A 144,179-nucleotide genomic window follows, 5' to 3' on the forward strand; every position below is an offset into this window, starting at 1 on the left:
CCACAAAATACCAGTACTGGCCTTCCTACCTTTTAGAAGATCAGAAAACAACCTCAATGCCTAAACGCCCCAAATGCTCCCAGAAGCTGGAACCCCTTCATTTGACAACCATCACTGTAGAAGTAGAAAAGAAGAAAATAAGTAATTCTAGTTACAGGTAAGTGCTCAGAAGGAAATAAAACAGTGCAAGAGTAGGGTGGGCGTGTCAGGCTTCTCTATACAGGAAGGTCAAGAAAGGCTTTTCTAAGGTTGGCAGCATTATGAACTGAGACCTGAATGGTGAGATGGAGACGGCCTTGCAAAGAGCTGAGGAAAGAACATTCCCAGCAGGGGAACCAAGCGGACTGTGAGGTTTGAATGGAAAGAGGACCACTGTGGCTGAAACATAGGTCAGAAAGGTAGAAAGCACTGGCATTTTAGGGCAGAGAGAAGGTGAGCAATTTCCCAGTTGATTTCTGTGATGCTGAAAGACTGGTAGATGATCAGCTGTCTAATTTAAACTACATTTACAAAGACTGTCTTTGTGGCCTCTGATATGTAGATCATGGGGAGATACGCCTTTCCAGAAAAAGGAACTATCTTGTCTTTGGCTCATGACCAACTCTTGGGAAAATGCTCAGGAAGCAGGGCATGATGTCTTGTATCAGATCACAGTTCCACCACTGTGGCAGGTGCTGACAATCCCCAGATGGACAAGGCTCTGAAATTTCTCCTTCTGTCTCTTGTGCCCCATTGGTGTCTCTTGTGCCCCATTGGTGTCCCTTGCCAAGGACAAGCAATATTTCTTCCATGGAGTTTAGAGGTTCAAAAAAAAGAAAAAGTTCTGATAAGGATCGGAAGTAAAAAAATATCTTTATTGCTTTTTTCTGATTACAAAAGTAATACATATGTATTATCTCAGGAATTTTTGGGGCTTTCTAAAATGCAGCTAAATACATATCTAAGGCAGCAAATGCAGGAAGAGTATTAACAAAGGGTGGGAATCTGATCCTTTCCTTATCTCTTACTTATGATATCTCATCCTGAATGGTTGCTGAGGTGATGAGATTTGAACTTTGAACTTGTAGGCATAGAGTGGTGACCTCATTTATCCCTTTGAACAATTGCAAATCACACCATCAATTCCTAGGGGGAAAATTCTGAGCAGCAAAATGGACTCAGAGCCCTGTGGCATAGGACTGAAAATTTCAGTCAGATCCAAAAAACAAAGAACTCAAATTCCAGGGAAAGACTACTCTACCAGAAGAACAACACAGGAAGCTGAATGGGGCTCGTTTCCAGCTCTTTGTTGTTCTTACACGCTGTCTACACTCCCTGTGGCCAAGAGCTCTTATCTAGTTTTTACATGTCCCTCCACTTGAAGAGGCTGTCCCCTCGCTTCCTTTCACTACCCACTTCTCCCAATCTTCGCCGCACCACCAGGTTCACGGTGCACTTGGAAGGGCGGACAGGGATTTGCCTCTCCAGTCCAACCGGCTTTCGGTCACTGAATTACACACGTTCATCGACCCTTCTGCGGAGACTGCTTGCGTGTGCGCGGGGTGGGCGAGGGTGGGCCGCGGACTCCACCCCTGGCGGTTGTGAACCTACTGCCGCTCCGCAGCAGGAGGACTCGGAGGAGACGCCCACCGCCCCCGCCGTGGGGCCCCGGCGGCCCCGCCCCGCAGTTCCCGTCACGTGCCGCCGCACAGCCCAATCAGCGCCTGCAGCGCGTGGGCTCGGGATTCAAACTGCGGCGCCTAGGACTCTCCGGGATCTGCGTTGGTGTGGCCGCGGCCGCCGCTGCGTGCGGGCCATGGAGCACCGCATCGTGGGGCCCGGGCCATACCGGGCCACCAGGCTGGTGAGTGTGCATACCGGGATCTGGGCGAAGCGAGGCCCCGGCCTGAGTGCCGACTGCGTACTCATCAGTCCTCGCTTCTCCAGGGCAGGCCGGGCCCGGGTCTGGAGGCGGGACATGTTTCGGGTCGGGCGGCGGTATTCTGGACGACGCTCAAAGTAAGGCTAACCGGGCCTGGGGCCCAGCCCGTCCAGGGTGGGCGCAGCTTCGACCCCGAGACGTTGGCTGGGTTCTCGCCGATCAACGGCGCCTCCCGTTTAAAGCGCCCGGAAGACCAGGGTGACACCCCTCTCCCCTCTCCTGTCCTCCGGAATCCAACGCCCCAGTCCGTAACTTTAGGGCCACCCGCCGCCTGGAGCGTGTCTCCGTCCCGAGTGTCACTTGTGGTGACACTTGAGGTTCTTTCTAACGGTGCCTAGAACAGAGGTGGATCGCCCTGGCCACGTTTCCGGCTCCTGACGTTTCTTTTTCTGTGAGCACCGACCTAAATGAGGAGGGGCGGACTTATGGTTTGAAAGAGCCTTTGCAGACCCTGGTCCAGGGTGCTGACTGTTTTCCTGGGAGAAGAGCTTTGGTAATCAGAGTTATGAGGCGTACTTGATTTCTTTGTGACCTGGAGCAAGTGATTTTAGCGATTTCATAATGGAGTAAGTGGCGATAATTTGGTAATGTCTAGAGTAAGTTTTAGACAACTTTCTATGAAAGCTTAAAGGTGATTTGGGAGGAAAGGACTGCTCTCCTTGGTCTGTCAACACTTCTCTGGCCCCAGCTAACTTGGGAATTAGGCTCATTGTTCTATGCACCCTAAGGGATATCCAGGTAAAGGTGAGAACAGGATGGAAGGAGTTACCGTAGTCATTTTTGCAAACAATGTACTACAGACACCCATAATGATTCATTCATTGAAAAAAACTTCAACACATATAAATTTAGGTTTTCCTTTGGACCTGCCTCTAAGAGGTATGGATGCTGGTAGCAGGGAACAAATAGGATTTTATAAAACCTCTTTTCATATCTGCTTCCACTTCACAGTTGCCTCTACCACTTGAAACCATCTGGGGTCAAGGCTATTGGTAGGTCCATCTTTTTTTTTTTAACATCTTTATTGGAGTATAATTGCTTTACAATGGTGTGTTGGTAGGTGCATCTTTAAGGATGAGATACAAGTTGTGCCTTATCAGGGACTTTCAAAAACTTTACTATTCTTTGTGGAGGGAAAATAACACTCCCCTACTGCCAATTTATTCACAGCACTAATGCAGGGGAAATAGAGAGAGACTCTGGATCTTGGGGTAACCAGTTCTCATTCTTCCAGCTTTAGACTAAAAAAATAAATTACATGATAATTGGAACTGTTTTTTAATCTCATTCACAGAATTGTTTGAAGTACCACATTTTATAAATGCAGAGTGCCTTTGTGAAAGGCATTCTTGATTCTGAGTCACATTAAAATATTATCAAAGGAATTTACAAAGAAAAGTACCCTGTTCTTCAGAAGTCTTCAGTCCCCAAGAAGTGATATTCGAGTCAGATTTAGCCAAGACTGATCAAGTTAAGTAGGAAATTAAATATGTGAATAATTAATGAAAATACCTAAATATCACCAGAATTTCCAAAGTAGTCAATTCAGTTCTCAACTTTATTCTATTTGAGAATCTTGATCGTAAACTAAGATTTTTGAAAACACAGAAAACAATAGCCATTTTTTAAAAGTGAATATTACTGATTTATCAGTGATCTCTGTAGTCATTACAGGTACTTTCTGCTCATTGTAAAATCTCTGTTTCCCTGAACATAATTCAGTTGTGCTTTACAGCTTTAATCAGTTAAATCATAAAGTTTGTGATTAGTCCTCTGTACTTACCTGCCCCAGCTCGCCTTTCCTCCCTGGCTCCCAGCTTAGCATTTCCATCTTCTCCCAACATCATCCTCAAGCTAATCTTCAGGAAAAGCTTGGGAAAAACCTATTGGTACACAAAGAGCAGGCGTTTACTTCCTCCTTTCATGGCTCACTATACTTTCTCAAACCATGTACAGCTCCATTTTCTAAGACACCAAAGTCTTATCTGAAAATAGCATTTTATGAACTAGGTAAATTTCTATGCCCAAAATAAAATGACAGACACTGTAAGTCAATTCATGGTGAATATGGAAGCTAATTAGCAACTTACTCATCTTCACTGAAATAGCTTTCATTTTAACCCACATATGAAATAGTTCATTAGTTAAAAAGAAATAATGAGAGGGCTTCCCTGGTGGCAGAGTGGTTAAGAATCCACCTGCCAATGCAGGGGACACAGGTTCAAGCCCTGGTCCGGGAAGGTCCAACATGCCACGGAGCAACTAAGCCTGTGTGCCACAACTACTGAGCCTACGCTGTAGAACCCACGAGCCACAACTACTGAGCCCACATGCCACAACTACTGAAGCCTGTGCGCCTAGAGCCCGTGCTCTGCAACAAGAGAAACCATGACAATGAGAAGCCCTCGCACCGCAACGAAGAGTAGCCCCCGCTCACCACAACTAGAGAAAGCCCGTGCGCAGCAATGAAGACCCAACACAGCCAAAAATAAATTAAAAAAAAAAAAAGAAAAGAAATAATGAGAAAGACAATTGCTTTTTCTGAAACTGCTTAAATCTACTGATCCTTTCTTTGAACTTAGTTCTGAGATGTCTATATCTTCTGATGCAACTAGGAAACTTTAAAAGACTTACAGCCATCATTGAATCTGAGAGTTTGAATGGACTCTAAAGATTATGTAGTCCAATTCCCTCATTTTATTGAGGTGTAAAGGGGTGAACTGACTTGACCAAGTTCACACTGCCAGTATGTGGCAAGTACATCTAGATCTAGCGTTTGTTTGCCTCTGAAGTACCTGGCCAGGTGCTATATCATAATATTTTTGATATTAAGAAGTAAAGAAATTGAACAAGTATTCAAGAGAAAAGAATAGGAAGCACATTTCAACACTCAGTATTTGTCACGTTAAGCAAAAACAGTTGTATGATTTTTTTTAATATAAATTTATTTTATTTTTATCTTTGGCTGTGTTGGGTCTTTGTTGCTGCATGCCGGCTTTCTCTAGTTGCGGCGAGTGGGGTCTCCTCTTCCTTGTGGTGCGTGGGCTTCTCATTCTCTTTTTGCGGAGCACTGGCTCTAGGTGCACGGCCTTCAGTAGTTGTGGCACGTGGGCTCGGCAGTTGTGGCTTGCGGGCTTTAGAGCGCAGGCTCAATAGTTGTGGAGCACGGGCTTAGTTGCTCCGCGGTATGTGGGATCTTCCTGGAGCAGGACTCGAACACTGTATCCCCTGCATTGGCAGGTAGATTCTTAACCACTGCGCCACCAGGGAAGATTCTTTATGCCTTAAACTAGGGGTTTGAAATAAACAAAAAATGTTTTTTAATCACAAAACAAATCTGTTTTGTCCCCTTTGCTATAAAGATTGTCTCGTAATACGTCGTTGAAACAATCACATTCTCAAGCTCTATCTAGTTCTTTGTTGACGTAGGATATTTTCTTTCTAAATGTTACTGAGGATAGTGAGTTATTTTAAAGATAACTTTTTCTTTCTTGGCAGAGTAGCCAAATAATGACTGAATTATTTTTGGAAATACATGGGAGCAGAGATCACGGTCCTTGCTAGGTTTTGAAAATCTAAAGTGTCTCATGGATTGAGTAAATATTCTAATGTTAAATGGTATTAAAAATCAAAATAAATAAATTCAAAATTCTTTTTATGAATTTTTCTAGAAAAGAGATATGAGGCTTTGATAAGGATGTCTTCTTAGAAAATTTCTAGTGTAAAATGAAAACTAGCTATCACCAGAATAGCTAAAAAACCAATCAGAATCCTAATAGATTTTTTTCCCCCCTGTGTGGGGATGCATTGAGTAGAAAGCTCATACAGAAGAGTAAAAGTGGAGGAATTAAAAGGTTTTAAAAAAGATGACTATAGGTGACTTTGACTTACCAGAAATTTAAATTTAGTATTAATAGACTGTAATCACACCAGTGTAGTATTGTTCAGGAATAGACAAACAGCTCAGTGGGATTAAAAAAAAAAAAGAGTTCAGAAACAGAATCAAGGACTTCCCTGGTGGTGCAGTGGTTAAGAATTTGCTTGCCAGTGCAGGCGAGCCTGGGTTTGAGCCCTGGTCCAGGAAGATACCACATGCCACGGAGCAGCTAAGCCCGTGCACCACAACTACTGAAGCCTGCGCACCTAGAGCCTGTGCTCCGCAACAAGAGAAGACACCGCAGTGAGAAGCCCACGCACTGCAACAAAGAGTAGCCCCCACTCACCACAACTAGAGAAAGCCTGTGTGCAACAATGAAGACCCAATGCAGCCAAAATAAATAAATAAATAAAATTAATTAAAAAACAAACAAAAAAACCAAAATGAAAAGTTAAAAAGTAAAAAAAAATAGTAAAGTAAAACATTAACAGTTTCAAAGTTCGTTCATAGCTAGCTATTAAAAAAAAAAAGAAAGAAACAGAATCAAGAAAGGTAGTATGTAAGGTAGCTTACTGTTTCAGTTTAGTGAGAGAAGGGTAGCATAATTGACTCTCCATTAGGGAGAAAATAGAGTTGGAGATCTCCCCACAACATAAAAAATTTCAGTTGAAGATTCAAATATTAAAATCCCTGTAAAATATTAAAAGAAAAATTTGATAAGTATTTTTAATATCTCAGGATAGGGAAACTTTCCTAATTGAGGGAGTAAACCCTGAAGCTATAAAGATAAGAAGATAGGGGCTTCCCTGGTGGCGCAGTGGTTGAGAGTCCGCCTGCCGATGCAGGGGACGCAGGTTCGTGCCCCGGTCCGGGAGGATCCCACATGCCGCGGAGCGGCTGGGCCCGTGAACCATGGCCGCTGAGCCTGCGCGTCCGGAGCCTGTGCTCCGCAACGGGAGAGGCCACAGCAGTGAGAGGCCCGCATACCGCAAAAAAAAAAAAAGATAAGAAGATATATTTGTTTTCTTAAAACAATATAATCATCAGTGAAACCTTTATATAGCTAGAGACCAAATAAACAAATTGATAAGTCAGGGGAAAACATTTCTAATATATTTGAAAAAGGATTAATATTCCCTATTTATATTCATTCAATACGTATTTATTAAACACATGTACTGTATGTCAGGCACTGTCCTCAGTTGTGGGGATACTGAACTGAGCAAAATAGAGTAACTTTCCTGACTTCTACGCACTTAGATTCAAATTCTAGATTTAAACAGTTCTTAAAATTAAGTAAAAGATAGAGAAAGACAACCCAGAAGAAAAATGGTAAGTCTCAAATGAAGAAATAAAAATGACTGAAGATAAAGGCAGGAAAATACAAACAAAATATAAAGATACCATTTCTTGTGTGTAGATTGGCAGACAAAAGAATGATAATATCTATGAATGGCCAGAGGTAAGGCAGCAGGCTCATACAGCATTGCTGGGAGTGTGAATTGCTACAACTGGTTTAAATAAGCTGATACCCTTTAGAAATCTGTTCTATCAAAAATAAATAAATAAAAGGATTGATATGTTAGGTTATGTAAACAAGGATATACTTGTGAAACAACAAACTGGAAACAGCTGCATGCCCATTAGTTGGAAAATGGTTGAATAAATTATGGAACTCATTCATTCATAAAATGGGCTATATCTATAGGTACTGACACAAAGATATCCTGGAATGTTTAATGCAAAAGCAAGTTGTAGGATAATATGTACAATATGGTTGATCTCATTTCTTCAAAAAGGAAGCAAACAGCGACAGTGATAATAAACAATACATACATACAAAGGGAAGGATTCTATATATGTGTATGTATGATTAATAGATATGTGGGATTGGAGAGAGACAGGGCAGAGTCTTTTGTATATATTTCTGCATTTAATTTGTTACAGTGTGCATTATTCTGTAAAGTGACAGTAGAGGAACTGCTAACCAGCTTGAGTCAAATAACAGGCATATTTACTTATATTTTGAAATATTGGGTCCCAGAGAGCCGTATCTTCATTCTTTTATTAAGTAATGCATAAAGTACTATGCATTAAATTTATCAATCAACCTAAAATAAATAAAACTCTTTTTTTAAATTAACTCTTCTTTCCTCCCCATCTCCCAACATATATTAATCAGGACTGAAATGCTAGGTTGGTGTCAGCAGAGAATTGAAAAAAAGACCCAAACAGCCAATGTTTAAAAATATGTGGAAATTGTTTAAAGCCATGTTGAAGTTTGTAGGTTCTTGTTATAATGAAATGACCACTCGAGAAGGAGAGCATAGAGCAGGTTTCCAGATCTTATTATGAGACTAAATACCTGAGTGACATGTGCCATCTTGCCTGTCCTCTTTGGATCTTAATTTTGCCCCAAAGTTTCCTTCTAGCTCCAGAATAGATTGAACCTGTAATTTGTTTCAAGAGATTATCCTGGGAATTTTATATATTCTCCTTATGCTTGAGGAATGCCTTATCTTTTACAGAGGGCTTTCGTAAGCATGATCTCACGAGAGACGTCACAGTAACTTGGTGAGGGAGGTGGGTAGAGAGTGAACTTAAATCAGCGTTCATGGACTCTTCCTGGGCTCTCTTTCTGCTGTTCATTATTTCATTCTAGCCAGTTTGCCCTGCTTCTCCTCTGTTTACATTCATGTCCCTCTTTCATCCACTCACTTCGTTTCTTCTTCGGCTACCCTCCTTAATCTCTTCCACATTCAGTTTACCAGCACAATTAGCTAGTTCATATTTATCAACTTTCAGGTTGGTAATTTAAAATTGTGGATTGCTGTCAAGGAGGATTTTAATATATGAGCGTGTGTGTGTGTGTGTGTGTGTATGTGTATGTGTGTTTTGTTCTTAGCCCTTTATTCTGCATAACATGTACAGTAAAGCACATAAATTATAGGCGTACAACTCAGTGCATTTTTACAATGTGAGCGCCCCATTTAACCAATGCCCACATCAAGAAATATGACATTACCAGCAGCCCAGATGTCCCTCTACCCCTCCCAGTCTCTACCTCCATACAAATTAACCACTACTTTGATTTCTAATACCATGGATTAGCTTTTGTCTGCTTTTAAACTTTATGTAAATACAATCATATAGTACTTCTCACATCTGGCCTTCTTATATCAATTATATTTTATCTATGTTATTCATCTATGTTATTGCATGTAGCAATAGTTCATTCTCATCGCTGTGCAGCATTCCATTGCATGAATCAATATCTGTTCTTATGTTGGTGGATATTTGGGTTGTTTTTGTCTACTAAGATAGTGCTATTATGAGCAGGGTGGCTTTTGGTGAACATATTTCTGTGGCATATATACTTAAGAATGGAATTGCTGGGTTATACAGTGTGCATATAATTTCCAGTTGTTCCACGTTCCCTTGGTAACACTTAGTATATTGCCTGTCTTTTTCATTTTAGCCATTCTGTAGGCATGTAGTGGTATTGCATTATAGATTTCTTTTGCATTTCACTGCTAATTAATGAGATTGAATATCTGCATATGTTATGGTAAATTTGGAGGTTCTTTTATGTGAAGTGCCTGTTTAAGTGTTTTCCCATTTTTCTATGGAGTGTCTCTCCTTTCTTGATTTGAATTTTTTGTTTTGTTTTAGAAATTCTGGTTATAGGTTATCTTACTCTACAGCTTGTATTGTTTTTGTGTGTGTTTTTCTTTGTTTGTTTGTTTTTGTTTGTTTTTTTTGCGGTACGCGGGCCTCTCGCTGTTGTGGCCTCTCCCGTTGCAGAGCACAGGCTCCGGACGCGCAGGCTCAGCGGCCATGGCTCACGGGCCCAGCCGCTCCGCGGCATGTGGGATCTTCCCGGACCGGGGCACGAACCCGTGTCCCCTGCATCGGCAGGCGGACTCTCAACCACTGCGCCACCAGGGAAGCTCTGTGTGTGGTTTTAAGAAAGTTAAAAAGAAAAAGTTTAAATCTGGACCAACTTAATTTGGAGTATGACTTATAGTAGTGTCAAATGAAGTAGAAAGATTGATATGCATAGGACAAAAAGATGTTTGAGTTTGGCCAGGAGAAAGACATGACTGGGAGTCAAAGTAGAATTAAGTTGCCTGAAGTTAGGGGGTAGTTAAAAAAAAAATAAGGAAAGTGAAAGACCAGTTAGGCATTTGCTTGTTGAGTACCAACTGTGTGTTTGTTGTGCCTGGTGCTGCACATCCAGATGCCTGTTTGCACAGACCCTACCTGGGCCCTCGAAGCACCTGGTGTTGTATACTCAGGAATGATTACTGTGGCTGAGAAAGTTAGCCATCAAAGGGAGAAGAGAAATGGGACAACAGGTGCAGAGGTGATTGGGCAGTAGAGCATATGAAGAGAAACCTGGAAGAAGAGGCCTGGTTGGAAGAGAAGACAAGGAACCAGTGTTGGGCAAAATAAAAAGAATATGCTGAGGTCAGAACTATCACTGAAAGAAAAAGGTGAAATTCGAAGAGCTGATTTCATTAGGAAGGTAGGTGAAAAATAAGGTTCAGAGTCTGTAAAGTGACAGACTTGAAAGAGGAGCATGAGAGGAGAGAGAATGGTTATGAGAGTAAGACTCTGAGGTTTCGGGACTTGTAGGAGGAATGGTGGGAAGACGAGGGTCCTAAGAAAATGTTGGAGTAATTATGCAGGAAGAACACCATATGTGAACATTTCATTTAATTTAGGGATGGCTGATGATGGCTTGGATGTCTAGATTTAAAAAAAAAAATAATTAATTTACTTATCTTTTGCTGTGTTGGGTCTTGGTTGCTGTGCGCGGGCTTTCTCTGGTTGCAGCGAGCGGGGACTACTCTTCCATTGTGGTGCGTGGGCTTCTCATTGCGGTGGCTTCTCGTTGTGGAACATGGGCTCTAGGCACGCGGGCTTCAGTAGTTGCAGCATGCAGGCTCAGTAATTGTGGCTCGTGGGCTCTAGAGTGCAGGCTCAGGAGTTGTGGCGCACGGGCTTAGTTGCTCTGCTGCATGTGGAATCTTTCCGGACCAGGTAGATTTTTTTTAAATAGGAAAATATAATGCAGAATTTTTAAACATGCTTTGACACCAGGTACATGTTATGCATCTCCCTTTTCCTCTCCCCATACAGTGCCTTTCGTGTAACAAACAGTAAATACTTGCTGAATGAGGTAAACTCGTATTAAACACAGGGCTCTAAGAAGTGAATTATGCATATTGAGCTCAGTTTTACCATTATTTTTGTTCATATGTTTCTCATTAATGTAAAAATCCTTAAGTTCACATCATTGGACAACTTGATGGCAACATCTCCAGTAAATATTTATTGCATGAGTAAATGCATTTGTAAAAGTTACTTTCTCTTTAGCATGTAAAGGTTGTAAATAAAAAATTAATTAAATTTTAAATTAATTAATTTATTTATCTTTTGCTATGTTGGGTCTTCGTTGCTGCACATGGGCTTTCTCTAGTTGCAGCGAGAGGGGGCTACCCTTTGTTGCGATGCACGGGCTTCTCGTTGCAGTGGCTTCTCGTTGCAGAACATGGGCTCTAGGCACGTGGGCTTCAGTAGTTGTGGCTCGTGGGCTCTAGAGCGCAGGCCCAGTAGTTGTGGTGCATGGGCTTAGTTGCTCCGCACCGTGTGGGATCTTCCCCGACCAGAGCACGAACCTGTGTCCCTTGCATTGGCAGGCGGATTCTTAACCATTGCGCTACCAAGGAAGTCCCCTTAAGGCAGTCTTTTAAATGGAAAAACTGCATTCATTGTCTTAAATATTTGGGATGTAATAACCTTGTAAAAAACTCAATCGATCAGTAAATGCATTCCTCTCTTTTTGCCCCTAGTGGAATGAAACGGTCGAGCTTTTTCGCACCAAGATGCCGTTACGGAAACATCGGTGTCGTTTCAAAAGTTATGAACGTTGCTTCACAGCGGCCGAAGCTGTGGATTGGCTACACGAGCTGTTGAGGCGCAGCCAAAACTTTGGCCCCGAAGTGACCCGCAAACAGACAGTCCAGCTGCTAAAAAAATTCCTGAAGAATCACGTTATTGAAGACATCAAGGGAAAATGGGGCCAGGAAGATTTTGAAGACAACCGTCACTTGTACAGGTAATGGCAACAAGTCAGCCCCGAAGGGGAGGAGTTTGGGGAGGACCAGTGGATCTGGTCAGTCTATTGAAAATTCCTCATGTGGAAGAACTTACTTGTCTGTGGGCGTGATGCTTCAACTTATGATTTGTTGGGTGGAGAACTGAATCTGCTGCTACAGTAAAATTGATTACAGTTTTTCTTGGTGCTCTCTTCTTCATAGAGCACCCCTTAAGCAGTCTTTTGTTGCGGTGGCTTTTAAGTAAGGAAGACTTTTTGTGCCTTTTGCACACTGGGAGGATGGCTATAGTAGCTTAGTACCTCTCCTGGGGAACCTGAAAGGGTGAAACAGTAGTTCTGTCTTGCACCTTTCTGAGCAGTGTGAAGGTGTGTATTCAGGGGGTTAGTGGCAGAGGCGTCTGATCTTTAAGTGGAGCTCAGGTCTATAATGAAGAGTTGTACTAGAATTCCCCGATGTCTACTTTTCCCTAAACATTTTTTGCTCATGTTTTAGTGCTGTTTTATGATTGCTCACTTACTACCCAATAATCTGAGGGCAAGGATGTCTCTCTGCTGACACTTCTGTCCTCACTGCATGCTAGACTGTTTCATTGCTGGAGGTGGAGGAGACCTGCCTAGGATTCAGGGAATGGGAGAATACTAAAGAGGAATGAAGTCACACGAGTCCCGAAAAGAGGAATTGTTGAGCTATCTACAGAGAGGGCTACCAAAGTGCTAAGAACCTGAGAGGTATTAAGTGAAGAAATGAAGATGATGGGCCCTTAATATTTGCTGCCTTTTACTCCAACAGAAGAATAAGGAATTCCCTTACAGCACATTCAGTGAGGCATTTTGGGGCCACTGGGGCACCTGGGTTTGAGCAGAGAAAACGTGACTGTTTCCTATCTGAGTCATTTCTTTGGTTCCTTTGGGGACTAGAGGCTGAGAAAGGCTGCAGAGCAAGGTGAGGGTGGTCACCAGCACCAAGGCTAAGGCCAGACAACTTTGTATGTTTAGGATCTAACTTCGTCACGGAATTTCATCAGCAATCTCCCTCTTCTAGATGTCAAGATTGTCAGCTGGGCAATTAATGGTCTCTCCGTTTGGCAGTTATTTCTAGCTTGCTGATCCAACTTTTAATTAGAATCCTGGGTGATTTTAGCCTGTTCTGAGACCACAGTGCTTATTAGTATCAGGCAGTGGAAACTCTCTCCTTGGTTCCAAATGCCATACTTCACTGGGGATTCTTTTTCTTTTTTTTAAATTGCCTGTGTTCTTTTAATTAAAGTATAAGTTAATTTACAATATTAGTTTCAGATGTACAGCATCTTACTAAGTTCTTACTTAGAACTTTCTTAGACCTTAGTTCTAAGGTCAAGAAAGGAACTGATAGCAACAACACCTGTGATGTGCCAGACTCATTGCATAGTCGTCATTGAACTCAGCACCTGTAGATGTTGGTGGTATTATCTTGATCTTAAAGATTAGGAAATTAATGAGGCCAAAGTTACTAACTTGTCCAAAGTTACTCAGGTAGTAGTAAGAGTCAGGATTTAAACTGAGGTCTCTATCTCTGAAGCCTGTGTTCTTGTGGCGTGTCAGACTGCCTCCATTGCCGTGACATGAGGTTGACTAACTTATTAAATAAACTAATGACCGAATGAGTAAACAGAATCATAAACCAGAAATATTTAGTGTAGTCAACACATGTTCATATATTCACAGAATTCCAGTAATGTATAAAGTACTATGTAATACATATTAAATGATCAGCTGTCTTCTCAAATAAAGGAGGTAAGGTAAACATAATCAGCTTAAACATTTACATAAATATAGCAGGGGATAGGTGGTTTCCTGGGTCTGTGAATTACAGAAAGGCATAGTTAGAGAAAGCAACATGAAATATAAAGACTCTTAGAGTATTTTTTAAAGTCAGAAATTACACACACACCACAGGAGAATTTTATAACAGAAATGATGAGTGAAGCTTTTATTTTGGAATGTGTCAAATCTTATTTTTAGTTTAAAAACATGTCATATTTGCTGTGTGACTGCATTTACATTTGTTAACTATGATTTTATTTTTCAAGAATCCAAGAGTTAAGTATAGAAAGTAGGGGGAAATAGTGAATTTTTGTGTGTAAGAAAGGAAAGTGAGATCCTAATATCTGAATGTCCCTAACAGAGGAGATTTTGCAGAGAAGGGCCCAGAGCTATTTACTGAACCACTCTTTGCTGTTAGTAACATGGGTGACTAGAAAGAGAGCTGGACTGGCTGCCAGTGGAGACAATTTTCGATTTCACTAAAGGGTCCTCATAGTCGAGCCATATGCTGTCATCTGTGTCTAACAAAGCTTCGTGGCCCCAGACTTTGGATGAAGAGAACCAACCAGTGATACTACCTTGTATTTTTATAAGAAATTTCAGTTTATGAAGCAATTCTTTATGATCTCATTTGATCTTCGTGACAGCCCCATACGGTAGACAGGGTGGATAGTTCATCCTCAGAGAACTAGACAGTTGTCTCTTTGAAACCTCTAAACAAAGCATCAGTAAATTCCATGGTGATCATTGAATCGGCCCATTTATGTATGGGAACAGACAGTTACATAGGATTATTTAAACCTAATGAAGTGGGTTATATAGAAATAGAGGTGTGTATTATGATCATTGCTTGTTTTGGACTATTAAATGAGGAAAGTGTTTGGCCGGTTTTAGATCTTTAGCAGGATGGGTCCTTGGTCTGGAGCCTCCACTGGGCCCTTGCCCTGTTCTTACTACTGATGCTAGCTCTGGTATGCAGTTGTAACCAAGGTGTTCATGGCTTACAGATAGAAATTCACTGGCTCGGGTGTAGTGCTTGTGATCTAATGTGCAGGGAACCATTTTCTTTTTATTTTCCTTCTTCTTCCTGTTCCTTTTTTTCTTTCCTTCTCTATTTCTTTCTCTGTTTATACCACTTTATGTGTATGACTGGCATGTTCCCACTTCTTTCCCCTTTTCTTTTTCTTCTACTTCATTTCTCTCTCCTTTTCTTTATGTCTTTTCCCTCATATTTGCTTTTTTTCTGGCTTATTTCCAAAATGTTTAATTTGAACCTAAAATTTGTTATGTAGATTTTGTCAGCTTTCTTGAACGTGACTTTCACTGTTTTTTATTTAAAAAGCAGGAGTCATGCTACCCAGTTTTAAGACTTACTCTATAAAATCACAGTAATGAAGACTGGTGTTGGTGAAGGGTTGGATGGACACTTGGGTCAGTGGAACAGAACAGAGTCCAGAAACACACACAAACATGGCCAGTTGATTTTTGACGAAGATGTAAAGGTAACTTAAAGGAAAACGATTAGTCCTTTCGGCAAATGATGTTGGAACAATTAGAAGGCAGCTATGCTTACCACTATACCACCAATGCTCACGATGTTGGGGCAGTTGGACATCTATCCATCTACATGCAAAAAAATGAACCTCAACCTAAACCTAATTTTTTTAATACAGAAATTCATTCATAGAATTCAATGTAAAACTAAAAAAATTTTAGAAAAACAGAAAATCTTTATGCCCTGGGGTTAGGCAAGGAGATTTTAGACATGACACCAAAAGCATGATTTATAAAAAGAAAAAACATGATAAATTGGACTTCATCAAAATTAAAAACTTTTGCTATGTGAAAGGCACTGTTAAGAGGATGAGAGGACAAGCGAATGTTGGGGAGAAAATACTTGTAAATCGCATATATGACAGTGAACTGGTATCAAGAATATATAAAGAATTCACAAAACTCAACTGTAAGAAAACAAACAACAAATAATAGATTTGAAAAGACACTTCATCAAAGATATAAAGATGCTTCATCAAAGATATACAGACAGCAAATAAGCACTTGAAAAGATGTTTAACATCATTAGCACTAGGGAAATGCAAATTAAAACCATGGTGAGATACCACTACATATCTAGTAGAATGGCTAAAATAAGAATACTAATAACGCCAAAATCAAGAGAGGATGCAGAGCAATTGGAAATCTCCTCCATTGATGGTGGGAAGCCTAGATTGGTAGTCACTTTGGAAAACAGTTTGGCAGTCTCTTTTAAAGTGAAACATGTACTTATATATGACTTCATATTCCTGCTCCTGGGCCTTTACCCTGGAGAAATGAAAACTTATGTTCACACAAAAACTTGTATGTGAATATATATATTTTTAACATCTTTATTGGAGTATAATTGCTTTACAATGTTGTGTTAGTTTCTGCTGTATAACAAAGTGAATCAGCTATATGTATACATATATCCCCATATCTCCTCCCTCTTGCATCTCCCTCCCACTCTCCCTATCCCACCCCTCTAGGTGGTCACAAAGCACTGAGCTGATCTCCCTGTGCTATGCGGCTGCTTCCCACTAGCTATCGATTTTACATTTGGTAGTGTATATATGTCAATGCTACCATCTCACTTCATCCCAGCTTACCCTTCCGTACCTAAATATTTATAGCATCTCTGTTAATTCAAATGTTCCTATGGGTGAATGGATAAACACTGAACATCTATATGGAACGCTTCTGTGCATATCCAGTGCAGTGGGAGGTGTGACTAAGTCAGAGCAGGAGGGAGGTTTTTTGTGAATAATTGAATTGTTCTGTTTGCTGATTGTGATGGTGGTTTTACAAAGTGTATATGTGTGTTAAAATTGATAGAGCAGTACACACACACACACACAAGAAAAAAAGAATAAATTTTACTATATGCTAATAACATTTTTTTAATGCTGGAGATTTGAAAAGTCTCTATTTTTACCTCTAGTGAAAGAAATCCTAATTTACATTGATTGAGGTTTATGGCCCTTCAGCCATTTTCTGTGGCTCTGGGAAAAAGTCTTTATTATTACCCTGTAGGTCTTTTGAAGGGGCCAATAGGAACTTCTTCAAGTTAATGGACTATTGGCTCCCTCTAGTGGACATCTTTTGTTTTTATAGTAAAGCTTAAAATTGTGATTGTGAGTTTTGTTTTTCTTTTGTTTTTATTCATTTAAAGTCCTGAGTTCTTATCCTGTGATAGTTGGATAAATTTTGTACATTTCCTATGCATCAGTTTTTCATCTATAAGATGACAGCGCTGGACTAGATCTTTAAGGTCTTTTTCCATTCTAAACTTTTATGGTTCCAAATATTGAGTACATATCATAGGTGTTTTCCAAGTCCTAGGCGATGAAGAAGATACAAAAGAAATGTAACATTCTTTTCCTCCCTAATTTTGCAATCTCTTTTGAGAGAGAGTATGCATATATAAAAAAGAAATATAGCAGAACCAAGGCAGTATTGAATTAATTAACCAAAATGAACCTGTAACAGAAGCGTAGAGGTACTACACTGGCAGTCCTTGGGTTGACACAGCTGTTTTGTTTAACTGGCATTGTGTTTTTAATCATTGAAAATTTTTTCTTATTTTTGTTTTTCAATTTTGTGTATTTTGTGAAGGTAATACATTCATGTGTTTCAAAATTTACAAAGTACAAAAGAGTATATACAATAAAAATTTCCCTTCTACCTTGCTCCCCCAGGTGGGGTTCAGGCCTTGAACTTGCATTGAAGCTTTCTTATTTTTATTATTTATTCTCAAGTTGTGTTGTTCTTTTTAATACCTTAAATGCTAGTTTGTCCTGGATGAGAAGAAGCTGAATAACTTTCAAATGCACAATAGAAATAGAGTGGGGGGTAGAGGGGGAAGAGCAGGATAGAAAATAGTTTATTCTTACTTTTTCCCATGTAAAGGCTTAAGCAAAAACATATAGAAAAGTCACAATGTTAACAGTAGTTATTTCTGGATAGAGGGCTTAAAGACAGCATAAATTATTTTCTCTCTTCTTAATTTTACACATTGAGTACATATTGCTTTTATTTTCAATTTTTAAAATCATTCCAGTAAAACAGTAATCAATAAATTGTATTGTTTGGAAGTTTACAATGATAGGATGACTTCTTTTAGGCACCTCTGCTCCATACCAGTACCCTACTTGCTTCTGGATACTGTGGACTAAGAATGCTGCCTGCCATTATCAGTAAACAAAGGATGTTGCAGCCATCCAGTGATCAGCCACTGCAGCCACCTTGTTGAGCCCTGAGGGGACTCAGGATGGGAGAGCACAGGATACTGGCCCCAGATAGCTAAGGTGCATGTCAAAGGGATGATTTCAGTGAGCCCAGACTCTTGCATCTTCCCATACATAGAAAAGCGCCAAGTTAATTAACTTGAGATATGTGGTTTTCTTTAATTAATCTTTTGATGTTCCCACTATCTGGACTTTGTTACAAAACTCCTGTATATCTTGGCTCTCCCCTTACCTCTTCAGAGCAGTTTCTCAGAGCTATCTGAGAGGCTGCCTTCCAGGCTTGAACTCCTGAGAAAGTTCGCCAAATAATACATGATTCTGAAGTTTTAGGTCGTCCATCTTTTTCAGTCAACAGTAGTAAAAATTCATCTGTAAGAGAGAAGGCACAAAAGTAGCCAAAAAAATCTTGGGCAACAAGACCTTTTTCTTTATCAAAAACTAAAATGCCATAGGGCTAAACAGTGTGATAATAGACCTGGAATAAATAAATATGGAACTGACTAGAGTAGAGAAAAAACAAACTCTCCACCCAGTTCCCTTCCCCACAGGCACCTAATGTTATTAGCTTATAACACAGCGTCTTAAAAAATTGTGAACAAATGGGAGCAAATTTAATTGGAGCAAATTCCCCCCAGTTGCCGCCCTTCCCACCACTTCACTACATCATACCAGACTGTATCATGGTAATGTTGTCTGTCTTGGTCAGTGCAGGAATTGTGTTTGTGACCCAGTCGGTGTGGACTGGAGTTTTGTGAGATCTCCTGGAGGAGGGAGGTGGAGGATGTCCATCTGGGTCCTGAGAATGGGATAGGGTCTGGATGATCAGATGGGATGGGAAGGGGGAGCATATTTCAGGTGACAGGACCACAGCTCTCAGTCAGATATACCTAAGTCAGCTTCACTGGGAGAAGAGGGAGGAGGCTAACCTGGCTGGAGAAGTTTTAGGTCAGGAAGTCATAGGGCTAAATTTGGTGGTGTTTCTTAAATATCTGGCTATGGAGTTGACATTTATGTAAAAGGAAAAGGCAGCCAAGGTCCATGTTTTGAGTAGGAATGAAGTCTGTGTTCTAGAATAGAGTTAATTGGACTTCCCTGGTGGTCCAGTGGTTAAGACTCTGTGCTTCCACTGCTGGGGGGCATGGGTTCGATCTCTGGTCAGGGATCCCACATGCCACGCCGTGTGGCCAAGAAAAAGGGAATAGAATAGAGTTAATTGAATAGTAGTAACAGAATAGATTTTTAAGGCAGTGAAACTGGTGAGGTTTTCAAGGTAACTGGCGGGGGTGATGTTGCCTGGATGAGAATGCCAGCCATGGGGGGCTGAAAAAGAAGGAAGGGCCCACACTTTATAGCCAAATTCCAGGCTAGACCCTAACTGCTCCATAGGCCTTCGGGTTTGCCTGAAGTCTGACGTTTTTTAAATGTATTATTCATTAGTCTGAAATTGCTATTTTCATTTAGAATCTTTGTTGACGTTTGGCATTTTTTTTTTACTGAGGACTGGAATGTAACTCAAGTCCTTTTCAAGGCAACTGTCAATCCATAATACCTTGCAGTTCTTCAGACACATCTACAGTGTTTAGTGGGTGTTTAAATCTTCGGAATGGCTTTGTTCCTATTTAATGTCTCAAGGAGTTTGGAGCCTCCGGAGCTGGAGCTGGGTGAGTGTCTCAGAGTCTCTGTCCCCATACCTTCCACAAGGGTCAAGAATGAATGTCCAGGTCACAGTGTCATAGCTGTGGGATAATGATGGAAAAATATATAGTAGAGGGGACTTCCCTGGTGGCGTGGTGGTTAAGAATCCGCCTGCCAATGCAGGGGACACGGGTTTAATCTCTGGTCCGGGAAGATCCCACATGCCGCAGAGCAACTAAGCCCATGCGCCACAACTACTGAGCCCACGTGCTGCAGCTACTGAAGCCTGTGTGCTCTAGGGTCCGCGTGCCGTAACTACTGAGCCCGCGTGCTGCAACTACTGAAGCCCGCATGCCTAGAGCTCGTGCTCCGCAACAAGAGAAACCATTGCATTGAGAAGCCCGCGCACCGCAATGAAGAGCAGCCCCCGCTCGCCACAACTAGAGAAAGGTCATGCGCAGCAATGAAGACCCAATGCAGCCAAAAAAAAAAAAGAAAAATATATGGTAGATGTTTGGCTTTTTTCTGCTGCCACGCCTTCTAGACTCCTTTTCTAGTTTGTGGGATCTCTTGTTTGTGTGAGCCTTGGTGGGAAGCAGAGCCCTGCCCCCAGTGGAAGCCTAGGCAGGTGAGACGCTCTCTCCCTGCCCCTGAGCAGTTACTGTGCAGGCACACATCCTACACTTGGCTGTTGGTATGTTCCTACCTAGGACTTTGGACAGCTTAGAGTTTGTTGTGATAGCAGTGGTGGCCTGCAGGAGCAAGGGCAAGCAGCCCTGGTGCCAGCAGTGGCTTTCACACTAGCATGTCACTTGTGGTTCCTGCTGTGTGTGCTGTGGGGCTTCCTTTTGTCCCAACTTTTTTTTTTTTAACTTTCTGATCCTGGTTTTCCAGCTCTCCTATTGATCTTGTGACCTACTAGGATATCTTCAAACTCCTTTCTGGTTAAATTAGCCAGAATTGGTTTCTGCAACTGAGAACTCAGACTGAAATAACAAGCAATGCCTATAGAGGTAGCAAAACTGGGGCAGCTCTTTGGGCCTAGGAAATAGTGCCACAATTTCTGTGTGTATTGGGACCGCCTGAGAGCTAAGCACCAGGTCAGATTGGCCTGTAGCAATCAGAGAAAAGGAGATGGAACTCAGGATCCCTGAGGCACAGGAATGGAGTCTACTAAGAATAATGGCTACACATGGCGGGGTTGGGGGGGGCGGGGGATGAAAGTTCTCTACTGGGCTCTTTAGTCTAACTGATTCTAATGGAGGTTGCATTGTAACTGCCGTCTTTGGATGTAAAAGATGCCAGTATGGTGCGTTAAATAGAAGGTTGAAGTAGATTGCCCTCACTCACAAAAGACAACTCCTGGTAACTGATCAACTTTTGTTTTGTAACATCCTTTCTTAGGCTTTTTGGTGATTAACTTGTGAAAATTTCAAACTTGTGATTTATCTATCTTGGTCTTTCATTTGTGGTCATAGTTACACGTTGCCTATCAGGTTACTTTATCCTTCCCTTTATATTTGTTTGTTTTATCCACTTAGTCTTCACCAACTTGCTCTTGGAATTCTTTTTTTCTTTAACCCTTACCCAGCTTTCTGTTCTATGAATTTATGATACCTGGTTATTATCATTAATAGAGAATGATGCATCATTAGTAGGGAATGGGACAATGGAATTCAGAAAAATCAAAGGCTTACTGAATGCCTTTGGCTTACTGAATGCTCCAATTTCAGATGGAGACAAAGCTCTTTAGGCCAGAGAAGGTAGATTGAACAGGGGTAGTTCTCAAATACTGTTGACCTTGAAACAAAATATAGTTGACCCTTGAAAAATGCAGGGGTTAGGAGCGCCGACCCCCTGCACAGTCAAAAATCCGAGTATAAATTTTTTTTTTGCTCTCCGTATCTCCACATTTGCATATTCAACCAACTGCAGATTGTGTTGTGCTGCGCTTTGTTTTTTTTTTTGTTTTAGTGTGTATTTTTTGTTTTGTTTTTGCGGTATGCGGGCTTCTCACTGTTGTGGCCTCTCCCGTTGCGGAGCACAGGCTCCAGACGCGCAGGCTTAACGGCCATGGCTCAAGGGCCTAGCCACTCCGTGGCATGTGGGATCTTCCCGGACCGGGGCACGAACCCGTGTCCCCTGCATCGGCAGGCGGACTCTCAACCACTGCGCCACCAGGGGAGCCCTTTAGTGTGTATTTTATTTTATTTTTTTGAAGTTTTGAATTTTATTTATTTTTTTATACAGAAGGTTCTTATTAGTTATCCATTTTATACATATTAGTGTATACATGTCAATCCCAATCTCCCAATTCATCACCCCCCCCCCACCACTTTCCCCCCTTGGTGTCCATACGTTTGTTCTCTACATCTGTGTCTCAATTTCTGCCCTGCAAACCGGTTCATCTGTACCATTTTTCTAGGTTCCACATGTATGCGTTAATATACGATATTTGTTTTTCTCTTTCTGACTTAGTTCACTCTGTATGACAGTCTCTAGATTCATCCATGTCTCTAAAAATGACCCAGTTTTGTTCCTTTTTATGGCTGAGTAATATTCCATTGTATATATGTACCACATCTTCTTTATCCATTTGTATGTTGATGCGCATTTAGGTTGCTTCCAGGACTTGGCTATTGTAAATAGTGCTTCAATGAACATTGGGGTGCATGTGTCTTTTTTTTTTTTTTTTTTTTTTTTAAACATGGGCTGGATCCCTGCTCTGCTTTCTCTCTCCTGGAAGCAGCCATGCTTTTATTTTTTTTTAATTAATTAATTGTTTATTTATTTATTTTATTTTTGGCTGTGCTGGGTCTTCGTTTCTGTGCGTGGGCTTTCTCTAGTTGCGGCGAGCGGGGGCCACTCTTCATCGCAGTGTGCAGGCTGCATGTGTCTTTTTGAATTATGGTTTTCTCTGGGTATATGCCCAGTAGTGGGACTGCTGGATCATACGGTAATTCTATTTTTAGTTTTTTAAGGCACCTCCATACTGTTCTCCATAGTGGCTGTATCAATTTACATTCCCACCAACAGTGCAAGAGGGTTCCCTTTTCTCCACACCCTCTCCAGCATTTGTTGTTTGTAGATTTTCTGATGATGCCCATTCTAACTGGTGTGAGGTGATACCTCATTGTAGTTTTGATTTGCATTTCTCTAATAATTAGTGACGTTGAGCAGCTTTTCATGTGCTTCTTGGCCATCTGTATGTCTTCTTTGGAGAAATCTCTATTTAGGTCTTCTGCCTATTTTTGGATTGGGTTGTTTGTTTTTTTAATATCGAGCTGCATGTGCTGTTTGTATATTTTGTAGATTAATCCTTTGTCTGTTGATTTGTTTGCAAATATTTTCTCCCATTCTGAGGTTTGTCTTTTTGTGTTTTTTGTAGTTTCCTTTGCTTTGCAGAAGCTTTTAGGTTTCATTAGATCCTATTTGTTTATTTTTGTTTCCATTACTCTAGGAGGTGGATCAAAAAAGATCTTGCTGTGATTTATGTCAAAGAGTGTTCTTCTTATGTTTTCCTGTAAGAGTTTTATAGTGTCTGGTCTTAAATTTAGGTCTCAAATCCATTTTGACGTTATTTTTGTGTATGGAGTTAGGGAGTGTTCTAATTTCATTCTTTTACATGTAGCTGTCCAGTTTTCCCAGCACCACTTATTGAAGAGGCTGTCTTTTCTCCATTGTATATCCTTGCCTCCTTTGTTATAGATTAGGTGACCATAGATGCGTGGGTTTATCTCTGGGCTTTCTATCCTGTTCCATTGATCTATATTTCTGTTTTTGTGCCAGTACCACATTGTCTTGATTGCTGTAGCTTTGTAGTATAGTCTGAAGTCAGGGAGTCTGATTCCTCCAGCTCTGTTTTTTTTCCTCAAGACTGCTTTGGCTATTCGGGATCTTTTGTGTCTCCATACAAATTTTAAGATTTTTTTGTTCTAGTTCTGTAAAAAATGCCATTGGTAATTTGATAGGGATTGCATTGAATCTGTAGATTGCTTTGGGTAGTATAGTCACTTTCACAATATTGATTCTTCCAATCCAAGAACATGGTATATCTATCCATCTGTTTGTATCATGTTTAATTTCTTTCATCAGTGTCTTATAGTTTTCTGCATACAGGTCTTTTGTCTCCCTAGGTAGCTTTATTCCTAGGTATTTTATTTTTTTTGTTGCAGTGGTAAATGGGAGTGTTTCATTAATTTCTCTTTCATATTTTTCATCATTAGTGTATAGGAATGCAAGAGATTGCTCTGCATTAAATTTGTATCCTGCAACTTTACCAAATTCATTGATGAGCCCTAGTAGTTTTCTGGTGGCACCTTTAGGATTCTCTATGTATAGTATCATGTCATTTGCAAACAGTGACAGTTTTACTTCTTCTTTTCCAAGTTGTATTCCTTTTATTTCTTTTTCTCTCTGATTGCCATGGCTAGGACTTCCAAAACTATGTTGAATAATAGTGGTGAGAGTGGACATCCTTGTCTTGTTCCTGATCTTAGAGGAAATGCTTTCAGTTTTTCACCATTGAGAATGATGTTTGCTGTGGGTTTGTCATATATGGCCTTTATTGTGTTGAGGTAGGTTCCCTCTATGCCCACTTTCTGGAGAGTTTTTATCATAAATGGGTGTTGAATTTTGTCAAAAGCTCTTTCTGCATCTATTGAGATGATCATATGGTTTTTATTCTTCAGTTTGTTATTATGGTGTATCACATTGATTGATTTGTGTATATTGAAGAATCCTTGCATTCCTGGGGTAAATCCCACTTGATCATGGTGTATGATCCTTTTAATGTGTTGTTGGATTCTGCTTGCTAGTATTTTGTTGAGGATTTTTGCATCTATGTTCATCAGTGATAATGGTATGTAATTTTCTTTTTTTGTAGTATCTTTGCCTGGTTTTGGTATCAGGGTGATGGTGGCCTCGAGAATGAGTTTGGGAGTGTTCTTTCCTCTGCAATTTTTGGGAAGAGTTTGAGAAGGCCTGGTGTTAGCCCTTCTCTAAATGTTTGATAGAATTCACCTGTGAAGCCATGTGGTCCTGGACTTTTGTTTGTTGGAAGAGTTTTAATCACAGTTTCAATTTCATTGCTTGTGATTGGTCTGTTCATATTTTCTCTTTCTTCCTGGTTCAGTCTTGGAAGGTTATACATTTCTAAGAATTTGTCCATTTCTTCCAGGTTGTCCATTTTATTGGCATAGAGTTGCTTGTAGTAGTCTCTTCAGATGCTTTGTATTTCTGTGGTGTCTGTTGTAACTTCTCCTTTATCATTTCTAATTTTATTGATTTGAGTCTTCTCCCTGTTTTTCTTGATGAGTCTGGCTAATGGTTTATCAATTTTGTTTATCTCCTTGAAGAACCAACTTTTAGTTTTATTGATCTTCACTATTGTTTTCTTTGTTTCTATTTCATTTATTTCTGCTCTGATCTTTATGATTTCTTTCCTTCTTCTGACTTTGGGTTCTTTCTCTAGTTCCTTTAAGTGCAAGGTTAGATTGTTTATTTGACATTTTTCTTGTTTCTTGAGGTAGGCTTGTATAGCTATAAACTTCCCTCTTAGAACTGCTTTTGCTGCATCCCATAAGTTTTGGATCGTCGTGTTTTCATTGTCATTTGTCTCTAGGTATTTTTTGATTTCCTCTTTGATTTCTTCAGTGATCTCTTGGTTATTTAGTAATGTATTGTTCAGCCTCCGTATGTTTGTGTTTTTAACGTTTTTTTCCCTGTAATTGATTTCTAATCTCATAGTGTTGTTGTCAGAAAAGATGCTTGATATGATTTTAACTTTCTTAAATTTACTGAGGCTTGAATTGTGACCCAAGATGTGATCTATCCTGGAGAATGTTCCGTGCACATTTGAGAAGAACGTGTAATCTGCTATTTTTGGATGGAATGTCCTATAAATATCAATTAAATCTATCTGGTCTATTGTGTCTTTTTTTTTTTCTTTGCGGTATGTGGGCCCCTCACGGTTGTGGCCCCTCCTGTTGCAGAGCACAGACTCCAGACAGGCAGGCTCAGCAGTCATGGCTCACGGGCCTAGCTGCTCCGCGGCATGTGGGATTTTCCTGGACCGGGGCACGAACCCGTGTCCCCTGCATCAGCAGGCGGACTCTCAACCACTGTGCCACCAGGGAAGCCCTATTGTGTCATTTAATGCTTATGTTTCTTTATTAATTTTCTGTTTGCATAATCTGTGCATTGGTGGAAGTGAGGTTTTAAAGTCCCCCACTATTATTGTGTTACTGTCGATTTCCTCTTTTATAGCTAAGAGTTATAGCTAAGATTTCCTCTTTTATAGTTAAGAGTTGCCTTATATGTTGATGTGCTTCTATGTTGGATGCATATATATTTATAATTGTTACATCTTCTTTTTGGATTCATCCCTTGATCATTATGTAGTGTCCTTCCTTGTCTCTTGTAACATTCTTTATTTTAAAGTCTAGTTTTTCTGATATGAGTATTGCTACTCCAGCTTTCTTTTGATTTCCATTTGCATGGAATATCTTTTTCTGTCCCCTCACTTTCAGTCTGTATGTGTCCCTAGGTCTGAAGTGGGTCTCTTGTAGATAGCATATATATAGGTCTTGTTTTTGTATAGATTCAGCGAGCCTGAATTTAATCCATTCATGTTTAAGATAATTTAATCCATTCATGTTTAAGGTAATTATCAATATGTATGTTCCTATTACCTTTTTCTTAATTGTTATGGGTTTGCTTTTGTAGGCCCTTTTCTTCTCTTGTGTTTCCCACTTAGAGAAATTCCTTTAGCATTTGTTGTAGAGCTGGTTCGGTGGTGCTGAATTCTTTTAGCTTTTGCTTGTCTAGCTTTTGATTTCTCCATTGAATCTGAATGAGATCCTTGCCGGGTAGAGTCATCTTGGTTGTAGGTTCTTCCCTTTCATCACTTTAAGTATATCATGCCACTCCCTTCTGGCTTGTAGAGTTTCTGCTGAGAAATCAGCTGTTAACTTTATGGGAGTTCCCTTGTATGTTATTTGTCATTTTTCCCTTGCTGCTTTCAATAGTTTTTCTTTGTCTTTAGTTTTTCCCAATTTGATTACTATGTGTCTTGGCGTGTTTCTCCTTGAGTTTATCCTGTATGGGACTCGCTGCACTTCCTGGACTTGGGTGGCTATTTCCTTTCCCATGTTAGGGAAGTTCTTGACTATAATCTCTTCAAATATTTTCTCGGGTTCTTTCTCTCTCTCTTTTCCTTCTGGGACCCCTATAATGGGAATGTTGTTGCGTTTAATGTTGTCCCTGAGGTCTCTTAGGCTTTCTTCATTTCTTTTCATTCTTTTTTCTTTATTCTGTTCTGTGGCAGTGAATTCCACTGTTCTGTCTTCCAGGTCACTTATCCTTTCTTCTGCCTCATTTATTCTGCTGTTGATTCCTTCTAGTGTATTTTTCATTTCAGTTATTGTATTGCTTATCCCTGTTTGTTCTTTAATTCTTCTAGGTCTTTTTAAAACATTTCTTGCATCTTCTCAATCTTTGCCTCCATTCTTTTTCTGAGGTCCTGGATCATCTTCACTATCATTATTCTGAATTCTTTTTCTGGAAGGTTGCCTATCTTGCTTATCTCCACTTCATTTAGTTGTTTTTCTGGGGTTTTATCTTGTTCCTTCATCTGGTACATAGCCTTCTGCCTTTTCATCTTGTCTGTCTTTCTGTGAATGTGATTTTTGTTCCACAGGCTGCAGGACTCTAGTTCTTCCTGCTTCTGCTGTCTGCCCCCTGGTGGATGAGGCTATCTAAGAGGCTTGTGCAAGTTTCCTGATGGGAGGGACTGGTGGTGGATAGAGCTGGCTGTTGTTCTGGTGGGGAGAGCTCAGTAAAACTTTAATCCGCTTGTCTGCTTATGGGTGGGGCTGTTTTCCCTCCCTGTTGGTTGTTTGGCCTGAGGTGACCCAACACAATCCTACCTGGGCCCTTTGGTGGGGTAATGGCGGACTCTGGGAGGGCTCAAGCCAAGGAGTACTTCCCAGAACTTCTACTGCCAGTGTCCTTTGTCCTTGTCCTCACGGTGAGACACAACCACCCCCCCGCCTCTGCAGGAGACCCTCCCAACACTAGCAGGTAGGTCTTGTTCAGCCTCCTATGGGGTCACTGCTCCTTCCCATGGGTCCCAGTGCACACACTGCTTTGTGTGTGTGCCCTCCGAGAGTGGAGTCTCTGTTTTCTCCAGTCCTGTTGAAGTCCTATAATCAAATCCCACTAGCCTTCAAAGTCTGATTCTCTAGGAATTCCTCCTCCCGTTGCTGGACCCCCAGGTTGGGAAGCCTGACGTGGGGCTCAGAACCTTCACTCCAGTGGGTGGACTTCTGTGGTATAAGTGTTCTCCAGTCTGTGAGTCACCCACCCAGCAGTTATGGGATTTGATTTTGTTGTGATTGTGCCCCTCATCCTGTCTCATTGTGGCTTCTCCTTTGTCTTTGGACGTGGGGTATCTTTTTTGGTGAGTGCCAGTGTCTTCCTGTCGATGATTGTTTAGCAGTTAGTTGTGATTCAGGTGCTCTTGCAAGAGGGAGTCCTAGTATAACTTTTGATTCCCCCCCAGATTTAAGTACTAAGAGCCTACTGTTGACTGGAAGCCTTACCGATAATAATTAACTGTCAGTTAACACATACTTTGTATGTTACATGTATCATATACTGTATTCTTACAATGAAATAAGTTAGAGAAAAGAAAATGGTAAGGAAATCATAAGGAAGAGAAAATACATTTATAGTACTATACTATATTTGTTATATTCATGCATTCTTTTTTTTTTTAAGATTCCACATGCAAGTGAAAATAAACAGTATTTGTCTTTCTCTGTCTGACTTATTTTGCTAAGCATAATACCCTTCAGGTCCATCTATGCTGTTGCAGATGGCAAAATTTCATTTTATGGCTGGGTAATATTCCATTGTATATATCTACCACATCTTATTTATCCACTCGTCTGTTGATGGACACTTAGGTTGCTTCCATATCTTGGCTGTTGTAAATAATGCTGCTGTGAACATTGGGGTGCATGTAAATCTTGAATTGGTGTTTTCATTTTCTTTAGAGATATACCCAGGAGTGCAATTGCTGGGTCATATGGTCATTCTATTTTTAGATTTTTGAGGAAACTCCATACTGTTTTCCATAGTGGCTACACCAGTTTACCTTCCCACCAACAGTGTACTAGGGTTCCCTTTTCTCCACATCCTCACTAACACTTATATTTGTTGCCTTTTTGACAATAGCTGTTTTGACAGGTTTGAAATGGTATCTCATTGTTTTTTTTTTTTTTTTTTTAATCTCATTGTTTTTTCTAAAAAGATTATTTATTTTAATTAATTATTTTTTGGCTGCATTGGGTCTTCGTTGCTGTGTGCTGGCTTCTCATTGCAGTGGCCTCTCTTGTTGCGGTGCGGGCTTCTCATTGCAGTGGCTTCTCATTGCAGAGTGTGGGCTCTAGGTGCGCAGGCTTCAGTACTTGTGGTGTGCGGGCTCAGTAGTTGTGGCTCTCGGGCTTAGTTGCTCCACAGCATGTGGAATCTTCCCAGACCAGGGCTTGAACCCGTGTCCCCTGCATTGGCAGGTGGATTCTTAACCACTGAGCCACCAGGCAAGTCCTTCTCATTGTGGTTTGGATTTGCATTTTCCTGATGATTAGCGATGTTGAACATCTTTTTATGTGCCGATTGGCCATAAAACTCCTAGAAGAAAACATAGACAGTACACTCTGACATAAGTCTTAGCAGTATTTTTTTTTGCATCTGTCTTCTCAGGCAAGGGAAAGAAAAAAAAAAAAAAAACAAATGGGACCTAATTAAACTTAAGAGCTTTTGCTCAGCACAGGAAACCACCGACAAAATGAAGACATCCTACTGAATGGGAGAAAATATTTGGAAAGCATATGTATGATAAAGGGTTAATACCCAAAATATATAAACAGCTCATACAGCTCAATATCAAAAAAACAAACAACCTGATTAAAAAATGGGCAGAAGACCCGAATAGCCATTTTTCCAAAAAAGACATACAGATAGACAGTATTTATCGATACTGTAAGTTTACATCATCTGTTTACAAGATGAATTGTCTGTCAGTATGTAACATCAGTATTGTCTTATATGGTACAAAACACTGTAGATGTTATATGTATCACTAACACTAGACATCACAAATGAAAAGATAATGTGATAACTCTTAAACTCTCCCTTCAAGTGTTTCATAAATTTAGGATTTAAAAGAATATCTTAAAAAAAAAGATAATGTGAAAAAGAAATTCATATTTATTTACAGGTATAACGATCCATGCATTTATAACAAAGAAGCAACAATATGATTGCTCCATAGTAGACTACCCTATACACTAGTGAATGAATTCTCACAAAATTTTTTATGACATACAGTATTACAGTCATATAATACTGTTACATGTAAGAAAAAAAAGCCACTTACCTGTGATGATAGGCTGATATATGGTTTCTCCAAATACAAGAGAGAGAGGCATACGGTATGGTAATATAATTCTTTGAAAGCAAAGTTATGAAATAGTAAAAAAAGTAACACAGTAGGAGTTTTATATTAAATATCACTCATCTTATGCCTATGTAAGGATAGGCTATTCACTTGGAGTCTTGCACAGGATGTTCTATACAGTGAATACCTAGATGATGATGATGACACAAAAATGTCTCATACAGTTCTTGCTGTACAGTTATGAGATTTTCACATGAAGACACACACATACACAACAGATAAGCTTATTAACTGGGTGATGATTATTTACTATTCATTAGGTATAAGTGGATCATCATAAAGGCTTCATCATTGTATTCACATTGAGTAGGCTGAGGGGGAGGAGGGAGAGGAAGGGTTGGTCTTGCTGTCTCAGGGGTGACAAGAGGTGGAAGGGGAGGAGGGAGAGGCAGGCACACTTGGTGAACTTTACAGAATACATCATAATTTCTGACTTTTTTGCTTTTTCATTTGTGTACAAATGTTTCTATGATACATGGTACCAATCATTCTTCTACCATTTGCTTTAGTTTCAGTGTCTGTATCATAGAAGGGTCCATGCCGTAAAAGAAGTCAAAAGCAGTCTTGAAGAATTGGAACCCTCTACCAGATTGTCTAATGTCAATTTGTTTTCTGACACTGCTTCTTCCTGTATCTTCTTCCTCTTGTCTGGCACTGGTTAGGAATACCCATCTCCATCAAGTTGTCTTCTGTTATTTCTTCTGGTGTGGTGTCTATTAGCTTTTGAAGTTCTCTTAGATCCATGTCTTGAACCCTTCAGCCTCCACCTTTTGTGTCATATCCACAGTATCTTTCATGATTTCCTTGATTGGCTCTTCAGTAATTCCTATGAAGTCATGTACAGCATCTGGACATATTTGTCTCTGGCAGGAATTGATTGTTTCTGTCTTGACAGCTTTCACAGCTTTTTCTGTAACAACGATGGCATATTCAATGGTGTAATCCTTCCAGACTTTCATGACATTCTCTCGATTAGGGTTCTCTTGCATAATGTGACAGTCCTTTCCATAAGGTACTGTGTGTAATTAGCCTTAAAGGTCCTTATGATCTCCTGATGTAGAGGCTGAGTTAGAGACGTTGCGTTTGGGGGCAAGTAGACCACTTTCATGCCTTCAGTGTTGAACTCATGGACTTCTGGGTGGCCAGGGGCGTTGTCCAATATCAAAAGAACTTTAAAAGGCAGTCCCTTACTGGCAAGATATTTTCAGGGATAAAGCATCGATGGAACTGGTCCAGAAAAGGGGTTCTCGTTCAGACCTTCTTCTTGTACAACCAGAAGACTGGCAGCTGGTGTTTAGCTTTCCCTTCAAGGCTCGTTCATGGGTTAGCAGCTTTTTATAACTAAGAGCAGTCCTGATGGTAAACTCGACTGCGTTTCCACACAACAATAGAGTTAGCCTGTCCCTTCCTGCCTTAAATCCTGGTGCTCACTTTTCTTCCTTACTAATAAATGTTCTTTGTGGCATTTTGCTTCCAGAATAGGGTACTTTCATCTGTGTTAAAAACCTGTTAAGGCAGATATCTGATTTTCTCCTCATTGATTTTCTTAATGGTGTCGGGGAATTCATGTGCTGCATCTTGGTCAGTAGAAGCTGCTTGTCCTGTTATTTTGACATTTTTTTAAGCCAAACCTTTTTCTGAAATTACTAAACCATCCCTTGCTGGTATTAAATTCTCCAGTTTTAGATCCTTCACCTTCCTTTTGCTTTAAGTTTTCATATAATGATTTTGCTTTTCCTTGAATCATATTAGAGTCTATATGCCTTTCATATAGCAATCCTGTACCTACCTAAAAACTGCATTTTCAGTGTGAGATAAAAAGGTATATCTCAAAAAGTGCAAGGTTTTTGCACCTGCTGGATTATTAGTGGCAGCAACAGCTTCACGAATTTTTCTTTCTTTCTTTTTTTTTTTTTACAGTGTTCCTTACACTGAATTCATTTGTCTTGAACTGGTGGACAACCACAGCGTCCGACCTCAATCTATGGAACATATCAAGGAATTCGACTTTTTCTTGTCATGTCATGACTTTTCTCTGCTTCTTGGGAGCACTTCCAGCATCACTAGTGGCACTTTGTATGGGTCCCGTGGTGTTATGCAAGGTTTATGGCCCTAAACACGATGAAAAATACATGAGAACAGTGAGAGATCACTTTCTACTTCAAAACGCAATTTACTGGAGATATGAACTGCTCCCGTGGAGATGATTAGCGTCACAGGGCATTTTAAGCAGGTGTTGGCAACACTTGAGCTCACTGTAATGGCAACAGGAAGTGGCTACCAAATTACTACAGTAGTACATTGTGTACACAGTTAATTCTATGCAGTTTTTTTTTGGCGGTACGCGGGCCTCTCACTGTTGTGGCCTCTCCCGTTGCGGAGCACAGGCTCCGGACGCGCAGGCTCAGCGGCCATGGCTCACGGGCCTAGGCGCGCCGCGGCATGTGGGATCTTGTGGGATCTTCCCAGACCGGGGAACGAACCCGTGTCCCCTGCATCGGCAGGCGGACTCTCAACCACTGTTCCACCAAGGAAGCCCTATGCAGTTTTAATACTGCATTTTTATGTTTGTTTACCTTTTTCTCAACTGCAACTGGTGCCATGTACAGTCTGTAAGAGTTTGTGTGTAAGTTTTGACCAATTTTAACTTTTTATAATAGATTTGTATATATTTTATGGTAGTAAATGATAAAATGGACTAGTCTCTACATATAGTTTATGCATTCAGGACACACCTAACTTTTTCTTAATTTTTTTTGATAGTTCTAGGCTACATTGTTTGTCTGCTAGTTTTTTTTCAAATTGTTGCAAATCTCAAAAAACATTTCCACTATGTTTATTGAAAAAAATCCGTGTTTAAGTGGACCCACGCAGTTCAAACCCATGTTGTTCAAGGGTCAACTGTGATATAGATCATGTGGGCATCAATCAGTTCTTCTCAGTGAATCCTAAAACTGTAACTTTCTGAGAAGAGTGGGAACTTGCCTTGAGTTGCAGTTTATAAGACTAGACTTATAAAAGTCGTTGAAAGATGCCTGTTACATAGCATGCACTTACATTGTTTGAATTGATTTGAAGTCATCACACAGAAAGGAATACAAATTAATAGAAGATTCTGTTAGTTCAGGTCCTCTGAGAAGAGAAGGAGATGCCAGGAAGGGACTACATGTGCAGGCATTATAATGCCAGGGTTGATGAGGGGGGTGGGGCACCTGGAAAGGATAAAGGGAAGGCAAGAGGAGTTGAGGTGAGCCTTCAGACTGTGATGCAGATCTGACCTCTGTGGAAAGCAGAGAAGGAAAGAGGAATTGGGAAGGAAGAGCCTAAGCCCACAGGGTGCAATTCTGAGAAGGTCTCGGCCGGACCGATGTGATGGGGAGGCCTTGGGCAAAGGTTGCCAGCTGGAGGAGTCCTGTGTCTTCTGGTGGGATTGGCCTGGCTCCATACCCCCACTGTGCTCACTGATGTGCTGGAAGCATCCTGGGGGAAGCGTGAAATGTGCAGCAGCTAGAGGCTGGAGGCTGTCCTGGACGCTGCTGCTCTTGAAGGGAGATGTGAGCTGTGCACCTCCATGGCTGGCACTGTCCATTTCTGGTGCTGCACAGATCTGCTTTTCCACATGTGTTTATAGGCCTTTCTTCCTAGGGCACAATCTAGGAGATGGAAATTCCTAGGAAGAATACGTTCTCTGCTGCTATAGCTGATCTCATGGATGCAACTGATGCTGATTCTTTCCCTTCTCCACTCTCCATTGTAGATTCTCCCACCCTCAGCTGTCACGTTGGCAGACTTTGGGTGTGTTACCTAGAAGTGTGACCCAAAAGTTCATTCTGAGAATCTGGACCCGTGATAACCGTGCACTTCTCAGGTGTGATGTTTGTGCACATGCCCATTCACGGTACGGTGGGGCAAGGGAGTACAAGAGGTGTGTGGGTATTCATTCCTTCCTGCCCCCGGGGGCTGAGAGCAGCCCTGCCTCGTTCTGCTGGTCAGGATCAGTTACCCCTGCTATGACAGGGGTTCCTGTTCTTGCCTGTCGGTCCCTGCTATGACTCCTGGCAAGAGTACTTACTTCTCTTTGGGGGACAGAACTTCTAACTGCAGAGCCCAGGGTTGTAGGGATGGGAAGCACAAAGTCCCCCAGTGGGTCACTGGGAGGGGTGGTAAGAAGGGCTACTCCTAGTTCCACCCCTTGGTCCCAGGACGTGTATTCATGTGTATATTGGACCCAGCACTGTATAAAGCCCTCTGATTTAATTCATACACTGTTCCATTGTCCTGTATGTCCACCTTGTCTCCAGTACCATTTCGATTGCAGTAGGTTTATAATACATCTTGAATTCAGATAATGACCCCTAACTTCTTTTTTTTTTTCCAAAATTGTTTTGGCTATTCTAGTTCTTTTGCTTTTTCATATAAATTTTAGAATCAACTTGTTTATTTCTATAAAAATTTATTTTGAGATTTGGAATGAAATTGTGTGGAATCCATAGATCAGCTTGGGGAGATTTGATAACAAAATTGAGCCTTCCAAATCATCATGGTGTATCTCTCAGTTAATTTAGGTTTTAAATCTCTCAGCAGTGTTTGTAGCTTTAAGTATAAAGATTCTGCACAAGTTTTGGAGATTTAGATCTAAGTAGCTCATGTTTTTGGTGCTATTATAAATGGTGGTAGTTTTCCCTATAGATCTTGTGCATTTCTTTTATTTTTTTGTCATAGGTATTTAATATATTTTATTTTGTTGTAAATGGAATTTATTTTCTAAATAGTTATTGCTGATCTAAAGTAGGAATGTCTTTCAGATCATATCATATCTCTCCCCTTCTTGAAAATACTCATTTGATTCTTTACTCATAGAGGAATCTTTATTCATACAGAATGATTCTGAGCTTGTAGTTCAAAGAGTTCCTTAGTTTATCAAGTAACTTTTTCCAACTTCATCTATCATTGTCCTTCCCTCAAATACTTTTAGTTCCTGATACACCTTTAAGCAGTATCGTGAGATGTAATCATTGGCAGTTTTTCAGCACTTAAGTGATATAGTACTATATACTACTATTGGGCTTGAAAAATATGTTGAATGGGTTTACAGAGCATAGTGAAACCCAGAAAAATACTATAAATTTGACTAACCCATGGGTTTCTGGGAAACAGTGGTCTCAGAGAGATCAGCTCCTATAATAATCACTACTGGATTGCTTTTTTTTAATACAAAAGCTTTAGGCTACTAAGGCAAAGAGGCAGGGTGGTAAAAGCTGTAGATGCTGCAAATTTCTACAGATGCTAAAGGAAAAATTTTAGTATATATTGTGAAAAGGACTTTAAGTCATTCTGTCCTCTGTCATTCATGAGTGAAATTTATTAAGATTTATAAACTTTGTTTTCCTTGGGGTTTAGATGCCCTAGAATATTTTTATTGATTGATGAGGTAATGAATTCTGGTTTGTTTCAAGTACATTCATCAAAGGATAGTAGCTTTGGTATGGATTATTTTTTAATTGCTTTTTTCCAACCAGTATTTGGCAAAAGAGGTAGCAGTAGGAGACCTGGGTTGTTTTGTTGAATGATTAGCTGTGGCCAATCCTTTTCTGCCCTCAGATTTTTCAGTGTGCAAATGTGGAGTTTGTGCTAGATCATTCTAAGGGGACTTTATAATTTTGGAATCCATGATCATGTTGGGATTAAATTTATAGTTGGTGTTATTTATTTTTTGGCCATGCCTTGCAGCCTGCAGGATCCCAGCTCCCCAATTAGGGGAGCGAACCGGGGCCCTTGGCAACGAAAGCAAGGAGTCCCAACCACTGGACCGCCGGGGAATTCCCTATAGTTTTTAAAGACAAATGTTGCCCAGTAGAGAGAGCTCTGCTCTATTTGAATGTCCTCAATCTTGAGAAATACATTTTTCATGCAAGAGTGTATAAACTATATTTGAACAATTTATGTAGGAATAATAAAGCAAACACTTAACTACCCACAATTTATTTCTTCTCTAGAGAGATCATCAATGTCCTGACCTCATTCGTTAATGTGTTAATCATTTCCTTGCTTTTCTTTATTGTTTTTAACACTTAGATTTGTATCCTTAAACAATATACTATTTTTATTTGAAACATTTTTCTTTTGAAATTTATATTAAAGATATCAAAGAGTGTCTGTTCTCTGACTTATTCTTTTGTTGCTCATGATTTTTGAGATTTCATCCATGTTGGTGTGTTTAATTATAGTTGTGGAATTTCCTCAGCTATATTATGTCCTATTATATTGATATAATCTCTGTAATCTGTCTCTTTTCCTGACAGTAGAGATTTGGGTTGCTTTGAGTTTTTTGCTATTATAAACAATGCTGCCATCAACATTTATGAACATGTATCCTTTGCACATGTGTGTTTCTTTAGGTTACCCAGAGTTACCGAGGAATGGAATTAGTATACAGGATATGGATATGTTCATACATGCATGTTCAACTTTACTAGGTCATGCCAGCTGTTTTCTGTAGTGAATATGCAAATTTATATTTCAGTAGTAGGAACTATTTGATATTGACTGACTCTACCTTTTGCCGATCTGTGAAATGATCTTTTATTGTGATGTTATTTTGAATTTCCTTGATTGCTAATGAGATTAAGTATCTTTTTTTTTAATTGAAGTATAGTTGATTTACAATATTGTGTTAGTATCAGGAGTACAACAAAATGACTTGGTTTCATATATTCTTTATTTTTTGATTCTTTTCCATTATAGGTTATTTCAAGGTATTGAATGTAGTTCCCTGTCCTATACAGTAAATCCCTGTTGTTTATTTTGTACATGATCGCGTGTATCTGTTAATCCCACACTCCTAATTTATCCTCCCCCACCCCGAGATTAAGTATCTTTTTATATGTTTATTCATCATTCCTGATTCCAAACCTGGAAGTGCCTGCTTCATGTCTTTGTCTTCTCTATAGGATTTTTATTTCTTATAAATCCTTAGCAGTTTTTAAAAATATTCTGGATATTAATCCTTTGTCAATTACATAGATTACAAAATCTCACTTTTTTTTTCACCTTATGGTGTCTTGATGAACAGAAAAGTTTTTAATTGTGATGTAAGTGAATGTATCAGGCTTTTTTTTTAATACTGTGTGGTTTTTATGTCTTGCTTAAAAACATTCTTTTATTGCCCAAGGTCAGAGAGATATTTTCTTATATTGTGCCCTGAGTTTTATGGTTTCGCCCATGATTCTTATTCATAGTGTGATTTGGGGATTGTTCTGGTTTTCTACTGCTGAGAAACAATTTACCCCAAACTTTAGTGGCTGAAAGCAGCCATTTTATTTAGCTCATGGTTTTTGTGTCAAGAATTTAGAAGAAGCTCAACTGGCAGTTTGCCCCTTACCCACAAGGCATTAGTTGGGCTAGAAAATTCACTTCCAAGATGGCTTCTTTCTCTGCTCACAATAGTGGTGTCTTTGTGCTTCCTGGCTCCCTTCTCTTTCTACATGAGCTTTTATCCTCTAGGGCATCTCCCATGGCTTGTGCTTCTTGTAGCATGATGGGCTTAGGGTAGTTGCTATTCTTATGGGGTTGTTGGCTTCTAAGAGGTATGTTCCAAGAATGAACATCCCAAGAGCAAGTATTTACAATAGGCAAGCAGAGGGAACTGCCAGGCAGCTAAGATCTATGCCTGAGTTGGCAAAGTGTCACTTCTGCTTATTCTATTTATTCAGAAGAATCACAGAGCTCACTCACGTTCAAAGGAGTAGAGAAATAATCTCCTCCTGTTGATGGGGAGTGTTAAAGTCACATTGTGGAAGAGGCATAAAGAATGGGAGATATTGTCGTGGCCATCCTTGAAAAATACAATCTGACCACAGTAACATTCGTTTGCAAACTATATTCACCCCCTTCCTCAAGACTCCCAAAATTCATCATGTTATGGCATCACATACAGGAATCAGTAGCCCATACATTGCACTTCTAAAATGCAGTTGAGGGACTTCCCTGGTGGTGCAGTCGTTAAGAATCCTCCTGCCAATGCAGGGGTCACGGGTTCGAGCCCTGGTCTGGGAAGATCCCACATGCCACGGAGCGGCTTGGCCTGTGTGCCACAACTACTGAGCCTGCGCTCTGGAGCCCGCAAACTACAACTACTGAGGCCACGCCCCACAACTACTGAAGCCCGCGCACCTAGAGCCTGTGCTCCGCAACAGAGAGAAGCCACTACAATGATAAGCCTGCGCACTGCAATGAAGAGTAGCCCCCACTTGCTGCAACTAGAGAAAGCCCGCACGCAGCAACGAAGACCCAACGCAGCCAAAAATGAATGAATAAATAAATTTAATAAATTAGGAGGAAGCCATTTGATGCCTAAAAAAAAAACAAAACAGTAAATCAAAAAAAAAATGCAGTTGAACATACGTCTGCCATTCCTTGATTAGGTCACAGTTCTGCTTCCTGGGAGTGATTCTGTGTGGTTCCTGCCTACACCCTTGTGCTCTTAGCTCTAATTTCTGAGTCATTCTGGCCCATGACTGCAGTGGAAAGCTTTCTCAGATGCTTCCTGCTTATAGAAGCTTGAGATTCTTGACTGTCCTTTTAATTTTGAATTGTTTCTTTTTTAGTCCAAGTGGCTGGTGATTCTGTTAGTACTATTATCTTTAAAATGCTGTGGCTTTTCTATGGATTTCATTGTGCTTTAATCCATTAGACAAAAGTCACACTCGTAAATCTCTTTGAGATAGACTCTCCCCTGCCTTGGGCTGTTATAAGTCTGCTGTGGTACAACGCTCTTAAGATTCTTAAAGTACTGCTTTTATAAGGTACTACCTTAAATCTTTCTGAAGTTATAGCAAAAGTTTTATAGCCACACATTTGTGACTACTCTGAGACAGTAGTTTACTAGAAACATCTTGAATTTGATATTTGTTGTAAGACCATTTTTACTTTGAGAACCTTTTGCTGGGAGAGATTAAGGATGACAAATAGCTTTGTTTTCTAATCATTCAAGTCATGACTCCTTTATATTGCCTCTAAATTCTGCTTAAAAACTAAAAAGTTCCTTCTTCAGTTTCTTTCTCTCTGTCTATATCTTTTTATCAAGGCTAAAAGAAACAAGTCGGCATTTTGAACATTCGTCCTGGAAAACTCCTTAGATCCACCTTTTGTATTTTCCTTGTTACCGAAGGTGCCAGTTTTAACTGAACTATATGCCACTACGTAACATGGGTCTTTCTCTGTCTTCCAATAACAGCTTCCTCGCTGTTCTTCCAGCCTCCACTAACAAGTCTCTCTGAGCTCCTTCAGACCTCCACTCACTGCCTGGCCCTGATGCCACACACTTCTGTTCTGGTTATCTATTGTTGTGTAACAAAGCTATGCCCAAACCTAGTGGCTTAAAACAATCATTGTAATTTTTACGTAATTTTGTGGGTTGGGAATTTGGAAGGACTTAGCTGGACATCAGCTGAGGCTGCTGAGGCTGAGGAATCCACCTCCATGGTAACTTCTTCATCCACAAGTCTGGAACTTTGGTGCTCCTTGACCTCAATTTCTTTCCACGCAGGGTCTCATCTTCTAGGGCCTCTTCCTGTTGCTTAGGCATCTCACAGCATGCTGGGCTCAGGGTAGTCGCACTTCTTACATGATGACTGGTTTCCAAGAGTAAGCTTTGCAAGAATGAATGATACAAGGGCAAGAGTTCCAAGAGGCAGGAAGAAAGTTTCAGGCTAGTTAAAGGCTAGTGCCCAGAACTGCCACACTGTCACTTCTGCCATCTTCTATTTATCAAATCAGTTAGAGAGGGCTCACCCTAACTCGGATACACTCTACCTCTTGTTGGGGTAGTGGCAAGATCACATTGCAGAAGCATGTGTAGGTGGGAGGTAATGTTGCAAAACATCTTTGGAAGTGCACTCTGCCACAGGGATGCAGACTGTTCCCAAATGGATAACCAATTGGATCAGAATTCTTTATTGAACAGCCTGTACTTTTTCGTTGATCTGTAATGTCTGTTCTGTCATAAATCAGGTTTCTAAACATGTGTATTTGTTTTAGATTGCCTGTTTTTACTCATGGTTTACAACTGGGGGCCATTCTGCAGGGGACAATATTTGGAGACATTTTTGGTTGTCACGCTTGGGAGAACATGCTGCTAGCATCTAGTGGATCTGCACAATGTGCAGAACTGCCTCCCACGACAAAGAATTATACAGCCCAAATGTCAATCATTCTGAGTTGAGGGCTTCCCTGGTGGCACAGTGGTTGAGAATCTGCCTGCCAATGCAGGGGACACGGGTTCGAGCCCTGGTCCGGGAAGATCCCACATGCCGCGAAGCAACTAAGCCCGTGAGCCACAACTACTGAGCCTGCGCGTCTGGATCCTGTGCTCCGCAACAAGAGAGGCCACGATAGTGAGAGGCCCGTGCACCGCGATGAAGAGTGGCCCCTGCTTGCCACAACTAGAGAAAGCCCTTGCACAGAAACGAAGACCCAACACAGCCAAAAATAAATAAATAAAAATAAATAAAGGAATTCCCTTAAAAAAAAGAAAAAAAATTATGAGTTGAGAAATCATGGTCCGTGCCACCAGTATCATCCTACCGTATTATCTTAGTTAGCTTAATAGCTGGTACAGTAAGTCACCTCACTTTGCTTTTCTTCTTTAAGAATGTCTTGATTATATTTGGTCCCTTGCATTTCTGTATAAATTTTAGAATCAGTTAATCATGTGTCATGGAAAACTTTATATTTTGACTGGAATTTCGTTGTAACTATATATCTTCATGATGGAAATTGACATTTTATGATATTGAATCTTCTTATTCACTAACATGATATCTCTATCAATTTAGTTCTTTGATGCTTTTTAATAAAACTTTATAATTTTCTTATTAAAGGGCTTGCAAATCTTTTGTGCAAGATTTGCTCTCTTGGCCAGGTAGCTGCTGGGCTTTTATAAGTTGTGTTCCTCTTTTGGACCTTAATTCCCCTAAGTGAAAAATGTGACATTTGGAATAGAGATGACATGATTAAAATGTTAGAAATTGAAAACTGTCAATGTACAAAATACAGGTGGTCCTCTAGAGGGAGCTCTTCTGCATTTCATCTCAGGTCGGGTTGCCAGTCGGCTGTGAAGATACCGCCTCAGATGCACCTCATCTGACAGCTGCAGATGTTATAGCACAGACCTCATCTTATCAGGGCAGAGGAAGAAAGTGACTCCCTAGTATCTCATCAATCACAGTTCTCCACATAAGAAATTCTGCTTTGGTCTTTGGAAGATATTACTTGTTTCTGGGTATGGGAATACAAGAAATATATTTTGAACCTAGGAGGAAATTTATAGATCATCCAATTTAATCCCTTCATTTAACAAGTAAAAAAGCTATGATTTACATAGAGATGCTTTCTCTTTCCAAAGGATAAACAGCTTGTGAGAGAGCCAAGGCTGGAAATCAGGTCCATACTTTTCACACTGTAGTTGAAGGAATGGGGAAAAGAAGTAAGCAGTGGGTACTAGTGATGGGGTAGGGGTAGGGATTATGTTTAATTTTTAAAGGATTGAGAGGTGGGTTGTCTGTGAATTCCTGAAATTATATGCAATATTGTGTATGTGCATGTGAGAGTGTATGTGTGTATGCGAGTGAGTGTGTATGTGTGTGCATACACATGCTATACTTTGGCTGGAAATAGGACTTTTGCTGTGATTGTTGGCTTCTAAGAAATAGGATTGGACTTTGGTAAGCCAGCCTTTATTTACAAAGTAGAATAACTTTCACTGACTTTAGAGATGCATTTAATTTATAGTTTAGAATCATTTGGAAATAACTGCGTTGGTAACTTGAATACCAGAAATTTAAGCTGTCTTTCAGTTTATTTATCCTTAAGTTGATTTAATGATTTCAACACCTCTTTTTTTTTCTTACTGACTCAAAATTGACTTTTCAAGTAAAGTGCAGTTATTGGATGTTCTTTTCAGAGAAGATGAAGCTGAACTTCTCTATGTTAGTCATCCTTTTTGAAGTCTATTGTGACTGTTTTTGAAAGGTTTCTCCATAGTTCTCTTATTATTTATGATTCTTCTGATTCAGCTCAATACAAACTTGTAAACAGTAGACATTTTAAAATTCTTTATTTCTGCAGTTGCCTTATGAATAAGATCTTCATAGTTTATTTGGATGATTTTTTTGTGGATATCATGGACAAGATTTTAAGCCTTTATTTCGGCTTAAATAAATAAAAATGAAGATAAAAAGTCATTACCTACTAACTTCTATGTCTACTTTTTAATTGATTTTATTTTATTTTATTTTTGGCTGCGTTGGGTCTTAGTTGCTGCACTCAGGATCTTTGTTGTGGCATGTGAGATCTTTCATCGCGTTGCGTGGGCTCTCAGCTGTGGTGTGCGGGCATCTCTCTAGTTGTGGTGTGTGGGGTCAGTAGTTGCAGTGCGTAGGCTCTCTAGTTGTGGCGTGAGGGTTCTGTAGTTGCAGCATGCAGACTCTCTAGTTGTGGCTTGTGTGCCTCAGTAGTTGTGGTGTGCGGGCTTAGTTGCCCTGCAGCATGTGGAATCTTAGTTCCCCGACCAGGGATCGAACTCACATCCCCTGCATTGGAAGGCAGATTCTTAACCACTGGACCACGAGGGAAGTCCCTATGTCAACTCTAAGAACTAGAGTTCTTGCATTGCTTTTTCAGTGCAATGCAATATATCCTTCTCTAGCAAGCTAACAGAAAAAGATGCTCTGAGAAAAATATGTATTTAATTGCCTCTATTGTTCTTTAGACTTCTATGTATTCATCCAAGGAATGATGATGTTGATTCCCAGGGGGAATAAAAAAACAGAAAGGAGTATAAAAGGGCAGAGTAAGGATATTGGGAAGCTTTATATCTCCTCCAAGATGGATGTTTAGACTGAAGCTTCAGTCTCATTGTGAGGTGTTGGATATTCAAGGAAAGGAGGATTAATCTTTATTAGAAATAGTTATGAAAATGAATTTTAGGCCAAATGATTTTTGTGCTAATGTTACTTTCCTCAACAAGTGTTACTGAAGATTTATCTGTCAATAATTTTCATTTGCATACTTACCACCTAAAAATTTCAGCAGGAGTTATGAGGCAGTAAGGGTTTTGAGCTGGGTGAAAGAAACGGCTTACCCTAACATCCCATTAAGAGCATGTTTAATCATGAAAATCAAGTGACAGACCGAGGTTTATTTATTTATTTATTTAAAAATGCGTCACATGTTTGACTCCTGTTTTTCTTCATAAATGTTATTTAATGGGCGTAATGAATGGATGTTTTTATTTAAAAAATTAAAAAAAAATTTTTTTCCTTCTTTAACATCTTTATTGGAGTATAATTGCTTTAAAATGGTGTATTAGTTTCTGCTGTATAACAACGTGAATCAGCTATATATATATATATATCCCCATATTTCCTCCCTCTTTCATCTCCCTCCCACCCTCCCTATCCCACCCCTCTAGGTGGACACAGAGCACTGAGCTGATCTCCCTGTGCTATGTGGCTGCTTCCAACTAGCTATCTATTTTACATTTGGTAGTGTATATATGTCATGTCACTCTCTCACTTCGTCCCAGCTTACCCTTCCCCCGACTGTGTCAAGTCCATTCTCTATGTCTGTGTCTTTATTCCTGTCCTGCCCTTAGGTTCTTCAGAACCCTGTTTTGTTTTTTTTTTTTTTTTTAGATTCCATATATATGTGTTAGCATATGGTACTTGTTTTTCTCTTTCTGACTTACTTCACTCTGCATGACAGTCTCTAGGTCCATCCACCTCACTACAAATAACTCAATTTCGTTTCTTTTTATGGCTGAGTAATATTCCATTGTATATAGATGCCACATCTTCTTTATCCATTCATCTGTCGATGGACACTTAGGTTACTTCCACGTCCTGGCTATTGTAAATAGAGCTGCAATGAACATTGTGGTACATGACTCTTTGTGAATTATGGTTTTCTCAGGGTATATGCCCAGTAGTGGGATTGCTGGGTCATATGGTAGTTCTATTTGTAGTTTTTTAAGGAACCTCCATACTGTTCTCCATAGTGGCTGAATCAATTTACATTCCCACCAACAGTGCAAGAGGGTTCCCCTTTCTCCACACCCTCTCCTGCATTTATTGTTTGTAGATTTTTTCATGATGGCCATTTTGACCGGTGTGAGGTGATACCTCATTGTAGTTTTGATTTGCATTTCTCTAATGATTAGTGATGTTGAGCATCCTTTCATGTGTTTGTTGGCAATCTGTATATCTTCTTTGGAGAAATGTCTATTTAGGTCTTCTGCCCATTTTTGGATTGGGTTGTTTGTTTTTTTGATATTGAGCTGCAGGAGCTGCTTGTATATTTTGGAGATTAATCCTTTGTTGCTTCATTTGCAAATATTTTTTCCCATTCTGAGGGTTGTCTTTTGGTCTTGTTTATGGTTTCCTTTGCTGTGCAAAAGCTTTGAAGTTTCATTAGATCCCATTTGTTTATTTTTGTTTTTATTTCCATTTCTCTAGGAGGGGGTCAAAAAGGATCTTGCTGTGATTTATGTCATAAAGTATTCTGCCTATGTTTTCCTCTAAGAGTTTGATAGTTTCTGGCCTTACATTTAGGTCTTTAATCCATTTTGAGTTTATTTTTGTGTATGGTGTTAGGGAGTGTTCTAGTTTCATTCTTTTGCATGTAGCTATCCAGTTTTCCCAGCACCTCTTATAGAAGAGGCTGTCTTTTCCATTGTATATTCTTGCCTCCTTATCAAAGATAAGGTGACCATATGTGTGTGGGTTTATCTCTGGGCTTTCTATCCTGTTCCATTGATCTATATTTCTGTTTTTCTGCCAATACCATAGTGTCTTGATTACTATAGCTTTGTAGTATAGTCTGAAGTCAGGGAGCCTGATTCCTCCAGCTCCGTTTTTCTTTCTCAAGATTGCTTTGGCTCTTCGGGGTCTTTAGTGTTTCCATACAAACTGTGAAATATTTTGTTCTAGTTCTGTGAAAAATGCCATTGGTAATTTGATAGGGATTGCATTGAATCTGTAGATTGCTTTGGATAGTGTAGTTATTTTCACAATGTTGATTCTTCCAATCCAAGGACATGGTACATCTCTCCATCTGTTTGTATCATCTTTAATTTCTTTCATCAGTGTCTTACAGTTTTCTGTAGACAGATCTTTTGTCTCCTTAGGTAGGTTTATTCCTAGGTATTTTATTCTATTTGTTGCAATGGTAAATGGGAGTGTTTGCTAAATTTCTCTTTCAAAAATTTTATCATTAATGTATAGGAATGCAAGAGATTTCTGTGCATTAATTTTGTATCCTGCTACCCTACCAAATTCATTGATTAGCTCTAGTAGATTTCTGGTAGCATCTTTAGGATTCTCTATGTGTAATATCATGTCATCTGCAAAGAGTGACAGTTTTAATTCTTCTTTTCTGATTTGGATTCCTTTTCTTTCTTTTTCCTCTCTGATTGCTGTGGCTAAAACTTCCAAAACTGTGTTGAATAATAGTGGTGAGAGTGGGCAACCTTGTCTTGTTCCTGATCTTAGTGGAAATGGTTTCAGTTTTTCACCATTGAGAATGATGTTGGCTGTGGGTTTGTCATATATGGCCTTTATTGTATTGAAGTAACTTCCCTCTATGCCTACTTTCTGGAGGGTTTTTATCATAACTGGGTGTTGGCTTTGTCGAAAGCTTTTTCTGCATCTATTGAGATGATCAGATGGTTTGTCTCCTTCAATTTGTTAGTATGGTTTATCACATTGATTGATTTGCGTATATTGAGAATGCTTGCATTCCTGGGATAAACCCCACTTGATCATGGTATATGATCCTTTTAATGTGCTGTTTGATTCTGTTGGCTAGTATTCTGTTGAGGATTTTTGCATCTATGTTCATCAGTGATATTGGCCTGTAGTTTTCTTTTTTTGCGACATCTTTGCTTGGTTCTGGTATCAGGGTGATGGTGGCCTCGAAGAATCAGTTTGGGAGTGTTCCTCTCTCTGCCATATTTAGGAAGACTTTGAGAAGGATAGGTGTTAGCTCTTCTCTAAATGTTTGATATTATTCTCCAGTGAAGCCATCTGGTCCTGGGCTTTTGTTTGTTGCAAGATTTTTAATCACAGTTTCAATTTTAGTGGTTCTGATTGGTCTGTATATATTTTCTATTTCTTCCTGGTTCAGTCTTAGAAGGTTGTGCTCTTCTAAGAATTTGTCCATTTCTTCCAGGTTGTGCATTTTATTGGCATATAGTAATTTATTGGCTTGTAATAATCTCTCATGGTCCTTTGTATTTCTGCAGTGTCAGTTGTTACTTCTCCTTTTTTATTTCTAATTCTATTGATTTGAGCCTTCTCCCTTTTTTCATGATGGCTAATGGTTTATCAATTTTTTTAATGTGCTCAAAGAGCCAGCTTTTAGTTTTATTGAGCTTTGCTATTGTTTCCTTCATTTCTTTTTCATTTGTTTCTGACCTGACCTTTATGCTTTCTTTCCTTCTGCTAACTTTGGAGTTTTTTTGTTTTTCTTTCTCTAATTGCTTTAGGCATAAGGTTAGGTTGTTTATTTGAGTTGTTTCTTGCTTCTTGAGGTAAGAGTGTATTGCTATCAACTTCCCTCTTAGAACTGCTTTTGCTCCATCCCATAGGTTTTGGGTCGTAGTGTTTTTATTGTCATTTGTTTCTAGGTATGTTTTGATTTCCTCTTTGATTTCTTCAGTGACCTCTTGGTTATTAAGTAGTGTATTGTTTAGCCTCCATGTGTTCATGTTTTTTACAGAATTTTTCCTGTAATTGATATCTAGTCTCATAGCGTTGTCATCAGAAAAGATACTTGATATGATTTCAATTTCCTTAAATTTACCAAGGCTTTTTTGTGACCCAAGATATGATCTCTCCTGGAGAATGTTCCATGAGCACTTGATAAGAAAGTGTAATCTGCTGTTTTTCGATGGAATGTCCTATAAATATCGGTTAAGTCCATCTGTTTAATGTATGATTTAAAGCTTGTGTTTTTTATTTATTTTCATTTTGGATGATCTGTCCATTGGTGAAAGTGGGGTGTTAAAGTCCCCTCTTCCTATTGTGTTATTGTCGATTTCCCCTTTTATGGCTGTTAGCATTTGCCTTATGTATTGAGGTGCTCCTATGTTGGGTGCATAAATATTTACAATTGTTATATCTTCTTCTTGGATTGATCCCTTGATCATTTGTCTCTTGTACTTCTTTGTCTCTTGTACTAGTCTTTATTTTAAAGTCTGTTTTGTCTGGTATGAGAATTGCTACCCAGCTTTCTTTTGATTTACATTTGCATGGAATATCTTTCCATCCCCTCACTTTCAGTCTGTATGTGTCCCTAGGTCTGAAGTGGGTTTCTTGTAGACAACATATTTATGGGTCTTGTTTTTGTATCTATTCAGGCAGTCTGTGTCTTTTGGTTGGAGCATTTCATTCATTTACAATTAAGGTAATTATCAATATGTATGTTCCTATTACCATTTTCTTAATTGTTTTGGGTTTGTCATCGTAGGTCTTTTCCTTCTCTTGTGTTTCCTGCCTAGAGAAGTTCCTTTAGCATTTGTTGTAAAGCTGGTTTGGTGTTGCTGAATTCTCTTAGCTTCTGATTGTCTGTAAAGGTTTTAATTTCTCCATCGAACCTGAATGAGATCCTTGCTGAGTAGAGTAATCTTACTTGTAGGTTTTTCCCTTTCATCACTTTAATTATGTCCTGCTACTCCTTTCTGGCTTGCAGAATTTCTGCTGAAGGATCAGCTGTTAGCCTTATGGGGATTCCCTTGTATGTTATTTGTTACTTTTCCCTTGCTGCCTTTTTTTTTTCTTTTTTTTCCTTGCGATACGTGGGCCTTTCACTGTTGTGGCCTATCCCATTGCGGAGCACATGCTCCAGACACGCAGGCTCAGTGGCCATGGCTCACGGGCCCAGCCGCTCCATGGCGTGTGGGATCCTCCTGGACCAGGGCACGAACCTGTGTCCCCTGCATCAGCAGGCGGACTCTCAACCACTGCGCCACCAGGGAAGCCCCCTCCCTTGCTGCTTTAATATTTTTTTTTGTATTTCATTTTTGATAGCTTGATTAATATGTGTCTTGGCTTATTTCTCCTTGGATTTATCCTGTATGGGACTGTCTGTGCTTCCTGGACTTGACTATTTCCTTTCCCATGCTAAGGAGGTTTTCAATTTTAATCTCTTCAAATATTTTCTCAGTCACTTTTTTTTCCTCTTCTTCTTCTGGGACCCCTAAAATTCGAATGTTGGTGCGTTTAATGTTGTCCCAGAGGTCTCTGAGACTGTCCTTAGTTCTTTTCATTTTTTTCTTTATTCTGCTCTGCAGTAGTTATTTCCACTATTTTATCTTCCAGGTCACTTATCTGTTCTTCTGCCTCAGTTATTCTGCTATTGATTCTTTCTAGAGAATTTTTAATTTCATTTATGGTGTTGTTCATCATTGTTTGTTTGCTCTTTAGTTCTTCTAGGTCCTTGTTAAACGTTTCTTGTATTTTCTCCATTATATTTCCAAGATTTTGGATCATCTTTACTATCATTACTCTGAATTGTTTTTCAGGTAGACTGCCTATTTGCTCTTCATTTGTTTGGTCTGGTGGGTTTTTACCTTGCTCCTTAATCTGGAGTATCTGTGTATTTCTCTGTCTTCTTATTTTGCTTAACTTACTGTGTTTGGGGTCTCCTTTTTGCAGGCTGCAGGTTCGTAGTTCCCATTTTTTTGGTGTCTGCTCCCATTGGGTAAGGTTGGTTCAGTGGGTTGTGTAGGCTTCCTGGTGGAGGAGACTGGTGCCTGTGTTCTGGTGGATGAGGCTAGACCTTGTCTTTCTGGTGGGCAGGACCACGTCCAGTGGTGTGTTTTGGGGTGCCTGTGAATTTATTATGATTTTAGGCAGCCTCTCTGCTCATGGGTGGGGTTGTGTTCCTGTCTTGCTAGTTGTTTGGCAGAGCGTGTCCTGCACTGTAACTTGCTGGTTGTTGAGTGGAGCTGGGTCTTAGCGTTGTGATGGAGATCTCTGGGAGAGCTTTCGCTGTTTGATACTACGTGGGTCCAGGAGGTCTCTGGTGGACCAATGTACTGAGCTTGGCTCTCCCACCTCAGAGGCTCTGGCCTGACACCTGGCCAGAGCACCAAGACCCTGTCAGCCACACGGCTCCAGGAGTCGTCATGACAGCCCTTCACTCCCCCACAGCAGACTCAGCAGCCGTACAGACAGTGTGCTTCAAATTGCCAATCTGGCAGACTGCCTGCAGAATCATTCCTCCTCCTCCTCGTCCGCCTTGTGGGGATCTGGCGCAGCCAACCTGGCCAAGAAGACGAGGAAAAGGTGTGGGGTCTGCGTGCCCTGCAAGAGGCTCATCAGCTGTGGCCGAATGAATGCTTTTAAAAAATCATACATTGTTGGGTACTATTAGCCGTGTGTAATGATTTAAGTACGAATTCATTACCTGAAGTTTGGAATTATATAAACTCTCAAGGATAAAAGAAGTGGGGACTATTGTTAAAATATCTGTGTTTCCCACTGACTGCAATAATATTTTCTTCTTGGTTTTTAGATTTCCTCCTTCCTCACCCCTGAGACCATATCCAAAGAGGCCCCCATATCAAAAGGATGTTATTAAATTTCCAGAATGGGATGATCCCCTACCAGGCACTTCACAAGAGAATATCCCAGTGAGGCCAGTTGTGATGGTAAGTGCCATTATAGAAGCTGGAGGACTAGCAGAGGGAAAGATAAGAAATAGTCTGTGAACCATCAGGCTTACTTTTTTGGGGTGTACTTCTTCCTTGAAATACCTCAGTAGAAAACTATTAAGATTGCCATAATGCTAAAAAATAAAATGCAGACAAAAATTTTATACTGCAGTTTTTAAGAATTGTACTAACACCAGTGTTTTAAGTTAATCTAGTCTTATAGAACTGGATGTCCAGTTCATACATTTGCAAAGGTATGTTGTAAACGTTTTTAGGCAATGTGATTGAAAGAAAAAATTTTTTTAACGGAGGTTGTATTGTATCTCAGTTTGGAGAGAATAATTAAGCAGCTTAGGCTTTATCAAAAATAATTCAAGAAAAAGAGTGGCACCAGTGACAGAAATGGGGACTCCATATGAACTTGCAGATTTGTCAGGGACAGTGATGAATGTAGTTTTAAATATGTTTGATGAGAAAGGTGGGTTGTATTAAATGGAAGTATCTAACAGGCAGATGGAGATAAAAGCTCTGGAACTTAGATGAGAGGTCGTATTTGAAAGTCATTAACATTCATTCAGCAAAGATTTGTTGATTGTCTACTGTGTGCCATGCATCCTGCCAGGTTCTACAGATGCAGCTGTGTGTAATATGGTTTTTCCTCCAAAAGGGCTCATAGTCTAGTGAAGTATTCAATATGATGATAGATTATTAGAAAACAGAGTGGACCTACTCTGAAAGAGTGAGCACAAAGTGTATTTGAGGACTATTTAATTCATTCCTAATGAGGAGAACTTAATTAAGGTCTAGCTGATAGTTCCTGTACTTAAGAAAGTTAAAATATCAGCTCCATGAAATCAGGTTCATTTTTTTTAACATTTGTGTTTAAACACCTAATATGACACCATCAGTAGAATGGTTATTCAACAGACGTTTTTTCATTATAATGTCATCCAGTATTGTTTATACAAAAGAGGTAAAAATCCCATATTAAACTAATGTGTATTTATGTCATCGATATAGTAACTTCCCTTTTTTGTTCTTTTTGGTTCTGTGAACCTTTAGGAAGACCAGCTGGTCATTAGCACACTTTCATGCACCAACGAAGAAGACAGTGTCATCTCTCTTCTCTCTTCTGTTTTCAGTTTCTAATTTTTCATCAGCCCTGAAGTGGTGGTATACCAGTGTCTCAGACTCATCAAACATTTCCCCCACAGCTTGTCATGTCGCTGGTCGTCTGTATGTATATTTCTGATAATGTTGCTCTTGCCTTTTCTTGTACTTCCCTCTAAATCAAGTGGTGGAGGTTTGAGCTCCTCACTTGCTACAGTTCCTCTAAAGCTTGGGCTGTCTGGAGGAAGAGAACTTTCCAGAGGAAGAATGGCAGAGCAGGATCTGTTTCCCCAGTTGGGCCTTATGCAGGTTTTAGGTTGATGAGGTTAGTAGTCAATAGAGAAACAGTCCATCTTTCTTATAGGACCTGAGCTCATATTCATTTCTTCTATCTTACTTGCCCTCTTTGTATCTCTGCCTCCACTTTGCTTGTTCGTTTTTGTTTTTGTTCTGTCCTATCCTCTCTCTTGCCTAGCCATTTTATAAAATAAAATGAAGTGAGGCAAATAGAATGATTTGTTGTGTTTGCTGAGGGGCAGTGTAATGTGGAGAGGACAAGTGTGAGCTCTGGAGACAGACTGCTGGATTTGAATCTTGGCTCCTTCATTTACTAGCTGTGTGATCTTGTTTCTCTGTTTTATTCACTGTGTCTGTGTCTCAGTTTTCTTTTTGGTGAAAGTGGGATGAAAACACCCCCCTGGGGTAAGGTCGTTATGAGAATCAAGTGACTTCCTATCTATAAAGTGTATAGAAGGTGCCTGACACACAGGTTTTCAGAAACTGTTAACTGCTATTGCTGTTATTAACAGAATTGTTCATAGGTAGAGACAAAAGAAAAAAAATTACTCATAATATCATCCAGAGAGAATTAATATTAACATTTTTGTTGTGTTTTATTTTTTCCACGCATGTTTTTAACAACAAAATGAGATCGTGCTGTGCTGTTTTGGTAGCCTATATTCTTCACTTACGACAGTGTATTGTGTCCATTTTTTCATGTTATTCAACATTCAACATCATTTTTAATATCTGCATCATGTCTATAAAGGATTATGGTTTATTTATCCAGTTCTTTACTGTTAGATATGTACCATGTTTTCAGCTTTTTCAGTATGTGTGTAAACAATGCAATGAACAGTATCTTTACAGATAAATAGTTGAGTATTTCTTTAAGATAACTTTTAGAAGTGAATTTGCTAGGCAAATGCAACAACTCATATTCCTGCCTTTAAAAGAGAACACCTAATTTGGATACTTTTAAAAAAAAAAGTCACAAATCCATGTGACCTTCAAGTTTCTTTTGTAGTTCAGTAATTCTCCAAAAACGAAACTAAAAACCACATCAAAAAACAACTGTCCAGTTCACTTTTTCCAATTAATAAGATTTTTCTATAATGACACTTCTGCAAAAAACTATTATAAAAGTCCTTTGTAGGTGATTTCTAATATGTTTTGCCTTTAAAAGTTCATAGTTCCTCACTGTCATTACCAAAAGGAAGTTTTAAGATTTCTGTCTAGTAGCCTAAATGTGAGAAGGGAGATGCTAAGAATGTTGAAGCGCTAAAGCTATGCGACTTTGAGCAAATTACTTAACCTCTCTGGTCTTTAGTTTTTCTTCCCGGCCATCTCCAGCTGTCCTTCTGGAGCTCTTTTTTTTCCTGCCTTCTTCAGATGCCTAAGATCTGGGACCTGCTATCTAACATTGTACTTATTTGATCTTTCCTTATAAAAAACAGAGAATTCTTGAAAGTAATAGACTTTAATGTTATTTTAAACAATCACTTAATTTGGACAGTTTGTGAATTTGGATAGATATTCCTCGATGTTAATTAATTTGAATTAATGAAACTTTATTTTACTGCTACTTCACTGATTAGTTAGAACTCCCACAGGGAAAAATAGCTAATGTCATGCTTATTGCCATAGCTCTTTTGCAATTCTTGAATATTCATTTATGATATGACCTGATCTTTGAGTCATACTTTATTACTCTGCAGTCCATGCAAAGAAAGTTAATGTTTCAAATTATTATTTTAAAACAAGTTAAAAATAACCAAATCAAAGAAATTTCTCATAAACTCATACCTCTGTCTATTGAAATACTTATTCTCTCTCTTTCTTACTCTCCTCCCCTACCCCAATTAGAATTCTGAGATGTGGTACAAGCGTCACAGCATTGCTATTGGAGAGGTGCCGGCTTGCCGTCTTGTCCACCGCAGACAGCTGACAGAGGCCAATGTAGAAGAGTTATGGAAGACTATGACATTATCATAGTATGTGCATTTGCTATTAATGAGACCTTTAAGTATTTTTCTTTTTTTTTCTGTTTTGCTTCACTACTACTCTCTGCATATTTAATTTTCTGAAACTGTGTATAAAACTCTCAAATTTGATTGCATTATTTACAGCTGTGCTGCTTAGCAAACATAATTTAACTGAATTCTGGGAATTTTCTATTGTCATTTATATGCTAGTTAAGAATAGAACATTAAAAGTTCTTTTTTTTTTTTTTTGCCACTGGTCCAAAATTACCTAATATTTAATTATTTTTATTTTTGTTTTTTTAAATTTAACTATAGTTGATTTACAATATTGTGTTAGTTTCAGGTGTACAGCTTCAGATTCTTTTCCATTATAGGTTATTACAAGATATTGAATATAGTTCCATGTGCTATGCATTAAATCCTTGATGTTTATCTGTTTTATATATAGTGGTGTGTATCTCTTAATCCCATACTCCTAATTTATCCCTCCTCCTCCCCTTTACCCTTTGGTAACCATAAATTTGTTTCTATGTCTGTGAGTCTATTTCTGTTCTGTAAATAAGTTGATTTGTATTATTTTTTTAGATTCCACATATAAGTGATATCATATAATATTTGTCTTTTTCTGTCTCACTCACTTCACTTAGTATGATAATCTGTAGGTCCATCATCCATGTTGCTGCTGATGGCAGTATTCATTCTTTCTTATGGCTGAGTAATATTCCATTGTGTATATGTACCATATCTTTATCCATTCATCTGTCAGTGGACACTTAGGTTGCTTGCATGTCCTGGCTATTGTAAATAGTGCTGCAGTGAACCTTGGGATGCATATATCTTTTTGAATTAGAGTTTTCATCTTTTCCGGATATATGCCCAGGAGTAGGATTGCTGGATCATATATGGTAGCTCTATTTTCAGTTTTTTAAGGAACTTCCAGACTGTTTTCCATAGTGGCTGCACCAATTTATATTCCCACTAACAGTGTAGGAGGGTTCCCTTTTCTCCACACCCTCTCCAGCATTTATTATTTGCAGACTTTTTGATGATAGGCATTCTGACCAGTGTGAGGTGGTAACTCATAGTTTTGATTTGTATTTCTCTAATAATTAGTGATGTAAAAGTCTTTAAACTTTCTAGTTACACTGAAATCTTAAGCTTAATGAAACATGTAGGAAAATTTGGTCTCCTAGATATTTGATGTACAATAGGTAATTAAAGTTAACAATGTCATAGCAAGTTTTTTTTTTTTTTTATTCTTATAAAGATGTACTCACAGTGGTTTCTCATCATTGGATAAGCTAGTTTTTGTTATTATAATATTTTACTTAGAAAGTCATTTTCTTGACATTCAGTGTGTTGTGTTTTTAAATTAGTGAAGTACTATGTTAATAACAAAATGATCTAAGTTTGTTTTATATATGCAATGTCTAACCTTTTTGCCCCACAAAGATTGGGTGAAATGTGTGAAAACAGCACATTCTAAAGATCGATCTTTTACAATGCCAGTTCTTGGGCAGATAATGGTTTTTAAAAAGTAACTAATTTAATCATTATTTATCTTTTTTAGTTTACAGAAAATCCTTGGCCTGGATTCCTTAGAAGAAGTTTTAGACGTTAATCTTGTCAACTCCAAGTTCATCATCCATAATGTATATAGTGTGAGCAACCAGGGAGTTGTTATCCTTGATGACAAGTCAAGTAAGTGTATAAAAGCCATTTTGTTCCCGGTTGACCCAGTACATTGGCTGTACAGGTCCATCAGCTTCTATTTGACCCTTCCCTAAACCTTACATATGTTTACCCCCTCATTACATATAGCCTTAGCTCACTTCCAGAGACCTTTAAACTAATTGTTTGGAGTCAGGAAATGTCATAGAAAGATGAATACCCAGGAGTGAAAGCCTCAGCAAGATCCATCCAGATGCTAGTTCAGTGTTAGCCACACAGGGCATTAAGTGGTTCTTTATCATCCCCAGAAAATCCCTGAGAAGTGAGTAAGTTTAATGCCTAACAGAAAGCTTGAGTCAGTTTTTACGTGGGTCCTGGGGTCTGACTGATTTTTTTTAGAGCTCTCACTGACCTTTTCATTATGGTGTCTCTGTCAGATTTTCTGGGATAGTCTTGGTTTATGTCATTTTTTTTTCCTTCTTAATAAAGGTAGCTTTCCGGGCTTCCCTGGTGGCGCAGTGGTTGAGAGTCCACCTGCCGATGCAGGGGACGTGGGTTCGTGCCCCGGTCGGGGAGGATCCCACATGCCGCGGAGCGGCTGGTCCCGTGAGCCGTGGCCGCTGAGCCTGCGCGTCCGGAGCCTGTGCTCCGCAACGGGAGAGGCCGCAGCAGTGAGAGACCCGCGTACCGCAAAAAAAAAATAATAATAAATAAATAAAATAAAGGTATCTTTCCAGATGTTGAAGGTGCTTTAATGTTTTTATACTTTTTCCTTCAAGCCAGTTTACAAATTGGGAAAAAAGACATTTAGCAGCCGCCTATCCTGGTTTTTGATTAGGAAAAATAAGGTCCTGGTAACTGTAGTGAGCCAGAATCCCCAAACTTATTTAAAAGTTTTCTTCCCCTGGATAAGGGATAGACCAGAATTGGATGGACTCTTCTTTTACTTCAAACACTTGATCCTAGGAATTAGCTGGAGCTAGAATGACGTTTGGATGTGGGAAGAAGGTATAGTACTTTTGGGCTTTTGTAAATTATTATTAAATGTAGGGCTGGATGCTCCTGGGCAGCAAACAAACCTGGCCTAGAAGGAGCCTGAGCAGTGAGAGAGGAAGAGGTTTTTCTAGGCCATGTTTCCTGACATGAGCAGAATGTGTCTTTGAAACCTGAAACACTTCCCCTTTAAAGCCCCTCTATCAGGAATGAAGAACATTAGGAAACAGAAATAAACAGATTTGTGACTTCATGAGTTGTCAGGTTAACATCAACATATAAAATTACATAGAATGAGGGGGGTATTGTTGCCTTTGAAGTACATCTAAAATCCTTCCACATTCTCTGAGTACAGCAAACATGAATACTTTCAGCTACCAGTTGGATGATCAGTTGTCTTTTTTTTTTTAATTTATTTAATTAATTTTTAATTTTTGGCTGTGTTGGGTCTTTGTTGCTGCGTGCCGGCTTTCTCTAGTTGCGGTGAGCAGGGGCTACTCTTCATTGCGGTGTGCAGACTTCTCATCGCGGTGGCTTCTCTTGTTGCAGAGCATGGGCTCTAGGTGCGTGGGCTTCAGTAGTTGTGGCATGTGGACTCAGTAGTTGTGGCTTGCAGGCTCTAGAGCGCAGGCTCAGTAGTTGTGATGCACGGGCTTAGTTGCTCTGCGGCATGTGGGATCTTCCCGGACCAGGACTCGAACCTGTGTCCCCTGCATTGGCAGGTGGTTTCTTAACCACTGCACCACCAGGGAAGCCCCGATCAGTTGTCTTTTATTTTATTTTATTTATTTATTTACTTATTTTTTGCGGTACACGGGCCTCTCACTGCTGTGGCCTCTCTCCCGCTGCGGAGCACAGGCTCCGGACGCGCAGGCTCAGCGGCCATGGCTCACGGGCCCAGCCGCTCCGCGGCATGTGGGATCTTCCCAGACCAGGGCACGAACCCGTGTCCCCTGCATCAGCAGGTGGACTCTCAACCACTGCGCCACCAGGGAAGCCCAGTTGTCTATTATTTTATCAAGTACATTCTTCAGAAAGAAGAGAGCACTTTACAAGCCTCAGGTTCATTAGCTCTAATGCAAGTCAACCAACCAGTGTCTTTGCAGTTTCACAGACAGTGGAGAAGGTGAGAAGTGGAAGCATGAGTGCTGGCCCCGCTCATCAGGTGTCTGTGGCAGGGCCAGGGGAAGAGACCCTGTACCAAATGGTTCAGCTGGGTTTTTTTGTAGCAATGCTAGTGATTATTATTTTAAGGCTGTCCTAATACTAATAACCTATATTGATATGTCAGGGAGCTTTCTTGCCTTAAAACATTTTGAAAATTGAAACATGTAAAATGATACTTATATTGGACATCAGACATACAGAGTTTAACTTTTTTTTTTTAAGGTATCTGATGAACTGGTTTCATAAATGCATTTGATGACTCATACTTTTGCTTTTTATGTTTTTTCTTCTCTTTCTAAAATTCTTAGGATAATTGATTTGCTTGTTAGTGTGTTTATTTGGAACAAACTATCAGATTTCTTCTTTTCCCTAAAACTTATACAAGTACATCTTGTCTTTAGAGAAATTTATATTTATGGTTTATATAATCACGTGCTGTAACATCCCTGCTAAGGAAAAATTATCTTTTAAATGTTCTGATACATAAGCAGGTGATTTGTGATTAGCAGGTATGTTTCATATTACTTGGGCAAGTATCATTCTTATGATACCAAGTGTGTATATAATCCCTTGAATTATATGTAATTGAATAAAACATCTTTTTATTTTCCTTTTTCTGCAGAAGAACTTCCTCACTGGGTACTGTCAGCTATGAAGTGTTTGGCAAATTGTAAGTACTAAGTACCTGCCATTTTTATGAAATTAACAGAAATTCGTCCCCTAAATTAGAAAATTTTTTTGCTCAATGCCCTGAACATTGATTTGAGACCTTTGAGACAGGCAGTTAATTGTTCAGGGATTACTGTGCTTTTAATGATAAATTTGTGACATAGTGAAAGGGCTGAGTTACAGAGCATTTTTAAAGGGGTTTTGTGCTTCCATTTTCTTGTGGATATAATCACACTACAGATAAGGTCCATACTGCTTCTTCTGAATGCTTCATCACAGGAAAGAATAATTAGTAATATTGAATGCAATATTGTAATAGATAAATGCCTGTTAACAGTTTATAGGTTTTTATTCCTAAAACCTAAATTTTTATTCCTAAAACATGTATTCCTAAGTATGCCTTATATTTACCTCATTAGTTTACTCAGCAGATCCTGTTTCCCATTGGCTTTTTATAGGGCATTGGTTTAAGTTGGAGAGAAATGTTTTAGAAAACTTATCTAATTGGTATTCAGCATGGTTTGGAAGGAGAAGAACATGCATGCAGAGAAACACAAAAGGCTGTTTCAGCAATTTGGCTGTAAAATGAGGGGTCTGGACCTGGGCGGCCCCTCTGAAGTTTTTCATAGGCATATGAAATCTCCTTCACTGGATATCATAGGCACTGAAGAAATGAGTTATCATGGTATCTCATTAATACTACTATTTTTCTGGGATTTTCAGAAGGCTTAACCCAAAGAAGGGATTCTAATGGTTAATGGCTTAATCCAAACAAGTGATTTTAATGAGAAAAGTTCTAGTTATTTTAGCTGACTGATAATGGTGATATTTGTTCTATAGGGTCTTTTGAGTCTCAAAGATCACCTCAGAGAGGTGGTTTCTTTCTTCCCTTTTGGGTAAGACTAGCATGTACAGAGATACGTGTATACATTCTTGAGTTAGTAGGCTCTGAATTATTAATTTCACTGAAGTTAGTTTTGTTTGATTATAGAATGAAACTAAAATAACTGTTCAGCTCACTGCTGGTGATCTCAGTGGTAATATGTAGAAAATGATTATATACTATCATCCTAAATATAAATAGCAATGTTAGTTTGTGAGAAGCCCAAAGTTCTCTGTGTTTAACTATTAAGATTTTCATAGGTTTTTGGTTCATGTTTTGGAACCCCTCTGAGATGTAGAGTCCTTTGGTTTTTAGTTTGGGGGAGTGCTTTTTATTGTTGCTCAGTCATTTGAAGTAAATTAATCTAAATTATATCTTTGGCCGGAATGACAAAATAGAAGGTATAAATGGGTTAAATGACCCATTTATGAATTTTTGGAAAACCAGGGATTTTGGAAGTTGATCAACTGGGAATGAACAGAGGAAGCCAGTATAACAAGTTTAGGCTATAATACGTTGTAAAGTGTATATTAAGGTGTGGTTATGATGTTGAATTCTCAATGGTGATCAAAATGTAATGAAGAGTATAATTTTCCCTCAAGCAAGATTTATACATAATGCCACAAAACTTCTGCAGAAAGGTTAGAATAACTGGAATTACCAATGGAGAGGAAAGATGTGAGGATCGACTTAGTAATGTTCTCCACATTAATGTTATGTTAGGTAGAAATTCTTGGGAACAGGGACACCTCTCACACGTATCAAGTGCAGTGCTTTACAGATGGTTGGCACATCCATAAACGTGCTTGTTTACATGTCAAAGAAAAAAGGTGACCAAAGGGTAAGGTCAGCCTTTTGAATAGTTTTATAAAATTATTAATTTTTCCAAATTCTCATTGGCCTCCCCAAATTTACTTTGAGTCTCATCAAAGTCATGGTCTGTTCCTTATCCTTCTTATCTTTAATGAGTCTAGGTTCCCATTATAGTCCTCTAATAGGGAACAGAAAGGATAGGCTGATTATATGAGATTTTGAAGGCCCTGTGCCTCTTTTTCTGTAGTGTTACCGCTCATCTCTTCCCTTTGGGCCCATCTGCATTTATTGCAGACCATTGGCCTGGGTGCTTTCGTTGTTGGCCATCCTCATGGTGGGCCACAGAATGAGGGACTGATGCTAAATAAATACAAAACCAGGTTAACTGTTTTTCTTCCTTGTGCATGTAGATTGCAAGAATCCAATAAAAGGTGGATGTAAGCAACTGACAAAGGATTAATCTCCAAAATTTGTAAGCAGCTCATGCAGCTCAATAACAATAAAACAAGCAAACCAATCCAAAACTGGGCAGAAGACCTAAATAGACATTTCTCCAAAGAAGATATACAGACTGCCAACAAACACATGAAAGAATGCTCAACATCATTAATCATTAGAGAAATGCAAATCAAAGCTACAATGAGATATTACCTCACACCAGTCAGAATGGCCATCATCAAAAAGTCTAGAAACAATAGATGCTGGAGAGGGTGTGGAGAAAAGGGAACCCTCTTGCACTGTTCGTGGGAATGTAAATTGATACAACTACTATGGAGAACAGTATGGAGGTTCCTTAAAAAACTACAAATAGAACTACCGTATGACCCAGCAATCCCACTACTGGGCATATACCCTGAGAAAACCATAATTCAAAAAGAGTCATGTACCAAAATGTTCATTGCAGCTCTATTTACAATAGCCCGGAGATGGAAACAACCTAAGTGTCCATCATCAGATGAATGGATAAAGAAGATGTGGCACATATATACAATGGAATATTACTCAGCCATAAAAAGAAACGAAATTGAGCTATTTGTAATGAGGTGGATAGACCTAGAGTCTGTCATACAGAGTGAAGTAAGTCAGAAAGAGAAAGACAAATACCGTATGCTAACACATATATATGGAATTTAAGAAAAATAAGAAAAAAAAATGTCATGAAGAACCTAGGGGTAAGACAGGAATAAAGACACAGACCTACTAGAGAACGGACTTGAGGATATGGGGAGGGGGAAGGGTAAGCTGTGACAAAGCGAGAGAGAGGCATGGACATATATACACTACCAAATGTAAGGTAGATAGCTAGTGGGAAGCAGCCGCATAGCACAGGGAGATCAGCTCTGTGCTTTGTGACCGCCTGGAGGGGTGGGATAGGGAGGGTGGGAGGGAGGGAGACACAAGAGGGAAGAGATATGGGAACATATGTATATGTATAACTGATTCACTTTGTTATAAAGCAGAAACTAACACACCATTGTAAAGCAATTATACCCCAATAAAGATGTTTAAAAAAAAAAAAAACGGCAAATACCGTATGGTAACACATATATGTGGAATTTAAGAAAAAAAAATGTCATGAAGAACCTAAGGGTAAGACAGGAATAAAGACACAGACCTACTAGAGAATGGACTTGAGGATATGGGGAGGGGGATGGGTAAGCTGTGACAAAGTGAGAGAGAGGCATGGACGTATATACACTACCAAATGTAAGGTAGATAGCTAGTGGGAAGCAGCCGCATAGCACAGGGAGATCAGCTCACTGCCTGGAGGAGTGGGATAGGGAGGGTGGGGGGGTGGGAGGGAGGGAGACGCAAGAGGGAAGAGATATGGGAACATGTGTATATGTATGGCTGATTCACTTTGTTATGGAGCAGAAACTAACACACCATTGTAAAGCAATTATACTCCAATAAAGATGTAAAAAAAAAAAAAGTGGGTGTAAACAGTTCTTTTCCAAAGTCCTTCAGGAATAACATTTATAAAAACTAGATTAAAAAATAGTCTGAAATTCAACATGATAGAGAAACAAAAGATCTTAGAACTATGGCCTCCTCTCATAGGGCTTGCCATGCATTGGCATTTTTAGGGAAACCTTTTTTTGGCTTATTTTTGCATCTTTTTATCAAGAATGATGAAGTGTTCACAAAGGGGTACAACTGCTTAGAATGAACTGCATATTATCCTGGGAGGGAGTAATTCAAGGCAATGTGTATTGCTTGCTGAGACATATCCCACTATTTCAACTGACTAAGCTTGGGATATTATACAGGAGGAAGCAAGTAAAAATGGCTATGTTTGCTGCTAGGTTAATGAGGTACCACACATATAGTTATTTAATAATTTTCGTTATTTTAGTCAATTTTAGAACATTAAAAGGTAAGAGAATTTGAAAGGAGACCAACAAAAAGCTGTTTCCACAATGTCCCAATGGCCTTGAAATGTGAAGGCCCACAATACTGAACTGTTCTTTTTTGTTTGATACTTTCTCTTTAGTCACAGTGATTCTGTAGGAAGAATTTCCTATCAGTTTTTACTGGCTTCTCCTGCTGTCCTGAGAGTAGAGATCTGTTCCGGTACAGTTGTTAGTCTTGTGTTCTGCTGGCCCAGAACTGGCCAATCCATTTGCGTCCCTTTCTTCCACACTATGATGGAAATAGACAAGGCTGGCCAAGCAGCTCCTTGTGGACCACTTACCATTTCCCTCAGGCATGGGCAGATCCAATTCTTTGCTCCACTTGGCGATGTAAATCTTGTCATCTGTGTATGGATTGTTGGGGGCATTTGCTGCCAGCTCTGTAGAGAGCTAAGAGTTTCTTGTTCCTCTTTGGAACAAGGGGATCTCTGCCTCACTTGTTCCAGGCTTCTTGGTTCCTAGGTTGTTCCAGGTTTCTTAGAGTTACTTTGCAATATGACTCTGCTTGATAAACTATCTTTTTTATTTTTAAACTTGTTTTTAGCAGAAACATCAGTTTGTTTCTGCTTTGGTGTTATTTTCTATTATAATTTTGTTTAATAATAATTCATTCAATGCCACTAATCACTCAAAAGCATTATTGGGTAAATAAAACGTAGACTCTTAGATCAAAGAATTCGATAGGAATTTAGAGGTCATTTTATCCTGTCTCCCATAGTCTTTGTTTGAGCAGCTTTAAAATTATTTTTTAAAATTTTTTATAAACTATCTTTTGATGGTTGGTGATCCAATGGAGAGTTTTATAATCAGAATGAATTTAAGACACAATGTAAAATCTCCTTTTCAGAATATCTTTAGGAAAAAGAGTATACATTCTTATTAGTCTAAAATAGTTTAGAGGCAGAAATTATTTCACTCAACTCTGATTCTTGAATTTTATTATATAGCAATGATGAAATAATGAAAAGCTTTAAAAAATTGCTTTATAGCTTATCTGTTACATATATGAGGTAATTACTGTGTTGGTTAACTGTGTCAAGACTAGGAAAATATCTGGACTTCCCTGGCAGTCCTGTGGTTAGGACTGCGCACTTCCGCTGCAGGGAGCGTGGGTTCCACCCCGGTCGGGGAACTAAAATCCCATATTCCACATGGCAAAAAAAGACTAGGAGAAATATTGACTATTTCGAAGAGAATTATCACTGTTTACATTTAATAAAAATGCCTTTCAGAAGGTCATAAAAGAAAGAGTCGGTTTGTTTGAAAATGGAAGTAAGCCAGTGATTTTCCTCATTGTTTTATAATAGATTTCAATTTAGACATAAAGTATATTTATATAAGCAAAATGTATAGTATTAGTCTTCTCCTTGAAAACTTTTCTGATCTTAAGTATCTGTACACACCACACCTATGCACAGAGACTAATACTTAGAGATGATTGCCCCATTAATGTTTCCCTTTCTTTCTCTTTCCCTTTTTTAACAGGGCCTAATTGTTCGGATTTGAAGCAGCCTATGTATTTAGGATTTGAAAAAGATGTCTTTAAAACTATAGCTGATTACTATGGTCACTTGAAAGAGCCTTTGCTTACGTTTCACCTTTTTGATGCCTTTGTCAGTGTATTAGGTAAGTTGGAATATAATGACCGTATATCTTCACTACTGATATGGAATCATTTCATTTTTCACTATCTTGAGACTTCCATTAGCCCAATTTCCATAGCTTTTTTGAAATAAAAACAGATGGGATGCTTGCCTAGTTGGAGTCCTGCTCTATAAAGGAGGAAAAGAAAATAGTTAAGCTCTGTTATGAAACCTAAACAAGGACCAGTAGTTTTTATTTCTTAGGGAGGAATAATATGTTCTATGTCATTTCTGTACAAAAAAGTATGACTTTATTGGTAAAGAATGTAAATTTGACATTTACTCTTTATGAGTAAATCTACTACTCTGGATATGACTTCATGAATAGTCAAGTGTGAGAGAGATATTTTCATATAGAAATCTTATTTCTTTTTATAGAAGGAACAGGTTTTTGTAGGACTATTTGTTATCTGTGACATGTAAAATATAGTAACTACTGTTCTCTAAAACTTGTTGCTACTTCTCACATAGATTTATATTTCAGAATTTAAACTGTCAAAGAAACATGGTAAAAAGGAAAAAGAAATAAATATTGTTGGTATAGGCTTTTCTGATATTGTTCCTTTCTTCTTGGAAATCAGATTTTTCTGTTGATGTTGTGATTGTTCAATAAGTATTATTGTTTTCTTGTCCAAAAGTTTGCTTTAGTGACCAAATCACTGTGTGGGTATCATACTCTGTTATGTAAATTTGTAGGAATTAGCATCCTCTTGGTTTTGAGTGTTGTGGGCTTAGCAGTCTTCGCCTTCCCAGCCTTCCCATTCCTCCTTCCCTGTCTCTTCCCTTTCTACTGTCTTATTTTCTTGTCGGAAAGTAGGGATGCAGCCATAGTATCCTAACAAAATAACGTATCAGCAATATGTGAATAATGTACCTGATCTCTCAGCACAATACGTCGATTTTAAGATTTCATAGGATTTCTCATAATAAGAAGCAAAATGGAGCAATTATAAATCACGTACATAAGAGTGAGTTTGTTCTCAGAGAGACCAATATTGAGAACAGATGAAGGGATTAGACCTAGTACTGTGCTTTGAGACCACTGGGTCTTCTTGGTATTTTGTTTTCCACCAAGGAGAATTGGGGGGCCTATGTCCTTGTGAATATCATGCCTAATGATGACTACTTGCTGTTATTTAAGATGCATAAAGACTAATTGAGTAGATTCTCATTATAGCCACTTAATGCCATTATGCGACTGGTAAAAGACAAATTCTAAAGACAGGATTAAAAACCACTTCTTAGATTTTCTTCTCATTTTCCATTTTCATAATGTTTTATGGTAGAATTTAGAAACAAAAGAACTTGGAACTTAAAAAAAACCGAATTCCAATTTTTAAAAATTTTAATTTTTTATTGGAGTATAGTTGATTAACAATGTTGTGTTAGTTTCAGGTGAACATCAAAGTGATTCAGTTATACATGTATCTATTCTTTTTCCCATTTAGGTTATTACAGAATACTGAGCAGAGTTCCCTGTGCTGTACAGTAGATCCTTGTTGGTTATCTATTTTAAGTATAGCAGTGTGTACATGTCAATCCCAAACTCTGTATCTATCCCCCCCTCCCAACCTTCCCCTCTGGTAACCATAAGTTCATTCTCTAAGTCTGTGAGTCTGTTTCTGTTTTGTAATAAGTTCATTTGTATCAATTTTTTTAGATTCCACATATAAGCGATATCATATGTTATTTGTCTTTCTCTGTCTGACTTCACTTAGTATGATAATCTCCAGGTCCATCCATGTTGGTGCAAATGACATTATTTCATTTACTTTGATGGCTGAGTAATATTCTTTTGTACATATGTACCACTTCTTTATCCATTCATCTGTTAGTTGGTGGACATTTAGGTTGCTTCCATGTCTTGGCTATTGTAAACAGCACTGCAGTGAACATTGGGGTACATGTATCCTTTTGATCCATGTTTTATTCTGGATATATGCCCAGGAGTGGAATTGTTGAATCGTGAGGTAGGTTTATTTTTACTTTCTTAAGGAACCTCCATACTGTTCTCCACAGTGGCTGTATCAATTTACATTCCCACCAACAGTGTAGGAGGGTTCCCTTTTCTCCACACCCTCTCCAGCATTTATTGTTTGTAGATTTTTTGATGATGGCCATTCTGACTGGTGTGAGGTGATATCTCATTGTAGTTTTGATTTGCATTTCTCTAATAATTAGTGATGTTGATTATCTGTTCGTATGCCTCTTGGCCACCTGTATCTTCTTTGGAGAAATGTCCATTTAGGTCTTCTGTCCATTTTTTGATTGTGTGTGTGTGTGTGTGTGTGTGTGTGTGTTTTATATTGAGCCACATGAGCTGTTTGTAAATTTTGGAGATTAATTGCTTGTTGGTCGTATCATTTGCAAATATTTTCTCTCATTCTGTGGGTTGTCTTTTCATCTTGTTTATGGTTTCCTTTGCTGTGCAAAAGCTTTTAAGTTTAATTAGGTCCCATTTGTTTTTGTTTTCATTTCCATTACTCTAGGAGATGGACCAAAAAAGATCTTTCTGTGATTTATGTCAAAGAGTGTTTTCCTCTAAGAGTTTAATAGTATCTGGCCTTACATTTAGGTCTTTAATTCATTTTATTTTTGTGTTTGGTGTTAAAGAATGTTCTAATTTCATTTTTTTTACATGTTGCTGTCCAGTTTTCCCAGTACCATTTATTGAAGAGACTGTCTTTTCTCCAGTGTATAGTCTTGCCTCCTTTGTCATAGATTAATTAAGCATAGGTACGTGAGTTTATTTCTTGGCTTTCTATCCTGTTTCATTGATCTATATTTCTGTTTTTCTGCCAGTACCATACTGTCTTGGTTACTGTAGCTTTGTAGTATAGTTTTGAAGTCAGGGAGCCTGATTCCTCCAGCTCCGTTTTCCATTCTCAAGATTCCTTTGGCTATTGGGGGTCTTTTGTGTTTCCATACAAATTGTGAAAGTTTTTGTTCTAGTTCTGTGAAAAATGCCACTTGTAATTAGATAGGGATTGCACTGAATCTGTAGATTACCTTGGATAGTATAGTCATTTTGACAATATTGATTCTTCCAATCCAGGAACATGGTATATCTTTCCATCTGTTTGTGTCATCTTCGATTTCTTTCATCAGTGTCTTACAGTTTCCAGAGTACAGGTCTTTTGTCTCCTTAGGTAGGTTTATTCCTAGGTATTATAATCTTTTTGATGCGATGGTAAATGGGATTGTTTCTTTAATTTCTCTTTCTGATCATTGGTAGTTAGTGTATAGAAATGCAACAGATTTCTGTGTATTAATTTTGTATCCTGTAACTTTACCAGATTCATTGATGAGCTCTAGTAGTTTTCTGGTGGCACCTTTAGGATTTTCTATGTATAGTATTATGTCATCTGCAAACAGTGACAGTTTTACTTCTTCTTTTCTAATTTGGATTCCTTTTATTTCTTTTTCTTCTCTGATTGCTTTTACTAAGACTTCCAAAACTATGTTGAATAAAAGTGGCCATCCTTGTCTTGTACATGATCTTAGAGGAAGTGCTTTCAGCTTTTCACTGTTGAGTATGATGTTAGCTGTAAGTTTGTCATATATGGCCTTTATTATGTTGAGGTATGTTCCCTCTATGCCCACTTTCTGGAGAGTTGTTTTTTTTTTATCATAAATGGACGTTGAATTTTGTCAAAAGCTTCTTCTGCATCTATTGAGATGATCATATGGTTTTTATTCTTCAATTTGTTGATGTAGTGTATAACACTGATTGATTTGCAGATATTGAAAAACCTTTGCATCCCTGGGATAAATCTGACTTGGTCATAGTGTATGATCATTGTAATTCAGTGTTGGATTTAGTTTGCTAGTATTTTGCTGAGGATTTTTGCATCTATGTTCATCAGTGATATTGGCCTGTGATTTTCTTTTTGTGTGGTATCTTTGTCTGGTTTTGGTATCAGGGTGAGGGTGGCCTCATAGAATGATTTTGGGGGTTTTCTTTCCTCAGCAGTGTTCTGGAATAGTTCAGAAGGGTAGGTGTTAACTCTTCTCTAAATGTTCGATGGAATTTTCCTGTGAAGCCAACTGGTCCTGGACTTTTGTTCATTGGGAGTTTTTTTTTTAACATCTTTATTGGAGTTTAATTGCTTTACAATGGTGTGTTAGTTTCTGCTGTATAACAAAGTGAATCAGCTATACATATACATACATCCCCATATCTCCTCCCTCTTGCGTCTCCCTCCCACCCTCCATATCCCACCCTTTTAGGTGGACACAAAGCACCGAGCTGACCTCTCTGTGCTATGTGGCTGCTTCCCACTAGTTATCTGTTTTACATTTGCTAGTGTATATTATGTCCATGCTACTCTGTCTCTTTGTCCCAGCTTACCCTTCCCCCTCACCGTGTCCTCAAGTCCATTCTCTATGTCTGTGTCTTTATTCCTGTCCTGCTGTTGAGAGTTTTTTTTTTTTTATCACAGTTTCAGTTTCAGTACTTGTGATAGGTCTGTTCATATTTTCTGTTTTTTCCTGGCTCACTCTTGGGATATTGTACCTTTCTAAGAATTTGTCCATTTCTTCTTGGTTGTCCTTTTTATTGGCATATAGTTGCTTGTAGTAGTCTCTTATGATCCTTTGTATTTCTGTGGTGTCCATTGTAACTTCTTTTTCATTTCTAATTTTATTGATTTGAGCCTTCTCCCTCTTTTTCTTAATCTGTCTGGATAAAGGTTTGTTAATTTTGTTTATCTTTACAAAGAACCAGCTTTTAGTTTCATTGATCTTTTCTATTTTCTTCATTTGTATTTCATTTATTTCTGCTCTGATCTTTATGATTTCTTTCCTTCTACTAACTGTGGGTTTTGTTTGTTCTTTCTCTAGTTGCTTTAGGTGCAAGGTTAGGTTGTTTATTTGTGATTTTTCTTGTTTCCTGATGTAAGATTGTATTACTATGAACTTGCCCCTTAGAACTACTTTTGCTGCATCCCATAGGTTTTGGATTTTTGTGTTTTCATTTTTATATGTCTCTAGGTATTTTTTGATTTCCCCTTTTGATTTCTTCAGAAGCATATTGTTTAGCCTCCATGTGTTTGTGTTTTTCACCTTTTTTTTTTTTTTTTTTGTGGTTGATTTCTAATCTCGTAGTGTTGTGGTTGGAAAAGTTGCTTGATATGATTCCAGTTTTCTTAAATTTACTGAGGCTTGCTTTGTGGCCCAGCATGTGATCAATCCTGGAGAATGTTCCATGTGCACTTGAGAAGAATGTTTATTCTGCTGCTTTTGGATGGAATGCTTTATAAATATCAATTAAGTTCATCTGGTCTAATGTGTCATTTAAGGCCTGTGTTTCCTTATTGATTTTCTATCTGGATGATCTGATAGAAATGGATGGACCATGTTGATGGTCCATTGATGAAAGTTTGGTGTTAAAGTCCCCCACTATTATTGTGTTACTGTTGATTTCTCCTTTTACGGCTGTTAGTATTTGCCTTATATATTGAGGTGCTCCTATGTTGGGTGCATATATATTTACAATTGTTATACCTTCTTCTTGGATTGATTCCTTGATCATTATGTAGTGTCGTCCTTTGTCTGTTACAACAGTCTGATATGAGTATTGCTACTCCAGCTTTCTTTTGATTTCCATTTGCATGGAATACCTTTTTCCATCCTCTCACTTTCAGTGTGTATGTCTCTAGATCTGAAGTGGTTCTCCTGTAGACATGTATATACGGGTCTTGTTTTTATATCCATTCAGCCAGTCTATGTCTTTTGGTTGGAGCATTTAATCCATTTACATTTAAGATAATTATTGATATGCATGTTCTTACTGCCATTTTGTTAATTGTTTTGGATTTGTTTTTGTAGGTGTTTTTTCTTCCCTTCCTCTTTTATTCTCTTGTAATTTGATAACTAACTTTAGTGTTGTGTTTGGATTCCTTTCTTTCTCATGCGTATGTATCTATTGTAGATTTTCAGTTTGTGGTTACCCTGAGGTTTTGATATAGCAGTCTCTATATATAAACAAGATTGTTTTAAGTTGTTGGTCTTTTGATTTCAAGTGCATTTCCAATATCCTGCATTTGTGTTCTCTTCTTCTTGCAGTTGCTGGTTTTGATATCTCATTTGTGTGCAGATGATTTCCAACCTTTACTGTATGCTTGCCTTTACCAGTGAGCTTTTCCATTTGCTATTTTCTTGTTTCTAGTTGTGGCCTTTCCTTTTCCACTTAGAGAAGTTCCTTTAGCATTTGTTGCAAAGCTGGTCTGGTGGTGCTGAATCCTCTTAGCTTCTGCTTGTCTGTAAAGCTTTTGATTTCTCTGTGGAATCTGAATGAGAGCCTTTCTGGGTAGAGTCAGTTGGAAGCTCAGTGGAAGCTGACTGAAGAAATACTCATTTGAGGACTGGCTTCTAGGAAATCAAATGGAAGGTGTTTAAAAATGTATGAGTTCCAATCTGCATCAGTTACATTTGTGATATCATTGGTCTGTTCTACCCCCAACTGTTCATTTTGATCTCATCTAGGAATTAAAGCTGGTTGTTTCCAAATTGATGTCAGAGTCAGCCATCTGCTAAAATATTTTCAGTAGAGGCTTTGAGGTGGAAAAGGATGGATAGAATGGAGAATTTATTATTCTTAGGTGTCAGCAATAATAGACTAGTGTGTATAGATGGTGACATATATTAAATTTCCCTGATCAGTCCTGCTCAAGTGAATATATTTCAGACACCCTGCATTGAAAACCATAGTTTTTAGAACTTTACATAGTGAAAGAAAAAAGTCTTCTAGGTTATGAGGACCATAATTTGTTTATATGAATAACAAAGATTATCTAATATAGCAATCCTGTTAGAATCTGTGGGAAAGTGTATCATATCTAGGTCTGTGCAAACTAGATACATAGGTTGAATCCCAGGAGGAATTAGTCATTCCTTAAACCTTTTGACTTACTTTGATTGGAATAGGATCCCCTTAGATAAAATGCTTTAAAGTAGGTAACCAGTCTACTTTGTTGTAGAAGCTAATTCTGCAGCAATTTCAATGGAAATGGTTTTTAGTTTAGTTAATGAATTTCTTTTGAGGGTTATTCCTTTGCTTCTTGCATGAAATAATTCTGGCTTTATGCCATAACTGTGACCCTGAGAACAGTCATTGATAGGTGAAACAGGATATCGAAGTGTTCTTAAAAAAATGAAAAAAAAAAGAGACATTTTTGGAGGTTTAAGACTTACCCTTTACTTATACTATACTTGGTCTCAGCAGTCTGACCTAACAACATAACTGTGACTAGTAATAAATCTTCATTTCCAAAATGGCAGTTCCTTATATTAAGATCAGAGTTTGGCTGACTCTTGAATAGGGTGAGTGAGATAGTATAGCAGCCTTTACACACACTTCACATGCACCCTAGAATCCACTGAGCTGTGTAGCTTGCAATAAGTTGGCATACTGAGGAAAAGAGAAGGCAGAAAGGAAGCACAAAGGGGCATGGGAGCAGGGAAGAGTGTTTTGGAAAATTGGCTGGCTTGTGTGTTATATGATGTTAATATCTGAGATCCTAGACTGGTGATCTAAGGGCCAAATCTGGCTCATGAATACAACTGGTTTAACTTGTGTGTTTTAAAAAGAAAGTTTAATTAATTGTCAAATTTCAAGAAATAGGAAATTCACATAAGAGTTTATATTTTTGGCTTCTGCTCCTATAGGCAGGTGAGTTTGTGGCTGGCTCCTGGTTTATGTGCTAATAGGCTGGAAGGCTGACACAGTAGGTCTTTGCTGTTTGCTTTCTCCTAGATGTAAAGTTTAGAAAATGCCATTGAAATTCACTAGACCGGTTATACATTGGATCATTGGATCATGTAACTCAAAGGCTGAGATCTCCTCCTATGTTTTTTAACCTAGAAATATCCGTAAGGTTAGGTTTTCCATTCTTTGGTTCTTTTGTGTAGTGATTTCTAGGAGATCCTCTGGAGCTGTGTGCCATCTTGCTTTGTAACCTCTTTGCCCTCATGTGCTTCAGGTTATCTCAGGGTCCTTATCCCATAGTGGAAAACAATTCCTTTTTTCAGAGAGTGCCTACTTGGTGCACTTGACCAGACAGAGAGCTCTTGCCCATGTTAGTCTGAAGTTCTTGCTGGTGGTGCTCTCTGCTCTCAGGGCCCAGGGCTTATGGCCCAAGCTTTTGAAATTGTAGATGGGCCAAGGTAAAGATACTGAATCACCTCCAAATGTAATGACTACTGTTATGTCAAGATTATTGGAATAAAGTGAGTTAGGTAGTTCTTAAAGATGGAAATTTAGGCAAATGCCTAGGTATTCACTGGCTGTAACTAAACACATAAATTACACACTACTATATATAAAATAGATAAGCAACAAAAACCTGTATAGCACAGGGAACTATATTCAATATCTTATAATAACCTATAATGGAAAAGAATCTGAAAAAGAATTATATATATATATGCACATATAAATAAATCTATATGATATAGTAAATATATATATAACTGAATCACTTTGCTGTACACCTGAAACTAACACAACATTGTAAATTAATTCTTCAATAAAAATGGTTAGGTGGTGCAGTGGTTGGGAGTCCGCCTGCCGATGCAGGGGACACGGGTTTGTGCCCTGGTCTGGGACGATCCCACATGCCGCGGAGCGGCTGGACCCGTGAGCCATGGCCGCTGAGCCTGCGCGTCCGGAGTCTGTGCTCCGCAACGGGAGAGGCCCGCGTACCAAAAAAAAAAAAAAATTATTGGTATGTTCTGCATGTAAAGCCTTTGTTAGATATATTTATTGCAAATATTTTCTCCTGGAGTGTGGTTCTTTCCCCCCCTTTTCTTAACAATGTCTTTCAAAAAGCAGAAGTTTTCAGTTTTGAAGTCTATTTTATCATTTTCTTTTATGGTTCATGCTTTTTGTATCTCAAGAAAATTTTGCCTACCTTTAAATATTGTACTATTTCATTTATAATGTTACTACCTTACAACAACATTCTTTCATTTTTTTCCACTGCCCTTTGTGCTATTGTTATCATACATTTTAGTGCTACATATATATTTAATAATGTGTTATAACCCTACTATATATTGTTGTTATTTTTTCTTTAAACAGATGATTTTCTTTCTTTCTTTTGTTTCTGTTTGCTTTCTTTTTTAATAATTTTTCTTCCAGTTTTATTGAGATATTATTGACATACAACACCTTATAAGTTTAACATAAACAGCATAATGATTTGACTTGCATACATCCTGAAATGATTACCAGAATAAGTTTAGTGAACATCCATCATGTCATTATAGATGCAGAATTAAAGAAATAGAAAAAAATGGGTTTTTTTCCCTTGTGATGAGAACTCTTAGGATATACCCTGTTAACAATTTTCATATATAACATACAGCAGTGTTGATTATATTTATTTTGTTGTACATCACATTCCTAGTACTTATTTACCTTATAGCTGGATGTTTGTACCTTTGATTGCCTTCATCCAATCCCCCCACCCCTGCCTCTGGCAACCAGAAATCTGGTCTCTTTTTCTATGAGTTTGTCTATTTGTTTGTTTTTGATGTATTGACCTGCAACACTACGTTAATTCCTGTTATACAACATAGTGATTTGATATTTCTGTACATTTTAAACTGATCACCAAGATGAGTCTTTTTACAGTATGTCACCATACAAGATATTACATAGTTATTGACTATATTCCCTTAATGTACTAAATGTATATATATGTAATTTCATACCTGTGATGCATTAATTTTGCAACTGGAAGTTTGTACCTCTTAGTCTCCCTCACTTTTTCTTTCCTCTCCCCACACATCTCCCCTCTGGCAACCACCTGTTCATTCTACGTATCTATAGCTCTGTTTTTGTTTTGTTATGTTTGTTCACTCCTTTGGTTTTTTAGATTGCACATATAAGTGAAATCATACAGTATTTGTCTTTCTTTGACTTATTTTACTTAGCATAATACCTTCTAGGTCCATCCATGTTGTTGCAGTGGCAAGATTTCATTCTTTTTAATGGCTGAGTAGTATTCCATTGTGTGTGTGTGATATATACATACATACACACACACACAAACACACACACCTTCTTTATCCATTCATCTATTGGTGGTCATTTTGGTTGCTTCCATATCTTGGCTATTGTAAATAATGCTGGAATGAAATAGGGGTGCATGTATCTTTTATAATTACTGTTTTTGTTTTCTTCAGATATATACCCAAGAGTGGAATTGCTAGATCATATGGTAGTTATATTTTTTAATTTTTGAAGAATCTCTATAATGTTTTCCATAATGGCCGCACCAACTTGCATTCCCATTAACAGTGCACAAGAGTTCCCTTTTCTCCACATCTTTGCCAACCCTTACTTGTTGTCTTTTTGATAACAGCCATTCTGACAGGTGTGAGGTGGTATCTCACTGTGGTTTTGATTTGCATTTCCCTGATGATGAGTGATGTTGAACATCTTTCCATGTGCCTGTAGGCCATTTGTATGTTTTCTTTGGAAAAATGTCTGTTCAGATCCTCTGTCCCCTTTTTAATCAGGTTGTTTGGTTTTCTGACGTTGAATTATATGGGTTCTGTTTTTTGGGGGGGGTGGGTATTAACCCCTTATTGGATACATTGTTTGTAAATCTTCTCCCATTCAGTAATTGGCCTTTTCCTTTTGTTCATAGTTTCCTTCACCATGCAAAAAGCTTTTTAGTTTGATGTTGTCCCATTTGTTTATTTTTGCTTTTGTTTTTCTGGATACATATCCAAAAAATATTATAAGACCAGTGTCAAAGAACACGCTGCCTGTTTTCTTCTAGAAGTTTTATGTTTTCAGGTCTTACATTTAAGTCTTTAATCCATTTTGAATTTATTTTTGTACATAGTGTGAGAGAGTACTCCAGTTTGATTCTCTTGCATGTAGTTTTCCAGTTTTCCCAGCACCAATTATTGAAGTGGCTGTCTTATCCTTATTGTATATTCTTTCCTCCTTTATTGAAGATTAATTGCTCATATCAGTGTGGTTCACTTCTGGGCTGTCTATTCTGTTTCATTGATCTGTGTGTCTGTTTTTATACCAGTACCATACTGTTTTGATGATTGAAGCTTTGTAGTATAGTTTTAAATCAGGGCGTATGCTACCTTCAGCATTGTTTTTCCTCCTCAAGATTGTTTTGGCTATTCAGGGTCTTTTGTGTTTCCATAAAAATTATTTAGAATTATTTATTCTTGTTCTGTAGAAAATGCCAGTGGTGTTTTGCTAGGGATTACATTGAATTTGTAGATTGCCTTGGGTAGTATGGCCATTTTAACAATGAGCACGAATGCATGAGCACTGCACATCTGTCCAGTTGTTTTTGTCATCTTTGAATTTTTCATTAATGTCTCATTGTTTTCAGAGTACAGGTTTTTTATCTCCTTCATTAGATTTATTCCTAGGTATTTTATTCTTTCTGATGAAATTGTAAATGGGATTTTCTTAATTTCTTTTTCTGATAGTTCATTATTAGTGTATAGTAACGCAACAGATTTTTGTATATTGATTTTGTATCCTGCAACTTTACCAAATTTGTTTATTAGTTCTAACAGTTTTCTGGTCCTGGACTTTTGTTTGTTGGGGGTTTTTTCATTACTGATTCAATTTCATTATTGGTAATTGGTCTGTTCAAGTTTTCTGTTTCTTTCAGATTTAGTCTTGGGAGACTGTACATTTCTAGGAAGTTATCCATTTCTTTTAGGTTGTCCAATTTATTGGCATATAATTCTTGTTTGTGGTAATCTCTTATGATCCTTGTATTTTTGTGGTATCTGTTTAACTTCTCTTTCATTTCTGATTTTATTGATTTGGGCCCTCTCTCTTTTTTCTTGATGAATCTAATGATTTATCAATTTTATTTATCTTTTCAAAGAACCAGCCTTTAGTGTAATTGGTGGTTTTTATTTTTCAGTTTGTTTTTAGTCTTTTTTTCATTTGTTTCTTCTCTGATATTTATTTCTTTCCCTCTACTAACTTTGGGTTTTGTTTGTTCTTCTTTTTCTAGTTCCTTTAGGTGTAAGTTTAGGTTGTTTGAGATTTTCTTGTTTCTGAAGTAAGCTTGTGTCACTTCCCTCTCAGAACTGCTTTTACTTCATCCCATCAATTTTGGATCATTGTATTTCCACTCTCATTTGCCTCCAGGTATTTTTTGATTTCTTCCTCTTTTTGTTTTGTGTATCCTTTGACTACTTATTGTAGATATAGGTGAATTTTACTACTTTTGCCTTTTAAACTTCCTATTAGCTTTATAACTGGTTGATCCACTACCTTTACTGTATGTTTGCCTTTACCAGTGAGATTTTTCCTTTCATAATTTTTACATTTCTAGTTGTGGCCTTTTCTTTTTTGCTTTGAGAAGTCCCTTAACATTTTTTGTAAGGCCAGTTTGGTGGTGCTGAAGTCTTTCTAGCTTTTGCTTATCTGTAAAACTCTTTATCTCTCCTTCAACTCTGAATGATAACCTTGTTGGGTAGAGTATTCTTGGTTGTAGGTATTTTTCCTTTCATCTCTTTGGGTGTATTGTTCTACTCCCTTACGGCCCACAAAGTTTCTGCTGAAAAATCAGCTTGTGGTTTTATGGGACTTCCCTCGTACCTAACTAGTTGATTTTCTCTTGCTGCTTTTAGGATTCTCTCTTTACAATTAATTTTTGCCATTTTAATTATAATGTGTCTTGTTGTGGACCTTTTGGGGTTAATCTTGTTTGGGACTCTCTTTACTTCCTGGGCCTGGATGTCTTTTTCCTTTGCCAGGTTAGGGATATTTTCAGCTGTGATTTCTTCAAATAAGTTCTCTTCCCCCTTCTTTCTCTGTTCTCCTTCTGGGACCCCTATAATTCAAATGTTAGTATACTTAATGCTGTTCCAGAGGTCTCTTAAACTATCCTCATTTTAAAAAGTTCTTTTTCTGTTTTTTTTTTTGTTCAGCTAGGTGAATTTCCACAGCTCTGTCTTCCAGACTGCTGATTTGTTCCTCTGGGTCTACTATATCTAGTCTACTATTGATTCCTTCTAGTGTATTTCAGTTATTGTATTCTTCCACTTTGTTTGGTTCTTTATGTTTTCTAACTCTTTGTTGAAATTCTCACTGTGTTGGTCCATTCCTCTCCTGAGTTCAGTGAGTATCTTTATTGTCATTACCCAGAACTCTTTATGGGGTAGATTGCTTATCTCCACTTTAAGTTTTTTCCCTGAGGTTTTGTATTGTTCCTTCTTTTGGAATATATTGCTTCTTATCCTCATTTTGCGTAATTCTCTGTTTTTATGTCTATGTATTTAGTAGGTTGGTTACATTTCCTGATCTTGGAGAAGTAGCTTTATATAGGAGATGTATTGTGGGACCCAGTGGCACATCACCCCCTTCTGGTCACCAGAGCTATATGCCCTGCGGGTGCTCCCTATGTAGGCTGCATTTGCCCTTCTGTTGTGGTGAGGCCACGTACTGTGGGTGCACTGGGAGGTGGGGCTGCTCCCCTTCACCCCCAGCCCAATTGACTGCAAGGCCCTGAGTCGTGTGGTGGATGTGGGCTTGCTGGAGGGTGGGGTAGGCTTCACACATGGCTGGCTCTGTGATCTGGCGGTCCATGTGGCTGCTGTGGACCCGCTGGTGGGTGGGGCAGGCCCCCTAGCACTAGTAGGTTAGAGGGAGGATTCCAAAATGGTGCTTGCCAGCACTGGTTCATCACGGTAGAATGAGCTCCCCAAAATGGCTGCTGCCAGTGTCTCCACCCCCAGGAAGAATCCCAGTCTTCTCCTCCCTCTCTGGGAAACTCTCCAAGATGAGCAAGTTGGTTTGACCCAGGCTCCTTTCAAACTACTGCTTCTGTGCTGGGACTCAGAGTACATGAGATTTTGCACATGCCCTTTAAGAGTGGAGTCTCTGTTTCCTCCAGCCCTCCTGAATGTAAGCCCCACTTGGTTTCAAAGCCAAATGTCCTGGGTGCTTGTCCTTCTGGTGCAGGAACCCCAAGCTGGGGAGCCCCATGTAGGATCTGACCCCTCACTTTCTGGGGAGGACCTCTGCAGTTGTGATATTCCTACCATTTGTGGGTTGCCCACTCATTTATGTGGGTCCTTTAATATTGAATCTCTGCTCCTCCTACATGTTTCATTGTGACTCTTTCTTTATATCTTTAGTTGTGGAAAATCTTTTCTGCTAGTCTTTGGGTCATTTTCATAGCTCTGTAAGTAGTTGCAACTTCGGAGTGCCCATAGGAGAAGGTGAGTTCAGGGTCTTTCTACTCTACCATTTTGTCCCTCCCCCTACCCTTGAATGTTTACTTTTATGCTTTGTACCATATACTAGGAAATAGGGCTTGCCAAAAGAAATACATTATGATTTCAATTATCTTGAAGTCTTATTTATAAAACTGTGTGTGTGTGTGTGTATATATATATATATATATATATATATATATATATATATGTGAAACATATAAAGTTAAGGTGAAATTTGACTCTCCACAGGTGTTTATAATTTGGTAAAAGAAGGGATTTGTGGCCTAATGTGGTAGAAGCCTTTGTGGCAAAAGTAAAAGACTTCATGGAAAAATAGATCTAGAATGTAATTGGTCTTCACCAGATCCAGCTGCTACCAGTTCCAACCTCATGCAGACTGTAATCATGCCTTGAATCTTCCTTCCTCCCTCCCTGTTACCCCTTTACAGTCTATTCTCTATACAGCTGCCAGAGTAAAAATAATTCAAATCAAATGGCTCTCCTGCCCAGAATCCTTCAATGGCTTCTCGGGTCACTTACAGTGAAACCCAGAGTCCTTAATGATAGTCTACAAGGTTCTACATGATCTGGCTCTTGGCTTCCTCTCTAACCTCATTTCTGACTTGAATATTCCTTGCATAACCCTCTCTCTTCACACTGCCCTCATTGCTGTTCCTCAGACATTCCAGACATACTCCCTTGTCACAATCTTTGTCATTGCTATTTCCTTTACTGTGAAAATTTGTCTCTGTGATATCTGCCAGGCATACTCTCATTTTCTTCAGATTTCTGCTCAAATGTCCTCCTTAGCGAGTAACTTTCCCCAAAACTCTAGGAGTATTTTCTCATCATTCCCCAGCACCTTTCCTTTTTTTCCTTCAAACCCAAAGTCCTTAGTCTGGCATTCAAGGCCTTCTAAGATCTCATCTCTGCTAACCTTTTTCGCTTCATTTCTATTGGGCACTCACAGCCTATGCTATAGTCTTATTGAGTGACTTACAGGTTCCCTAATATGCCTGTTGCACATGTCTCTTGCAGCACCTCTCACATTTTGCTACTTACTTTTTTATGGGCCTCTCCTTCTCACAGTGCATAAGCTCTTTAAAGGAAGGGACCTGGCATATTTTTATATTTCTGAGACCTAGCATTGTTCCTGGCATATCGTAAATGGCCAGTAAATATTTACTGAATATAAAAGATGGTTTTGTCTCCAAGCAGAGACTAGTTGGAACTTGAAAAAGTTGGATATGAACCAATAAATCGGTGAAAGCAGTTTCATCTCTTCAGAAGGCTTGGAGGTGTGTGTGTCCAGAGACAAGTATGGTTGAAGAGAGCACAATATTAGAATACCCTAATTTTTAGCAAAATCATATTGGGTGAGGAGGGATGACATGTAACATGATTGAATCATCACACTTAGCTAGAAAAAAATAGCTTAAGTGGGAGGAAGGTGTTATTTAGAAAGAAGCAGAGCCATTAGGCACCAGAACAACTCTAACAGCATTGGTCCTATTATTTAGTCTGTGAGAGTCATGCAGGATGGTGACCATGCTCCTCATGAGGAAATAGTACAAAAGGGGAAGCTTCAGGGCAGTGACGGCACGTTCATGTTCTTGCTCGTGCTGTCTTGGACCTCTTGCAGAGTGTTGAGAGTGAAGTGAGGCTTAACCTGACTGCCCTTGGCTCAGAGGCAAAGAATGCTATGAAAATTTAGTTTTCTCTGTCAAGGGTGTGGGAGGGGGAAATGGCTGTATTTGTTTTATATATTTGCCAACGCTGGTTGGTGGTTCGTGTTTTCTATGCAGATTTGTGACAGTGGATCTATGTCAGTTAGCCCAGTATAATTGCACATGCAAACATGCTTTATATAATTTTAGTAATACATGTTTTGTAAAAATGTGAACATAATAGAGTCAGGTAGGCTATAGGTTTTTAAAGGATTAAAACCTTTTTTTTTTTTTCTAAATCAGGTTTGTTACAGAAAGAGAAAATGGCCATTGAAGCATTTCAAGTTTGCTGCCTCCTCCTGCCTCCTGAAAATAGAAGAAAGTTACAGCTATTGATGAGGATGATGGCAAGGATCTGCTTAAATAAGGAGATGCCACCACTGTGTGATGGCTTTGGCACCCGAACACTGGTGGGTTGATTTCTAACATCTACGAGGACTGGAGTTTTGGGGTTAAAATTCACTTGAGTAAAGTTTACTAGCTTGGCAACCAGAGGAAGGTACAAGGCAGGCCCACTTACAGAGCCATGGCTTGGAATCCACCCAGACTGGTATTGTGCTTTTGGTCTTAGTGACTTAAAGAACATAATGAAAAGTAAAGAGTGAGTAGGGGTGGAATGTAGAGTGAGTGTAGAGATAGCTGCTGCATCCTGCCTGCTGTCAACACGAGAGAAAGAAGCGTGGACAGAAAGGATTACTGGCGTGTCAAGAAACAGCATTCTCTCCTCCAGGACAAAAAGGGTCGCAAAACCTTTGTTACTATAGCCAGTAGGAGAAGATGCAGCATATATCATGGATTAAAGAGGGAAGAAGTAAACTATAGAGTTAGACCAGACAACTTGGAAGGAAAGAATGTGTATCTTTCAGGGTATGATCTAAGGGTCCATGAGTGAGGATATTTCTTAATATATTCTGTTTTGCTTAAAAACAGGCTAATTTTGAATTCTACTTTGTCATGTCAGCATGTGTTTTAAAATAGGGTCTAGGTTTAGGATTATTTACTAGCAAAATTTATTAATTTTCCTCAAAATATATCTTAGAGCAAAATTGATGTTTCATTGGGATGTACATCCTTTCTATATGTCGGTGAACCATTGTGTATGCCTGAGGGTTCACTGTTCAACTTTTAGAGGTGTGGTATAAGATCAGAGGCCAAATCAGCACCCAGTAGAGTGATTCTTGACCTTTTTTGGGGGGTGGGTGGATGGGTAGGTGGGCTAATGGACCTTTTTGTAAAGCTGAAGAAAACTTTGCACCTATTCCCCAGAAGAATGCATGTGTAAAATTTTCTATACAATTTCAAGGCACTCACAGATGCCCTGGGGTCCCTAGTCTCCAGATAAAGTCTCTGTGTGTGTCTCTCCCTCTGTACATATATGTGAGTGAAGATAAAGTATCATCTTCAGTATGTTGATGAAATGAAGTCTTATTAAACAGAATTACATGATGTCATGCTTATAGGTTTTTAAAATTATAGTTGATGTACAATATTATATAAGTTGCAGGCGTATAATATAGTGATTTACAATTTTTAAACGTTCCATTTATAGTTGTTATAAAATATTGGCTATATTTCTTGTACTGTATAACATATCCTTGTAGCTTATTTTGTACATAATAATTTGTAATTCTTTTTTTTTAATTGGAGTATAGTTGATTTACAATGTTGTGTTAGTTTCTGCTGTACAGAAAAGTGAGTCAGTTATGCCTGTACATATATCTACTCTTTTTTAGGTTCTATTTCCATATAGGTCACTACAGAGTGTTGAATAGATACAGTATGTGCTATACAGTAGGTTCTTATTAGCTATCTATTTTATATGTAGTAGTGTGTATATGTCAATCCCAATCTCCCAATTTATCCCTCTGCCCCTTTCCCTTTTGGTAACTATAAGTTTGTTTTCTACATCTGTGACTCAATTTCTGTTTTGTAAATAGGTTCATTTGTAGCATTTTTTTAGATTCCACATATTGCGCCTCCCCTCTTCACTCTCCCCACTGGTAACCACTTGTTTGTTCACTATATCTGTGAATCTGTTTCTTTTTTGTTATATTCACTAGTTTCTTGTATTTTTTAGTTTCCATATATAAGTGATATCATATAGTATTTGTCTTTCTGTGCCTGACTTGTTTCATTTACATGCTTATAGATTTTGAAATAAGATTGTCAACAATAAAATTAGTAGGAAAAGGAAAAAATAGTCCATCCAAAGGATTGCATTAAGAATGGATTAGTTAAAATGAATTCTATGGAAACAACTGCTATAATATTTTTTGTATTTCATCACCTAATGCACTTCTGATGGTTTTGTTCAAAGGTGATTGTCAAATGTACATACAAAATCCTGAAGAAAATAACAATTAACTAGGAAAAACTAATTGTTGAGGCACATAGATTGTGCTAGCAATTTTTTTTTAAAAGAACGAAATAAGACAATAATGAAATTAGGATATTATTAGACTAAATGGCTATAAAGTACTTTTAACTTAAAAGTGCTACATGATCCGAGTTGTGATGGTGATAATAATTTTCAGAATTTGTTTAAATATATATATTTAAAACCATCTATAAAAGGGGGTGCCTTTAAAAACTGCTCAGACAAGCATCTCTGCTAAGTCTCTGTGAGATGTGACGCACATTCTGTTCATGCTGGTTGATGAGAAGATCAGCCCATCTGAGATGACCAGGTGTGGCCAGGTGCCAGGTGAGACGTGCACCCTGTGCTGTGGGCCATTTCTCACTGACTAGGCACATTTGCTTTTTGCAAATTAGATGGCACTCAGTTCAGAGTAGTGAAAGAACCTCATCTGTGTTTATTTAAAAATTCACCCTCCCTCCCCTCTATTTTTTTTTTTTTTAGATGGTTCAGACGTTTTCCCATTGCATCTTGTGTTCCAAAGATGAAGTGGACTTGGATGACTTATTAGCTGCTAGGTTGGTGACGTTTCTGATGGACAATTACCAAGAGATTCTGAAAGTCCCTTTGGCCTTGCAGACCTCCATAGAGGAGCGTGTGGCCCATCTGCGAAGAGTCCAGGTAAAGGAAGGGATATTACCAGTACTATAAAATTGCCAGCAGAAAGTTATGTAAGTTTGCTAGGCTTCTTGGCATTTTTTGTTTTGAAGATTGAGTGAGTTAATTTGTACAAAGTGCTTACAACCGGGCGTGGCACATAGTAGGCACTGCACATGTTTGTTATTATCTTTGAAAATTTGTGGAATGCCCACTAGGTTTTGTTGTGTTGATCAATGCTGCATACTTTTGGTTGCAAATTCCTAAAATGGGTTTGTTCAGAATCTACATATACTTCCTGATGGAAGTGATTTATATGCAATAAAGTCTTGATTCATAATAGCCCTGCCACCTAGGTACTATTTTTTGAATGAGAAAGCTGAGGCACAGAGAGCATAAGTAATTTGTCCAAGGTCACAGAGCTAGGATTCAAACTGATAAAATCGTTTTCCAGAATCAGTGCTCTTAACTACTATGCCATACTGCCTCACTGTAAAGCATGGTATGGTAGAAGAACCCGGCTTCAGAGCCATAAGGACCTGGGCCAAACTCCTGGCTCCCCACTTGCCTGGTTATGTGGCTTTGGGCAAGTCCCTTAAGCCCTCTGGATTTCAGTTTCTGCAAGTGTTAAAATGGTCAATACCTACTCGATGAAGTTGTTGTAAAGAGTAGACACTACATTGTAAAGCGTGTGGCACAAATGTCATACGGCAGATACTTTTTGAAAGGTATTTATTGTTTTTGTCGTTGCAGTCATTATATTAAAATGATGCGAAAGAAATGTAATGTATTACTATCACGTGGGCCCCCCAGAGGGGTTTGTATGTCAGGCTGCAGGAGCAGAAACGTTGGGTAAAGGCAGGCAGGTCTGCTTGTCTCCTTCTGAATGACTGGCCCTCTTTCCCCTTAAGCATGTTTTGAGGCTCCACAATTAAGGACCAGTGAGCTGCTACCTGCCAAAGTATCATTAAAGTAAATAACCATCTGTTTTCAGTGTGCAGTTTAAAAATTAAAATAAAAAATTTTCCTATTGAAGGAATTTGGAAAATAGAGAAAACACACTAAAAAATATCAGAATAACTCTAAATGTTCAGTGTTAAGAGTCTTTTCTATTTCCCCCTCTCCCTCCCTTCCTTCCTTCTTTCCTTCCTTTGTTCCTCTTTTATAACTTACTTTCTCTTAACAATACAACAAGAAGAAGTTTCCACATCATTAAATATTCTTGATTGACCCAGAATGGCCAGGAGCACAGACTAAATGGTGTTTGAATTTCTGATGTGCCCTTTATTAGCCATGTGACCTTGGCATGTTGTATAACGACTCTCTGCTTTAGCATCTGCCCCAACATCTCTGTTTTCATCAGTAAAACGCGATAACAGTAGTTAATAGCTACCTCCTAAGGCTATTTTGGGGATTGAAAGGCTTAAGACATGTAAAGTGCTTAGAATAATGTTTATCACATAGTAAGTACCTCATTTGGTACTGCTGCTGTTACTATTATCAACATTATTGTTATATATTCCACAATATCATTATGATTGGTAACATAATATTCCATAATATGAATATACCATAATTTATTTAAATGATTTTCTTTGGTTGATATTTATATTGTTTCCATTTTTTTTCCATTTTACAATCATTATAACAGTAAATATTTTTATAGTTAGATTTTTTTTTGGTCGATCTGTGATTACTTTCTAAGAATAAATTCCTAGGAGTGGCATTTCATGGTCAAAGACCATGAATGTGTGTTAAACATTGATTGCATATTGTCAAATTTCCATTTAGAGTGATTGTTCCAAGTTGCATTCCCATTGTTGGTATAAGAAAGTGTTCATTTCTTTACACCCTTGCCTACTTTGGGTAACATACATACCTTTGCCATTTAAATGGGTGAAAAAAACCAATTACTGTTGTTTTAATCTCCCACCTCCCCTTGATATTTTATGAGCCAAACTTAAAAAAAACCCATAAAAATGAAAAGAAATACTTTCACTGAATTTCTGTAAGGAAAAGTGATAGCAGTGACTCCGTTGCTTTGCATCCTTGCTGGGCTTGTGTATTCACATGGCACAGGCTTGTATTGCAGGAATGTAACCCTGTGAGCCTTTCACTGACAGCTGAAGATCAGAAGGCTGAGTGATGATTAACTTAACCGCAGAGTAGCATGACCTGTGAAGGGGGGCTGTGATGGCCCTGAATAAAATCAGTAACTATGCAATTGTCCAGTTACATTTTCTCTCTTAGAAGTACACACTCATTAGAATTGCCAAACAATTGTTTCAGTGCTCAAAGCCTATAGATCTCTCTTCTCTTGCACAGGGTACTCAGCCACTCCGTCATAACACATTTAGGGTGGTACCTTTCTGAAAATGAAGTGTTACTTGGACTGTTCTGGTGAATTGTTTTGGAGCAGTTTCAGGGCTGACCCTGGGATAGATTAACAGTGAGGTCAGCGTTGTTTTTGACACCAACCTTCTGTTGACCTTGTCTGTAACCCTCTTCTTCCTCTTATACCCTTTGCTCATAGATATCTTGTGTTTTTCTCATGTCCTAGGCTTTGGCGGTCACATTTTACCTGGGCCTCACCTTTTTATTCTGGCTCTTTTCTACTTTTTCCAGAATTCTTGGTTCAAATACAAATTAAGTGTTTTGTGTGTCCTCCTTTCCTTATGGTTCTGGTCGGTTTCTCTTGGGTTGTCCCTAAGTGACCTGGTAAACTGATGTTGAGGCATGGAATGTTCTTCATGGAATAACCCTTCCTGGCAACACAATTATTTATTTATTAAAAAGAATTTGTTTTTTGAATTTTATTTATTTTTTTATACAGCAGGTTCTTATTAGTCAGTCATCCATTTTATACACATCAGTGTATACATGTCAATCTCAATCTCCCAGTTCATCACACCATCATTCCCACCCCCCCACCGCTTTCTCCTCTTGGTGTCCATATGTTTTTTCTCTACATCTGTGTCTCAACTTCTGCCCTGCAAACAGGTTCATCTGTACCATTTTTCTAGGTGCCACACACATGCGTTAATATACGGTATTTGTTTTTCTCTTTCTGACTTACTTCACTCTGTATGACAGTCTCTAGGTCCATCCACATCTCAAAAAATGACCCCATTTCGTTCCTTTTTATGGCTGAGTAATATTCCATTGTTTATATGTACCACAACTTCTTTATCCATTCGTCTGTCGATGGGCATTTAGGTTGCTTCCATGACCTGGCTATTGTAAATAGTGCTGCAATGAACATTGGGGTGCATGTGTCTCTTTGAATTATGGTTTTCTCAGGGTATATGCCCAGTAGTGGGATTGCTGGATCATATGGTAATTCTATTTGTAGTTTTTTAAGGAACCCCCATACTGTTCTCCATAGTGGCTGTATCAATTTACATTCCCACCAACAGTACAAGAGGGTTCCCTTTTCTCCACACCCTCTCCAGATTTGTTGTTTGTAGATTTTTTGATGATGGCCATTTTGACCAGTGTGAGGTGATACCTCATTGTAGTTTTGATTTGCATTTCTCTAATAATTAGTGATGTTGAGCAGCTTTTCATGTGCTTCTTGGCCATTGGTATGTCTTCTTTAGAGAGATGTCTATTTAGGTCTTCTGCCCATTTTTGGATTTTTTTTAATATTGAGCTGCATGAACTGTTTATATATTTTGGAGATTAATCCTTTGTCCGTTGATTTGTTTGCAAATATTTTCTCCCATTCTGAGGGTTGTCATTTTGTCTTGTTTATGGTTTCCTTTGCTGTGCAAAAGCTTTGAAGTTTCATTAGGTCCCATTTGTTTATTTCTGTTTTTACTTCCATTACTCTAGGAGGTGGATCAAAAAAGATCTTGCTGTGATTTATGTCAAAGAGTGTTCTTCCTATGTTTTCCTCTAAGAGTTTTATAGTGTCCGGTCTTAAATTTAGGTCTCCAATCCATTTTAACTTTATTTTTGTGTATGGTGTTAAGGAGTGTTCTAATTTCATTCTTTTATATGTAGCTGTCCAGTTTTCCCAGCACCACTTATTGAAGAGACTGTCTTTTGTCCATTGTATATCCTTGCCTCCTTTGTCATAGATTAGGTGACCATAGGTGCGTGGGTTTAACTCTGGGCTTTCTATCTTGTTCCATTGATCTATGTTTCCGTTTTTGTGCCAGTACCATATTGTCTTGATTACTGTAGCTTTGTAGTATAGTCTGAAGTCAGGGAGTCTGATTCCTCCAGCTCTGTTTTTTTCCCTCAAGACTGCTTTGGCTATTTGGGGTCTTTTGTGTCTCCTTACAAATTTTAAGTTTTTTTGTTCTAGTTCTGTAAAAAATGCCATTGGTAATTTGATAGGGATTGCATTGAATCTGTAGATTGCTTTGGGTAGTATAGTCATTTTCACAATATTGATTCTTCCAATCCAAGAACATGGTATATCTCTCCATCTGTTGGTATCATCTTTAATTTCTTTCATCAGTGTCTTATAGTTTTCTGCATACAGGTCTTTTGTCTCCCTAGGTAGTTTTACTCCTAGGTATTTTATTCATTTTGTTGCAGTGGGAAATGGGAGTGTTTCCTTAATTTCTCTTTCAAATTTTCATCATTAGTGTATAGGAATGCAAGAGATTTCTGTGCATTAATTTTGTATCCTGCAACTTTACCCAATTCATTGATTAGCTCTAGTACTTTTCTGGTGGAATCTTTACGATTCTCTATGTAGAGTATCATGTCATCTGCAAACAGTGACGGTTTTTCTTCTTTTTTTCCAATTTGTATTCCTTTTATTTCTTTTTCTTCTCTGATTGCTGTTGCTAGGACTTCCAAAAGTATGTTGAATAATAGTGGTGAGAGTGGACATCCTTGCCTTGTTCCTGATCTTAGAGGAAATGCTTTCAGTTTTTCACCATTGAGAAGGATGTTTGCTGTGGGTTTGTCATATATTGGCTTTATTTTGTTGAGGTAGGTTCTCTCTATGCCCACTTTCTGGAGAGTTTTTATCATAAATGGGTGTTGAATTTTGTCAAAAGCTTTTTCTACATCTATTGAGATAATCATATGGTTTTTTTCTTCAGTTTGTTAATATGGTGTATCGCACTGATTGATTTGCGTATATTGAAGAACACTTGCATCCCAGGGATAAATCCCACTTGATCGTGGTGTATGATCCTTTTAATGTGTTGTTGGATTCTGTTTACTGGTATTTTGTTGAGGATTTTTGCATCTATACTCATGAGTGATATTGGTCTGTAATTTTCTTTTTTTGTAGTATCTTTGTCTGGTTTTGGTATCAGGGTGATGGTGGCCTTGAGAATGAGTTTGGGAGTGTTCCTTCCTCTGCAATTTTTGGGAAGAGTTTGAGAAGGATGGGTGTTGTCTCTTCTCTAAATGTTTGATAGAATTCACCTGTGAAGCCATGTGGTCTTGGAGTTTTGTTTGTTGGAAGATTTTTAATCACAGTTTCAATTTCATTACTTGTGATTGGTCTGTTCATATTTTCTCTTTCTTCCTGTTTCAGTCTTGGAAGGTTATACGTTTCTAAGAATTTGTCCATTTCTTCCAGGTTTTCCATTTTATTGGCATAGAGTTGCTTGTAGTAGTCTCTTAGGATGCTTTGTATTTCTGCGTTGTCTGTTGTAACTTCTCCTTTTTCATTTCTAATTTTATTGATTTGAGTCCTCTCCCTGTTTTTCTTGATGAGTCTGGCTAATGGTTTATCAATTTTGTTTATCTCCTCAAAGAACCAACTTTTAGTTTTATTGATCTTCACTATTGTTTTCTTTATTTCTATTTCGTTTATTTCTGCTCTGATCTTTATGATTTCTTTCCTTCTGCTAACTTTGGGCTTTGTTTGTTCTTCTTTATCTAGTTCCTTTAGGTGTAAAGTTAGATTATTTATTTGAGATTTTTCTTTTTTCTTGAGGTAGGCTTGTATAGCTATAAACTTCCCTCTTAGAACTGCTTTTGCTGCATCCCATAGGTTTTGGATTGTTGTGTTTTCATTGTCATTTGTCTGTAGGTAGTTTGTGATTTCCTCTTTGATTTCTTCAGTGATCTTTTGGTTATTTAGTAATGTATTGTTTAGCCTCCATGTGTTTGTGTGTTATACGTTTTTTTCCCTGTAATTCATTTCTAATCTCATAGTCTTGTGTTCAGAAAAGATGCTTGATATGATTTCAGTTTTCTTAAATTTACTGAGACTTGATTTGTGACCCAAGATGTTATCTATCCTGGAGAATGTTCTGTGGGCATTTGAGGAGAAAGTGTAATCTGCTGTTTTTGGATGCAATGTCCTATAAATATAAATTAAACCTATCTGGTCTGTTGTATCATTTAAAGCTTCTGTTTCCTTATTTATTTTCATTTTGGATGATCTGTCCATTGGTGTAAGTGAGGTGTTAAAGTCCCGCACTATTATTGTGTTACTGTCGATTTCCTCTTTTAGAGCTGTTAGCAGTTGCCTTATGTATTGAGGTGCTCCTATGTTGGGTGCATATATATTTATTATTGTTATGTCTTCCTCTTGGATTGATCCCTTGATCATTATGTAGTGTCCGTCCTTGTCTCTTGTAACATTCTTTATTTTAAAGTCTATTTTATCTGACATGAGTATTGCTACCCCAGGTTTCTTTTGATTTCCATTTTCATGGAATATCTTTTTCCATCCCTTCACTTTCAGTCTGTATGTGTCCCTAGGACTGAAGTGGGTCTCTTGTAGGCAGCATATATATGGGTCTTGTTTTTGTATCCATTCAGCAAGCCTGTGTCTTTTGGTTGGAGCACTAAATCCATTCACCTTTAAGGTAATTATCGATACATATGTTCCTCTTACTATTTTCTTAATTGTTTTGGGTTTGTTCTTGTAGGTTCTTTTCTTCTCTTGTGTTTCTGACTTAGAGAAGTTCCTTTTGGATTTGTTGTAGAGCTGGTTTGTTGGTGCTGAATTCTCTTAGCTTTTGCTTGTCTGTAAAGCTTTTGATTTCTCCATCGAATCTGAATGAGATCCTTGCAGGGTAGAATAATCTTGGTTGTAGGTTCTTCCCTTTCATCACTTTAAGGATATCATCCCACTCCCTTCTGGCTTGTAGAGTTTCTGCTGAGAAATCTTATGGGAGTTCCCTTGTATGTTATTTGTCATTTTTCCCTTGCTGCTTTCAATAATTTTTCTTTGTCTTTAGGTTTTGCCAATTTGATTACTATGTGTCTTGCTGTGTTTCTCCTTGGGTTTATCCTGTATGGGACTCTCTGCACTTCCTGGACTTGGGTGGCTCTTTCCTTTCCCATGTTAGGGAAGCTTTCGACTATAATCTCTTCAAATATTTTCTCTGGTCCTTTCTCTCTCTCTTCTCCTTCTGGGACCCCTATAATGCGAATGTTGTTGCGTTTAATGTTGTCCCAGAGGTCTCTTAGGCTCTCTTCATTTGTTTTCATTCTCTTTTTTTTATTCTGTTCTGTGGAAGTAAATTCCACCATTCTCTCTTCCAGGTCACTTACCCGTTCTTCTGCCTCAGTTTTTCTGCTATTGATTCCTTCTAGTATAGTTTTTATATCAGTTATTGTATTGTTCATCTCTGTCCGTTGTTTAATTTTTCTAGGTCTTTGTTAAACATTTCTTGCATCTTCTCAATCTTTGCCTCCATTCTCTTTCTGTGGTCCTGGATCATCTTCACTGTCATTATTCTGAATTCTTTTTCTGGAAGGTTGCCTATCTTCACTTCATTTAGTTGTTTTTCTGGGGTTTTATCTTGTTCCTTCACCTGGTACATAGCCCTCTGCCTTTTCATCTTGTCTATCTTTCTGTGAACGTGGTTTTTGTTCCACAGGCTGCAGGATTGTAGTTCTTCTTGGTTGTGCTGTCTGCCCTCTGGTGGATGAGGCTATGTAAGAGGCTTGTGTAAGTTTCCTGATGGGAGGGACTGGTGGTGGGCAGAGCTCAGTAAAACTTTAATCTGCTTGATTGCTGATGGGTGGTGCTGGGTTACCTCCCTGTTGGTTGTTTGGCCTGAGGCAACCCAACACTGGAGCCTTCCCCAGCTCTTTGGTGGGGCTAATGGCAGACTCTGGGACGGCTCACGCCAAGGAGCATGTCCCAGAACTTCTGCTGCCAGTTTCCTTGTCCCTACGGTGAGCCACGGCCACCCCCGCCTCTGCAGGAGACCCTCCAACACTAGCAGGTAGGTCTGGTTCAGTCTACCCTGGGGTTACTGCTCCTTCCCCTGGGTTGGGATGCGCACACTACTTTGTGTGTGGCCTCCGAGAGTTGAGTCTCTGTTTCCCCCAGTCCTGTCGAAGGCCTGCAATCAAATCCCACTTGGCTTCAAAGTCTGATTCTCTAGCAATTCCTCCTCCCGTTTCCGGACCCCCAGGTTGGGAAGCCTGATGTGGGGCTCAGAACCTTCACTCCACTGGGTGGACTTCTGTGTTGTAAGTGTTCTCCAGTCTGTGATTCACCCACCCACCATTTATGGGATTTGATTTTACTGTGATTGCGCCCCTCCTACCATCTCATTGTGGCTTCTCCTTTGTCTTTGGATGTGGAGTATCTTTTTTGGTGAGTTCCAGTGTCTTCCTGTCATTGATTGTCCAGCAGCTCGTTGTGACTCTGGTGTCCTCAGAAGAGGGAGTGAGAGCACGTCCTTCTACTCCGCCATCTTGGTTCCTCTTCTGTATTCTCTTAACACATGTATTTTTAACTGTGGCTTCTGGAAAAAAAAAATCTTAAACCAAAGACATGAATATAATGGTAGTAATTTTATCCAGTGCAGAAGAACAGTAGGTGCTGTATTTTTGAGAAGATGAACCTCTTGGACTCTGAAAAATTTTTTTAACTTTTTAATTTATATTGGAATATAGCGATTAACAATGTTTTGACAGTTTTCAGGTACACAGCAAAGTGACTCAACCATACATATGCATGTATCCATTCTCCCCCAAACTTCCCTCCCATCCAGGCTGCACATAACATTGAGCAGAGCTCCCTGTGCTATACAGTGGGGTCCTTGTTGGTTATCCATTTTAACTATGGCAGTGTGTATACATGAATCCCAAACTCCCTAACTATCCCTTCCCCCCACACTTGCCCCTTGGTAACCATAAGTTCATTAAGTCTGTGAGTCTGTTTCTGTTTTGTAAATAAGTTCATTTGTATCATTTCTTTTTAGATTGCACATATAAACCATATCATATGATATTTCTTTCTCTGTCTGACTTACTTCACTCAGTATGACAATCTCTAGGTCCAACCATGTTGCTGCCGATGGCATTATTTCATTGTTTTTAATGGCTGATTAATATTTCATTGTATATATGTACCATATCTTCTTTATCCATTCCTCTGTCGATGGACATTTAGGTTGTTTCCATGTCTTGCCTATTGTAAACAGTACTGCAATGAACATTGGTGTGCATGTATCCTGTCGGACCATGTTTTTCTCCGGATATATGCCCAGGAGCGGGATTGCGTGGTCATGTGGTAGCTCTATTTTTAGTTTTTTGAGGAACCTTCATGCTGTGAAGGTGGCTGTACTAATTTACATTCCCACCAAGAGTGTAGGAGAGTTCCCTTCTTTCCACACCCTCTCCAGCATTTATTGTTTGTGGATTTTTTTGATGATGGCCATTCTGACTGGTGTGAGGTGATATCTCATTGTAGTTTTGATTTGGATGAAATTAAGTATTTTTAATGGATGCTTTTATTTATAGATCTTGGTACCTTTTTCCCTCTTATTTCACCCTTCTGCCTTTTGCCCTGTAGTGTCTGCACATTTGTTTTCACTAGTTTCATGCTATGAACATGTTTGGAGATGGGTGCAGTACTTCCCTCTACACAGCAGCTGAGCTAAACTTGTACTTTTGTCAGTGCCCAAGGGAGGGAGGAACAGACTCTCCAGATGTGGGAAGAACCTACATAGTTCATCGTGTGTGTTTGGAATCATTCTAGGCAATATGTTCAGTTTGTGTGTAAATTTCAGATCTTATTAGAAGAGAGCACAACGTTTTTTGTTTATGAAAACGGCTTTGGGGTTTAAAAAGGCAAAAACTTATATGCAACACTGTGGCTTTACGTGAATTTTTTTTTGAAGTTATGGAAACACTTTTTACTTTTCATTATAGTTTTTCCCAGTCAAATTGAATGTCATATCATTCCTACTAGGAGATCTACGGTCTGAATTAATTCTTGAAATTTATTTGAAAATGCGCTTTCACTAATAATCCCTTTGCCCCAGATAAAATATCCAGGAGCTGATATGGATATCACTTTGTCTGCTCCATCATTTTGCCGTCAAATTAGCCCAGAGGAATTTGAATACCAAAGAGTATACGGCTCTCAGGAACCTCTGGCAGCATTGTTGGAGGAAGTCATCACAGATACCAAACTCTCCAGTAAAGAAAAGAAGAAAAAATTGAAGCAGGTAAAAAGGATATTCTTCATAAGTCATTTCTTCTCCCTACCGTTCTTATGTTGTTTTGTTTCCTTTTTATTCTCTATTTTAATAGGTTTCATACGAATCTCATCTTCTGAGACAGAGCAGTTTTGATAGTAAATTATTTATTTCATATATTAATTTACACAAATATGGTCAGTTTTCCAGGTCTTTATTCTCCAATGTAAATCTTTTACCATTATTGAGCTCTTCATTTATGAAGCTATTCTCTAATATTTGTCCTTGGTTTTGATATGTGGTATGATGTGAGTTAGTGGAGCAATTACTTTAAATTCAGAGAAGCTGTCAAATGAGAACAGTTTCTTTGGATTTTTTTGAAAGGCAAATCAGACTGAATTCACAAGTGTAAAATGTCCAGAATTTAAGAGTCTTTGGTTTTACATAGCCCCTATCAAATTGGTTTCTTGCTGCAGGTATCACTAAAAGTTTTTAGTTCTCGTTAAACAATACAGCTTAGGGTTTCAGAGAAGAGTTTTCAACTCAGCATAGGTTTAACTTGATCTTTTTTAAAACTTGAAGTGTAATTGATTTACAATGTTGTGTTAGTTTCAGGTATACATACCTTGATCTTTTTCTTTTGTTTGCTTTTGTTTTTGTCTCATAAGTCTCTTTTATTCAACACACTCCCCAGCTTTCTTTCTTTTTTTTAAATTGTTTTTAACATCTTTTTTTTTTTGTAACATCTTTATTGGAATGTAATTGCTTTACAATGGTGTGTTGGTTTCTGCTGTATAACAAATACATATATCCCCATATCCCCTCCCTCTTGCGTCTCCCTCCCACCCTCCCAATCCCACCCCTCTAGGTGGTCACAAAGCACATAGCTGATCTCCCTGTGCTATGCGGCTGCTTCCCACTAGCTATCTATTTTACATTTGGTAGTGTATATATGTCCATGCTACTCTCTCACTTCGTCCCAGCTTACCCTTCCCCCTCCTCGTGTCCTCAAGTCCATGCTCTACATCTGCGCATTTATTCCTGTCGCCTCTAGGTTCTTCAGAAGCATTTTTTTTTTTTTTTTTTTTTTTAGATTCCATGTGTATGTATTGGCATACAGTATTTGTTTTTCTCTTTCTGAGTTACCACTCTGTATGACAGAGTCTGGGTCCACCCACTTCACTACAAATAACTCAATTTCCTTTCTTTTTATGGTTGAGCGATATTCCATTGTATATACGTGCCACATCTTCTTTATCCATTCATCTGTCGATGGACACTTAGGTTGCGTCCATGTCCTGGAAGTTGTAAATAGAGCTGCAGTGAACATTGTGGTACATGACTCTTTTTGAACTATGGTTTTCTCAGGGTATATGCCCAGTAGTGGGATTGTTGGGTCATATGGTAGTTTTATTTTCAGTTTTTTAAGGAACCTCCATACTGCTCTCCATAGTGGCTGTGTCAATTTACATTCCTACCAACAATGCAAGAAAGAGGGTTGCATTTTCTCCACACTCTCTCCAGCATTTATTGTTTGTAGATATTTTGATGATAGCCATTCTGGCCGGTGTGAGGTGATACTTCATTGTAGTTTTGATTTGCGGTTCTCTAATGATCAGTGACGTTGAGCATCCTTTCATGTGTTTGTTGGCAATCTGTATATCTTAGAAGAAAGTGTATTCTGTTGTTTTTGGATGGAATGTCCTATAAATATCAATTGAGTCCATCTTGTTTAATGTATCATTTAAAGCTTGTGTTTCCTTATTTATTTTCATTTTGGATGATCTGTCCATTTGTGAAAGTGGGGTGTTAAAGTCCCCTACTATGAATGTGTTACTGTCAATTTCCCCTTATATGGCTGTTAGCATCTGCCTTATGTATTGAGGTGCTCCTATGTTGGGTGCATAAATATTTACAATTGTTATATCTTCTTCTTGGATTGATCACTTGATCATTATGTAGTGTCCTTCTTTGTCTCTTCTAATAATCTTTATTTTAAAGTCTGTTTTGTCTGATATGAGAATTACTACTCCAGCTTTCTTTTGATTTCCAGTTGCATGAAATATCTTTTTCCATCCTCTCACTTTCAGTCTGTATGTGTCCCTAGGTCTGAAGTGGATCTCTTATAGACAGCCTATATATGGGTCTTGTTTTTGTATCTATTCAGCCAGTCTATGTCTTTTTGTTGAAGCATTTAATCCATTTACATTTAAGGTAATTATTGATGTGTATGTTCCTATTACTATTTTCTTAATTGTTTTGGGTTTGTTATCGTAGGTCTTTTCCTTTTCTTGTGTTTCCTGCCTAGAGAAGTTCCTTTAGCATTTGTTGTAGAGGTGGTTTGGTGGTGCTGAATTCTTTTAGCTTTTGCTTGTCTGTAAAGGTTTTAATTTCTCTGTCCAATCTGAATGAGATCCTTGCTGGGTACAGTAATCTTGGTTGTAGGTTTTTCCCTTTCATCACTTTAAATATGTCCTGCCACTCCCTTCTGGCTTGCAGAGTTTCTGCTGAAAGATCAGCTGTTAACCTTATTGGAATTCCCTTGTATGTTAATTGTTGCTTTTCCCTTGCTGCTTTTAATATTTTTTCTTCATATTTAATTTTTGATAGTTTGATTAATATGTGTCTTGGCATGTTTCTCCTTGGATTTATCCTGTATGGGACTCTCTGTGATTCCTGGACTTGATTATTTCCTTTCCCATATTAGGATAGTTTTCAACTATTATCTCTTCAAATATTTTCTCAGTCCTTTTTTTTCTTCTCTTCTGCTTCTGGGACCCCTATAATTCAAATGTGGGTGTGTTTAATGTTGTCCCAGAGGTCTCTGAGACTGTCCTCAATTCTTTTCATTCTTTTTTCTTTTTTTTTTTTAAATAGATTGGATTTAACATAGGTAGTAGTGCTGAGCAGGAACAACAGGAGGAAAGTTTCCTAATTGGGCTGGTTGGTGGCGTCGTCTTTTTTATTTATTTATTATTTATGGCTGTGTTGGGTCTTCGTTTCTGTGCGAGGGCTTTCTCCAGTTGCAGTAAGTGGGGGCCACTCTTCATCATGGTGCGTGGGCCTCTCACTATCGTGGCCTCCCTTGTTGCGGAGCACAGGCTCCAGATGCGCAGGCTCAGTAATTGTGGCTCACGGGCCCAGATGCTCCACGGCATGTGGGATCTTCCCAGACCAGGGCTCGAACCCATGTCCCCTGCATTGGCAAGCAGATTCTCAACCACTGCGCCACCAGGGAAGCCCTTTATTCTGTTGTCTTTATTCTGCTCTGCAGTAGTTATTTCCACTATTTTATCTTCCAGGTCACTTACCTGTTCTTCTGCCTCAGTTATTCTGCTATTGATTCCTTCTAGAGAATTTTTAATTTTATTTATTGTGTTGTTCATCATTGTTTGTGTGCTCTTTAGTTCTTCTAGGTCCTTGTTAAATGTTTCTTGTATTTTCTCCATTCTATTTTCCACGATTTTGGATCATCTTTACTATCATTACTCCTGAATTATTTTTCAGGTAGACTGCCTATTTCCTCTTCATTTGTTTAGTCTGGTGGGTTTTACCTTGCTCCTTCATCTGGAGCATCTGTGTATTTCTCTGTCTTCTCATTTTGTGTAACTTACTACGTTTGGGGTCTTCTTTTAGCAGGCTGCACAGTTCTCAGTTCCCATTGTTTTTGGTGTCTGCTCTCATTGAGTAAGGTTGGTTCAGTGGTTGTGTAGGCTTCCTGGTGGAGGGGACTGGTGCCTGTTTTCTGGTGGATGAGGCTGAATCTTGTTTTTCTGGTGGACAGGACTGTGTCCGGTTGTGTGTTTTGCGGTGTCTGTGACCTTATTATGATTTTAGGCAGCCTCTCTGCTAATGAGTGGGGTTGTGTTCCTGTCTTGCTAGTTGTTTGGAATAGGGTGTCCAGCACTGTAGCTTGCTGGTCATTGAGTGGAGCTGGGTCTTAACATTGAGATGGAGATCTCTGGGAGAGCTTTTGCCATTTGATATTATGTGGGGCTGGGAGGTCTCTGGTGGACCAATGTCCTGAACTTGGCTCTTCTACCTCAGAGGCTCAGGCCTGACACCCGACCAGAGCATCAAGACCCTGTCACCCACGCGGCTCCGAACTCCGGAACTCCATGCTCCAGAGGTCCTCCTTTAGAGGTGCTGCCTCTCCCCTTCCACACAGGTCCTACCTTGATCATTTTTAAAGTATCGATTCAAGAGCAAGTGAATGGTGTTTATTTTTAAAGACTGAATCCTGCATAGCTTGATTTCTGATCACACCACCTAAGATTATACACAAAGCACAAAGGTTCTAGATTCCCATCCTGTTCTTCTCAGAGTAATTTTGGAGAAGAGTTCAGTGGTGACGATCAAAGGAAAAACATATTGCTTCTCTGTAAGCTTTTTGTAAAGTAATGTATACCAGCATGTTTTCTCTTCCATTTGGTAGAAGCAGTGGAGCTAAGCTGGGGAGCAGGAGATGGGGAAATGTTGTTGGCCCAGATTTTCCTTTGACTGTGTAAGAATGTAAGTCAGAATTACTTGTGAATATTTTAGAAGGGAGTTTGTTTTATAGTTGGCAGGGGAGAAATTTAAAGAGGTATGACTAAAGTGAGTTTTTTGGAAGATTAGATCAAATTAAAGATGAATCCAATCTATTGAAAGTGCAATCCAATGATTTAACAAAAAGAAATGGATTTGTGTTGAAGTGAACTTGTGATCTGTTTTCTTCTTATTTTCTTTCTGATGGAAAGCAGTAAACACTAAAACAAAACAAAAATAGGGAAGTATTGCATCAGAAACTTATTTTTAAATTACAGTGCCCAGGGCTTCCCTGGTGGCGCAGTGTTGAGAGTCCGCCTGCCGATGCAGGGGACACGGGTTCGTGCCCCGGTTGGGGAATATCCCACGTGCTGCGGAGCGGCTGGGCCTGTGTAGCCATGGCCGGATGAGCCTGCGTGTCCGGAGGTCTGTGCTCCCGCAACGGGAGAGGCCCGCGTACCGCCAAAAAAAAAAAACAAAAACAAACAACAAAAAATTACAGTCCCCAATTTTATTGACTTTCATTTGTTTTTGACACTTCTTGGATCCTTTTTTTTTTATTTTTAGTTTCAAAAGTCCTATCCTGAAGTCTACCAAGAACGATTTCCTACACCAGAAAGTGAAGCACTTCTGTTTCCTGAAAAACCTAAAGCAAAACCACAGCTGCTGATGTGGGCACTAAAAACCCCTTCCAACCATTTCAAAGACTAGAAGTTTTCGTATGTAATACTTGGATAGCTGTTAAATGACCTCTGTTGTTGCTGTTGCTTTTGAGTAAATAGGTGGTTAGAGGAGTATGGTGGTGGAAGAAAGAAGCACGTAAACCACAGACTACTGAATTATAAAGATTTCCTGACTTCAAAAAAATGTTGAGCCATTATCAGTATTTTATAAAACTCAATGCTGTTTTTTAAAGTGTACAAACCAATTAAAAATAATGAGACAAATATATAGTGGTAAAGTTAACATTTTAATTTGTTACAAAATGTAAGGGTATTTTCATTTTTTATTTGTTGTTTCCTATGTGTTTATAAATATTTGTGTGTACATCCTAGATACTGATGTCTTTGTGATAACCAAGACTGAAAAATAGTGTATATGTTTGAATAAGAACGACACTGGGTCCTGTTACTGTGATGCTATTGACCTAATAGCCAATTGTGATTTCTGCTGTATAAATTGCTTTTCACTGTTGCACAAAGATTCTTAATGTTCTTTATTACAACGGCTGTGTCTTTTATTGCAGGTCTGTTGGGTGCTATGACAGATTTTATGAAAGCTAGTTCTTTTATGATGTATGTATTAGTTGGTGTTTACTTGTAAGTGAAGTAGATTTTCATCTGCCTGCAGTGGTATAATTTCAGTCTTGGCTAAAGATGGAAAAGTGAACTGGATAAATTCTTTTGGTCTCATTAGTCCTGTGATTCTAAGTCAAATCTTTGTTGTTTCATGAAAAACACAAATGGGTTAAGTAAAATGAGACTACTTCCTTCATAAGTATCAATATATTTTCCCCAGCTCCTCATCCTTTTGAAAGTAAATGGAATGTAAATAAATACTGTTCTTTTTAATACTGTACATGGTGTTTCTTTTTTGGCATTTATTTAGGTCAGGGAGTTCCCTGGTGGTCCATTGGTAAAGAATCCGCCTTACAGTGCAGGGGACGTGAGTTCAATCCCTGGTCAGGGAACTAAGATCCCACATGCCGCAGGGAAACTAAGCCCGCGTGCCACAACTACAGAGATGACGTGCTCTGGAACCTGTGAGCCACAACTAGAGAGAAGCCCACGTACCACAATGAAGAGACCACACACCGCAATGAAAGATCCCACATGCCTCAACGAAGATCCTGCGTGTGGCAACTCAGACCCAACACGGCCAAAAATAAATAAAATAAATAGATAAAATTAAAGAAAAAGAATATATATATTTAGGTCAGTCAGAGAACATCTTCAGATGCTAAACGTCATCACCTTAGCGAATGTTCTCACATCAATCATTTATTTCTATGATAAAATAAGAAGTGAGTTTTGGGCTTTAGTACTAGACTTTAGGAGGTGCTTTGTCCATTTCTTTTGCTTTGCTCTGCCCTCTTGCAAATAGTGGTACACTTAAATTATGGAGCAGCTGGAATGCTTCTTTTGAGACTGATTACCCAAAAAGCTAAGAGCGGCACTCATTAATTGGCTTGCTCTGCTCTTTGGACTGAATTTTACTTGCACTTGAGACCCCCACTCTGTTCTTTCATAGCAGAGTGCCTCCTGCAGTGGACTTCCTCTTCAAAGATGGAAATAAGTATTCCTATTGATTTGAGTACCCCTTATCATGCAAGTGTGGAAAGTAATGGGAGATTTCTAGTGTTTCAGGATTTTATTCTTAGACCTTGGAATTCTGTTTAGAGCAAATAATAAATCTACTTTCTGCTCTATTTGTTCCCTGAGGTGGAATTTACTTTCCGGAGTCTCCTCTTCTGTTGCTCATCTTTGGGAATCTATGTTACTGTTTTCTTTTTTTACCCTTAAGTTTACTTTTTTTACTGTTAAATATAACATACTTATGGAGAGATCATAAAACATACCACCACTACATGTGAACTTGAGGAGTAGATAAACCAGTTTTTCAAAAGTGGGTGTGCCAATTAACAGCCCATCAGCAGTGTATAAGAGATCCTGTTACTTACAATCCTCACCAAAACTTGCTATTGACAGTTTGAATTGTTAGTGTGGTGGATGTATAATGGCATCTCATTATGGTTTTACTTTGTGTTATTAATATGGCTGAAGACTTTTCCCACATTTTTTTGGACTTTTTTCACTTTTGTTCAAATTTTAATATCAGCTTGTTAGGCTACACACACACACACACACACACACACACACACACAGTTGAGATTTTGATTGTATTGAACTTATAACTCTATGTGGAGAGAATTGCAGTCTGTATGATATTGAGTCTTCTAGTCCGTGGACATGCTTTATCCCTCCATTTGTTTAGAATAAATGAGAAAAAATTTAAATTTCTCTGTAAACATTTGCAAATCTTTGTTAGATTTGTTTCCAGATATTTGATACTTAAAAAAAAAGTTAATATCAAATTTTTCTTTTTTTTTTGGCTGCACTGCATGGCATGCGGAACTTCCCTGACCAGGGATTGAACCTGTGCCCCTTGCAGTGGAAGCACAGAGTCTTAACCACTGGACCACCAGGAAAGTCCCAAAATTTTCAAATATATGAAAAGGTAAAGATAATAGTACCCAACCCTAGCTTCAACAGTTATTATTTAACTGTTTGCTCCTATGGTAAGTGGTTATTTATTTTTTTCTATATATATTTTAATTTTTATTTATTTAAGTTTTGGCTGCATTGGGGTCTTCATTGCGGTGCGTGGGCTTCTCATTGCGGTGGCTTCTCTTGTTGCCGAGCGTGGGCTCTAGGCGCACAGGCTTCAGTAGTTGTTGGCCATGCGGGCTCAGTAGTTGTGGCTCACGAGCTCTAGAGCGCAGGCTCAGTAGTTGTGGCACACGGGCTTAGTTGCTCTATGGCATGTGGGATCTTCCTGGACCAGGGCTCGAACCCTTGTCCCCTGCACTGGTAGGCAGATTCTTAACCACTGTGCCACCAGGGAAGTCCAATGGGGTTATTTTTAAATTTCCATTTTCTGTTTGTTGCTTATATATAGTATAAACTGATATTTGTGTCCAGATTTTTGTACCCAACAAGCTTGCTAGACTTCCCCATTCACTCTAGTGTGATTCTTCTGCATTCACCACATCATAAGCAAACAATGACACTTTTTGTTTTTCATTTCTGTGGTTGACAGCATCTAAAATGTCCCCAGTGATCCCTGCCTTTTGGTGTTTATGCCCTTGTGTAATCTCCTCTCCTTGAGTGTGTGACCTTGGATCTCATGACACAGTTTTAACAAGTAGAATATGGCAAAAGGGATGGGATATCACTTTTGAGATTAGATCACAAAGACTCTGGCTTCCATCTTGCTGGCCGTCTCTCTTGTTCTTCTCCCGGGCTTCCTCTGAGGGAAGCCAGCTTCCCTCTTGTGAGCTGCCCTATGGAGAGGCCCCTCAGGGCAAGGAACTGACATCTCTGCTGAATAGCCAGTGAGGACAGAAGGCCTGCCAACAGCGGTATGAGTGATCTTGAAGTGGATCTACTGACGCCTGCCAACAGCCATGTGAGTGATGTTGTTTTGTGGTTTGATTTTTTTGGGCTGCACCCCTGACAGGGATCCACCCCTGCGCCCCCTGGAGTGGAAGTGTGGAGTCTTAAACCACTGGACTACCAGGGAAGTCCTGACGTGAGTGATGTTGGGAAGTGGATTCTCCCTTAGTTGAGCCTTGAGATAAAGGTAGCCTTAGCTGACACCTTGATTGCAGCCTGTGAGAGATTCAGCTAAACTGTTTCTGAATTCTGGACCCACAGAAAATATGAGATAATGTTTGTTGCTTTAAGCCATTTAATCTAGGGTGATTTATTATGAAGCAATAGATACAATACAGTTTATACTTCTTTCTTCCCTACATCCCTGCATCCTTCCCTCTTTTGCTTTTTTTTAAACCATTGTGAAAGGTCACTCCTTATCTTTAGTGATGCATTTGTTTGCAATCTTTGTGCATTCTTATATTTTAGTTTTGTACCTTATAAACAGTATACAGTTGGAATATTTTTTTTAAGAAGCCAACTTGATAATCTTTATTTTTAATTGTAACATTTAGACAAATTGTATTTCATATAATTATATTTTTGGTATAAGTCTTTGTTGAATTTTCTAACACTTTGTCTCCACTTCCTTGCCTTTGTTTGGAGTTAAAAAATAATTTCATGTTTTCTTCTACTAATTTGAAACTTAGACACTCTGTTTCTAATCTTATTGGATCCCTAGAAATTACATCTTGCATACTAATTTATCAAAGTTTAAAGTTAGTCATTACCTTTTAACCCTCCTCAGACTCTTCTGGGAGTTGAAAACACTAAGAACACCCTCCCAAATTAGATATTATTGTTGTAAATATATTTATTTTTGTTGTTTTAAAAGCCTCATAACGTGTTATTACGTACAGTCCTTGTTTAATAGGCTTATCTACATACTTTACCACTTTTTTTCCTTCTGAAAAGTACATTCTTTAGAAATTTATCTTTAGTAAGGGTTTGTTGGTTTTGTTAGTCTGAAAACATTTTATTTTGCTATTATTCTTTTTTAAAAACAGCTTCATTGTGATAGAATTCACACACCATACAATTAACCCCTTTAAAGTGTGGTTAGCACCATAATTAAATGGTTTTTGGTATGTGACATTTAAAATTTTTTTAAGTTGTGGTAAACTATATATAACCGTAAAAATTGGCCATTTTAAACCTTTTTTTGGGGGGTACGTGGGGCCTCTCACTGTTGTGGCCTCTCCCATTGCGGAGCACAGGCTCCGGACGCTCAGGCTCAGCGCCATGGCTCACGGGCCCAGCTGCTCTGCGGCATGTGGGATCTTCCCGGACTGGGGCACGAACCCGTGTCCCCTGCATCGGGCAGGTGGACTCTCCAACCACTGTGCCACCAGGGAAGCCCATTTTAACCATTTTTAAGTGTACATTCAGTATAAAGAATGCCCTCGTTCTTTAAAGGTATTCTGCTGCATGTAGAATTCTAGGTTGATAGTTGTTTTATTTCCGTACATTGTAGTTATCATTCCTTTGTTAGCTGGTTTCTGTTGTTACGTGAGAAGTCAACTGCCACTCTAATTGTCATTGCTCTGCAGATAATGTATCTTTTTTTGGCAGGCTGCTTTTTCAGATTTTCTCATTGTCTTGGGTGGTCTGCAGTTCATGATGCTGTATCTAATTTACATGATGTGCTTTTTAAACAACTATTCTACTTGGGATTTGTGGGGCCTCTTAAGAGGATTGAAGTCTTTTGTCACTTTAAATATTGCCTTTGTCACAATCTCAACTCTGTTTTTGAATCTCTAATTAAACTATTTTAGATCTTTTCCATCTTCTGTTTTAACCTCTAGCTTCTATAGTTTGTCTTTCTGTGCTGCATTATGGATAATTTCTTCAGTCTTCCTTCCTTTTCAGCACTTTTCCCTTTAGGTATGTCTAGTTTCCTATTAAATGCTTATATCCGCTATTATGGAGTTTATATCCATTTACAGCTCAGGAAACAGAGACTCAGTTAAGACTGGATAATTTCCCCAAGACTACCCATCTTGTGAGTAGTAACATAATAGGCAGTCACAGCTGGCTCTTTCTGACTGCACAGCCCAGGCTCCTCGCTAAGATGTCTTATTGTCTCCTAATGAGCACTGTTTTATATTTTTATGGGCACTTTTTAGGTCTTACTTATAAGCTCACATGTTATTTTTCAGCCTATACTTTTCTAAAATTTAATATCTCAAATTTCTTTTTGATTTGCAGTGTTTTCGTTGTCTTGACCTAGCATTTTGCTGAATTCACTTCCAGTTTCTTCTGGTCACTGTCTACAGATATCTGCTGAAGTTTTTTCATTGCATTTCTGACAAATTCCCACAAAAAATTTGCAGCAGTGATGAAAACAAAGTATTTCTTTGAAGCTCTGTGGATGCAATCATGTATTTGCTTTACTTGTAGGTATGTTTTTTTTTTTTTTTTTTTTTTTTTTGTTATGCGGGCCTCTCACTGCTGTGGCCTCTCCCGTTGCGGAGCACAGGCTCCGGACGCGCAGGCTCCGTGGCCATGGCTCATGGGCCCAGCCGCTCTGCGGCATGTGGGATCCTCCCGGACCGGGGCACGAACCCATGTCCCCTGCATCGGCAGGCAGACTCTCAACCACTGTGCCACCAGGGAAGCCCCTGTAGGTATGATTTTTAAGGTATTTTTAATTTTTATGTGTAATTGCTTTTACTTTTAGGTATGATGAGTAGAAAATATCCTATAGATTATCAGTGCTCTGAGAGATTATGATAAGGAATTTATCAAGTGAGTGTTCCGTATAGAAAATCTGAGAGCAATACAGCAATTTTTTAAGGTTGAATATACCACATGTGTGAGCATGGTGATGAAATTCAGTCATTCATCACTCTGATTTCTCACACATCTTTGTGTTTCTGCATCTGCCTTCGGGGAAGTCATATCTGGGGTCTAGCAAATGTAATAGACATATGGGTCATGACTTAACATTTGTGTTGTCCAGGAGCTTGATTCTGATTCCCGCCTCTAGAAGAGGGTTTCTGTACCTTTTTATAGGAAATATAACTTAAAAAGAGCCAGTATTTGTGAACTGTTTATGTACAAGAAGAGGAAACTAAATATTCCCATGTTTGGAATGTCACAAAAATCTTTTATCATGATTAAAAGAGGAATCAGTTAAAATGGCTCTTTACTAAATGGGCATGGCTGTATCAACTTATATGTTTATTTTTACCCTCAAGAACAAAGCCCTGCAAACGTTAAAATCCTGGAGTAAAGTAAGAGTGTTATTACCTGCTAAAGTCAGTATTAAGAGGCAATTCAGCTGTGTGTCTAGCCATCATCATAGTATTTGCCTAAATTTGAAGTATTCACTTCAGAATGAGACATAGGATATTCTAATTTTATGGCACTTGGAAACATTCTTGCATTTCCTTTCTTCTTAACACTATATACCTGCAAAAAAGGATAATACCTTGACATCATTGCATATCGGGTCTTCCACACGAACAAATTAGTGTAAAATATAAACTATGATTATCAAGCCTTAGAGAAAGTATTTGCTCCTGGGTATTCAAGTAATTTGAAATTTGGGATCTGGTACCACATTCATAAACAGAGAATTTACTTATTTGTACCAACTTGGGAATGCATTTATTATTGAATTTCGTAGAAAAAATACACGCCTGGAATAAGTGGAGGATATATTCACTAATTTAATGATGTAATGAGTAACTTCTGATGGACTTTTTTGTGTTTCAGTGTCTGTTTAACCTTAATGCTCAAACTTTCAACTTGAGGAAATAAAATGGGAAGAATAATGGGATAAAAGGGTACTAGCCTAATAAAAAATGTCACTTTCAGTTGTTTAGTGCATGTTTCTGTTGCTACATAAGTTCCATCATTTCTAGTGAATTTAAGATTTAGTTAAAAATCTATTTACAATTTTTATAAATTCCATCTTGGAGAACTGTTATGTGAATCGTTTGCTTCAAGGATCTAGAATATATTATATTTTCCATAAACTGTGCCTATTTCGAAATAAAAAATAATATATGTATTTGGCTAGGTCTCCTCACTTTATAATACCTCTTTTGGGGCCCCTGGCCAGAACTGAGAACGTTCATAGCATTCGGAGCCTCTTGTAGAGAATGTAATGGAAGTTATTCCTCGCTCTCCCAGCCCCCTCAAGTTTTATATGTTACTGCTAGCATCTCTCTGATGGTAATAACATGGTGGTCTTCTTGAGTAGTCTAGTAAAACAAAGACTTATTAATAAAAAAAAAAGAGGACTAAGGTTATTTTCATAAGAAATAAGTAAACTGTAATTGATTTTTTAAATTGAAGTAGTTTTATTTGATCAGTTGTAAGGCTAATCCAACATGGGAATAAGGAGGCCTTTTGCTTAACTGTTACCACTAAGAACTTGTGACCTTTTGAAGGATCTTGGCAACGGTGATAACTTACCATGATAGCAGAGCAGTTTATTGCTAAAAATAGTTAGGCTGGGATAAAATGCAATCTCTGACTTTCTGAGAGCCCATGAGTCCAGTTTATCTCTAGTTAACTGATATCTTTATTTATAGATGTATGTTTTAGAATCACGTGTATTTGACTCAGTTATTAAGAAAAAAACCAACCAAGTCAAACCATGGAAAGCTGTTTTGAAGATTAGAATCACGTGACTGAAAACTACTTCACATGAGATCTGAAAACAGACCATAATATGAGGCACAGAGGAAAATATAAAATGAAATCAGCCTTCTCGCTTACTGATTCTGCATAATTTATTAAACCTGGGTTTTTGTCCATATGCAAGTTTGGCCTAAAAGACTCCAATCTTTTAAAAGCTTTTTGTTACTTAGAAAAGATTTTTTTTTTTTTTCGGTACGTGGGCCTCTCATTGTTGTGGCCTCTTCCGTTGCGGAGCACAGGCTCCGGACGCGCAGGCTCAGCAGCCATGGCTCGTGGGCCCAGCCGCTCTGCGGCATGTGGGATCTTCCCGGACTGGGGCACGAACCCGTGTCCCCTGCATCAGCAGGCGGACTCTCAACCACTGCGCCACCACGGAAGCCCACTTAGAAAAGATTTTAAGACTTTTCTAAAGAATGTACAGGGTGGTCAAGTCTGACTGGGTAATATTGCTTCAGTGTTTGAACTCTTAATAATTATCTGAAGCAATAAGTAACATTTACTGACAAATTAACATTTAATTAACATTTACTAATAAAAAACATATATTGACATCATTTGTAAATTTCTTAAAACTTTCTACTATTAACATACATATATGGAATTTAAGAAAAAAAAATGTCATGAAGAACCTAAGGGTAAGACAGGAATAAAGACACAGACCTACTAGAGAATGGACTTGAGGATATGGGGAGGGGGAAGGGTAAGCTGTGACAAAGCGAGAGAGAGGCATGGACATATATACACTACCAAACGTAAAATAGATAGCTAGTGGGAAGCAGCCGCATAGCACAGGGAGATCAGCTCAGTGCTTTGTGACCGCCTGGAGGGGTGGGATAGGGAGGGTGGGAGAGAGGGAGACGCAAGAGGGAAGAGATACGGGAACAAATGTATATGTATAACTGATTCACTTTGTTATAAAGCAGAAACTAACACACCATTGTAAAGCAATTATACTCCAATAAAGATGTAAAAAAAAAACACCAAGTATAATTAGACACAACTGCTTAAAGATGATTTTGATTTCAAATTGTTCTCCCTCTTACCTTTTCACAGAGAATTGAATTCAATAATCTATTAAGGCCCTAGAAGTGTCCGGTTTAGGCTGTTTCACTTTTCCCAAGTCATGATCCATGTAACAAGGACAGATATTCCCAGTAGGGGTCAGTCTTGTGTTGGTAATTATTGTACCAAAAGGAAAAACTAAGGATTTTATTTAAAAGTCAAGTATATTTTGTATAATTAGTAAGCCATTAATCATGGGAAGAAGAAACTTAAAAATCAGTCATCTCTGTTGCAACAAAAGTTTCTGTAATAAAGTATTCTGTAATATTTTGGCTCCTCTATTACCATATTTACCCACAAAGCTTCAGAAGGCTTCTGTTCAGAAGCTTCAGAAGGCTTCTGTTCACTACTATTCACTCTATTACCATATTTACCCACAAAGCTTCAGAAGGCTTCTGTTCAAAGCTTCAGAAGGCTTCTGTTCACTACTCTCCAAAAGTGAGCTATAAATGGTAAATATGAGACGTTATCTAAATACAGCAGCAGATACTTGGGATAAATGTCAGATTATTAGACTTTAAAGTGAAAAAAGAATTGCCGGCAAAATTGAGGTTGAGAAACCCCCCAGAGGTAGGATAATTTTGTGCATGTCCGTCGCTTGCCTTAGCTGCCTTCAGCGTGGGGATAACTGTGCCTGTCCTCTTTCCTTAAAATAAATCTTGTTTTACTCTCATTACTGAGATTGAGCTAATCTTTTGATCTCTAAACCAAGCTCTTCATAATAAATTCAGAGATGGAGATCTGGGATAAAACATGTGTTTTCAATAATGCCTTTGGAGTTGTTGATGTCAACATACTATAGGCAGCCAAACAAGCATAGCCCAGAAAACATCTTAGAGGTTACTGAGTTAATCAGTGTGTTGGCAACAGCAGTGATGGCACAGGATAGCTTGGGGAGGCTTTCATTTCCCTCACCTGAAACAAATGTGATTAAGCAAGATGCTTAGTCCCTTCTTTCCAACTAAATTATTACCCAAGGGTCCTTCCTGCTAGAATTTGTAGCACCAGTATTGGTTAGAAATGAGAATATTTAGATTTTAAATTCTAGCACTACCAGTAAACAGTTGGGCAAGTGGCCTTGAGCAAGTCACAACCTTTCTGGGCTTGGGTTTGCTCCTCAGTGAACGGAAGGGATTACATTTCGCAGGTCACAGACTCCAGCGTCTTCCAGGGACAGGAAGATATCAGTTGCTGAGAGTGGAGGAGCCAGTGGAGTGTGCAGGTCCTACAACTAAGTATTGGATAACCAAAAAAAAAAATGTTGAATGACCCATGTTAGTGAAACTGGTCCTATGGGTAGAGATGATGGTCTTTGGATTAGGTGATTTTGTAATAGGGGAGAAACTTTGTATTCTGTTACAAGTTGATCACTAAAGGGATGTTGCCTATAAGCTTAAACTATACATACTGGCCCATCTCTGGGAACACTGCCTCCCAGGTAATAAAGCATTAAGCTAAAATACCTTTGTTTAGCTCATAGAAAACACCAGGCCCACCTGTGAATGAATGCGGGAAGAAGGAAATTAACACATCCCCTTCGGGAGGCGGGCCTGAACCAGGAAATGTTTGACTTGACTCCCTCCCCTTTTAGTATAAAAGAAGCCTGAATTCTAACTCAGGCAAGATGGTTCTTTGGGACATGAGTCCACTATCTTCTCGGTCTGCTGGCTTTGCAAATAAAGTCATTATTCCTTGCCCCCAACAACTTGTCCCTTGGTTTATTGGCCTGTAATGTGGTGAGCAGTATGAGCTTGGACTCAGTAACTATTTGTAAGGGTCGCTTCCATTTCTAGCGTTCTGTAATTTTTTTTTTTAAACCATTTCCCACACTTGGCCCCTTATTGCCTTGTGCTTATTTTCGTATCTACATCTCTTTTTCTTCTGAGTGGAACAGCTTCTCGTATTGGCAAGCTCAGTTCTGTATCAAATAAGATAAAGCTGATCAGGGTGGATTTAAAGTCAGTGCTAATGCATCATGAGATGCTTTTTTCTGAGAAATGTTATCCTCATCCTAGGCTTATCATAATGTGCCTAACTTAACTTGAACTGCCGTCTGCCTATGTTTATATTATTATGCCAGTTGGTTTAATCCATAATAGCTCACGAAAGTTTTCCTTCATTAGTGTCAATATTTGTGTGTTATATGTCTGTACCTATTTCATCAAGGTTGTTGGTAAAATACTCAAGAAATTTTGGTAGGCATTGTGCCAACTAAATTGCTGGAGCCAACCTTCAGTCTCCTTACATATGTTTATTGTCACTAGCAGGTGGCTTTTCACCTACCTTGTCTTATTGGTTAGATCAAAACAAATAATACTTTTCATTCCATGAGCACTTTGTACAGTGATTTCACTTGTATTTTCTGACTAAATCCTTTCAGATCCCAGTGAGCAGACAGATGCAGATGAGGAAACTGAGGTTCAGAGTGGTACCCAGTTACAAATGCAAAACCTTAACTCTGGTCTTCTCTGATTATCTGGTACTTTTCCACTTTACCACCCTGTCACTGTGAAATCCTATCACTGTCAGGCAAGGTATGTAGGCTGGATCCAAGCAAATCTATACAAGGGGGGGGCTTATTTTTGGTTCCTCATATCCTCCATCTGTGCCTCTTCTTTCTTATTGGGGTCCTTTTCTTTTCATCCCCCACCTCCTCGGCTGTGCTCATATGCTTATTGAGCATCGGTTTTGTATGAAACACCTTTTAGGAGTTGGTGAAACAGCCTAGTGCCTGCATGGTACTGCCCTCTCACTTCAGGGTCACCACTGTGATGCTGACCTTTCTTTGCCCTCAGCATAACTTATCCAGGCTGCACTACATTTCTTTATGAAGACTGGTTAGCTATCCAAATAGTTAGAGCTCTTGACTTAGTCATTTTTTTTAGAGCCTTAATATGCCAGGCCTTAGGCTGGGCAACAATGGAGGAAGAAAGACGGCTCCAACTCTGAAGGGACCTTAGCCCCGTGAGGAAGATGAACTTGCCTACATGTAACTCTAGATGATGACCTCAGTGCCAGAGCCCGGTAGAGTGCAAGGGGCACAGAGGAGAGAAAGGCAATTTTTCCAGGGCAGTTGGAGGGGTATGGAAAGTGTCACACGGCAGCTGATGTTTAAGCTGAGTCCTGAAGAATGTGCCCACCAATAAGGAAGGCAGGGCAGGAGGCGTTTCCTCAGCGGGACCAGCGTGAAAGAAGGCTCTAGTGGCAGCTAGAAGTAATTCCACATTGTCCAGATAATATTAGTATTTTAACAGAGCGTCTTAAATGGCCTTATCTAAAGGCACGAGCAATAAGGAGATTTCATGAGTGTGGCAGAGTGGGCAGGGAGATTATTTTATGTGGGAAGTTTTATGGCATCTCTCAAATAACATCTCCAAGGTAGCTTCCTCTTCCTATTCCAGCCCAGTAGATGCGGATTCCAGTGCTTTTTGGAATTAATTTTTGAATCCTTTTTAGGTTGCTGCCATGCCATGGCTTCTCTTTCTCAGTTCACAGGGCATGCCAGTGTTCATTTGTACCAATGCATTTCCAAAGGTTGCAAAAAACTGTTGGTGTTGATGAACCTTCCTTGTGCTTTATTTACAAGAGTTGATCCTTTTTATTTGCCCATTTCTATTTTTCCATCAACAGCCTGATATTCCATGCCTCTGGGTCTATACTGTTCCATTTCATAACATTTAATGAATGTTAGAACTGGCTCTGCAAATGCATTGCCTTAATCCTGTTGCCTGCAGTGAGATGCTTTTAATATTTTCTCCACATGTGAACTCAGTGTTTTCCTTTAGCTTTTCTTTAATTTCCATGTGGTTAATCCCCTTCTACTCCAGGGAGCCTGGGTATTTATAGGTTTCTCTCTTTCACTCTATCTTCAATAATTTGCTTTTTACATTCAGTGAACGCATCCATCACAATAAATTGCCCTTTCCCTATTTGTATTGACTTGCATTTATATAAACGAGACTCCCTTTTCACATCATTATTAATGTTCATGGTAATTTTCAGTAGCTTGGGAAGCTGGGTATTAGAGCTGGCCAGAGCTTCAAGTTGTCCTATTGGATTAAATGACTCATAACATGATGCTTGTTTTCAAATTTTATCATTAAGTCAAAACCAAGTTTATGTGTTTTTTTTCCTTAATTGACTCAATATAAAATGAGAGTGTTAAATAAGCATCTCTAAATTATTCCTCATTTCATTAAAATGTTCTTGACTTGATTAGCCCTGTATGAACCAAAAAATGCAGAATATTCCCATTATCAATGTGGATTATTTTCAAAATCAAAAAGCCAATTTTATAAACTTTTATAATCCCTAGTAGATATAAATAGGGGGTGTGAGTTATAAACAGCTAACGTTGGTCATACTTAGATGCTATGGCTTTCTGATTGCTCAGTTTATCTTGACAGAGTCTAGAATGATGTAGTTTTAAAAATTCTCATATTCTTTTTATGCTTCATTTATATTCTTTTAATTAAAGGTATTTTTTTTCTATCATTTATGCATGTCCATGGGTTTGCAGATGGTAGGAAAGGATAATTGGCAGGACTTAGATTGCTGTTCTTTAGGCAAAACCAAAGATCAAACTTTCCATAGCTTGTGCACAGTTTCCCAGGAAATATCTTTCAGAGTAGCTCTGTGTTTCTGAGAACCTCTCGAACCAGTCATTCTGCTGTAAGACAGTCCTGTGCTTTCTGTTTAACTGAACATTTTGATTGTTCAGCATCCTCTTCAGGTATCAGTAGAATTTCCATGATTCAGTTTCTCTGAAACTAGGATACATCTTTTTAAAAATAATTTATTTATTTATTTATGGCTGTGTTGGGTTTTTGTTGCTGCGGACGGGGTCTCTCTAGTTGCGGTGAGTGGGGATACTCTTTGCTGCAGTGCATGGGCTTCTCATTGCGGTGGCTTCTCTTGTCACGGACCATGGGCTCTAGAGCACAGGCTCAGTAGTTGTGGTGCACGGGCCTAGTTGCTCCACAGCATGTGGGATCTTCCCGGACCACGGCTTGAGCCCATGTCCCCTGCACTGGCAGGTGGATTCTTAACCACTGTGCCACCAGGGAAGTCCCAGGACACGTCTTTCAATTGATTATGTGTCACAGTTTAATTGGTAGCATTAAAAAATAATTGTAGTGGCACAAAAATAAATGGTATTCTAGATTTTATAAAATGTGGCATTTTATTTTTTTCTCTCTCCTTTAAACCACTTTGTTGAGTTATGATTGACATAAAAAAAGCTGTATGATTTTAATATATACAACTTTACATTAGGGTTAGGAGATAAGTGTACATTCATGAAACGAGCACCACATCTATGCCATAAACATCTATCACCTCCAAAAGTTTCCTCCTGCCCTCTTTATTTAATATTATTTTTGTGTGCGTGATAAGAACACTTAACATAAGATCTACGCTCTTAGCAAATATTTAAGTATAGAATTAAGTTACCATTGGCACTGTGCTACACAGTAGCTCTCTAGGACTTGTCCATCTTGCATAACTGAAACTTTGTACCCTTTGACTAATACCTCTCTGTTTTCTCCTCCCCTAAGCTCCTGGTAACCACCATTCTACTCCCTGCTTCTTTGAGTTTGACTATTGTAGATTTCCCATGTAATTGGTTATCTTGTATTTGTCCTTCTGTGTCTGGCTTATTTCATATCATGTCCTGCAGGTTTATCCATGTTGTCACAAATGGCAAGGTTGCCTTCTTTTCTTAAGGTTAAATACTATTCCATTGTATGTGTATACCACAGTTTCTTCATCCATTTGTCCATCGATGGACACTTATGTTGCTTCCATATCTTGGCTATTGTGAATAATGCTTCAATCAACATGGGAGTGCAGAGATCTCTTCAAGATCCTGATTTCAATTCCTTTGGATATATTTTTATTTTCTAAGGCTAGATATTCATGGTCTCAGTGACTTTATGTATTGAGTAAGCATTCCTGAATGTTCTCTGAGCTTGCTTCTTTTCCGTTCTAATCTTTCTTCACAAGTTTATCTTCCAACTTGTTCATTTATTCATTCATTCTCTTCAGTTAATGAAAGTTAAGAATTTAACAGAAGGTAAAGTTTTTTGAAATATGCTATGTACTTTCTTCTCTTGAACTTCTATGTATATGACCTTACTCCTGGTCAGGCCAAGACACCTTTCTGTATCTGTGGGTGGGGAAATGAGAAAATCTAGAACTAAGAGTAAGACTACGACTTTTATAATAAGAATGTAAAGAAAAAGGTCAGTGTTCAGCTTTTAATTACAATAAGATGTTTTTCAACAGTGCTGGCAGCATGAAAATCTTGATTTCGTCAAGAGAAAAAGAATTTTCTAAATTTCTTTAAAGCTCTGCAACATATTAAAAGAAAAATTTGGTAGGGCTAGATCATAGACTATCTTTCAGAGTCCAGCAGGTTTGGTTCCTCTAGGAAGACGGATTTGGATTAGAGCAAGTAGAAGCTTTACCCTTTTGGTCCCATGAGGTAATGGTTCCTGGTTTTTCCTTAAAGTCCTTAATTTGCCCCTTCTTAGGACTGTGAGTCAAATGGAGAGAGTATAGAAACGTCAGGAAAGGCATGGAGGAGTCTGAGAATGTTTGATCTAGTGCTCTGCTCCCTGTCAAAGCATGAGGGAGATCAAGGACTCTAGTTCTTGGTCAGTGTAAGCCTGTCACTCTGGGCCATGACCAATGCAGTGTGAGAGCAACATCATGGAGTTACCTTGGAGGAAGCTGGATAGGTGAGACTGAGGCTGTGCTCCTGGCTCCCCAGGGCCTGTGCTTGGTGTACAGGGGATCATGCCTAAAGTTTTCCACAGCCTCAGAGGTTGAGGCTGAACCTCTGAGGCAGAATTGAGTAGTTGCATGGGGATGAAATGGCTCACAAAGCCTAACATACTTACAGTCTGTCCCTTCACAGAAAAATTTTGACAATTCCTACTGTAGGAAATTCTGAATTTTAAGGCTATAATCATAAATATAGTTCAGTGATTGATCTCAGACAATCAAAGGTACTAATAACTTTATAGGAAGATATAAAAGAATGGATTATTTAATTTGATGATTTATTGGAAAATAAAATTATGAATTGTCCTGATTTGGCTGCTGTATAACAAATTACCGTAGACTCAGTTGGCTTAAAGAGCAAACATTTATTTCTCATAGTTCTGGAGGCTGGAAAGTCCAAGATCAAGGTGCTGGCAGATCTGGTGTCTGGTGAGAGCCCACTTCCAGGCTTGCAAGTGGCCAGCTTCTCGTTGTGTCCTTACATGGCAAAAAGAAAGCTAGCTAGTTGCCTCTTCTTATAAGGGCACTAATGTCATTCATGAGGGTGGAGCCTTCCCAAGTTAATTACCTTCCAAAGGCCCATCTCTTAAGCCAATCAGATTGAAATTAGGGTTTCAGCATATGAATTTTGTTGGGGGACACAAACATTCAGGCCATAACATGAATAATGAAGAAATCATATATACTGTGAATTGAACTGATTGACCTCAATTTGGAAAAGAGGAGAAGCAAAGAGAATCAAATCCAGAGCTAACAGTGGCTAGTAAAGCCCCACATTTTACCGTTTATTAAGTTCCAGACTGAATCAATATTATTTTAATGAAAAAGTGGAAGGACTATGTGATGAAAAAGCATATATCATCTTGACAGGTTAAAAGAACTCATTTTATTAAATGTATATATATGTATGGTTTAAATGAAAATGACCGTGATAGGTATTTGTTATATATTTCATGACTCCTCACTTTGACTTTCAAATCAAATATCAGTCTTGATATTGTCAGTTAAGAAGGCATCTGATATATTTAAATTTTGTTACTTGACAACTCCTGACTTTCTTAGTGCCCAGTAGGATAGACCCTTGTTAGGAAGATTGGACCATCTACCTTAAATAAATCACTTGGCATTCCCTTCCCTCCCACCTCCTGCCATTTCCATGTAGGGTGGATGAATTTGCCGCCCCAAAGCTGCATGCAATGTATTGGGCAAAATAACCACAATATGGACTTGTATGTAACTTGAGAATGAGTTCCTCTTCTGTCCCTTCTTCCTTTGGCTAATGCCGCTTAAAACAAATCACAGGTGTGTTGGGTGAACAACTGTGAATATACTAAAAACCACTGACTTTTACCCTTCAGTGGGTGAACTGTATGGTATGTGAAACATATCTCAATAAAACCAGTACAAAAAAATCGCAGGAGAAAAAAACCTTAGCTCCCAGTTCATGGCATAGAACTAAAAAGAAAAACCCAACTGTTCAGCACCTCCTACTATGTGCTAGAAACTCTCAGATGGATAGATAAGAGTATCAAAAGTTCACAGCAACTTAAAACAAGATAATTCAAACATTTGCTTCTGTTGAAGATCATAAAAATGCTATTCTAACTAGTGTTTTTATTTATGTAGGTATACCATCAGGACAAAGCTAATTTGTTATTATTATAGTGTAGAGAATATAATACTAGGCAGAACAGAACAGAGTTGTATTTTCTAGGTTTAAAATAATTAAAATATGGGTCTGGAAGCCTAATTTTGTCTTATCAATTATGAAGTATTTCTAGGGTCTCCATGAGGTCCTGTTATATCTGGGCTCCTATAAGCAGCACACTAAGTAGGCAGTAATGAGATTGATTTTAAATTACAATACAGGAACAAACATTCAAATTAGTTCCATCCTTTTAAAGAGTGAGATTAAGAAATGTTAAAATGCACTCATTTTAACAATGATTCCATTGTTGAAAATATTTTTGGCACAGTTTTCTTTGTCTTTTTCAGGCAGGAGATGTCAAAACTTTATAATCATATCTCATTTGTGTGTATGAGTGTGTTTGTCCATATATAGTATGAGTTAGTATCATCACTTGTTTCCAAATGCCTTTCGGTCGTTTAAAAAGTCTAATCTAGGGCTTCCCTGGTGGCGCAGTGGTTGAGAGTCCGCCTGCCGATGCGGGGGACACGGGTTCGTGCACCGGTCCGGGAAAATCCCACGTGCCGCGGAGCGGATGGGCCCGTGAGCCATGGCCACGGAGCCTGCGCGTCCGGAGCCTGTGCTCCGCAACGGGAGAGGCCACAACAGTGAGAGGCCCGCGTACTGCAAAAAAAAAAAAAAAGTCTAATCTACCCTTAAAGGGGGAAAAAAAGTTGCCGCTATTGAGAATATCCCAAAGTATGAATATTATTTTGTATGGGCTCACAGAACTGGTTGGAAGATTGAGACTGAAGATTGAGACTTGGGAATTCGGCAGGTACCTTGGCAGCGAGGTCACAACAAAGGTCACACCACAAAGCAATGTGGTTTCACATCTCCCTACTAGCAAGTGCACCATTAGACTTTCACGTCCACTGGTGCCAACTGGCCATGGAGCCTTGTATCACTTCCTTTAGATGTAATAGTCCCAGTAAGAGTGTTGGTGCAAGCTGAGCTTATGTGGGGGGTGGCGGTGGGGGTGTGTGTGAACGCTTTGTCTTGCTCTTTGAATCTGTTGCCACCTAAATTCACACAAAGGAAGATTTCCCCACAAACGTTCATTACAAATTTGTTTACATTACTGATATAATAGATGCAACTTTGGATTCTTTTATTAGTTAAAATGAGCATGTATTACATTCGTAATTTTAAAAGTAGAATACAAAATAATTATTAAAAAGAGTGAGATGATTTTCAAGTCTAGGCAGAGTTAGCACCTGTTCCCTGATTTGGGGGAGACATGAGAGAGGGCTGCTACACTCCCAGCGCACTGTCTGAAGGGAGGATAGAGTCTTGACCTGTAGAAAATTCTACTTAGTGGCACAATCACCTGTGAGAAATCAGGTAAAAAGGAGAGAGAAGTAGTGTTCCTTTATCAACCTTCAATTATCAATGGAATTTCACTCAGAACTTCAGTTCAATCTCTTGTCTGACTTGGAAGGGAGAAAGTACATTAAAAAAAAAATAAAACAAAACAGAACAATAAAAAGACAACATAGCTGGAAAGGCAAGGGTTCTGCTCTACTTTGTTAAGAGACTGATGTTCCTAAACTCCCAAGGAGACTCTCCTGGCTCTTGTGACCACTTTTTTTAGTTGAAAAAATGTGAGCTTAGGGAAACTCAGGGGAAACATTTTTCTTCTTTTCTTCTTAAAACAGAGGCAGAAATAGGCAGGGGAAGGTATAGATGAGTAAATATAGCCATTGTCACCTTAGGATAAGGTGGCAATGGCACCTTAGGATAAGGTGACAATGGCTGGTGATAAAGTGCTGGTGCATCTTATTTTCATTCTATCGAGTCATTTTTTAATTGGCTGTCCGTGAAATGGTGGTTTTTTTTCAGCTGGCTTCTTCACTTCCGTTTTCCTGTTAATGTCCTTTTTTAGGGGTGGGGCAACTCTACTCTGGTGAATGATCAAATGTTCAGGCAAGTATTTCTTGGTGTTATAAGCTCATTAAATTTCTTGTCATTTCTTGCAGTGTGCTGGGAAGTGCTGTTTACAGCCCCTTTTTGCGGTGTAGAACCTGTCTTCTGTCGCACATCGCGGAAGCTCCTTCTTTGATAATTCATCTCCTGCTTTATCAGAGCCATTAAGAACGCTGCATAAACTGCCAACACTTGTGGAGGTACAGAGTCCTATGAGCCTAAAGTTAGTACTGCAGGTGGCATTTTGAGATGCTTCTGGAAGCCTTTCTCAACTTAGATCAGTGGTTCTCAAATGTCAGTGTGCATTAGGATCACCTGGTGCGCTTGTTAAAACCAATTGCGGGTTCCGCTAGGAGAGGTGGATTCAGCAGGTCTGGGATGCAGCCTGAGAGTTTGCATATCTAACAATTTCAGGTGATGCTGCTGCTGGTCCTGAGACCACACTCCAAGATCCACGGAGATTTATGTCTCAAATGGGTATGTAAACACCCTTGGTAAAATGGAGGAACCAGTGCAGTGAATTTTTGAATTAATATTTGTGGAATATCACAGAGTGCAGAGTATTACACGAGCAGTTTGGGGAATGTTTCAGGTAAGTGTATACAATTCCTGCGGCCTAGGATCTTAACAGTAACTCTAAGACAGTGTTTTTGTTTTCCAAGTAACTTTATTAATCTCATAGAGAATGTTATTTAACAAAATTCTTCTCCTTTCAGTATAAAATAGTAATCTAATAGTTTCGTATTCAATGTAAAATGAAATATTATTTCACATAAGCAGCAATTTACCATTTTTTTCAGGTTTTCTTCCCTAGAAAATAATAACTTGAGAGTTACTTTAACAGAAAAGATGTGGACTTCAAAAAAATTTGCAGATATGTTGCAACGACAAGAATGATTTCACGGTTGAATGCATTTGTAAAAGCTGACTTCACTTACATTTCTGGTTCCATCTTCTAGAAACAGTCAGAGTTGCCTTTATTAAGATCATGTGCTTCAAGGGACTCAGGACCAGATGGTGGTTATGGGTTGGTCTGTAGACCACAGCCTCAGAGCTTCGCTTAGGGAGCCAAAGAGCTTTGGGCTGGTATCTAGCTCTTACTTAGGCAAATTATGTATCCCCTCGTGAAGAAGCAATCCTAGGCTTTGCTGACCTCTCTATTGTGTATTTGTTTTCTATTTCTTTACCTTGTGTTCCTGTCTTTATTTCTTTCACTCTGTTTCTTTGACTTTAATTTGCTGTTCTTTCAACTTTGTGAGATTAAACGCTTAGATCATTGATTATCGGATTTTTGTCTTTTCTACTCTATGCATAAAAGGCTATAAATTTTCCTTTAAGCACAGCTTTAGTAGCTCTAATGAGCTATGCCTGTGATTTAAATAATCATGCCTATGTAATGAAGCCTCCATAGAAACCCAAAATGAGATGGTTTGGAGAGCTTCCAGGTTGGTGAGCATGTGGAGGTTTGGGGAGCGTGGCATACTCAGAGAGGGGATGGAAGCCTCTGCCCCTCCCCCACAGCTTGTCCTACATGTCTCTTTCATCTGGCTGTTCCTGAGCTATATTCTTTTATAATAATCTGGTCATCTAGTAAGGAAAATGCTTCCTTGAGTTCTGAAAACCACTCTAGCAAATTAATTGAACTAAAGGAGGGGGTTGTTTGAAGCTTTAGTCTGTAGTCAGAAGCACAGGTAACAACCTGTGCTTGAGATTGGTGTCTGAAGTGGTGGGGGGCAATCTTGTAGGACCAAGCCCTTGACCTGTGGAATCTGATGGTATCTCCAGGTAGATAGTGTCATAATTGAATTGAATTATAGGATAACCAACTGGTGTAGAATTACTTGATGGTGTGGGGAAAAAAAAAACAGACACATGGAATTGGGTTCAGAACCCTTACAAATGTTCATAACAGCATTATTCACAGTAGCCAAAAGGTGGAAAGAATTCAAATGTCTGATGAATGGATAAACAAATGTAGTATATCCATACAAGGGAATATTATTCAGCCATAAAAAGGAATGAAGTGATATATGATACAACGTGGATGAACCTTGAAAACATTATGCTAAGTGAAAGAAGCCAAACACAAAAGGTCACTTAGTATATGATTCCATTTATATAAAATTTCCCAAATAGGTAAATCCATAGAAGGAGAAAACAGATTAGTGGTTTCCAGGGGAGTATGGAGAATGACTTTTTAATGAAGTCACTTTCTTTTAGGGTGATGAAAATGTTTTGGAGCTAGATAGAGGTGATGTTTACATAACTCTGTGACTGTACTGAAAGGGACTAAACTGTGCATGTTAAAATGGTTGATTTTAGGTTATATGAATTGTACCTCAATTTAAAAAAGTAAAGCAAACAAACCAAAATAAACAAGATGGTACTGGAAAATCTGCATAGAGGTGCCTTTGACTACAAGTAGAGTCTCTCTTATTTACTACCAAGAACACAGAAACAAAAACAAAACCCTGGGAGAGGTGAATAGTATGTTTGAGAAGGATTTACCTGAAACTTCTGAAGCTTTAGTCAGAGGGTCCCTCACGTGCATGGTCCCATTTTAAGTTCCTGTTTGGGGCATTGCACTGCCTTTGGAACTAAGGTACTTCATCTGTAAAACCTAAGAGAGTTGTGAGGATTGAGTTGATATAACAAATTGAGCTGATAGAACAAAGTCCTAGATTTTGTAAAAATTACAAAAATAATATATTCTAACTTCAATTGGTTGAGACTACTCTTTCTACTCTGACTTTTAGGTCATATTTCCCTTCGAGTTATGGTGGTAAAGGGGCCACAGGCACTTCTGGAATCAAGCTGATGGGAGGTTGAATTGGACATACATTTAGCTTCGGTTATGTGTGAGACATACATGTTACATATATAAAACTTAGTGTGGTAGGCTGCATAGTGGCCCCCAGAGATATCTAGGTCCTAATCCCTGGAACTTGTGAATGTTACCTTACATGACAAAGGAGACTGCAGAGATGATTAAGTTAAGAGTCTTGAGATGGGGCAATTATCTGGGGAGGCCCTAAAAGCAATAAAAAGTGTTCCTATGAGTAGGGGGCAGAGGAAGATTTGATGCAAAAAGAAGGCAAAGTGACCACTGAAGCAAGATGCTACACTGCTGGCTTTGAAGATGGAGGAAAGTTCCCCCAAGCCAAGGAATGCTGGAAAAGACAAGGAAACAGATTCTCCCCTGTAGCCTCTGGAGGGAGTGTGGCCTGGTGACACCTTGATCTTGGCCCAGTGAAATTGATTTCACATTTCTCACCTCTGGGACCATAAGAGAATATATATATATGTTGTTTTAAGCCACCATGTGTGTAGCACACACACACAGTTTGTTACAGCAGCCATAGGAAACTAATAGAGAGAGAGAGCTAAGTTACTGCTAGCTACACGGGTGTTGGAATGGCTTCCAATAGTGTTCCTGCTGCCCACTGTGTCAATCCACTCAGCACAGTAACAGGAAAGGACAAAGCCAGAGTTTTATCATGATACGATCGTGTCACGTGGAGTCTAACACCAGAAGCATGTATGCCCAGTAGCAAGGTTTGAAGTGTAGAGATCCAAAAGTGTAGAGATCCGAAAGTTATCCTGGGAGAACTCTTCCAATTACCAGGTTTGTAAAATTGTTTTCATTGCTTTTTAGTCAAAGAGGAAATTCTCTCCTGTCAGTAGTATATTCAATAATGCCTGATGTCAATCACAAATGCACCATGCATTTTTTTCTTTTTTGATGAGAAATGTGCAAAATAGAATTTATCGGAATTTCCACCTAAGACCCAAACCTGCTGCCATACTACAAACTGTATGTGTATGAAGTGACATGTTTTTTGCTTCCCAAGGTATTGGATTATTTTAGCATTTCAGATGCACCTTGTCCTGCTAAAATCCCATGGTTCCAGATGAAATGGCACACCCCAAACGGCAGCTGCATTAAAACAACCAGAAGAGGGAAGTATTCAAGTGACCAAACTCCTAGCATTCACTAATAAGTCAATGTGTACAGTATAAATTATGAGTAAGCAGTATGAGTAAATGTGGAGCTCAGTACAAGGTAGCAGCACTTTAAAAAAGCATTTGAATTGCTCTTGGGGAGGGGTTGGCTAACTATGGCCTGGGGACCAAATCCAGCTCGCTGCCTAATTTATCAATAAGTTTTACCTGGAACACATTCATGCCCATTTATTGACATACTCTCCATGGCTATTTTAGTGCTACAAAAGCAGAGTTGGGTAGTTGAGACAAACAGTAAGGCCCCCAATGCCAAAAGTTTGCTATCTGACCCTTTACTAAAGAGTTTCCCAAGTCTTGCTCTCATGTATGACTTGATTTCAGATGAATCATATTGTATGTTACATGATGTATTACATATTTAATTATATAAGTTATTAAAGAATTACTATACCAAAATATAGATATGAAAGACATATACTTAGGGAAACCAAAAACAAAAATTGAAAAAAAGAAGGCTGGCAGAAGCTTCTTTTATTTGTGTCACAAAATATCAAAAACTCTTTTATTTGTGTTGCAATATAAATGAAAATCTCTAATGCTCAAAATCATGAAGATAAGGAAAAGGGTCAAGATAAACAAGAATTATAGTTAATAAAAATGGAGACAGAAGACATAAAGATGTTTATGAGGACCAGGACCTTCTCAAGCAGGAAGTGAAAAAGCAGCAGGAAGATGAGAATGACAGTAAAGAAAAACTTTGTTTGTTCAGTCAGCAGAAGGCGTGAAGATCAGCCATTGGCTGCACTATAACCAGGTCATTGATTTTGATATATACTCTCATCATTCATTATGACTTGTTATGGTGAGCACTACTTCATTCAACAGTGTTTAATGACTTTTTTCAGAATCACAATCCCACAATATTTATGAAACACCAAACAGAACATAAATGGACAAAAGACATGATGCTTCTTAATTAGATATTTTGGGGGAAAAAATCATTGGCATAAGACAGGGCAACCAAAGAATATTCAGCTAAAATTATAGGAGTACAAGTATTCTAGAAATGTGTCAGGCAGCTAATTAATAAAAATATCATATATTTTTTTCTGGATTTTGTAACACGTGATCTTTATCACTTTAAAAGTTTGTTGTAATTTCTTTTTTCATTTTAAATAAGTATTTACTTTGTATTTAATATTTTATTTTTTAAAATAAATTTATTTATTTTTGGCTGCGTTGGGTCTTCGTTGCTGCGTGCGGGCTTTCTCTAGTTGCAGAAAGCCCGCACACAGCAACGTGCGCGGGCTTTTGTTGCGGTGTGAGGGCTTTCGTTGCGGTGTGCGGGCTTCTCATTGCGGTGGCTTGTCTTTGTTGAGGAGCACGGGTGCTAGGCGTGCAGGCTTCAGTAGTTGTGGCACGTGGGCTCAGTAGTTGTGGCACGTGGGCTCCACAGTTGTGGCTCACGGGCTCTAGAGTGCAGGCTCAGTAGTTGTGACACACAGGCTTAGTTGCTCCGCGGCATGTGGGATCTTCCCGGACCAGGGCTCGGGCTCGAACCCATGTCCCCTGCATTGGCAGGTGGATTCTTAACCACTACGCCACCAGGGAAGTCCCATATTTAATATTTTATATCTGTACCTAATAGCATCTAATACTCTGTCCCTGTATCAAATATTCTATATATACTTTATGTTCACTTTATATTTATAAAAATACATATTTATATTTTATAATATTATTAATTTTATATTCATTTATATTTTATGTTACTCAGATAAAGGCTAAGTATCTAGTTTCGCTTTTATTTTGTGGCTAGATTTTCATTCACTGAACATCTGACCAATGTACATACCTAGTAAAATAAATGAGGTGAAATTTGAAGGAGTAAACTTGAATTTTAAAAATCCTTGAGCAACATCTAGCTTACAATTCAGTCAAGTAAACAGATATTTCTTAAGCAATTTTCAAAGCCTTGATAAGATATCGTCAACATGATTTAAAAGTGAGATTAGCTAATGTAGGGAGCAATTAGATTTAGCTCATACATTTGGAGTTATGATGGAAAGCTCCTATGGGTACTCTTTTATTGCACACAAAAAGAAATATGAGGAAGAAAAAGGAATTATGTTCTGTATTTTTCCTGAGGTGCATTGCTTTGCAAGATCCTCAGGTAGCAAAAGGAGAGATGAGTTACATGAAAAAAAAAATTTTATAGAGGATTTAATTATTTCAAAATTACCCATTTTTTTCAACCAAGAATAACTACAGAAGCCTTTATTAAAAAAAAGGAATAGCTACTTTTCCCAGGGAAAATGGCAATAAATATAGCACATAACTATAATAAATAATTTTGTAACCTCCTTCAAAGGTTTTCATTCTGAAGAGTCAGGTTATTTTTTAACTCCCACCTAGCCTCTAATTTGCTGTTTGACTGATTCCCTAAAGTATAGTAGCATTGGTGACCTCAAGGAGCTGTGCTCCTAGTTATACTTGATGGTCATTTAGGCCATCACATTTCAGCGTTCAACATCAAAAATTTGCTTAGATTTCACCCACATTTGCCTTTGCCTCCTATCCTTGATATAAGAATATTTACAACTACCTAGCAATCTCAGACACCCAGAATGTCAGAGATGCAAAGACCCTCACAGACCATCTCTTTCAGCACCCTCATTTTACAGATGAGAAGGGAGGCCCAGGGTGGTGGAGGTGCCTTCTGATACCCTGGCCTCTATTTGTAGAGGTGGAGGCAGAAGGATACCCTGTGGCATTTCCCATCACACTTGCCTGTTTATTACCTTTTATGAGCTGGGCTGTAACATGGATTTAGAATCATTACACATGAAATCACACTCAAAAAACATACCCTTCAGACCCTGTGATGAAACAGTTAGCCTAGGGGGGTGGTGGTGGTGGGATGAATTGGGAGATTGGGACTGACATATATACACTAATATGTATAAAATAGATAACTAATAAGAACTGTCCTATTTTAAAAAAATCAAAAACAGGAAAGCCTATTATAAAACAGCCGAGAAAATGTCATCCACTATTCTCTCAAATGTTTCTCAAAATAATTTTTATTAAAAGCAAATAAAATGAAACAAATATCAAGATATACCTTTTATTTTCCTTGCTCAAAGGAGTTAATTTTTTTATAACATCTTTATTGGAGTATAATTGCTTTACAATGGTGTGTTAGTTTCTGCTTTATAGCAAAGTGAATCAGCTATACATATACATATATCCCCATATCTCCTCCCTCTTGCCTCTCCCTCCCTCCCACCCTCCCTATCCCACCCCTCTAGGTGGTCAAAAAGCACTTAGCTGACCTCCTTGGGCTATGTGGCTTTTCCCAATAGCTATCTATTTTACATTTGGTAGTATATATAAGTCCATGCCACTCTCTCACTTCATCCCAGCTTACCCTTCCCCCTCCCCGTGTTCTCAAGTTCATTCAATACATCTGCGTCTTTATTCCTGTCCTGCCTCTAGGTTCTTCAGAACCTTTTTTTTTTTTTTTTTTTTAGATTCCATAAACATGTGTTAGTATATGATATTTGTTTTTCTCTTTCTGACTTCACTCTGTATGACAGACTCTAGGTCCATCCACCTCACTACAAATAACTCAATTTCGTTTCTTTTTATGGCTGAGTAAGATTTCATTGTATATATGTGCAACATCTTCTTTATCCATTCATCTGTCAATGGACACTTAGGTTGCCTCCATGTCCTGGCTATTGTAAATAGTGCTGCAATGAACATTGGGGTGCATGTGTCTTTTTGAATTATGGTTTTCTCTGGGTATATGCTCAGTAGTGGGATTGCTGGGTTGTATGGTAGTTCTATTTTCAGTTTTTTAAGGAACCTCCATACAGTTCTCCATAGTGGCTGTATCAATTTACATTCCCACCAACAGTGCAAGAGGGTTCCCTTTTCTCCACACCCCCTCCAGCATTTATTGTTTGTAAATTTTTTGATCATGGCCATTCTGACTGGTGTGAGGTGATACCTCATTGTACCTTTGATTTGCATTTCTCTAATGATTAATGATGTTGAGCATTCTTTCATGTGTTTGTTGGCAATCTGTATATTTTCTTTGTAGAAATGTCTGTTTAGGTCTTCTGCCCATTTTTGGATTGGGTTGTTTGTTGTTTTGATATTGAGCTGCATGAGCTGCTTGTACATTTTGGAGATTAATCCTTTGTCAGTTGCTTCATTTGCAAATAGTTTTTCCCATTCTGAGGGTTATCTTTTCATCTTGTTTATGATTTTCTTTGCTGTGCAAAAGCTTTTAAGTTTCATTAGGTCCCATTTGTTTATTTTTGTTTTTATTTCCATTTCTCTAGGAGGTGGGTCAAAAAGGATCTTGCTGTGATTTATGTTATAGAGTGTTCTGCCTATGTTTTCCTCTAAGAGTTTTATAGTGACATTTAGGTCTTTAATCCATTTTGAGTTTATTTTTGTGTATGGTGTTAGGGACTGTTCTAATTTCATTCTTTTACATGTAGCTGTCCAGTTTTCCCAGCATCACTTATTGAAGAGGCTGTCTTTTCTCCATTGTATATTGTTGCCTCCTTTATAAAAAATAAGGTGACCATATGTGCATGGGTTTATCTCTGGGCTTTCTATCCTGTTCCATTGATCTATATTTCTGTTTTTGTGCCAGTACCATACTGTCTTGATTACTGTAGCTTTGTAGTATAGTCTGAATTCAGGGAGTCTGATTCCTCCAGCTCCATTTTTCTTTCTCAAGATTGCTTTGGCTATTCAGGGTTTTTGTGTGTTTCCATACAAAATGTGAGATTTTTTGTTCTAGTTCTGTGAAAAATGCCATTGGTAGTTTGAAAGGGATTGCATTGAATCAGTACATTGCTTTCGGTAGTATAGTCATTTTCATAATGTTGTTTCTTCCAATCCGAGAACATGGTATATCTCTCCATCTGTTTGTATCATCTTTAATTTCTTTCATCAGTGTCTTATACTTTTCTGCATACAGGTCCTTTGTCTCCTTAGGTAGGTGTTTATTCCTAGGTATTTTATTCTTTTTGTTGTAATGGTAAACGGGACCCTTTCCTTAATTTCTCTTTCAGATTTTTCATCATTAGCGTATAGGAATGCAAGAGATTTCTGTGCATTAATTTTGTATCCTGCTACTTTACCAAATTCGTTGATTACATCTAGTAGTTTTCTGGTAGCATCTTTAGGATTCTCTCTGTATAGTGTCACGTCATCAGCAAACAGTGACTGCTTTACTTCTTCTTTTCCGATTTGGATTCCTTTTATTTCTTTTTCTTCTCTGATTGCTGTGGCTAAAACTTCCAAAACTATGTTGAATAATAGTGATGAGAGTGGGCAACCTTGTCTTGTTCATGATCTTAGTGGAAATGGTTTCAGTTTTTCACCATTGAGAATGATGTTGGCTGTGCGTTTGTCATATATGGCCTTTATTATGTTGAGGTAAGTTCCCTCTATGCCTACTTTCTGGAGGGTTTTTATCATAAATGGGTGTTGAATTTTGTCGAAAACTTTTTATTTTATTTTATTTTATTTTTTTTTTGTGGTACGCGGGCCTCTCACTGTTGTGGCCTCTTCTGTTGCGGAGCACAGGCTCCGGACGCGCAGGCTTAGCGGCCATGGCTCACGGGCCCAGCTGCTCTGTGGCATATGGGATCTTCCCGGACCAGGGCACGAACCCGTGTCCCCTGCATTGGCAGGCAGACTCTCAACCACTGCGCCACCAGGGAAGCCCTGTTGAAAACTTTTTCTGCATCTATTGAGATGATCATATGGTTTTTATTCTTCAGTTTTTTAATATGGTGTGTCACATTGATTGCTTTGTGTATATTGAAGAATCCTTGCATTCCTGGGATAAATCCCACTTGATCATGGTGTATGATCCTTTTAATGTGCTGTTGAATTCTGTTTGCTAGTATTTTGTTGAGGTTTTTTGCATCTATGTTCATCAGTGATATTTGCCTGTAATTTTCTTTCTTTGTGACATCTTTGTCTGGTTTTGGTATCAGGGTGATGGTGGCCTCATAGAGTGAGGCCATAGAGGGAGTGTTCCTTCCTCTACAATTTTTTGGAAGAGTTTGAGAAGCATAGGTGTTAGCTCTTCTCTAAATGTTTGGTAGAATTTGCCTGTGAAGCCATCTGGTCCTGGGCTTTTGTTTGTTGGAAGATTTTTAAACACAGTCTCAATTTTAGTGCTTGTGATTCATTTGTTTATATTTTCTGTTTCTTCCTGGTTCAGTCTCAGAAGGTTATGCTTTTCTAAGAATTTGTCCATTTCTTCCAGGTTGTCCTTTTTATTGGCATATAGTTGCTTGTAGTAATCTCTCATGATCCTTTGTATTTCTGCAGTGTCAGTTGTTACTTCTCCTCTTTCATTTGTTATTCCATTGATTTGAGTCTTCTCCCTTTTTTTCTGAGTCTGGCTAATGGTTTATCAATTTTGTTTTTCTTCTCAAAGAACCAGCTTTTAGTTTTACTGATCTTTGCTATTGTTTCCTTCATTTCCTTTTCATGTATTTCTGATCTGATTTTTATGACTTCTTTCATTCTGCTAACTTTGGGGTTTTTTTTTTTGTTCTTATGTCTCTAATTGCTTTAGGTGTCTGGTTACGTTGTTTATTTGAGATGTTTCTTGTTTTTTGAGGTAGAATTGTATTGCTATAAACTTCCCTCTTAGAACTGCTTTTGCTGCATCCCATAGGTTGTGGGTCGTCGTGTTTTTATTGTCATTTGTTTCTAGGTATTTTTTGATTTCCTCTTTGATTTCTTCAGTGATCTCTTGGTTATTAAGTAGTGTATTGTTTAGCCTCCATGTGTTTGTACTTTTTACAGAATTTTTCCTGTAATTGATATCTAGTCTCATAGCGTTGTGGTTGGAAAAGATACTTGATACGATTTCAATTTTCTTAAATTTACCAAAGCTTGATTTGTGACCCAAGACATGATCTGTCCTGGAGAAAGTTCCATGAGCACTTGAGAAGAAAGTGTGTTCTGTTGTTTTTGGATAGAATGTCCTATAAATATCAATTAAGGTCTCTGAGATTATCCTCAGTTCTTTTCATTCTTTTTTCCTTATTCTGCTGTGTGGCAGTTATTTCCACTAGTTTATCCTCCAGCCCACTTATCCATTCTGTCTGCCTCAGTTATTCTGCTATTGATTCCTTCTAGAGAATTTTTAATTTCATTATTGTGTTGTTCATCATTGTTTGTTTGCTCTTTAGTTCTTCTAGGTCCTTGTTAAACGTTTCTTGTATTTTTTTCCATTCTATTTCCAGGATTTTGGATCATCTTTACTATCATTAGTCTGAATTCTTTTTCAGGTAGGCTGCCTATTTACTCTTCATTTGTTTGGTCTGGTGGGTTTTTACCTTGCTCCTTCATCTGCTGTGTGTTTCTCTGTCTTCTTGTTTTGCTTAACTTACTGTGTTTGGGGCCTTCTTTTTGCAGGCTGCAGGTTCGTAGTTCCTATTGTTTTTGGTGTCTGCCCCTAGTGGGTAGGGTTGGTTCAGTGGGTTGTGTAGGCTTCCTGGTGGAGGGGACTGGTGCCTGTGTTCTGGTGGATGAGGCTGGATCTTGTCTGTTGGTGGGCAGGTCCACATCTGGTGGTGTGTTTTGGGGTGTCTCTGACCTTATTTTGATTTTAGGCAGCCTCTCTGCTAATGGGTAGGTTTGTGTTCCTTTCTTGCTAGTTGTTTGGCATAGGATGTCCAGCACTGTAGCTTGCTGGTTGTTGAGTGGAGCTGGGTCTTAGTGTTGAGATGGAGATATCTGGGAGAGCTTTTGTCGTTTGATATTACATGGAGCTGGGAAATCTCTGGTGGACCAATATTCTGAACTTGGCTCTCGCACCTCAGAGGCACAGGCCTGACACCCGGCCAGAGCACCAAGACCCTGTCAGCCACATGGCTCAGAAGAAAAGGGAGAAAAAAAGAAAGAAAGAAAGAAAAAAAGAAAGTCATTAAAATAAAAAATAGTTATTAAAAATAAATTAAAAAGTAATAAAAAAAAGAAGAGAGCAACCAAACCAGGAAACAAATCCACCAATGATAACAAGCACTAAAAACTATATTAAAACAAGAAAAACAAGAAACAAAAAAAAACGGTCAGACAGAACCCTAGGACAAATGGTGAAAGCAAAGCTATATAGACAAAATCACACAGAGATGCATATACATACACACTCACAAAAAGAGAAAAAGGGAAAAAAAATATATATATCATTGCTCTCAAAGTCCACCTCCTCAATTTGGGATGATTCTTTTTCTATTCAGGTATTCCACAGATGCAGGGTGCATCAAGTTGATTGTGGAGATTTAATCCACTGCTCCTGAGGCTGCTGGGAGAGATTTCCCTTTCTCTTCTTTGTTCTCACAGCTCCCGGGGTTCAGTTTTGGACTTGGCCCCGCCTTTGCTTGTAGGTCACCTGAGGGCGTCTGTTCCCACTCAGACAGGACAGGGTTAAAGGAGCAGCTGATTCAGGGACTCTGGCTCACTCAGGCCAGGGGGAGGGAGGGGCACGGATGCGGGTTGAGCCTGCGGCGGCAGAGGTCGGCGTGACGTTGCATCAGCCTGAGGCACGCCATGCGTTCTCCTGGGGAAGTTGTCCCTGGATCATGGGACACGGACAGTGGCGGTCTGCACAGGCTCCCCGGAAGGGGGGTGTGGATAGTGACCTGTGCTCGCACACAGGCTTCTTGGTGGTGGCAGTAGCAGCCTTAGCGTCTCATGCCCGTCTCTGGCGTCCGCGCTGATAGCCGCGGCTCACGCCCGTCTCTGGAGCTCCTTTAAGCGGCGCTCTGAATCCCCTCTCCTCGCGCACCAGGAAACAAAGAGGCAAGAAAAAGTCTCTTGTCTCTTCGGCAGCTCCAGACCTTTTCCCGAACTCCCTCCCAGATAGCCGTGGTGCACTAACCCCTTCAGGGTGTGTTCACACCGCCAACCCCAGTCCTCTCCCTGGGATCGGACCTCCGAAGCCAGAACCTCAGCTCCCAGCCTCTGCCCGTCGCAGTGGGTGAGCAGACAAACCTCTCGGGCTGGAGAGTGCTGGTCAGCACCGATCCTCTGTGCGGGAATCTCCCCGCTTTGCCCTCCGCACCCCTGTTGCTGCGCTCTCCTCCGTGGCTCCGAAGATTCCCCCCCTACCTCCCGTCTCTGCCCGGGAAGGGGCTTCCTAGTGTGTGGAAGCCTTTCCTCCTTCACAGCTCCCTCCCACTGGTGCAGGTCCCGTCTCTATTCTTTTGTCTCTGTTTATTCTTTTTTCTTTTGCCCTACCCAGGTACGTGGGGAGTTTGCCTTTTGGGAGGTCTGAGGTCTGCCAGCGTTCAGTAGGTGTTCTGTAGGAGTTGTTCCACATGTAGTTGTATTTCTGATGTATTTGTGGGGAGGAAAGTGATCTCCACATCTTACTCCTCCGCCATCTTGAAGGTCTCCCCAGATTTTAAAATCCCCTTTTAAAATAAGGATTTTGTGATTTATTTGGTTTAATTCTTGGTTTTATTTTAGCCACACTTTGATACATTTCATGAAGTATAGCGGCAGAATGAAAGCCAGTTTTAAAAGGCAAATTTTCAAAACAGCTTCCTTAAATAATTCACATACATTTAAATTTAAAGTGTACAGTTCACCTTTTTGAAAACATATTCACAGAATTGAACAAACAGCACCACAATCTAATTTTAGAACATTTTCATCACCCCCAAAGAAATCCCATATCCGTTAGCAATCCTCTCCATTCCTGCCCATCCCCTCCCCACAACCTGAGACAACTGCTAATGAACTTTCTCTCTGTATAGATTTGTTTGTTCTAGACATTTCACACAAATGGAATCATACAATCTGTGGTATTTTATGACTGGCTCTGGTTTCTTTCACTTAGCATAACACTTGCAAGTTTCATTCATGTTACGACATGTAAATACGTCATTCCCTTCTATGGCTAAATAATATTCTATTGTGTGCATATACCACTTTTTATTTATACATTCGTCAGTTGATGAGTATCTGGACAGTTTCCACTCTTTGGCTATTATGAATAATGCTGCTATGAACATTTGTGAACGAGTTTTTGGGTGGCATATGTTTTCATTTCTCTTGGGTGTATACCTAAAAGTGGAATTGCTGGATCACGTGGTAACTGTATGTTTAATATTTTGAGAAGCTGCCAGACTGTTTTCCAAAGTGACTGTGCTATTTTACAATCTCACCAGCAGTGTATGGAGGTTCCAATTTTTCCCCATCTTGTAAAAGGCAAATTTTACAATTTTAACTGGTAAACATTCAATTATTTATTTAGCATCTCCTAGGTGAAAGGTCCTGTTTGAGGTGCTGTAATTTTAAAAATTCTATCAATTCATTTGTGGAAAAACTTAGAACTTTTCTTAAGGGGATTCCTTCCTGAAGGGGACTGTGTCAGTCAGTGACCAGTGAGGAGACAGAAATTACACCAGTAATTTGAACAGGGAAAATTTCATATAAATCATTATTAACTAGTAAAATATAATTAACTGCAAAAGGGGTAAATTAAATGCTAAAGAACACAGGAACAGCAAATGTAGGAAGCAGCTCTGACATCTAGGGCTGAGAAAGAGTACTACTCGAGGAAGGAATAAACTTGGGAGAGCATCACCTTCCACTCGAGGCTGAGATCCAGACCTTGTTGGAGGGGGAGAGGCTGTGGTCCACTGGATGGCGAAGTTTCTTGAGGTACTGTGAGCCAGGGCTGGCAAGCAGTGAACTGGGAAAGTGTCTACTGGGACCTGGCAAAACCTGCGGGAAGCTGGGTACCTCTGGGTCTTCCGCATACTGCTGGCAAGCAAGCTACCTACTGGGCTGATAGGGAAACTCAATAGAAAGCCCTCACTCGAGGGTGATGCCACTGGGTCTCTCACATACCACTGATGGCGTGCCACAGGAACAAGAAGGACCAGGAAGAATGAAGAGGGACCATGCCTTCCTCTGCTATACCTTGCAGTATCCCTCCTGCACTCTACCAACAAAACATAACATGGCACCAGCTGGCAAAGGAGAAGTGTTTACAAAGTCCAGATTAGGGCAAAGCAGGGTGGATTTGGAGTTGAGAGGCAATAAACCAGTAACTGGCAGTCACCTCCTTTGACTACTTACTTCTGCATGCACCCTTTTGAACATATTTGAACTTTTGTACAACACAAAGCCAACTCTTTTCTTCATAGAAGTGCAGAGGTTCTCACCCTTTCCCCCAATGAGGAGACACACAGTTTCAGCAGTCATTTATATAGCCCACTGGCGATGTTACTTACTCTCCAAATTCAGTCTCAGTCCCACTGAGTATTCTCTTATCTAAAGGCTAAGTTGCAGAATTTACATTCAACGACTTCTATGTAAAATAAGGGAAGAGAGAGAGAAAAAAAGAAAATGGTTAATATATACAAATGTACTCATACATGTAACATACAAAGAGAAAACATGTAAAACTACTGCAGTTCTCATTTCTGTAATTGATAAAGAGGCCGTAGTTGATAGCTATGACTTTCTCCTTCTTCTCCTGTCTATTCTATGTACCATTGCCCTTAGATGGTCAGGGCTCTCTGCCTGATGGCGTGATCCAAAGCTTCATTTCCAAGGGTCTGAGTTCTCAATAATCCTGCCTTTTAAAAGTTTTGATTCATATGGTTTTTTATTAAGCGCTACTGTTGGTGCCCCTGGAAGATCCCCTGCCTTCCACAGTCCTCCTTGACCCGCTTGTGGAGAAGCACCCCCAAATTCCCCTTAGTAACCAGGATCAACCACTCCAGCCAGTAGAGTTGCCCCTTCCTCTGTCTGTTGGTTCAGTAGCATAAAGAGCGCAAAATGGCTTGGTGGTATTCTCATCCTATGACTTGCTGGTATTCTCATCCTATGACTTGCTGGAACCATTTTACATCCCTTGGTGGAAGTCTTGCCTCCTGAGAACTTAGAACCCCAAGTCAGCCAGCAGTGGTCAAAGTTGCTGGGAAGGGAGGCAAAATTTTTGCAAATAGCTTGTTATTTATATAGTGAGAAAAGCCACTTTCATTTCCGCACATGTATTGTAGATACGTGTATTCTGGTTATGAGGGAGATAGCACCATATAAAATCTCTGATTCAAGGCATACACTTTATTCTATAAAAGAGAACCCCATCGTCTCAGAGTCTTGTCTCTCAGTTGGTGGTATAACTGAGTCTTCAGTAAGCCATTCAACGTTTCAATCAGCCCAGTTGCTTCTGGAGTATGGGATATGTAATAAAATCTGTTAATTAGTTGGGCATAAGTGCATTTGCTGTGAATCAGTCCCTTGATCAGAAACACTGCTGTGTGGAATATCATACACAGCAAATGCTTTTCTCTGGGCTTCAAGGAGAATTTGAAGTACATGGGTCAGATTTATGCAGGTCAGTACATAGGTGGTTCTGACAGAAGCATTATGGGCAGAAAGACTAATCCATATCCAGAGTATATGTCTAGTATGGTGGAGACAAATCTCCATCCCCTCCACAAGGCAAGAGGGCCAACATAATCAAATTGCTACTGGGTGGCTGTCTGGGTCCCCCTGGTGAAGGGCTCCATGTCAGGGGCTCAGCGTTGGTCTCTGCTGTTGGCTGATTAGAAAATCGGCAGCAGTAGTAGCCAGGTCAGCCTTAGTAAGGAGAAATTGATGTTGTTGAGCCTATGCAGAGTCTCCATCCCTGACACTGTGATCATTTTGAGTAGCACTGGGGTAGCTGGGGAAAGGGTCTGACTGACATCAGAGGGCATGATTTTAAAGAGCCTCTTCTGTAGCGGATGCCTTTTGATAATAAGCATTCACATGCAACACAACATCTCCATACTGTGCGCATTCTGAGAAGTCTATTCACATACCTTTTCTCATTCTTTGTTGAAACTTAAGAGAGGTATTTGGTCACCCGACATAGAGTTTTTTTCCTATTACTGTTTTCTGATCAACATTAGATCCCTGGCACCTTTCATGGTAAATGGTCCATCTGGTCTTTGGTGGTAAGTTGCTACCTCATGGCTTCTGTTCCTCTGGAATCCCATCGTCGCATGACATCAGGGGTCCTCATTTCAACGGAAGCTTCCTTCATTGTCATGCTTGGCCAACAAAGTGAGCAACTACAGAGCTTTTTTATTTCCCTTTATTTTATTTTTTAATTTAATTAATTTTAAGTGTCTCAAAAATTGAAGTATGGTTGATTTACCGTGTTGTGTTAATTTCAGGTGTACAGCAAAGTGATTCAGTTATACATATAAATATCTATTCTTCAGATTCGTTTCCATTATAGGTTATTACAAGATATTGAATATAGTTCCCTGTGCTACACAGTAGGACCTTGTTTTTTTATCTATTTTATAGATAGTAGTGTATATCTGTTAATCCCAAACTCCTAATTTATCCCTCCCCCACCTTTCCCTTCTGGTAACTATAAGTTTGTTTTCTATGTCTGTGAGTCTCTTTCTGTATTGTAAATAAGTTCATTTGTATCATTTTTTAAGATTCCACATATAAGTGATATCATATGATATGTCTGTTTGACTTACTTCACTTAGTATGATAATCTCTAGGTCCATCCATGTTGCCGCAAATGGCATGATTTCATTCTTTTTTTATGGCTGAGTAATATTCCATTGTATATATACACCACATCTTCTTTATCCATTCCTCTGTAGATGAACATTTTTTAGGTTGCTTCCATGTCTTGGCTATTGTCAAATAGTGCTGCTGCAAACACTGAGGTACGTCTGTCTTTTCAAATTAGAGTTTTTATCTTTTCCAGATATACCCAGGAGTGGGATTGCTGGATGATATGGTAACTCTTAAAATAGAGTTACCAACATTCCTACCTCCCTGAGCATTTGTATTCCCCTGTATCTCAACCTCACTGAATGTAGACCACTCTTGAGACCACATTTCGGGCAACCAGCCACATAAATTGTTAGAGCCACTTCTGGCTGCACGAGCTAACACGTTAAATCCAGAAGTACTAGCAAATATATCCATATCAATGAATTTGGCCCTATCTAATTAGAGCCAGATTAATTATCTTCCTTGTTCTCACACCCTTAGAATCTATTTCCACATGTATTCTCCAGGTTTATGCCAATATATTTAGCAAAATCTTGCAAGTCTTTTGGAGCGTGAGCTATTTCCTTCTGTGTTATAGTGTGTGCCCGACTCCCGGGGGCATACTGAGAATCAACCCTAATTATGGGTTGAGTGACTACAAGAGGTAGTTGTAAGTGTGGTGGGTCTTGAAGAGAATGATTATCTCTTTTCAAGTCATCTTCTCCAGGTGATGTTATAATAGGCTTTTCAATCAAAGAAAGACTAGTGTCCTCAAACAAAAGAGGGCAAGCTTCTTCCGCTGGTAAGGAAGACTCAGGGCAACGTGGGGTTTCAGGATTGTCAGTTTCATTTCAATACAACCAGATGTCCTTGTCCCACATTTTAGGGTTCCATTTTTCCAAATGAGTGCCCTCACTTTTACTTGAGTAACTTAGTGAGACGGTGAATTCAAATGATGTTAAAAATTCAACAACCCACACGACTAAAGTTTTTGTTTGATTTTTAACAATATCAGCCCATTGGCTACAATAAATAAGGGACAGCAAATGTCTCCGGGTTTTATGATGCTGTATAGTGTAATAATATTTTGGCCATTTTGATATCTCATGGTATCGTGGTTAGATTGCTTTCTGAGGGCCACAGGATTCATTAAAAAATAAAACTACATTCAGTTCTATCATCAGTAACCTGCTCTATTTTGATCTTTATGACTTAGTGTTATTAAATGCACTTTGCAGATAGACTTTTCCTCCTGACTTCCAAGTAGGGACACTGTGATTGTGTAAACATTTGTAGATTTTAAGCATCCTCGCAATGCACTGGTTTCATAATGCAATAAAAATAGCTAAGCTCAATGAAATAAAGACCACAAATATCTGTCTGCTTAGTTGAAAAGCATACTATGAAGATTAAACATTTCCCTCATAGTGGGTATAAATCTCAGTCCCCAGATATTGGTGTTTTCCCTATATTCCATCATAGTTTTTTTAATCAACCCCATTCCGCTAGCGTAGAGGGAACAATCTCAGCAAGGCCTGGGTCTGCCTTTTCTCTCATTTTGCACTTTGAGTCCAGGCTCTAGGGAACGTTGCTCACGTTGAAGATGCCTCTTCCATTCCTGTGCAGCTGTTTGTGAGTGACTGTTCTCCCAGGTGGTCCTGGGTCCTTGGGCCTCCTAGGTTGCTGCCGCCTCATTCCTGGTACCTGTCTGCGGGGCAGGTTTACTTCAGGTGGTTCGTCCCACTGTGTTCATGTCGTACATTGGGGGATTGTGTCATTACAGTTTCCTGCTTCTCTGAAGTGCTGGGGGATCCAGAATCCCTGCATGATGCTGGATGCAGCCATTCTTTAAATGGAGACTTACCACCCAGGGCCCTTCTTTTTTAGGATATCCCCCCTCCAATCCCTGTTTGCCTCTGATCTGGGGAAACCTCTTTTTCTTCTGGGGTGGTGGAGGGTAAGGAAAGAAATTATTTTCCTTTTTTGTTTATCTCAGACACTTAGATGGCCTTTGTTCTCATTTTCTTAGCTTTAAGGGCTTAGTTCTTACACTCCCCCCTGCCCCCTCCCAGAAATCACTTCCAGGAAATCTCATAGGCCTTGTCTGCTTTCTGCCTCAATTTACCCCTAATGAACAAAGAGCTAACATTCTGCTTGTAAGGACGGAATATAGTAAAAAATGAACAAAATGTAATGTCTCACAACTCTTTTCTCACCTTTTAATAACTATTGATAAATTCTAAAAGTAGCTGCCTAGTTGAAAGTTCAGTAATTATAGCAATTATAAATTTTTATTTATTATGTAAGATAATGCATATAAGTGTCATTATACATTGTATACATTATACATTGTAACCACCTCCTTTTTAAGCATTTTAAGCATTTTAAGCATTTTCTCTCGAACTTTCAACATTTGAATTGATTCAGAATACAGAACAAACACATCTCTTAAAAGTGTCAGACATGCTAGATTTCTTTCTCGGCTCCACAGAAAAAGTAAACACAACATAAAACACCAACTAAATTTTAGAGATTAAGAATGTGCTTTATGTAATTTATGCTAAAAAAATTCCCGAGTTCTATAAACTTGTAGATTAAAAACAAGTTATAGTCATCTGGAGATTGCAGCAGAACAATTGGCAGATTAAAGGATTTATACGCAAAGGTGAAGTCTTCTTGCAACAACCAGAGTCTTCTTGCAAGTCGAACTCCCAGAGCAATTTATTTCAAAAATCTTGAAATGTCATGCAGGAAGATGTTCAGGATATGCAGAAGTATTCAATCTGCTTTGATTATGTTGAATCGGAGGACAGGTCAATAGTGCAACAAAAGCTAAAACAGGAGGAAATGAATTGAGCTTATTGTGAACATGGCCTTTTCCCGTTTTAAAAAAAGAGGATAGTTTATGTTATTTTGAGGATTGCGAAGTGGGAGAAGCAGATCAGCCTTTCATGTTTCCGAAATAGAATTTTCCTGGCCGGCCCCACATATCCCTCATTACTTGCCCCCAGTTCTTTAAAAAGAAGAGAAATACCCTTCCTACATTTCTTCTGGAATAATTTCATAGTTGTATTTGCCTAATATTTAAACACAATTGTGATAAGCAGTGCAAATACCTTGCTCTGTGGTGGCATGAAATGATTGAGAAAATAACTGTTTTTTTCCTAATGTTTGTTTGTTCTCCATCCTTATTCTCCATCCCTACTAGTTGAGGGTAGCTGGAGGGAGGGCTCTGTGTGGACGTCTGAGTTCCCCTTTCTCCAGGGGAGAGTTAAGAGGTTTTTGCTGCATTGACGTGTGCTGAGAATGCTGAGACCCCTGGTGGTCATGAGAGACACTGGCTTTCAGAGTCAGGACAAAGACTTAAGTGGTGGGGTGGATCCTGCGAATAACAGAGTCGTCTATCATGAAATGAGCCGGTTGGGTGGGACAATATACTTCAAGATTCTGCAACCATGACAGACAGAGGACCAGACCAGAGACTCTTCCCTAAGTGGATTACAAAAGCCCCAGTGTTCTTATGTTGGTGCGTGGGGTATATGGTGGTCTAAAAATGACTGAGATTGGATTTTCTGTCAATCCTAGTGTGAGAAGGCTCATCTAGTGGAAAAGTAAAGAAGCATGACATTTCACGGACCTGGGGGTTGTGGAACAAACCTGTACCCATTACATTTGTTTCAAAAGCATAAGCAGTAGATGCTGCCTTCTCGCTTTATCTACTCTCCACATATAGCCAAGGTAAGACCATTTCAGGTTTCCTCTTGGGCCAGAAGATTAATTCTATAAAGAGCAGAGGAATGTCAATGAGTTAAAACAAGAAACGTTTACTAACTAACTATTTTGTTAGCCTGGTAGGTGCTACCTACTAGATACTATGAATATGAGGAAAAATATGTGATATCTGCCCTTGAGGAAGCAGACTTAAACATTAAATCTATGAAATCTTAATGACATCAGTAAAAGGTCTGTATAATGGGTGTGGCCAGGGCTGGGGCCGGGAGGTCCATCTCAGAAAGCAGTGCAAAATAATGAGTCTTCAGTCGTGTTTCATGGAGAGGAAGGGACATATTTAGGCCCAAGGAATTGGAAGGGAATGGATAGAAATCTTATTTCTGCTCATCTGCAATGTCAGTTTCCCCATTATAAATCCTGTTCATATAAAATGCAGTTTACCACCTAGAGGGGTGGGATAGAGATACGAGGGAAGAGATATGAGAACATATGTATATGTATAGCTGATTCACTTTGTTATAACGCAGAAACTAACACACCATTGTAAAGCAATTATACTTTAATCAAGATGTTAAAATATATATATAAAATGCAGTTTAGTACACGAGGAATCAGCAAGATTGTTTATTATGAAGATCTGGAGACTTAGATACAGATGGGGTTGATATTCTGAAGCTTACAGAATTTGCTAACATAGTACTTAGGAAAAAATAGAAGATCATAACTTGAAGAAAAAGTATAAATTATCCTAGGAAGAAAGGGAAATCAGAAATCTTGAGAGCTCCCTTGGAGAAAATCAGGTCTGTAGTTCTAACCCAGAATCAAATGATATTGGTCGAGAGTGTTAATGTGCTCTGCACTAGAGAAACAAACGAATGTCAGTCTTTCCAAGGAAGATGGTAGGCAGTAATCCTCTAATTATCTTCAACTAGAAAAAATAAGTTCAACAATCCACACTATTCAGCAACCCACACTCTTCTTCAAGCCACTGTCTCAAACCTTTTTCTCCCTCCTTTAGGTTTAAATGATAAACTTCTAAAAATGGCAAAGAGATATTTCTCTGAAAGTTTTGTTAATGAATGGATTCCTTCTGATAGAAGTCCAGGCAGGAGCACAGATAATGAGAGAAACTTAATGGACCAGATGTAAAAAAGAGACTACAGTGTTTAAGAATTATGTAGAAATAGCATCTTGGTGTCATTCTAACAGCAAGAGACCAAGAGCAGTACAGCAGGGGGCTCCGTGCAATGCATTCCTCAGCAGAACATAGAACCCTGTAAAGCCTAGGGATGAACGCAGAGAAGAACCCTGCCCACTGTTGGGAGAGCCTGGTCTGGTCCTCGGGCTGCACTCACCACTGTGAGTCCTTGGGCAAATCATTTACCTTTCTGGGCCTTCAGTCCCTCATCTAGAACTGAGGACAGTGGATTAGGCCCTTCTTCAGGTCCTAAGATTTTTAAGGCTCAAGAGCAGTCATATATATTAATATGGTACCAGGTAGCCTTTGTCCGACATGGAGTTGCAGGTGTGATTTATGCATATTTGTCTCCAGTCCAGAGGTTTACATATTCACTAAGGAAGAATCAGTTAAGGGCCAAACAGGGGAATTGGAAGGATTCAGAGCTATAGGATCTATTCTTCATTACAAGGCGACTCTTCACCAGAAGATAGAGAAGCTTATCTAAAAACTGCCATCTGGTGTTTGAGTGGGTGTAGGGTGCTGGAGAGAGGAGGATGGCCCAGGAGATCAGGTGAGGGGGTTGCTATGATACCTGAGCCAATCAAAGAGCCTAGAGGCATGAGTGATGACTCCTTCTTTCATGTGGCCATGATTTTCTCTAGTTCTTCAAAAGCCATGAGTTGGATCATTATTTTTTTTCCTGTGAAAAAAAAGAAAATTAAGTGAAAATGTTTCACAGAATATAACGGCAACACACATCTCAGGATTAATTACTATTTTTAGAAAACAGATGGAAAGAGACCTTGCCCGTATAAAGGACTGAAGATCCACATATTCTGGGAGAAAAGAGGCTGTTATTCTGTCATAGCTGCATACACAGTTTTGCTGTAAAGTTAACAGAAGATTCAAACCTTTCAAAAATAGAATGCATGGGCATGGCTGTGAGGTCACACATGAGCAAACTCTGAGTTTCTGTTCCAGCTAAGTTGCCCCTATTGAGGTCAGAGGAGAACCAAGAGGGAATGGTAGGCTGAAAGCCAAATGATTGAAAGGTTTTCAAGAAGGGAGTGATCAGCCGTGTCACCTGCTGCTGACACGACTGGGGAGTGACCACTGGATTGAGCAAGATGGAGGACATTGTGACCTTGATGCAAACTTTTTCTCTGGTTACAGTGGATTCTAAAGAGAACAGGCTGAGGAGTAGAAACACCGAGTGAAGACAACTCTTTGAAGATTTGTTGACCATTTGTTATTGTACCAAGTGCGGTGTGAAGGAGAGTTTTATAACCAGAGAAAAGCCTTCTTTTGAGCTCAGGATGTAATTGCTTCTGAAGCCCTGGAGAGTCAAGGTCACCTGTGATATAATCATTCAGGAAAGTGGTTTCTTAGAAAATTTATACTTTCTTCAAAGGCAGTCAGTTTCTCTCATTGGAGTGTCTCCTTTTTAACAGAATGCATTCTGGACTACAATGCAAAGCAACCTAGTGAAAACTGCTTCCCCTATGAACTTGAGCTTTGCACATAACGAGTATACTCACAAGTGCTGGTTGGCTTGATTTGGTGCTGAGCAGGATCCCACAGAGAGAGCAATGCGACTTATTACCTCTCCTCCCTTGACTTTCTACCATTAATTTTTTGAGAGTTTCATGGAGTGTCTGGTAACAGCTCTGGCCCCGCCTTGCCACGTGGTGACCCTCGTCTTGGAACGAATTGTCTCACCGGGTAGGGGTGGTGGGCAGGAGGGATGAAATCATTGTTTTGCTCCGGTGTCCGTTTTTTTCAAGAGAACTTTCACCGCCAGGGAGTCTATATTTTTAGAATTAGCACGTTCTGTTTCAGTGTTGTGAACATTTATTTTAAACCTACTATATTTAGTGAAGGTTTACTTATCCAAGTAGGCAAGCTAGTTGCAAGCTGTCACCTTTCATTCCTTGCTCATCAAAACAGCCCCCTGAGAATGGCAATTTCAGCTACACCTGTTGAGGGCAGCAGACAAGAAAAATTCCATTGCTGGAGTTCATTGTGAGCAGCAGGGAAAGCCACTCTGGTTCCTCCCACTCCTGTTGTAGCCCCTCCACTCTCACTGGGACCCACTTTCTGCAACACCCCCTCTGTGGGCAGGGGCTGGTGGTACTGGGTGTCAGCTCCAGCGCGTGGGAAGTATATTCCCTTCCTACACAGAGACAGTGATTGGACTATCCAAAGTACCACTCAGGTAACAGGATCTGTTTGTGCCATTTACAAGTATGTGAGATGTTAGGGAACTGTACTCTGAATGATGAGATTCTTGGATTTTTCAGGGATGCCATTTATTCCTTGATTTTACTCGTACTCGCTTCTTCTGGCAGGGTCTGCTCCAAAGCCATGCCTGGGATTGAAATTGGGCCAGTCAGAGGGCTGGATTGAGGCGTTCCAGGCTGAGGCAGGCCTGGATGAGTTAGATTCAGGGAGGATGCTGGTTGGGAGAATGGGAAGGTACCAACTGGCACGAAAAACGCTCTGAGACACAAATATCATATTTTGCACATTCGTTTACTCATTCAGCAAATATTTATTGACTGATTGGTGGAGAGCCATGGAGCCTGGCACTGCTGGGGAAGGGTAGAGATGAATAGAAAAAATTATGCAAACAAATGTATAATTACAGAGTGAGAGCTCAGAAGAAAAGGAACATTTTATGAGTGTGTAACAAAGGAAACTGGTGATTGGGTCAGTGGAGGGAAGTGTTGCCTTGAGCTGAGAGCTACAGTGGTGCTTCCCAAATTTCTGTGCATATGAATCTCCTGGGGATCTTTTTAAAGTGCAGGGTCCTGTTTTAGGTGTGGGGTCTGAGGTAGGGCCTGAGATGCTGCATCTCTAACGAGCTCCCACGTGATGCTGATGCTGCTGGTCCGTGGACCACATTTTGTGTACCAAGCATTCTAAAGGGTGAGGGTAAGGCAAAGCAGTGGGGTCTGGGGAGAAATAAGTTTCACAGGGAGGGCCCAGCATATACACAGTCTGCACATTGGTCTTCTAATCCCCTTCGGAGGCACTGAGACACTGGTAAAGAAGCTGTTCCACTCTCTTCCATGACCGGTTCTCAGGATGTGTGTTCACCTGCCAGGACATTTTTCCCCTTAAAGGCTGCTCTTTATGTTTACTTTAAACTTCATTTTATCTTTTGTAAATAGTGGGGCTTCTATTTAAAAGAGCAGGCTATCTTTAATAAGTGGTGCAGGGAAAACTGGACAGCTACATGTAAAAGAATGAAATTAGAACACTCCCTAACACCATACACAAAAGTAAACTCAAAATGGATTAAAGACCTAAATGTAAGACCAGACACTATAAAACTATTAGAGGAAAACATAGGTAGAACACTGTATGACATAAATCACAGCAAGATCCTTTTTGACCCCCTTCCTAGAGACTTGGAAATAAAAATAAACAAATGGGACCTAATGAAACTTAAAAGCTTTTGCACAGCAAAAGAAACCATAAACAAGACGAAAAGATAACCCTCAGAATGGGAGAAATTATTTGCAGATGAAGCAACTGACAAAGGATTAATCTCCAAAATTTATAAGCAGCTCAATATCAAAAAAACAACCCAATCCAAAAATGGACAGAAGACCTAAATAGACATTTCTCCAAAGAAGATATACAGATTGCCAACAAACACATGAAAGAATGCTCAACTTCATTAATCATTAGAGAAATGCAAATCAAAACTACAATGAAGTATCACCTCACACCAGTCAGAATGGCCATCATCAAAATATCTACTAACAATGAATGCTGGAGAGGGTGTGGAGAAAAGGGAACCCTCTTGCACTGTTGGTGAGAATGTAAATTGATACAGCCACTATGGAGAACAGTATGGAGGTTCCTTAGAAAACTAAAAATAGAACTACCATATGACCCAGCAATCCCACTACTGGGCATATATCCGGAGAAAACCATAATTCCAAAAGAATCATGTACCACAATGTTCATTGCAGCTTTATTTACAATAGCCATGACATGGAAGCAACTTAAGTG

General features: G+C 39.0%; 1 protein-coding gene across 1 annotated transcript; it reads left to right on the top strand.

Moving 5' to 3' along the window:
• Positions 1 to 1,713: 1,713 nt before the first annotated feature.
• Positions 1,714 to 98,949, top strand: DEPDC1B (DEP domain containing 1B). The gene is made up of 11 exons (XM_032627252.1): positions 1,714 to 1,843; positions 11,657 to 11,922; positions 49,744 to 49,879; positions 53,138 to 53,265; positions 54,827 to 54,957; positions 57,710 to 57,757; positions 63,352 to 63,492; positions 79,706 to 79,872; positions 82,323 to 82,499; positions 92,690 to 92,875; positions 97,940 to 98,949. Exons 1-11 carry the CDS (start codon positions 1,796 to 1,798, stop codon positions 98,081 to 98,083), a joined length of 1,572 nt encoding a protein of 523 aa, XP_032483143.1. The 5' UTR covers positions 1,714 to 1,795; the 3' UTR covers positions 98,084 to 98,949.
• The last annotated feature ends 45,230 nt before the right edge of the window (positions 98,950 to 144,179 follow it).

The sequence above is a fragment of the Phocoena sinus genome, chromosome 3 (assembly GCF_008692025.1).
Source record: "Phocoena sinus isolate mPhoSin1 chromosome 3, mPhoSin1.pri, whole genome shotgun sequence".
Taxonomy (NCBI): Eukaryota; Metazoa; Chordata; class Mammalia; order Artiodactyla; family Phocoenidae; genus Phocoena; species Phocoena sinus.

Coding starts and splice junctions, on each gene's coding strand:
- DEPDC1B (XM_032627252.1), top strand. CDS start 1,796: ATGGAGCACCGCATCGTGGGGCCCGGGCCATACCGGGCCACCAGGCTG. Junction 1,844..11,656: donor CATACCGGGCCACCAGGCTG/GTGAGTGTGCAT, acceptor TTTTGCCCCTAG/TGGAATGAAACGGTCGAGCT. Junction 54,958..57,709: donor TATCCTTGATGACAAGTCAA/GTAAGTGTATAA, acceptor CTTTTTCTGCAG/AAGAACTTCCTCACTGGGTA.